This window comes from Mus caroli, unplaced genomic scaffold (assembly GCF_978045245.1).
Source record: "Mus caroli unplaced genomic scaffold, Mus_caroli_1 scaffold_18, whole genome shotgun sequence".
NCBI lineage: Eukaryota > Metazoa > Chordata > Mammalia > Rodentia > Muridae > Mus > Mus caroli.
The window spans coordinates 20477296-20620631 of NW_028227273.1; the positions used below are offsets into that span (position 1 = coordinate 20477296).

Here is a 143336-nt window from a genome sequence, read left to right on the forward strand (position 1 = left end):
AGGGCTGCCCTGGATGGAAATGAACAGAGAAACCCATGTCTTGGAATCCCTGAGGTAAAACAGTCCAGGTAAGTTGGGTAGAGAAGTGGGTGTCAGGATCTGACCGGGTAAAGGCAAATATGTTCTGTGACTGGGTGTCAAGAGGGATAGAGAAAAAAATGCATCCTTGAGACCTATGACTGAGAAATGGGAATTTCCCAAGGGTCTAGTGGAAACATGTGTATAGGGGTTAGCCACAACAGGATGGAGGTGAACCACTGCAGAATTAATGCATCTGAGGTCTTGAACCAAAGTGATAGGCACCATTAGGTTTCTTAACTACTAGTATAGGGATTTTAAAGGGGGGAATTGATGAGGCGAAGGAGTTTTTTCCTTAAGAGATCAGAAATGATAGGCTTAAGTCTCCTGAGGCTCTGGAGAGAGAGAGGGTATTGAACTTGGGTGATGAACCTGGTAGAGTCCAATAACTGGTTGATAACAGGAGAATGATATTTAGCAATAGAGGGGTTCTGGATGTCCCAAACTTGGGGGTCCACCTGAGAAGCTGGTAAAGGAAACAACATGTTAGTGTTAGTAGGTTTTGACTGGATAGAAGGAGCAGAGAAACTGCTGGTGAGCTTGGGTTTAGGCAAATGGGGGGAGCAAAGGAAATAGAGGCTCACAACTTAGCTAAAAGATCCCTTCTTATTAAGGGTACAGGACACGTCAGCACTACCAAAAAGGAATGGGTGAGGGGTACACTCCTTAAAATGCAACTAAATGGTGGGGTCTGGTGAGGAAGGTAAGGTTGTCCTCCTACTCCGACGATAGGAAAACACAAAGATGAAAGTGGGTTCCCAAAACTCTGTCTGGACTGAGTAAGTACCCCAGGTGTACTAGATGAAGGATATCTGGCTACCCACGTACCATGATAGCTCCCTGCGGCTCCCTGCTAGTGATAGGCATGGTCAGGTCGAGGGAGCTCCGGCCTCTTCAGTTGTCTATAGCCAAGCCTAGGAGGTCGGCTGGAGGGTTATCTGGGAGTGATGTCCCTCTGTTCTGCACAACATGAGGGCAATTGACAGCCCAATGTCTCTCCTGATGGCACCTAGGACATGGCCCCCTTGCTTGCCAGGGGTAGGACAAGCCCTCACCCAGTGACCCTGTTGACCACATCTATAGCAGGGTCCAATGTGTGGGATCCACTCAAGTTATTCTGGGCTCCTCCAAGAGCTTGGGTCACTTCTCCAGTTCTGCCCTTTGTAGCACACACCTTGTCTTTTAGGCCCCAGCTGCCTGTACTCCACTGCTGCTGCAGTTCTTGGTGGTCATCTCATTGTACTGGCATCTCCAAAACACTGCTGTCTTCTGCTGCAAATATACTGCATGTTCACAAATAGTCTCTCATAGGCACTTTTCATAGTGCTAAGCCTCAACTTCTCTGCATGACCCCTTCAGTCCTGGGCCTTCAACTGCCACTAAGGCTGCACCTTTACCAATGACCTCTCCTGGCCTCTCACAGTGTCGAGCTTCGGCTGCTACCCCTTCATGTTTCAAAACCAGTACCACCTGGGTGACTCTTAGGTGACTCTTATACATTACCAAGTCTGGCTGCCAACACAAGGTACAACCATGGCTGCCTCTGGAACACAGCTGCTTTGTGCTTTCAGGAATCACTTCCCAGAAGATTTCACCTTAGTGATGCTGGTCTCTTCTTTTTTTTTATTTTATTTTTTTATTTATTTCTTTATTATATGTAAGTACACTGTAGCTGTCTTCAGACACTCCAGAAGAGGGAGTCAGATCTCGTTACGGATGGTTGTGAGCCACCATGTGGTTGCTGGGATTTGAACTCCAGACCTTCGGAAGAGCAGTCGGGTGCTCTTACCCACTGAGCCATTTCACCAGCCCGATGCTGGTCTCTTCTTAATCACTGCTAATTTCTTAGATCAAGCTAATCAGCATCAATTGTCCCAGTAACACAAATGTTTCCATTTGGTAGTTCTGGTATCTTGTTAATCACAACAGATTCTTCAGCCCCAGTTAACCAAAACCACAGAATCTTCGAAATCAAAACAGCAATAGCCCTGATAAGAGTCTTTAATCTTCCCTCTAAAATTTTGCAAGCCAGGCCTCCATCATTTGCACTGTTCTCAACATTATCTTCCAAGCTCCTGCAGATCCTCCCACAGAGCTCTTATCTCAATGGCTCTTCTAGTCCAAAGTTCCAAAGTCATTCCACAGTCCTTCCCAAAACATGGTCAGGTTGTCACAGGAATACCCTACTCCCACTACCAACTTCTCTTAATAAGGGTTTTACTGATATGGACACCATGATCAAGGCAAATCTTATAAAGGACAACATTTAATTGGGGGTGGCTTAGAACTGCAAGTTCTAAGGGGTCTCACAGATGTGGAAGATGGTAGTGTAGTGGTAGATCTGCCCAATCTAGGCTCACAGCATGTATTCATATTAATTGACTCATGTATTCATTGTTGGGGCATATTTGGGATGGAGAGTTATACCGCAACAGAATTTAAATATACATTGTGTAAATAATTTAGGTCTCAATCTCATGTAGGACAGGCCAGGAGACAGGAGAACCACTACCTCAACAGTTAATATTTGCTTAGATTGCTTTGAATTGTTCTGATTATGAAATGACGGTGGTTGTGAGTTTGGTGGTTATATTAAAGTTCCTCTGGGAGACAGGTCAAGCTATACCCTTAATGAATTCCGGTTACTGGACCAAGGACATGCTATTTTGGGAGAAAGGCTCTGTATTTGTGTTGACAGGAAAGTAGAAAATGCTCTAGATTGATATGAATCAGATATGGCAGGGCTGAAAATTTTCAAGAAAGTCAAACAAGTCAGGTAAATTGAATTGCTGATTCCTCGACATGGGAATAGCCCCATAACTGGCGTAGAAATAAAAATGTCTCTGGCCAAAACTTCAGCTAAAATGAGACAATAAATCTTGCTGGTTATGGAGTTCCTAAGATTCTTCACACCCTCCTTCATATGGCATGAATGAAGATTTATTACAATTAGTTATTGATTGAATTAACTCATAAAAAAGACAGTTGCCGGGGCTGGTGAGATGTCTCAGTGGTTAAGAGCACTGACTGCTCTTCCAGGTGTCCTGAATTCAAATCCCAGCAACCACATGGTGGCTCACAACTATCCATAAAGAGATCTGATGCCCTCTTCTGGAGTGTCTAAAGACAGCTACAGTGTACTTACATATAATAAATAAATAAATCTTAAAAAAAAAAAGCAAGCCAGTAAACTGGCTTCCATACAAAAATCTTTGTTTGTTTGTTTGTTTGTTTGTTTGTTTGTTTGTTTTGAGACAGGGTTTCTCTGTATAGCCCTGGCTGTCCTGGAACTCACTCTGTAGACCAGGCTGGGCTTCAACTCAAAAATCCACCTGCCTCTGCCTCCCAAATTCTGGGATTAAAGGCGTGAGCCACCAAGCCCGGCCTCCATACAAAAATCTTAATGGTACTAAACTTTTGGTTGTGAGATTCATATATTGCAGAATGTATAGCTCTGGCAAGATTCGTCCACTGGGACACTGAACTGACCTACTGCTCCAGCCCCTTGCTTCCTGAAGCTATTTCCAGAGACTTGCTTTCAGAACCATCTCAAGGATTGCTGCTGAACTTAGACAATCTCAATTTATCCAACCTTTCAGATGGATGCAGTCAGAACTTCAGTCAAACTCTGAATGTTCCAAACATGCAGAAACTGGATAACAGATGCTAAATGTAGCTAACCAGTGATAATTTTCCTACCCATCCTGAGACTTTCTCATTGCCTTTCAGCAGGAAGAAGCTATGGAGAATCATCAGCCCAATTCCCCAGGCTTGGGTGTCTGGTAATGGTTACAAATTATAAATAGGTTGTCATTTTAAGCGATAATTAGGAAATGGTCATAATTTTGAACAGAGAGGAAATAGATTGGAAGGGTTACTAAGTTACATCCTTAAGCAAAGCATTGTGTAGCCATATTCTTAATTGATAGAAATCTTTATAATTGATACAAAGTGAAGTTATAATTTCTTACATTGGTATGGAGCTTATATTAATACAGATTTAGGTTTTCATTGGTATGAATCTGTATATTGACACAAAATTTGAAATTAATATTTTTTTCGGTACCTTTAAAAATACTATTTTATTTATACACATGTATAAAAAATGGCCATCCTGTCATTTTATATACATCCTGATAAGGAAACAGAATTCAGTAACATGCATTTCAATTGTACAAAGAACACAATGGTGGAAGCACGGTTACAAGGTTACAACGCAGAAGAGACATCGTATCATAAGCATCGATTCTGTTCTCACTGAGCAGCAGCACCCTGAAGAATCCAATCTATTAGCAACACTCATTCTCACCCAGAACACAGAGAGAGGGACGTTAGTGATTGTACTTAATTATTTTTACTAAGCCATTTCATCTTCCTCACAATGCGAAGAAATAAAATATAATCTGAAGAAAAATATGACCTCATTATTATTCTCAGTAAAAGGGTCTGCGGCTTATGGAGTGGAGCAGAGTTCAGCAGCTGTGCCTGCTGGCTCAAGGGCCTCACGGTCGCAGTCTGACCCTCTGCTCTGGACAGATACCACTCACTTTCAGGTGCCTGCACTAACTCCATGGGAGCTGCAATCGAATGAACCATTCCTGTGGTGTTCTCAGATCTCACTAAGTAAGAAAAGATTTTATACACATAAATATAACAATTAATCTGTCTATAAATTATAGCGATAGGCTCTTCTTTAGGGTAATGTGGAAAAGCGGCCTTCTGAATACATAGATACAAGTACCATTGTGGTCTGAAGGTTGCTGACCTGGTCCAGGGTTGCTGCAGTGAGGCCAAGGTGTGCATCAGAACCACTGCTGGATTAAGACACTTCCACAACTTTTATCAGTTCTTCAAATAACGGAGCTAGCTCCTTTTCTAGGTTGACAATTAGTCCTGTGTTGGCATTGATGCTGGCTATGAAACTCACCACCAGAGGCAAACGATTGAATTGAACCACCTGGTAGGTATTATAGTAGCAGATGATGCTTTTGTTTTTTGAAAGTCTGAGTTTGCTGCCTTGGTCTGTTGCAAGGGCAAACGTGGATAGGAAGCCAGGTCTCAGGGTGTGCTCTGGGGCACTGTCGTTGGCCACTTTAATAACCGGCACCCCGTCTCTATCTGACACAACAATTGCATGGAGCCCTTCAACACTTGGCAACTTTTTGTACAGGAATCGCTTTAGATCATCCTCCGTGATGAACCCCTTTCCTCGCAGAATCGATCTCCACTCCTCTGCAGACGCAAGCGCGCTCCAGCCTGGGAAGACTGCCCCGGTGTTCCCGCAGTTCAGTCGCCTCTCTGAAGCTGCCTGTCAAGTCGCTGTCACATTACTCGTGACCTCCGCAGGATCCAGGAAGCACTTGCTGCCTGAAATTAATATTGTTACTCCTAGACAGGCATTGTGCCTATGCAATTTATTTAATACAAGGCTTTGAATCGGCCCTTCTAATAGCTGCTGTTACAAACTGTTTAAGATGACTAAGTAACACAAGTTAAGGGCCAGATAGCAAACTCATGGTCATATTAGATTCTGATTTAATTATAATAAAGTGTTTTCAGTTTACTCAAATAGAAATGACTAAAAGTAGTTAAGGTTTAACAGGTCAGAGATACTTTTTTACTTAGTCTTCAAAACCATCAGAAATCTACCATCAGAATGTGATTTTGGTTTTTTTCGAGACAGGATTTCTCTGTGTAGCCCTGGCTGTCCTGGAACTCACTCTGTAGACCAGGCTGGCCTTGAACTCAGAAATCCGCCTGCCTCTGCCTCCCGAGTGCTGGTATTAAAGGCTTGCGCCACCACGCCTGGCTCAGAATGTGATTTTTAATGTATTTCATTATTAAGGTCTGCTCCTGCCAGCTTCCGATTCCCCATCAAAGAAGGATCAAGAATCATTTTCACCTCTGCTAAGACAGAGTAAGCCAGTCCTTCATAGTTCCTGTCTTATGAAAGGTCTGTCATGGCTAGATGGTTCTGGGCCAGAAGACTCAAGACAGATGCTCCAATGTTCTAAGAAAATAGGGGCTTTCCAGGCAGTCCCCTGTCTCTATAATTGTTTAAGTTTTGGAAGTTATGTTTGGTGCTTCTTAGATACTCTAAGTATCTAATATCTTAGATACTTAGATATTTAATTCGTTCAATGGGATTGAAGCTTAGTTATAGTCTCATCATCAAACTCAAGCTGTTTAGCATTGAGAATGAGGTCATAGAATGGTTTTCAGATGGTGTTACAGGCTAAAATCTAAACATAACTCAGGGATAGAATTATAAATCTTTAAGTTAGGAATCATGGTAGAATACTTTATTTAATTGACAAATATGATGAACTGGATGTTATTTGTATATTGTACTTTGTAATTTCCACAATTGTTATGGTTTTGTTTAATTTATGTCTGAGAGAAGAGTTTTTTTGTTTTGTTTTGTTTTTGTTTTTTGTTTTTTTTGTTTGTTTGTTTGTTTTTTTGTTTTTTGTTTTTTTTGTTTTTTGTTTTGTTTTGTCTGTTCAAAGAAATGGTGAGATGTGGGAGGTAGTTCTGATGCTCTGTCTGGGAATCTGCGTGTGTACACTGAAGGTCCTGCTCCTCAATTGGTTCTTGTCCAGTCAGCCCCATAACCCTATAGAGCAGGAAATGGCATTCTTTTCAGAACTCCTTTCAGGAAGTAGGGGAAAAAAATCCCTTGCTAAAGGTCACAGAGATAGTGTGTAGTAGCAACAGGACATGAACCTGCTAGTCTGGTTCCATGATCCCAAACATAATGCCCTGAGATCTCACTGCAAAGTCTATTCTCTCTCTTTTTGAAGTTTTATGGGTTTTTTTGTTGTTGTTGTTAATGGCTTTATGTTTTGTTTTGTTAATGGTTTTATGTTTTTTGTTGTTAATGGCTTATTTGTGTCTGTGGAAGCCAAGCAAGGTTTTTCAGACCATGGATCTGGTTTCTTGAATCTCGTCCTGTTTGGTCCTCTGGAGAGTAAGCTTACTGACTTTAAAGGAGTGGCTCAAATGTCATATTTAACTTGCTAATCTCACTTTTTTGGTTGTCAATATTAGCCCAGAGGACTGGCTTATTCAAACTAAACTATAATAATCATCAAAACTACCTCAATGTTATATCAGAACCCCACAGCTTGTTTTGTTTTGACATTTACATTTTTAATTTTTTTTATTGTTTTTGAGACAGGGTCTTGTTATGAAGCCGTTGCTTTTTTAAAAAAAAAAAATCATTCTTGAGGGTTAGAGAGATAGCTCAGTAGTTAAGAGTACTTATTCATGTAGAATCCCCAGGCTCAGTTCCCAGCACACATCTGGTGGCTCACAGCAATCCATAACTCCAAATCCAGGGTATCCAAGGCTCTCCTCTGGCCTCTAGTGGTACCAGGCATGCATGTGGTATATAAATATACATATAAGCAAAACATTCTAATATATAAACTAAAATAAATTAACCTGAAAAAAATCATTCTTTCACAATTATTTACATACATTCATGCCTGCATGCATATACACATACATACATACTGTATTTTATTTATAATTTCCCCCACTACTTTCTGTTTTTATTTTTTGCTGCAGACCCTTTTTGGTCCCTGTCTGCGTGGAACAGGTCTCTGGTTGCAGGTGGACAAGGAGTCAGCAAATGAATGACAAACAGAATCAACACGAGAGATTGTATAGAATCTGATGTATTTTCACAAAGTGTACACCAGTCTTATATAATACAGAAAACAAAGGGTTAGGATGTCACTGCAGGCAACATACATTGAAGTTACCTGACACAAAACAAAGGAATGACTTCAAAAGGACTTACAGGAACCAGGTAATATTTATAGTAAAGATAAAACAGCTCTGCTTAGGGTCAGCTAATGACAGGTAAGGATTTCATACCCTTGTCACAATTTGTGCTACTCCTTTGAGCCTTGTGAAAGCTAGCACCAGAGGGTTCTGCTCTAGCAGACCTTTTCATGAATAATGTAATACCACAACCCCCCCCTATTTCCTGGGCCTTGATAAATTCTTGTATGAGTGTAACTTTTAAGTATCTGTGGAGAATCTCCATTTGTCAGAAGAATTCACCAACTTGCTTCTAATATGCAATGTAGCCTGCTATACCTGGCTGTAGAGAAGATTCCTGTCTCAGTGGGATTCCCTAACTCTTACATGGTAAACCCACCTATTAGCTAGGCCATTGTGTATTCCCTTGTTTGGGTGAGACTGGCTACTGTCCTAAGTAATCATTCTGCAGACCAACCCTGAGCTATTCCAGCTCCGTTCTTTGTAATGTCTAATTAGTTTCACTGTCTCTACTAGAAGTAAATTTGAATGTTACTGAATAGGTAATCTTCTCACTGAATTCCAAGTTTGTCAGCTTCAAGAATTTTCTAGGATGTTGGAATACTGGCACTGGCGAAGGCTTAGCTATGTCAGAATTCAATCTTTAAAGGCACTTATAATAAAATAATACTAAAAGAGAGCACGTGGATCCATACACCAGACTAATGCGGGGATAGGGTATGAGTATACAGGTTATGAGAATGCCTGGTTCCAGGAGGTTGAGTTTCCTTGAAACTCCCTGCCTTGTGAGTGCTTCCAGGCCTCTCCGCCTGCCAAGCAGACTTCACTGGAGTGTGCGTAGCAATTTTTATTTTTATTTATTTATTTTGGTTTTTTGAGACAGGATTTCTCTGTATAGCTCTGGCTGTCCTGGAACTCACTTTGTAGACCAGGCTAGTCTCAAACTCAGAAATCCACCTGCCTCTGCCTTCCGAGTGCTGGGCTTAAAGGCATGCGCCACCACGCCCGGCGCATAGCAATTTTTAAAGTAATTTATATGGCTGAAGTTTGTTTGTGATGGCTGAAGCTATAGTAAAAAGTTTTTGTGAATGTTTATTAGTATGTTTTTTTTTTATTTTTATTCTGCAGGTTTTTACTGTGCATATGTGTCTGCGCTCCATGCGCACGCAGTGCCTGCAGAGACCTGAAGAGGGTGCCAGATCTCCTGCAACCAGAGTTACTAGAGATTGTGAGGGGCCATGTGGGTGCTGTTAGTGAAACCTGGGTCTTCAGCAACAACAGCCTGTGACCTTAACCACTGAAAAATATCTCCAGCTCCCCCTTATCTTATTCCCTTCCCCGTACCATCAAAGTCTCCTATTTTCATGCCACTTTTTTTTTTTATTGTGTTTTGTTAGCCCACTGCATTTAATTAGGGTTGTCTGAGTGAGTGTGGCTAGAGGGTTATTTGCTTGAGAAAGAGCAATTGCCAGTGGCTACAGCATTGGGCAATATGGTTCTTCCTCCTCAGCAACCTTTAAGTCTGTAACTCCTCAGGGAGGGGTGGAGCCATGATGGATGCCGAGGAGCTCAGTCTTGTATAGGTTGCTACTGCTGCTGTGAGCCACTCTGTCTAGAAGAGAGCAGTTCACACTACTCCTACCCATTCTCCAGCTCTTACATTCTTCCCACCCTCTCTTATGTGATGTTCCTTGAGTCTTGGAGGGGGTGATATAGATTAGCCAAGTTCAGGCTGAGTACTCTATATCACGATATAGTTACATTTCTCAGCACCTTGACTAGTTATGAATCTCTGCATTATCAGTTATTTAATTTAGTTTGTAATGTATGTTAATCAAAATTACCTACATTCCTACCTATTATCCCCCTCTCTCCTTTTTTTTCCGTTTTTCTCCCCCTCCCTTCATCTGAAACTCTTCTTCTTCTTCTTCTTCTTCTTCTTCTTCTTCTTCTTCTTCTTCTTCTTCTTCTTCTTCTTCTTCTTCTTCTTCTTCTCCTCCTCCTCCTCCTCCTCCTCCTCCTCCTCCTCCTCCTCCTTCTTCTTCTTCTTCTTCTTCTTCTTCTTCTTCTTCTTCTTCTTCTCCTCCTCCTCCTCCCCCCTCTCCTCCCTCCTCCTCTCTTCCTCCCCTTCTTCCTCCTCCTTCTCCTCCTCCTCCTCCTCCTCCTCCTCCTCCTCCTTCTTCTTCTTCTTCTTCTTCTTTCTCTCTCTCTCTCTCTCTCTCTCTCTCTCCCCCCCACCTCTTTTTTGTGACAGGGTCTCCTCCCCTTCCTCCTCCTCCTTCTTTGCATGTAATTTTTTTTTTTTAAAAGTATGCTACTTCCTTCCAGGGAGCTCAGCCCGAGCTCCAACCTCTCCCCATTTAGCTCTGAGATCATGCTGCCACAGGCCTCACTCTCAATTTGCCCATTCCCCCAAAATAACTCTGCCAAGCCACCAGCTATTGCCCTGGCTGCTCTCTTTCTCCTGCCCACCTCAGCCTCATGGAAGAAAAACACTAGACCTGTTTATTATTTTGAAACTTGCCAGATAGCACAATCTCAAGGCACAGAAACCTCTAGCCCTAAATTTATTAATTAACCTATTCCACCCATCCAGTTCTGGTTGCTCTAATACTTTACATGGTTGTTGTGTCCTCTTGTTCCAAAGCCTGGTCCAAGGCCACCTCCTCTCTCCCTGCATCTCCTTTCTAACTTCCTTCTGGGACCCAAAAGTCCCACCTTTTTCCTTTCACCCAGCAGTTAGCTTCTGACTTTGTTATGGACACAATCAAGAACCAATTAGGGAATCAACACCTCCCTCCCACCCTCCTCTTCCTCCTCTTCCTCTTCCTCTCTTCCTCTCCCTCCTCCTCCTCTTCCTCCTCCTCTCTCCCTCTCTCTCTCTCTCCCCACCCCCCACCTCTTTTTTGTGACAGGGTCCCATTATACAGATCAGGCTGGTCTCAAACTCACAGAAATCCAGGTGAGCCTCTGCCTCCCAAATGCTGGGATTAAGTGGGTACCATGGAGCCAAGCTGCCCTACCTTCATGGTGAGGACAGTAGGCACCCCTAAGATGAACAAATATGTGATGGAGAGATGGGAAAGATCGAAGAACAATAGAAGGCAATAGAACTGTAGACTTGATGGGACTGGAAGGTGGTGGCAACCAGGTTGATGGGAGTGGCCTGCATTTCTGCCTGAGGTTATGATGATGCCTGAGTCCATGCTGCCACGAAGGGCCATATCTGAGTCTAAGGTCTTATTGCAGCCAGGGTCTGTGTTTATGGCTGTGTTCCATGTTACCATCAAAGGCCACATGGTTGTCTGTGGTCTGGGCCCATGCCTGAAGCCATACTGATGTCCATGGGCGGTGTTGCCACCAGGGCTTATACGGATCTGAGCTGCCACCTGAGGCCATGGTCCAGGGGCAGCTGGACCTCTAGACCTCTGGGTGCATGTTCCTGGTCTGTGCTGTTGCCAGAAATCACATGGAAGCCCATGATTCATGCTCCCAATGTAAAGACCAAGGAAGCTACCTTTGTTGTGACACTGATGAGCACAGATGCATAGATGAGATAGAGGGACATGGAAGGATTCTGTGACAACTCCTACCCCACCTACCCCCCCAAAGTAGCAGCCTAAACAGGAAGCCAAAGAAGAAAACCCTTTAAAAGTGTGACGGCGTAAAAGTAAGGGTTTTTCTATGCCCACCATTGCTTAGAATAATGATCCGGAGACATTTATACTTATTCATAAATGCCCTAGGCCTTAAACTAGGCTTGTTCCCCAACAATAAGTTAATATCTTAACTTCTATTAACCAGTTAGTACTATTCCATGGCTGCTACAAGGCCGGTTACCTCACCTCAGTTTCATACATCTGCTCCTGTGGGCCAGTTAGCCTCAATTAGGCAGCAGCAAACAACACAGGCCCTGTCTCAAATGAGGTGGAAGCAAATACTGATGGCTGTAATTGTCCTCTGACTTCCACATGCATGCTGTGGAATGGGGGCTCCCTCACCTACACACATGAACATGCACACACATGTACACACACAGCGGTTATCCGTTCATAAAGAGTTTTTAAAAACCAAAGAATTCAGCTGATAGAGCAGCCCTTCCCTGGAAAGCACCCCTGACATTCCACTAGAAGAGCTAGCAAAGCACAGTGGTTCGCAACCTTCCTAATGCTGTGACCCTTTAATCTAGTTCTTCATGTTGTGGTGACCCCCAACCATAAAATTATTTTTGTTGCTACTTCATAACTGTAATTTTGCTACTGTTATGAATTGTAATGTAGGGGCTGGTGAGATGGCTCAGCAGTTAAGAGCACTGAGCTTAACCGAAGGTGCTGAGTTCAAATCCCAGCAACCAAATGATGGCTCACAAGCATCTGTAACGAGATCTGATGCTCTGAAGACAGCTACAGTGTACTAAACATAATAAATAAATAAATAAATAAATAAATAAATAAATAAATCTTTTAAAAAAGAATTGTAATGTAATCTCTTATATGTAGGCTATCTGATGTGTGACAGCCTCCCCCCCACCATAAATGGTCGTGACCCACAGGTTGAGAACCCCTGAGCTGATGTATGGGTACTCACATTGGACACACTTATATGGCCAGCTAAATTAATATGTCAGAATGGGTTAATATGTCAGAATATGGGGGGTTGTTGCTTTGTTTGTCTGTTTGTTTCTGAGACAAGATCTCTCTATTATGTAGTTCTGCTGTCTTGGAAATCACTATGTACACCAGGCTGGCTTTGAACTCACAGAGATCAGCTTGCCTCATTTTTCTAGAATGCCTGGCTTAGAATGTTCTTTTTAAAACAAGTAGTTGTGTAACATTAAACAACAAAAAAACAACAACAACAAAAATTAAAACAGTCTCCAGCGATTTGTGCAAAGACAGAGGAAAGAGTTGACAGAGAGCACTGTTGACAGAGAGCAGCGAGACCTCTCTGTTTCAAGCTGAGTATGTCTTAGCTTATGTCCGCTCAAGTCCCTGGCTTTGTGAGTTCAGAAGAGTCTCATGCATTATCAATCGTGTGGATACCTGACTAGCCTGGGCTAACTTGCCACGACCCCAGTGACTGAGAGTACAGCTTTGCTGGAAACCAAGGTACAGAGATAAGTTTGTTTGCCTCTGTCCTCAGTGACAATATGCTTGAACCAACCAAACCAGAACATTTCACTTTCCATCTTTTCTTTGTCCACCTCTTAATCCCCATTCATTATGAAAAAACAGAGTGAGGCACAGTGGCTCATACCCACAATCTTCTTAGAAGGCAGAGGCAGGAGGATCAGAAGTCCAAGATAAGACAAGACAAGCAAAAACCATACTGAGTGTCTAAAATACCAGAATTAAGGGTCCAGACAGAAGCTGATCAACTGATTAGAACTTTTTTTTTTTTTTAAGATTTTTATTTACATGAGTACACTGCAGCTGTCTTCAGAGACACACCAGAAGAGAGCATTGGATCCCGTTATAGATGGTTGTGAGCCACCATGTGGTTGCTGGGAATTGAACTCAGGACCTCTAGGAGAGCAGTCAGTGCTCTTAACCGCTGAGCCATCTCTCCAGCTCCTTTGAACTTCTTTATTACCCACTTCTGTGTCTGACCCATCAGGCAAAAACCTGTGGGATTTATTAACAAAGCTGGGTACCAGCTCATAACAACCCAGATGGCTCAAAATGGCCTCAGATCTGGAGTCTTTACCAAGGCTTTCTTTTCTTTGCTGCAACCTGCCTACCCAATGTTTCCACCAATGTATTTGAAATTATGTCGATTGATGACTTTTTGTTGTTGTTGTTCTGTTAATATAAAAGCTTCCTGAAACTAAGTAGTGATGTGCCTTTAATCTAAGCACTCAGGAGGCAGAGTCAGGTGGGTCTCTGTGGGGTCCAAGGTAGCCTGATCTACACTGGGAGTACCAGAGTAGCCAGGGGTACGTAAAAAGAGTCTGTCCCAAAACAAAACAAAATAACACACACACACACACACACACACACACACACACAAAACCTTCATGGAACGGTTGCTGCTTTTGAACTTTGAGTACCCTGTCTTCCTGGGTCTTGTCATTCATAATTGGCACTAATAAAGCTTTCTCATTCCCTTTGCTTGGAGAAAGAAACAGTTGTTAACTCTTTACCACATGAATAACCAGGAAGCAAAGAGTGCCTAAGTTCAAAGTCCCTACTTCCAGGCTACTCGGTCACGCCTTTTTCTTGCTCGCATGTGCTCCGTAATTACGTAAATACCACAGTTATTACGGTTATTACGGTTCTGAAGCAGGAGAAGAACCCACCAGGCACTTCCTGTTTTCTACAGTTGTCTCTCATGGACAAAGAAGTTTGGATTAAGAAAGAAAGAAACTTAATTTTAAGACGACTTTTCCTTCGAAGGCAACTGGATTGCTTGGCCAGGTACCTCGGGGACGGGGGAGAGGGAATAGGTTTTTAAATCAGTTTTAGAGTCAGATCCTGAAATTTGAATTTAGGTCCACTGAAGCCTGTGTTTGTGAGGTTGTCCTGCAGTGGATGGTTTGCCCACTGGGCTGATTTGCCTGCAGGGAAGTTTGGTTTGAGGGTAGGCAGTGTTGGGGGGCGGGTGGTTAACCTGGTCTGTTGGAGTTTAGCTGAGTTTTTCTGAGTTGGTGTTAAAGGATTTGGAGTCCTAGAGAATGCCTTTGTATTTAGTATGAGACAAAAAGACTTAGAAAATGCTCTTTGGCCTCACAGGAAGGAAACCCAGAGCTGAGGGAGAGAGACTGCTTGGTCCATCCAGTGTCCTGAGCCTCTGACAAGATACTTAAACTTGGACAGAAAAGTTAAGAAAGTCCCTCTTGGGGATAGGAAGAATGCTTATAGGAAGTGTGTTACAGACCTGCGTTGTGTGTTGAGGTGTTTCCAGCCCCAGTGTGTCTAGGAAGTGCTTTACAGACTGAGTTGTGTGATAAGATAAGGCGTGTCTAGTCTTTATCTCAGAGCATCTTAATAACCCCATTGCTCTCCTAACTTCCCTTAACCTCTTTTATTCTTCCAGTCTCCCATTACTCCCGCTTGTGCCTTTAGACAATTTTCATACACTATGTACATAGCACTAAGAGTACTCAGTGAGCTGCGGGTGTCCAAAGGAGATCTAAGAAGATTCTAGATCAGGATATTTTTATACTGGAATGATAGATGAATCACAGGGACGGGTGGCCTCTGTTCCATCCGTCTTCCTGGTTAATCATTGCTACAGTCCCAGGCTTGGAGCAGATGTGAGTGCTAACAGTTCAGTAAAGGAAGCATAATCCAGAGGCAGGGGAGATGCTCAGGGGTTAGGGGCACTTGTCACCAAGTCTGTTGACCAGAGTTTGATCCCTGGGACACACAGATTATTCCAGTAGAGAACTGACTTTTACACATGCTGCCTCTCTGTAGCCAATTCTATGAGTTCTTTCCCCCTAGTTGTGGGAGTGACACCCGAGACGTAGGTCAAGAAGGATTTCAGTTTTCTGAGAAACTCACATCACGATCTGAAAGAACATTATCACTTAAGCTGGATGTGGGAGCTCATGGCAGTCATCTTCACACCGAGAAGGCTAAGGCCAGAGCGTTACCATGAGTCTGAGACTAGACTGAGCTAGACAGTGAGCCCCAGGCCAGACATGGCTATGCTGTACGACCTTGTTTCAAATAAGAAAGAGAATCTTATTTGCCATGGTGCAAACATAAGAAAAGGATCGCTTCCACACAATTCAGGTATTTTAGGTGGGTAGGAAGATTTTCAGAGCATGACTCCAAATCCAGATGGTCAAACTGGTCACAACTCCACCTTGTTTTGAATTTTATGTATGTATGTATGTATGTATGTATGTATGTATGTATGTATGTACTTATTTATTTATTTATTTGGTTTTTGAGACAGGGTTTCTCTGTGTAGCCCTGGCTATCCAGGAAATTACTTTGTAGACCAGGCTGGCCTCGAACTCAGAAATCCGCCTGCCTCTGCCTCCCAAGTGCTGGGATTAAAGGCATGTGCCTGGCTTGTCTTGAATTTTTAAAGAATTAATTTTTGTTTTTAACAATTATTTTTAATGTGTGTGTGTGGTGGTGGTGGTGGTGTGTGTGAGTGAGTGTGTGTATGTGTGAGTGTGCGTGCGTGAATGTGTGCGGATGGGTGCACCTAAGTGCAGAAACTCATGAAGGCAGTTGTGAGTTGCTCAACATAGGTATTAGGAACCAAACTCAAGTCCTCTATAAGAGCAGTTTGATGGTTTGTACCTGCTCAGCTCAGGGAGTGGCACTATTAGGAGGTGTGGCCTTCTTGGAATAGGTGTGGCCTTGTTGGAGTAGCTGTGTCACTGTGGAAGTAGACTTTAAGACCCTTGTCCTAGCTGTCTGGAAGCCAGTATTCTGTTAGCGGCCTTCACATGTAGAACTCTCAGCTCCTCCTGCACAATACCTTCCTGGATGCTGCCATGCTCCTGCCTTGATGATAATGGACTGAACCCCTGAACCTGTAAGCCAGCCCCAGTTAAACGTTGTCCTTATAAGAGTTGCCTTGGTCATGGTGTCTGCTCACAGCAGTAAAACCCTAGCTAAGACAAGCAGTATGTGGTTGGGTTTTTTTTCCCACTCTTTTAAACTTTAAGTATTTTCGAGGTTATATTTTAATTACGTTTCCCCCATCTTTTTCTTCCCTGTAAACCTTGCCATATGCCCCTCCCTGCTTGTGCTCTCTCTCTCTCTCTCTCTCTCTCTCTCTTTCTCTCTCTCTCCTTTCAAATTACAGCTTCCCTTTTCATCAACTCATATCACATGCAAAGGTGTACTTATATATACATTTATATTCTCAAATATAGCCTGTTGAGTCGGTATGTTACTTGTATGTGCATCTTTGGGGTTAACCATTTGACGCCGACCATTTGATTGTCCCTAGGACAGGATCCCTGCTTTACCAGGTTGTCTGTAGTTCTTCCTGTAGGACTGAGTCCTCATGGGCCCGCCACTCTCAGATCCAGTCCCCCATGCAATTTGGCTTGTTCTTTGGTGTCCTCCTTATTCAGTTCATGTTTGGGAGGTGATGTTGGTGAGACTCTATGGGTGTAGCTTCTGACATTACTAGAAGACGCAATCTCCCAGTAAACCCCTGATCCTCTGGCTCTTACAATCTTTCCACTCTCTTGTGGGCTTGTGTATCTGAGGCTTTCCATGGAGATCTCTGGCCCTGCCAGGTGCGAGGGTTTAGGCCAAAGGGAGAGAAGGAGAGCAGGGAGGGGGAATTGCCTCTGCCCCCACCTCCGCCTCCACCGCTTCTCTTCCAAACAAAACAAAACAAAACAAAACAAAACAAAACAAAACAAAACAAAACAAAACAAAACAAAACAAAACAAAACAAAACAAAACAAAACAAAACAAAACAAAACGCTGCACCAGCTCTGCTCTGAGTCGCGCCGCACTGGCGGGAGGCTGACTAGCCAGCGAGGGATTCGAGGGAGCTTCTGCTGGCATTTCCGGAGAGCAGGTCTCTTCCCTGGCGGTGGCGTTTCACAGCTCTTATGAAAGACGCTCTCAGAAGAGTAGTTCTCACACACCTTTATTCCTTCTGGATAGGATCCTTAAATACAGTTTTGGGACTAGTCAGGGTCTGACAGCAGGTACTTCCTATTAGCTTGGTCTGAGAGCTTGCAGATACCTTGTCTACATGTCGGAGGGCTCTAGGTGCTGCCCCTACAGGACTGATGGCCACCAACATCTCTACAGGGTAGGTGTAGGGCTGTGGGAGGCTGTGGTTAAGTGACAGAGGCCTGGTTCTGGGAGCAGGCAAAACTCGACCCGTTCCTTCAGGGTCTCTGAGGCTTCTAACCTTAGCTCAACCTTACCAGGTTTCCTCTCACAGTCTGCTGCCCCACATTCCCTCTTATAAGATTTATTTCTTTTATCTCAAGTGTTTTGCATGCTTATATATATATATATTGTGCATGCCTGATATTCTATGGGGCCAGAAGGATCCCTTGTAACTGCAGTTACAGATGTGAATGTTGGAAAGTAATCCCAGGCCCTCTGCAGTAGCTACAAGTACTCTTACCTACTGAGTCATCTCTCCAGCATCCTCAGCCCAGAGATCCAGGCTACGAGCTTTCTATTTTCAAAGCAATTAAAAATTAGTTATTTGGTTGGGCGTGGTGGGCACATGCCTTTAATCCCAGCACTTGGGAGGCAGACGCAGGCAGATCTCTGAGTTCGAGACCAGCCTGGTCTACAAAGTGAGCTCCAGGACAACCAAGGCTACACAGAGAAACCCTGTCTCGAAAACAAACAAACAAACAAACAAAAATAGTTATTTGACTCTGATTTAGTTCTTTGCTGTCATTCTGTTAGTAAGAACACTATTTCCAGTAGCTAAACTGGATTCAAACTCTAAGCATATTTTCCTGGTGATTTGTGCAGTGGTTTTACTTGGTTACTTTAGTAGACAAGCAAGTAGATGACCCACTCCACTGACATAATGGAGGGAATTTTATGGTTTCTTATTTACTTCCTTCCTCTTTTTTTTTTTTTTTTCTTCCTAGTCTCACTTCACCTCTGGCCCAGCCAATGGAGGATTAAATCTTTCCTCTTTAAAAAAAAAAAAAATATTGTCCTAGTCACTGTTCTACTGTTACGAAGCGACACCATGACCACAGCAAATCTTTTTTTTTTTTTTTGGCTTTTCGAGACAGGGTTTCTCTGTGTAGTCATGGCTGTCCTGGAACTCACTCTGTAGCCCAGGCTGGCCTCGAACTCAGAAATCCGCCTGCCTCTGCCTCCGGAGTGCTGGGATTAAAGGCGTGCGCCACCACGCCCGGCCCACAGCAAATCTTATAAATGAAAGCGGTTAATTGGGGCTGGCTTACAGTTTCAAAGATTCAGTCCATTATCATCATGACAGCCTGCAGGCAGACATGATGCTGGAGAGATAGCTGAGAGTTCTACATTTGATCAGGAGGCAGCAAGGAAGAGGGTGGGGGCAGTGGACTGTCACCAGGCAGAAAATGTGGTAAGGCTGAGTGGATTCAGGAACCCCAGAAATTTTCATAATTGAGAACAGTGGGCAGTTAAATCTTCTCCTGATCATGTTCCTGTCCTGGAACACATGACTACTACGACACTCCATGGAGAAGATTGTGAGAATCAGTCACGTAAGGGCATTCCGCATGCAAATGAGGCATCCCTAACATCTCAGACCAAGTCAATAGAAAGCATCGACCTTTAGACCCCAACCCACCCCCAAACGTTTATAAGATCCTATCCACAAAGAATAAAGTGCCTGAGTTATTTCTCCAAAGACTCTGAGAGTGCCTGTTTTGTCGAGCTGGAAACACCATAAGGGAAGAGAATTCTCCCCTGAAGCTTTTGTTGCTGGAAGCTGCTAGAGCCTACTGCAGCTACCTCCTGTTTGGTGGCTCTGACCTGGGTGCCTGGCAGCCCCATTTGCTCCAGCTCCTCCTCTGATTGCTACAACTCTTTGACTGCTCTGGCTGGGCTGGAGCCCCACAAATCCTCCTGGATAGCACCCAGTACACAGACTGAGAGAAGAGAGAAGACAAGGAGTTATTGAAACCTCAAAGCCCTCACCCCAGTGACACACTTCCTCCAACAAGGTCATACCTAATTCTTTCAGTGAGCTCTATTTCCTGATGACTAAGCATTCAAGTATATGAGCCTTTGGGGGCCATCCTTACTTAACCACCACAGATAGGCAGGAGGAGTCCGTTCACTGTAGTGGCCTTTTTTTTTTTTTTTTTTTTTTTTTTTTGGTTTTTTGAGACAGGGTTTCTCTGTATAGCCCTGGCGCTTACTTTGTAGACCAGGCTGGTCTCGAACTCAGAAATCCTCCTGCCTCTGCCTCCCGAGTGCTGGGATTAAAGGTGTGTGCCACCACACTCAGCTGTAGTGGCTCTTTTTTTATCTCAACTTCATCTTATCAGTGGTAGATCTGGGATCTGAGCCCAATCCTTACCACAGACCTGACCTTTGTTTGTTCTCCTCTGCTATCCTTACCCTGGTTTCTGGCTCTTTCTCTCAAGGCTCCTTCCTCATGCCACTTTCTTTGTCTACAAATGTCCTTTTCTTTTAACATCTTGGAGAGAACCCAGTAGGTCTGGCTTCATCTTTTGATGTCTAGATCTAATTTGTCTTCTTAGCTTGATTGTCCTCAATGGGAAGCAACTGAGGAGTTTGCAAAGTTCCACTTGATCAAGGTCTACACCTCTACATATCTGAGGAAGTGTATGTCTCTCTCTCTCTCTCTCTCTCTCTGTGTGTGTGTGTGTGTGTGTGTGTGTGTGTGTGTGTACACATAGAAACCAGAGGTCATGTCAGGCGTCTTCCTCAATTACTATCTTTTTGTTCCTGACAGAGTTTTTCACGAAACGTGGAACCACTGGTTAACTAGTGAAACTGGCAGCCAGTGAGCCCATCTCTACCTGCCCTCTATACTAGGGTCAGATTTTCACATGGCTGCTGGGGATAAGAAATCAGGTCCTCACATCTAGAAGAGCCACACTGCCCTGGTAATAAGCAACTCCAGTCTTTGTTTCCATTTTGTTGGTTTCTTAGGAGAGCCTTACCACGAGAAAAGGACAACAGTATGACAGTCTTTGGTCTTCCCATTTGGAAAAGGAATATTTTCTACTGAGATCTAGGAACGTGGGACGCTTTGACTCACCACAAGTAAGTATACAGTAAGCAGCATCTGTCTAGTTTATTGATGCTCTTATGGGATTATTGGTAGTACATTGATGGTAGTAAATGGAAAAGCAATTCATGCTTTCATCTGACTAACTATGGAATTCTCAATTAAGTACTTGTCTTAGTTAGGGTTTTACTGCTGTGAACAGACACCATGACCAAAGCAAGTCTTATAAAAATAACATTTAATTGGGGTTGACTTACAGATTCAGAAGTTCAGTCCATTATCATCAAGATGGGAGCATAGCAGTATGCAGGCAGGCATGGCGCAGGCAGAGTTGAGAGTTCTACGTCTTCTAAAGGCTGCTAGTGGAAGACTGACTTCCAGGCAACTAGGGTGAGGATCTTATGCCCACACCCACAGTGACACACCTACTCCAACCAGGTCACACCTATTCCAACAAGGCCACACCTCCAAATGGTGCCACTACCTGGTCCAAGAATATACAAACCATCACAATACACTATGCTGTCTTGAGAATTCATTAAAAAAAATATGGCAAGCCTGTGGAGAAAGGCAGATGACAGATGGGGTAAGACCAGGACTGGCTACGTTATGCCATAACCTGTTTGCTCTGGGCACCGCCTGTTTAGTCATGGTCTTGGCATCTAGATTTCAGAAAACTCTACCCAATCACATCGGAGAAATGGCCCAGATCTCAGTGCTTCCGAAGCTCCCAAGTTATCCGTTCCCATGTTGACATCAGTGCTGACCTGTGCTGTCCAGTGTAGTAGCCACTGGTCACTTGTGGGTATTTAACTGTAAATTTAAACTTAGAATTTAATTTAATATGAAACTCAATTGCACATGAGAACATAGTATTGCATACCTAGAGTCTCAGCACTTGGGATCCGACGAAGTGGGATCACCAATCAGCCTGGGATATGTAACAAGACCCTTAAAATAAACAAACCGCAACGAACCCAAGCAAAACTCAGTTACATTCTCACTCTTATCACATGTCAAGTGCTCAGTGGTCATGTGTGCCTAAACGACTCCCACAAGCCATCCCTGGCTAATTAATGGCCCTCACAAGCCACACATGGCTAATAGCTCTCACACTGGAAAATACCAACAAGAGCATGGTTGCCATTGCACAATGGTCCACTGTGAAGTGCTAGTCTAGATGCGCAGATATCCTGAAAAAATGAATAATGAACGAACAGGCTTTTATGTGTGATCAAAAAGGATTGCGATCGGCCACACGCATGGGCACAAATCACGATTAGGAACAACATTTTGCCAGGCATGGTGGGGCACACCTTAAATCCCAGCACTTGTGAGGCAGAGGCAGGAGAATCTCAGTGAGTTTGAAGCCAGCCTGGTCTACATACTGAGTTCTAGGATAGACGGGGGCTACACAGAGAAACCCTGTTCCCCCAAATGAACAAACAAACATATAAATGAACATCTTTAGTTACATGACATCAAAGCAACTGTCCATCCACTAGTTACATCATGGCTAATCTTGACTTTATCTTATAGCTCCGTGGTCATGTTATATAGAATGAAGTTAATTCATGGCTAGCAATAAGATTATCTTATACACAGAATATCATAATATACTATGATATGTTTGTATACTATACTTCTTAAACATTTAAACACATACAAACATATGGTCCATACATCTTACTTTTCTTCTTTGAAAAAAGGTGGGACTGGTGAGATGGCTCAGTGAGTAAGAGCGCTGACTGCTCTTCCGAAGGTCCTGAGTTCAAATTCCAGCAACCACATGGTGGCTCACAACCATCTGTAATGAGATCTGACTTCCTCTACTGGAGTGTCTGAAGACAGCTACAGTGTACTTACATATAAAAAATAAATACATTGGAAATGTAATTGAGGAAAATATGTAATAAAAATATTAAAAATTAAAAAAAAAATAAATAAATCTTAAAAAAAAAAGGGGTTCTTCTATGTGGTTTTGGCTATCCTGGAACTCACTATGTAGACCAGGATGCTCTGCCTGCTAAGTGCCACCACACCAAGCACATATTTTTTCAACATCACAAAGTTTTTTAGTACTAAGAAACCTTGGTGTCTTCATTCTAAAGTGGGAAGATACCTAGCCTCAGAGGCAGTCTGTACAAATTGGTAAGAGACTGCAGCAGGCTTTTCAGAGACTTATGTGTCTTTTGCCATAAAACAAAAATCAGAAGTAAACACAGATAACAGGATGTGGGGCAGGAGTGAGACCCCCCCAAGGGTTGGGCTGCCTGATGGGACATTTCAGACTGGAGAGAACCTGGAGCCTTTGGGAGAAACATCTTGACTCTCCAGTCTCCAGACATGAGAGATGTAAAACACAGGGAAGCCTATAGGACAAAGAAAACTTGCAGACTAAGAGTCTAAGACAGGGAGAGTGGCCTCTGATGTCACAGAGATGGTATGCTACATACAGTACCTGGGCACAGTTTTGTCTGTATTTGAGAGTTAGGCTCAGGATTAGGACTGTGGTTCAGTGGTAGGGAGTTTACCTCCGAAGTATAAAGTTGTAGGCCAATCCCGAGTACTGCCAAACCAAACCAAACCAAACCAAACCAAACCAAACCAAACCAAACCCCAAAGTAGATTAAAGCATTCCAGGGGAAGACACACACACAAAAATGGCATAGTCTCTCTAGAGGCTAGGAAAAATGAGAGAGCTTAGACTGAATACTGTCTAATACTTCGTAGTGATCTTTTTCAGAAAAGACTAAAGCTAATGAGAGCCAAAATACCTACTCCTTTGCGTTGTGGCAAGAAGACAAGAAGTGAGCATTGTAGCCAGCTTGTTGACATATTCATTACGTGTATCCAATGCTCCACATACATTCTCCTAACAGCTACCAAGGTTTCACAGAATATGCTCCTAGCTGGTTCTCACTGGTGAAATGCTGGATTTTCAGATTCTTGTAAGCCAGTCAGCCTATTTGGTTATCTTGAAATTGGACCTAATGGGAGTATTGAACCCCTTATGTATAGGGGTTAGTGGGGTCCTGTGTCTCCTCTGCCACAGGGCTCTGCCGCTGGGAGGAGTTTTGACTGTGCTTAACCCTCGCCATTGCTGGCTGGTGTTGGAGTATCTGAAGTTGGGGGACATCACTTCTTGGGGAAGCACAGTCTAAGGTCCTGGGAACAGCCAGGGCTGGCTTAGGTGTCAGTGGGCCTGTACAGAGGCTGGGGTCATTTGATTCTCAGGCTCTTGGACACCCAGGCGCAGCTGGATGCTGGGAAAGAACTGAGAACAGAGCAAAGTCCCTCAGGTTGGATCTAGCCTGTGCTGAGGGGGAAGAGAGGGGAGCTCTGGCTGGGTCCCGAGGGGATAGAGTCCTTTGCTTGTCGGTAGTGGTCGTGGCTGGGAGTGTAGAGAGGCCTTCCATGAGAGGTTAGACAGCAGCTCTTTAAGCGAAGGGCTTCTCCATTGCTCCCCACCATGGTGGATCCCAACAAAAAGAGACAGTTCATGGTTTTAAGACATTTATTGTCATGGAAAGTGGATGAGTAAAACTGTACCCCACTTCTCAGGGCGGGCCTGAGGTTAAATACCTTTTGCAGGGAGGAGTGTCTGGGAAGGAAAGCTTATTGACTAAGTCCTCCAGTCCTTTAGGTACCTCATTAAAATGGAGATCTGTCTTGAGCCTACTTGACCTGTGGCCATGTCCTCTACCTGTGGAGGGGATTCGGGTATTGCCCTTATGTGACTGATGGCTACAAATCTGTGAAGGGCTGAGACCTTGAGTCAGGAGCCTAGTGTCTGGGAACCGTCCCTTTAGGGTCACTGGGGTTTCTAGCCTTAGCTCAACCAGGAACCAGGCTGCCTTTCATGGTCCTACACTTATGGGGCTCAGTAAATGCTACAAAAGAAATATTCTGTCCCCCCACCCCCACCCCGAGAGCCAGTCTGTTCCATAGTTGGCGGTTCTAACTGGTTCATAGAGAGTTGAAAAGGTTACAGATGCTAACAATTGCCAGCTCCTATGCTGTTGCATTCACTTTCCCTGGGGCAGTTGTGAACAGACAACCCACCATTCCACAAAGAGTTCTGATAATAAGACTAAAGTCTAGCTAGTTTATTGAACCAGTGTAGGCTTGTTGGTCTTACTTGTCAGAGTCCAGGTAGGTGGTAAGTAACCCCAAGGCACCCACAGCTCTGCCACGCCTGTATCAGCATGGATGACCATTCCCTGTGTATAGAAAGAGTCCCTCTCCAGTTAACCTTCCACTCGCTAGCCTTGCACCTCCCAAGTCAGTGTGAAGTTGAGGCAGGATGGCTGGTAAAGAGAGAGAGACATAGGAAGAGGGTAACCAGACTCTTAGGTGAGGGCCTAATGATCCCCGCCCCCATTCTTCCTTCTAAGGGAGAATGTGGACAGGTACAATATTGTGAGGGTCTCTGGCTCTGAGGAGGATGGTAATGGCTCTCATGCTTGGAGGATAGGGTCATTCATTACTTCAAAACCCTCCTTTCCCTTGCCCTCACCCTCCCACTCCAACCCGTTCCCCTCCTTTTCCTCTTTCCCATGCTGCTCCCTCCCCTTTCTTCTGGTCTCATTCTGTAGCCCCGGTTATCCTGGAACTCACGTTGTCGAGCAGGCAGGCCTCACACTCACAGAGATCGGGCTGCCACTGCCCCACTGAGTCTGGGATTAAAGATGGGTGCCACCACACCTGGCACTCACTTGAGGCTCCTCCTATCGGTGGACAAAAGGATCTACTTTACTTTATCACTGAAGCAAAACCAACTTGCTCCCGGCCTGAAGTTATGGCTGGAGAGTTTTGCAAGTACTTCCCGAGGGCCCGAATGTAAAGCCTCTGATATCCCCATAGCTCAAGATGAGCAGGGAGGAAAAATGTGGAGCTCTGATGCACTGGTGAGAGATATGTTTATTTCATGTAGAGTAAAATAAATAAATGAACAAATGAACAAATATTTACCTCCCTCTCTTCAGTGAACTTCATAAGGAACAACAGACCAGCCCTTATTCAAAGGATGGGTTTAACAGTTACCAGGCAAATCTGCGATGACCTCCTTGAATTGAACGTTCTCAACAATCAAGAAGCTGACCTCATTTATTGTGAGCCCTTGGAGCGGGAAGCTGCCCGAAAGATCATCCATATGACTATGCAGAAGGGCTCAGCGGCCTGCAACCTCTTTCTTAAGAGTCTTGAAAACTGGGACTATTTTGTGTATCAGGACTTAACTGGACAAAGTAAGTATTACCTTGCTCACCTCTGTCCCACCAAAACAAACAAACCATTAAGAATACCCACAGTCCCTTCCATGGAGCTTGTCCTTCATCTCTGTGTTTGAAGTTTGAAGCAGACCAGGATATATATCTGGAACACAAATTGGTGAAGCCAGCCATCTTTGACTGGCCATCTGCGGGTGAATGGCCCAGCCAACAACCTACCTCGTGATACAGTACTATGGAAAGCTAACCACTCTACTTTCCACGTGACAGCAATTCCCTCCTCATCAAGCTAGACCTCCGACTCCCCCCTTTACTTACTTGGAGGGAATAGATTGCATAATTGGCTGAAATTTACCCCATCCCACATTCTAAGTCAAATCTTTCACTTTCTTTAACTAAATGAAGTTTCACTTTGTTTAACTACAATGAAGAGTCCTCTGGTTTCCAATTTGCAGCTGTCATGATGGCAAGAAAAAGAAAAGAAAGGGTTAAAAAAGAGGTAACAAGGGGGAGGGTGCCAGGGGCAATCCATGGGCATTTGGTATCTTAGAACTAGGGAAAGAAATCAGTGGCCTCCCCTGATTCTTGGCATCTCTGCCATTCATCCCCTGGGCCTTGAGCTTTGAGATGCAAATCATGCCCTCTATAACATCATATTTTCTCTAACAGATCTTTCTTATCAGGTCACAGAAGAAGACCTGAATGTTTTGGCCCAGAATTTAAAGGACTTGTACAACAGCCCTGCTTTTCTGAACTTCTACCCCCTGGGTGAAGATATCGACATAATTTTTAATCTGGAGAAAACCTTCACAGAACCTATCATGTGGAAGAAGGACCATCGTCATCACCGTGTGGAGCAGCTGACTTTGGGCAGCCTGCTGGAGGCTCTGAAGAGCCCCTGCCTGATTGAAGGCGAGTCTGGCAAAGGGAAGTCCACCCTGCTGCAGAGAATCGCTATGCTCTGGGCCTCTGGGGCTTGCAGGGCTCTGAAGGGGTTCAAATTGGTCTTCTTCATCCACCTGAGAAGCGCCAGGGGGGGACTATTTGAAACACTGTACGATCAGCTCCTGAACATACCTGACTCCATCAGCAAGCCGACCTTCAAGACTCTGCTGCTGAAGCTACACAAGGAGGTCCTCTTTCTTCTTGATGGTTACAATGAATTCCATCCCCAGAACTGCCCAGAAATTGAAGCCCTGATCAAGGAAAACCATCGCTTCAAGAACATGGTCATTGTCACCACCACCACGGAGTGCCTGAGGCATATCAGACATGTTGGCGCCCTAACTGCGGAGGTGGGAGATATGACCGAAGACAGTGCCAAAGTTCTCATCGAGGCAGTGTTGGTACCTGATCAGGTTGAACGCCTGTGGTTCCAAATCCAGAAGTCCAGGTGCTTGAGAAATCTGATGAAGACCCCTCTCTTTGTGGTGATCACCTGTGCAATTCAGATGGGCAGACAGGAATTCCAAGCTCACACCCAAACCATGCTGTTCCAAACCTTCTACGACCTCCTGATACAGAAAAACAGCCACAGATACAGAGGTGGAGCTTCAGGTGATTTTGCCAGGAGCCTAGACTACTGTGGAGACCTGGCCCTAGAAGGTGTGTTCGCCCACAAATTTGATTTTGAACTGGAGCATGGGTCCAGCATGAACGAGGACATCCTGGTGACAATAGGGCTCCTCTGTAAGTACACAGCTCAGAGGCTGAAGCCCACGTATAAGTTTTTTCATAAATCATTTCAGGAGTACACGGCAGGTCGGAGACTCAGCAGTTTGCTGACGTCCAAAGAGCCAGAGGAGGTGAGCAAGGGGAACAGCTACTTAAACAAAATGGTTTCCATCTCTGACATCACATCCCTATATGGCAATCTGCTCCTCTACACGTGTGGGTCGTCCACAGAAGCAACCAGGGCGGTCATGAGGCACCTTGCAATGGTTTATCAGCATGGCAGCCTACAAGGACTTTCTGTCACCAAGAGGCCTCTCTGGAGGCAGGAATCAATCCAGAGCCTGAGAAATACCACTGAGCAAGAGGTTCTGAAAGCCATCAATGTCAATTCCTTCGTAGAGTGTGGCATCAATTTATTCTCAGAGAGTATGTCTAAATCAGTCCTGAGCCAAGAATTTGAAGCTTTCTTTCAAGGTAAAAGTTTATACATCAACTCAGAGAACATCCCTGACTATTTATTTGACTTCTTTGAATACTTGCCTAATTGTGCAAGCGCATTGGACTTCGTGAAGCTGGATTTCTATGAAAGAGCTACAGAGTCACAGAACAAGGCAGAAGAGAATGTCCCTGGTGTTCACACAGAAGGGCCCTCAGAAACCTATATTCCCCCCAGGGCTGTGTCTTTGTTCTTCAACTGGAAGCAGGAATTCAAGACTCTAGAGGTCACACTCCGAGATATTAGCAAGTTGAATAAACAAGATATCAAATATCTGGGGAAGATATTCAGCTCTGCCACCAACCTCCGGCTGTATATCAAGAGATGTGCAGCCATGGCTGGAAGGCTCAGCTCAGTCCTCAGAACCTGCAAGAACATGCATACCCTCATGGTGGAAGCCAGTCCCCTCACCACGGATGACGAACAGTACATCACATCTGTGACAGACCTCCAGAACTTAAGTATTCACCACTTGCACACTCAACAGCTGCCAGGTATGGGCACATCCGAAGAATACAATCAGTCAAGACTGGGTGGTACTGTGCGAGTGCTAGTTGCATTTGAGGCTTCTGGTAACATTTCTAGTGCATTTTACTTCCTGGGTGCACCACAGAGCCTGGCTTATCCCTATCTGTATTTCTTCTGTTCTTCATCCTTTCAGCTGCTCTGACTCTCTGTGGCTCCTGCCCCCAATCGATCTCTGGAACTTTTCATCTGCCAAAGATTTACTTGTTTTTTGTTTTTTTGTTTATCTCCCCTCTCCTCCCTTTTCCTTCCCTCCCCTCTTCTCTCTCTTCTGTTCTTTCTTCTCTCTTCTTCTCCCCACCCAACTTCCATCTCCTCCTCTCCTCTCCTCTCCTGTCCTCCCCTCTTCTCTAGTTCCTCTTTCAGTATAGTCTCATATGTAGCCCAGGCTGGCCTCACACCCAACGCAATCCTCCTGCCTCAGCTTTCCAAGGCTGGGGGTGTAATCATGGCATCACATCTGGTTATCTCTTATCTTTCGGCTTAATTCTGTCATATTTGAACAACTTACTTATAGCTGAGTACAATGCCCATTTTTTAAATTAATCTTTTTGTCTTAATTTATTTATTTTTATTCTACATGTATTGGTTTTTTGTCTGCGTGTATGTCTGTGTAAGGTTGTCAGATCTTGGGGTTTCAGGTAGCTATTAGCTGCCATATGGAAGCTGGAAATTGAACCTGGGTCCTCTGGAAGAGAAGTCGGTGTCCTTTACCTGCTGGGCCTTCTCTTCAGCCCCTACAATACCCATTTTTGACAAATAGCTGTGGAGGGAGGGGTTTCTGCACTTATTGCCACTAGCTGGAAAGCATACTTCAAAGAGATAAGGAAACTTGGGACCATGCCATGGGTGCAGGCACTGGGTATAGACATCCAGGGTCTGAGCCTGTGCTTCATTCTCCTTACACATTTAAACATAGTAGAACTTGTACCTACGACATTTACAATAAAAATGAATTCCATTGGCTGATAACCAGACCTCAGGGCTAGGGTCTAGAGAAGGATCTGTGACAAGTACAAGGGTAGATTCTATTAATCTCTTTCTTCCATGTGGCCTCTTTCATAGCATTGTGTTCTAGTCACTTGAGACCAAGCTCAGAATTAGGGCCTAAATAATGCTCAGGATATGGTGTTTTAGTCAGGGTTTCTATTCCTGGACAAAACATCATGACCAAGAAGCAAGTTGGGGAGAAAAGGGTTTATTCGGCTTACACTTCCATACTGCTGTTCATCACCAAAGGAAGTCAGGACTGGAACTCAAGCAGGTCAGGAAGCAAGAGCTGATGCAGAGGCCATGGAGGGATGTTCTTTACTGGCTTGCTCCCCCTAGCTTGCTCAGCCTGCTCTTATAGAACCAAGACTACCAGCCCAGAGATGGTCCCACCCACAAGGGGCCTTTCCCCCTTGATCACTAATTGAGAAAATGCCTTACAGTTGGATCTCATGGAGGCATTTCCTCAACTGAAGCTACTTTCTCTGTGATAACTCCAGCTGTGTCAAGTTGACACAAAACTAGCCAGTACAATTGACCCCTTGTCAACTTGACACACAAACACATCACTAGTAAGCCTCAACCCTTACATTCTTATTCATCCTCAAGACCTAAATAACTTTAAAAGTCCCACAGTCTTTACATATTCCATCTCTTTTAAAATCCAAAGTCTTTTTACAATTAAAAGTTTCTTAACTGTGGGCTCCATTAAATAGTTTCTTCCTCCAAGAGGGAAAATATCAGGGCACAGTCACAATCAAAAGCAAAAAATCAATCTCCAACCATCCAATGTCTGGGATCCAACTCACAATCTTCTGGGTTCCTCCAAGGGCTTGGGTCACTTCTCCAGCCATGCCCTTTGTAGCACACATATTGTCATCTAGGCTCCAGATGCCTGTACTCCACTGCTGCTGCTCATGGTAGTCATCTCATGGTACTGGCATCTCCAAAACAAAGCATGACCCCTTCAGTCCTGGGCCATCAATTGCAACTGAAGCTGCACCTTCAGCAATGGCCTTCCATGGCCTCTCACAGTGTCAAGCCTGAGCTGCTCTGCATGACCCCTTCATGCCTTCAAAACCAGTACCACCTGAGTGACCCTTACACATTACCAAGTCCCGCTGCAGTAGGAGTACAACCTTGGCTCTCTCTGGAACACAGCCTCTTTGTGTTTTCAGAAAACACTTCCCAGAAGATGTCACCTCAACGATGCTGATCTCTTCTTAATCACCACTAATTTCTTAGCTCCAGCTAACCAGCATCAATAGTCCCAGTAATGCAAAGTTTTTGCTTTAGTAGTTCCAGTATCTTGTTAATCACACCTGATTCTTCAGCCCCAGCTAATGAGAACCACAGAATAATCAAACTCCAAAATAGCAATGGCCCTGAAAAGAGTATTTAATTTTTCCTCTGAAATTTCACAAGCCAGGCCTCCATCTTCTGCAGTGTTCTCAACATTATCTTCCAAGCTCCTACACAACATCTGACAGAGCTCTTAACACCGAATGGATCTTCTAGCCCAAAGTTCCAAAGTCCTTCCACAGTCCTCCCCAAAACATGGTCAGGTTGTCACAGGAATACCCCATTATGCTGGTACCAATTTGTTTTAGTCAGAGTTTCTATTCCTGGACAAAACATCATGACCAAGAAGCAAGTTGGGGAGGAAAGGGTTTATTCGGCTTTACACTTCCATACTGCTGTTCATCACTAAAGGAAGTCGAGACTGGAACTCAAGCAGGTCAGAAAGCAGGAGCTGATGCAGAGCCATGGAGGGATGTTCTTTACTGGCTTGCTTCCCCTGGCTTGCTCAGCCTGCTCTCTTATAGAACCCAAGACTACCAGCCCAGAGATGGTCCCACCCACAAGGGGCCTTTCCTCCTTGATCACTAATTGAGAAAATGCCTTACAGCTGGATCTCATGGAGGCATTTCCCCAACTGAAGCTCCTTTCTCTGTGATAACTCCAGCTGTGTCAGGTTGACACAAAACTAGCCAGTACAATACGGGGAATCCAGGAAGGCTCTCCTGTATGATAACTGAAATCTGATTGGTAATAGGAATGACAGTGATGGTAACCAATGACCGAATCCTGGAAGTGAAAACATGCTGCTCTGGTTTCCTTTGGCAGGTGGTCTGGTTGACAGCTTGGGTAATCTGAAGAACCTCGAGAGACTCATACTGGATGACATCAGGATGAATGAGGAAGATGCTAAAAGCCTAGGTCAGATTTTTGTTTCCTTAATATTCTTATTATTGTAGGTTTGCTGATAAGAATGGTTGGCTCATGATTATTTGGCTGAACCTGTAGACTGCAAGATCCTCCTGTGTATAGGGGCAGGGCATGTACATGGCCTAGTCCCCATGGGAAGGGGTGGAAGTTTGAATAAGAATGACCACCATGGCTCATATACTTGAATGCGTAGTCCCCAAGGAATGGAACTCTTTGAAAGGATTAGAAGGGTCAGGAAGCATGGCTTTGTTGGAGTAAGTGTGTTACTGGGGGTGGGTTTTGGCGTTTCAGAAGTCCTTGCCAGGCTTGGTCTTGTTCTCTCTTTCTTTTGTTTTTGTTTTTGTTTTGTTTCTCTGTATAGCCCTGGCTGTCCTGCAACTCACTTTGTAGACCAGGCTGGCCTCGAACTCAGAAATCTGCCTGCCTCTGCCTCCCGAGTGCTGGGATTAAAGGCGTGCGCCACCACACCCGGCTGTTCTCTTCTTGATAACTGTGGATCAGAATGTAGAGATCTCAGCTACTCCAGCACCATGTCTGCCTGCATGCTGCCATGCTCCCTGCCATGATGAAAATGGGCTGAACATCTGAAACTGTAAGCCAGACCCAATTAAAGACTTTCCTTTATAAGAGTTTGCCTTGGCCATGGTGTCTCTTCACAGCAACAGACAACATCTAAGACAGGAGGCCCGAGGTAGCTGTCCTCACCTTTCACCTTGTTTGAGGCAGGGTCTTTTTTGTTGTCTCTTGCTGTACTCTGTATTGTGACTGGATGGCCCACAGGCTCCTCGGGATTCCCTTGTCCCCACTCCCCATTCACTGTAGAAACACCAGGATTAGAGATGCAAGCTAGATGCTTGACTTTACATGGATTCTGAGGATTTGAGAGTAGGTCTTTGTGCATGGGCTGCGTGTACTCACTGAGTGGTCTACCGGGCCCCAGTGATCTATTTCATGAACTTGTTACCACCTTGGTTTCTTGGGACACGCTCCCTCTCCCAGGACAAGCCTTCTGCAAAATTCTGCTCAAGCTTTAGCCCATTGATGTGTGACATTATTTTTAGAGAGAGAGGAAGTCATCACGTGTCTCGTTTTCCTTTCCCTGGCTGATTTAAAAGTTCAGAGTTGTCTCATTGGTAAAACTTTAAAAGAGGAACAAGGTGCAGGGAAGTGTGAGCCCAGGACACCAGCGGGAACTCAGGCGTTGCCACAGAGCCTGGGGCCTTGAAAACAGGGAGGCCTGAGTGGAAACCACCTATCTGAGATGCCTCTGCTTCTTCTCTTTCTTTTCCTTATTCTCAGTTCCACCCTTCTTGCTCTCTCTTCCCTCCCGAGCCCTACCTAACCTGCTTCTCTCTTTGTTCAGCGTTTTCTGTCATTTCACTTCCTTCCCAAATAAACTCTATAAAATGTGGCTGAACTTATATGATAATCAAATTAATTTAGAATTTAGTAAACACACACTGCATACCTATAGGACCCATAGACTACCGGAGCTGGAAAGGGCTGGAACACATCTACTTCATTCGTGCATTTTATGGAAGGTCACCGGTTCCTAGAATGCTTTGTTGATTTGCTCAAGATCTCAGGAGTACCCTACAGGATAGTGTGCTTTTGTTATGAAGAAATCTAAATTCAGCCGGGCAGTGGTGGCGCACGCCTTTAATCCCTGCGCTTGGGAGGCAGAGGCAGGTGGATTTCTGAGTTTGAGGTCAGCCTGGTCTACAGAGTGAGTTCCAGGAGAGCCAGGGCTACACAGAGAAACCCTGTCTGGAAAAAAACAAAAACAAAAAACAAACAAACAAACTAAATGTAGCCAGCTAAACTTTTGTATTGTCTGCTCCTATCTCCTACCTAGGAGGTAGAAGTGGAAGGATCAGGAGTTTGGGGCTAGCCTTGGTTACAGAGTAAGTTCCGGGCAAACCTGGGCTAAATGAGAACTCTTCTCAAAACAAAAATGAAAACAAAACCTGCCAGGCATAGTGACACACGCCTGCATTTACTCCCAGCTCTCAGAGGGGAAGGCAGATGGATCTCTGTGAGTTCAAGGTTATCCTAGGGAGAATAATTGTAAATTGATCCTTACAATCAAGGAAAAAGGTCACATACCCCTCCCTGGATTCCCCTAACTGACAATAAAAGCTGGGCCTGGGAGCCCACCAGAAGTCTCCGTAACCCAAATGGGTAGACCCCTGCACGCAGGAAATTCTTTTGCATACTGCTTGAGTCTGGAGTCCTCCTCCAGCGATTCTTGAACCCTAACAGGAAGACCCAGTCTTAAAGCAAAACAAAACCAAATAAACAAAAAGGAGAGCCCATGAGATGCCTTAGAAGCTTCAAGCACACTCCTGAGTTCAATTCCCAGATTCTACCTGGTAGAAGAGAATTGACTCCTGCACGTTGTCCGGGGTCGTTATCTCGTGCCATGGCTTACAAGCTCCCCCACACAAATAAATAGGATAGAATTTTTTAAATAAAAATAAGATAACAAATAAGGAATCAGATTTGACTGTGAGGAAACCAGAACAATGATGTCAGTAATAATTACTGTGTAGTAGAGAGTTGCTGTCCACTAGGGCAGTAACTACACTATATAGTTTTCACACTTTATCTCACCAAAACCTCAAGATAGGCCTAGTGTGTAGGACTAATGACCCCCTAAAGCCACAACTGAAAAGTTGAATCAGTTGTCCAGGTTTATACAATTATGGGACTGTGAATCTAGAGGTCTGAATGACCACAAAGCTCACACACACACACCTCCCATAACATCAGATAGCACTCACTGAAGGTTTACTGTGTTATATACATACTGAATGCCTCACATACATTACCTGCAATTTCCCCTAAGCTCTGAGCCATGGGGACTGATAAAGCCTGGGTTTGAGAGATGCAGCTCAATGGGAGAACACCTGCCTTAGCATGCAGGAAGCCTGGGTTAAAGCTCTAACACCAAAGAAGTGGTGGTGGGGGGATGACAGATGGGACCCCAAAAGCCACTTTGTATTTCTTACTTGTGTCCCTCTGACTCAGGATGTATATTAATGATTTAAACTCCACCTACTCAATCCTAAACTCCACTTCAACCCCAGGGCTAAGAATGAAGGGCATTCTGCTGCCTTCCATTGTACTGCTGGTAGAAGGAGACACTGATACTGGCTGGACACACCACCCTGGGTGTGGTGGTCATTGAACTTGTATCAGGAGGTTCAAAGCAGGGTCTCCGAGGCTGTGCAGGAGACGAGCCCTCCACATCACCACAGCACCTGCTGTCCCTCTGAACTCAGCCTCTTGAGGGAAGTAATAACCCTGAGGTGTTAGAAAACAATGAGCTCATTTGGTCTTTGTACTAGGAGTCTAAGGAGAGATGATGTCTGGAATCTAGTCGCAGGCCAGCTCTGGTCGGAGGCTCCAGAGTTTAATGCCAGCCTGGCTAAGAGCAATGCTAGCAAGAGGCTTCTTCTCCAGAATACAAAGAATTGTATCAATATTAAAATAAATAAATAAATAAATAAATAAATAAAAAAGACCGGGAAAGAGTTTCTGCTTTGTTGTCTCTGTGAGCTCCACTGATCTGTGTTTAACCAGACAAACTCATCGGTTCTTGTTTTCCCTTCCCATCTCCTTGTAGCCGAAGGCCTGCGAAGCCTGAAGAAGATGCGTTTACTCCATTTGACTCATTTGTCTGACATTGGGGAGGGGATGGATTACATAGTCAAGTCTCTCTCAGAAGAACCCTGTGATCTCCAAGAGATGAAGTTGGTGGCCTGCTGTCTGACTGCAAACTCTGTGAAAGTTCTAGGTAACCATTGTAACTGCTCTCTGAATGCACAACAGGATACTTGACGTTTTTTTACACTGCTGTATACAATGCCTTACCTGCAAACTTAATTTTAAGAGAAACTGAAAAAGATAATGTGCTATTATCTGACCTAGCCCCACCCCCACTCTCTCTTTTTACCCTGAAATTTTCTTTTTTCTTTTTCTTTTTCTTTTTCTATCTTTTTTTTTTTTTTTTTTTTTTTTTGGTTTTTTTGAGACAGGGTTTCTCTGTGTAGCCCTGGCTGTCCTGGAACTCACTCTGTAGACCAGGCTGGCCTTGAACTCAAAAATCAAGTGTTGGGATTAATCTAGCCCATTTTTTTAAATGAGCTTGGTCTGAATCAGAATTAAATAATTAGTGGCAATGAAAGAGTATTACATAATAGTTGAAGATATTGTAACCTTAAGAGAAAGTGAAAAGTAAGACATTTTTAAAAAAAGTTCCATTGTTCTTGTCATAGTGATACTGTCTAATCATCCCTTGGGTAGATGGGTAAAGAAAATATGGAGAATGGGGAAGATGCCTCAGTGTTACCAGGCCTCTATTTTTCCCTTTGTTAAGATGGAGTTGGAGCACAGTAATTTAACAGTTCATTCTTTTGAGTTCCCAAATGTTATGCATACCAATTATAGAGAAAATTTTGCATATTTTTGGATAAACTGTTCAGTTCAGATATATCTTAAAATTTAGACTTTGGGAGCTGGAGAGATGACTCAGCAGTTAAGACTACTTACTGTTCTTCCAAAGGACTTGGGTTCCATTCTGGCAGCTCATGACCATTTGTGACTTTAGTTCCTGGGGGTCCAATGCTGGGAATTAAGGCATGTGCCACTACTGCATGTCAGGGGAATTGGTCTCTTTTCAAACAGCTGTATCAAAAAATCCAGATGTGATGATGCACAGCTCAGTGCCAGGACTAAGGTGGCAGAGCAGGGGGACTTCCGTGAGTTTGAGAGTTCAAAGCCAACCAGGACTACACAGTAAGACCTGTCTTAAACAAACAAGCCAAAGTCAATAAAGAATAAATTACAATGGTGTGTCTGTTATTACAAACACTATCTTCCATGCAGCTTCAGGCTTTATGTGCCCTGGACATTATAATCATTGCCATGGAAATTGAGGGTTCCACCCATCCCACTTCTTTTGAGAAATAATCAGTCTATCAAGTCAAATGACAGTGTGTATTGTCATCAGCAAAGACAAGAACACAGAATTCTAAAGAGGCTGAAAAAATGTCCATATGGCTACCTGAACATCTTTTGGTTTGGTTTTTCTTTCAGCACAGAATCTTCACAATTTGATCAAGCTGAGCATTTTTGATATATCAGAAAATTACCTGGAAAAGGACGGAAATGAAGCTCTACAGGAACTGAGTAAGAAGCCCGGCTTTTGCTTTTTTCGAGACTGGGTTTCTCTGTGTAGCCCTGGCTGTCCTGGAACTCACTCTGTAGACCAGGCTGGCCTCGAACTCAGAAATCCGCCTGTCTCTACCTCCCAAGTGCTGGGATTAAAGACGTGTGCCACCACCACGTTGTGCAGGGTGGTGGTGGTGGCTCACGTCTTTAATCCCAGCATAACGAACTTTTTACTACGTGTGCTGGGAGGTTAGCAAACCTCTGTATCCATGTGTACCTTACAGATGCATCTTTCTTAGGAAAAATGTTTGGCTCCATCTTAAACTGCCTTTAAGAAAAACAGGTTGGTGTCTTTTTTTTTTTTAAGATTTATTTAGTTTGGGAGCTAGAGAGATGACTCAGTGGTTAAGAGCACTAGATGCTATGTCAGAGGACCAGATTTTGGTTCTCAGCACCCACACGACAGCTCACTAATATTTGTAACTCAGGCTCCAGGGAATCTGATGCCCTCTTCTGGCCTCTGTGGAACCCAGGCATATGGGTATATATATATATACACAAATGCAGGCAAAACACTCATATGCAAAAAAATAGTTTAAAAAATTATGTTTGTGTGTGCTCGTGTTCGTGTCCAGGAGGTAGGCATACATAAGTGTAGGTGCCTGCAGAGGCCAGATGAGACCATTGGGTCTCCTGAAGCTGGAGTTCCAGGCATGGTGTCACTGGTCATGGGTACTGAGAATGGAATGCAGGCCCTCTACAAGGGTAGTACGTGTTCTTAACTGTTGAACCATTTCTCTAAGCCCAAGCTTATGTCTTTGGAGCCATCAGTTTGCATATCCTTATTGTACCTGAGACTCCTCCAGTTTGCCAACCGCAAGGAAGCCAGCATTGGATGGTGACGATGCTTTAAGGAGTTGATGATATCGCTTTTCTAGTCCCAGGCTCCTAAGATTGGTTTATACACATATTTATCAGCTCAGCTACCCGAGGATTGCAATATTCTTATGCTGTCTGGTTGCAATGAGGGACTGTGGGTGAGTTCTCAGATGAGCGAAACATTTGGAGGATTTTTTTTAAAAATTAATTAATTAATTAATTTTTTCTTTGAAAAAGAGTTTCACTATGCAACCTGGAGCTCTCTAAGAAGACAGGGTGTCCTTGAAGAGCTCCATCTGCCTCTGCCTCTTGAATGTTGGTATCAAAAAGATTCTTATTCTGATTGTTTTGTTACAGGAAAATGAGGCAGGGAAGCTACCATGCTCAAACAGTCACTAGAAATACAGCGGAGGGCCGGGCGTGGTGGCGCATGCCTTTAATCCCAGCACTCGGGATGCAGAGGCAGGTGGATTTCTGAGTTCGAGGCCAGCCTGGTCTACAAAGTGAGGTCCAGGACAGCCAGGGCTATACAGAGAAACCCTGTCTCGAAAAACAAAAACGAACAAAAAAAAAGGAAATACAGCGGAGGATTGGAAAGGTTCACTGTGTCAGGCTTAGTGGAGTTCTCTTCATGGCTCGGAGCAACTAACTGAACAGAGATAGGGCCTTTCTAGCCCTGGTTTCAACCATTGCATCACCTGTGGGCTTAAGTTTCTACCAAAGCCACATGGCAAAGATACAAACAAGAAATCCAAGCCAGGATTGATGGTGTACTCCTTTGACCCCTGCAAGTAAATAGGCAGGCAGATCTCTGTTAGTCTGAGGCCAGCCTGGTCTACATAGTGAGTTCCCGGCCAGCTAGAGATTGGTCTCAAAGAAAAAAGGAGGGTGGGGTGGGCGTTAGAACATTTTTTTCTTCTTTTTTCGAGACAGGGTTTCTCTGTGTAGCCCTGGCTGTCCTGGAACTCACTCTGTAGACCAGGCTGGCCTCAAACTCAGAAATCTACCTGCCTCTGCCTCCCAAGTGCTGGGATTAAAGGCGTGCGCCACCACACCCGGCTGGACATTATTTTTTTAAGATTTATTTATTATTATATCTTAAGTACTCTCCAGCCTTTTTTTTTTAATAAACCAGTTTGGGGCTGGGAAGATGGCTCAGCGGGTAAGAGCAATTGACTGCTCTTCTGAAGGTCCTGAGTTCGATTTCCAGCAACCACATGGTGGCTCACAACCATCTGTAATGGGATCTGATGCCCTCTTCTGGAGAGTCTGAAGACAGCTACAGTGTACTCATGGACTCTCATATCATAAATAAATCTTTAAAAAAAAAAGTTTAAATAAATAAATAAATAAATCAGTTTACTGCAAGCAGCTGTTTCACCTGGTAACTAAGCAGCCAGTTCTTCCCAGGGGGTCCTTGCCATTCTGTTCCCCCTGAGACAAGGTTTCTCTGTGTAGTCCTGGCCATCCTAGAACTCAGAGATCCCCTTGGCTCCTGCTGAGACTGAATGTGTACACCACCATGCCTGGCTTATTTCCTCTTTCAATTTCACTAGAGTGATAAGATTTTTAAAGAGCTATAGTGGCATGACAGAATGACAGGGATTCACTTGAGAAAAATACAGGTGACTGACTGGTCAGGGCTAAGTCCTTTAGCCTGTGATTTGCTGTTTATTGAAGGTTGGATTATGAGTAACAGTTTCATTATGTTAGTGTTACTATATTTGAATATCTTTTATAAAAATAAAATAAAGAGTAGATTCTCCTTAAAGTTTAAGTAGCCTGCAGGGCCAGCAAACTGAAAGCCCACTCTTCATCTGCGTTCTGCTGGACTGAGATGACGTCAGCCCTGAACTGTTCTCTGTTTAAGTCGGCAGGCTTGGCGTTCTGGAAGAGCTCACTGCATTGATGCTGCCTTGGTGCTGGGATGCGCACACCAGCCTGCCCAAGCTGTTGAAGCAGTTGGAGGGGACCCCAGGACTTGCCAAACTTGGATTGAAAAACTGGAGACTCAGAGACGAAGAGATTAAAAGTTTAGGTAGGTACACCCAAAGGGAGCCAAGGGGACACGGACTGACTTTAAGAAGGCTTAGTTGGGCCGGGCGTGGTGGCGCATGCCTTTAATCCCAGCACTCGGGAGGCAGAGGCAGGCGGATTTCTGAGTTCGAGGCCAGCCTGGTCTACAGAGTGAGTTCCAGGACAGCCAGGGCTACACAGAGAAACCCTGTCTCGAAAAACCAAAAAAAAAAAAAAAAAAAAAAAAAAGAAGGAGGCTTAGTTGGTCCTTTAATGTCAGTCCTCAGGAGGCTGGTCTCTGCCAGGTCTCTGCCTTTTCTCTGAGCTGGCTCACAGACCTTCTTTGTTAGTTATTAGGATCTTATTTCTATTGAATGTAACTCACTGGGAAGGATGGTTATTTTTGGAGTTTTTTGTCCTCTTTCTAGTTTCCTATGTTGCCATAGGTTATATTTGAATGTGTCTCTGAACACCACATGCATAGAACACGTTCTATGCAGCAGTGTTGGGAGGTAGGTGGACAGAAAAAAGCAATAAAAAAAGGAGGCCATGACTGCCCCTAGGTACACTGAAGGAGCCTTACTGTAGATAAAAGGGAGAGCAGAGCCAGAGGTAGAAACATCTGGGAGAGTCCAGAGTAAACAGGATCCTGAGTGGCCATGTGAGGAGAGGCGGGGAGGGAACTAAGGAGAGCCAGGAGACCAAGAGGCCAGGAAGCTTAAAAAAAAAAGAAAGAAAGAAAGAAAGAAAGAAAGAAAGAAAGAAAGAAAGAAAGAAAGAAAGAAAGACCAGAGTAGCCAAATGGCTGGCTGGATTATACAGGTATACAGGGAAGGGCAGCTGGGGGAAGGGCAGCCACCTGGAGTTCTGGGTAAGGGTTGGAGTATGCCAACCACACCCAGGAATGGGTAGGGGCCTGAGGGGTGCTGGAGAGCCTGGTGACCAGGTCTGCTTGAATATTAGGCACCTACCTCAGTTAGCCACTTGTCCTGGTTTGAGACCTAACAACAGTAGGAACTCAGAGGAGGAGTTTAGATTCATTCACATGGATAATTAATGCAAACCGCAGAAGGCTTGAGCCAGTCTGAAGTCTTGCTTGCTTTTTTTCACCCCCTGTCCTGCCCAGGAACAGTCAGCAAAAAGGCCCCGGCCAGATGTTAGTTCCTCAACCCTAACATGCGTCAACACATTTCTGTTGTTTGTAAGTTATTCAGCCTGTGGTATTCTGTTCCAGAGGCAGGAAACAGTCCTTTTCTTTCGTTGTCTTTTTTCTGTGGGTGTCGAGACTTGGTCTCCTCTCTTGGAGTCTGTTCCAAGGTAGCTGTTCTTTTCCTATTTTAGAGTGAGGGGCAAACTGATAGAAAGCTCTTTGTCTAAGGGAGAAAGTGACTTTAAACTTTTTTTTTTTATTTTATGCATCTGAGTGTTACCTGTATATATGTCTGTGATCCACCGTGTGCCTGGTGTCCATAAAACCAGAAAAGGAGTGGGGGGTGTCTGGAGAGATGGCTCACTGGCTAAGAGCATGACTGCTCTTCCAGAGGACCCAGGTTCACCTCCTAGCACCTACATGGCAGTTCACAACTGTCTGTAACTCTAACTTCAGGGGAATCCAACACCTTAGCACAGACATATATACAGGCAAAACACCAATGCACATTTTTTTTAAATGAATACCACTGGTTTATAGATGATCTGGGCTGTCACATGGGTGGACCAAATCCAGGTCCTCTGCAAGAGCAGTTTGTATATTTAACACAGACCCAGAGATGACTTTTGATTGGTTAGCTTCACTATTTGGGGCGGGAATCAGGTATGCCAGGTGCCTCCCCTTCTTGGAAGCAATTGAGTTTCTCCCGAGAAGCCTCCAGTCTTCCTTCTGGAGCATGTAAGACCAAATAGTAGTGTCCTGGGAACAAAGTGGAGTCGGAGCGTCTCCTGCTTTTGTGTGCTTTCTCTCCAGTCCCCTGGTCCACGTCCCATAGTACCCTACCTAATTATTAAGAGTGTCTTCACACAAACCCAGAGTGACAGGGACCATTGCAGAGTGTGTGGTCCCCGGCAGATAATCAAACGTTTGCTGATTACAGGAATGGTGTTACAGTTTATTACGTAGGGCCAGTTACCACAGGGTAACTGTTACTTCAGGGTGCCAGTTACCACAGTGGGGAAATCAGAGGCAGGAGCCTGAGGAAGCTAGTCAGTCACGTGACATTCACCATGGGGACAGGGAACAATGAGTATATGCAGGCTGTTTGGCTTCCTGGCTCCAGTCAGGAATGATGTCACCAACAGGGGGCAGGCCCCACCACCTCAGTTAATGCAATCAAGATGGCCAGCACACACACACACACACACACACACACACACACAGAGCATTGCCAAGTGAAGCTAGACTTGGTCACACTGAGAATTAACACTAGGTGACCTGACTGTGGCTCAGGTAAACTGAAGGGCAGTACTAGACAAGTTTCACCCAAAGCACATGAGATTTAGTCAGTTGTACTCTTCACAGCCCACAAATGGCCAAGTTCCAGATACACAGATTCTGTTCCTGGTGGATCTAGTTTGATCCACATTCAATTAGCAGAAAGCATGCAAACCCTCCATGCTTGCCATGCAAACCGTTGCTTGTTTCTTCGTTCCTGTGCCCGCAGCCGTTCTGATGATCCCCAGGAAACTCTTCCTCAGCTAAGATCCTTGAACTGAAACACATAGCCACAGAAATAGCTCCGTTCTCATCGCAGCGAGCATTGACTTTTCTAAATTCCTACTGGGTAGTGAAAACCACTTGCTCTTTGGGGAGAAAGCCCACGAATTGTAAACAAAACAAAGCATTCCGCATTCCTGATGTGCAGGGGATCACAACCGAGGTGGCAAAATAGGACGGAGAGTTGTGAAGGTTGGAGGACTTATGAGAAAGGGAGGCGAGGACCAGGAAGTGAGCGCCACTGTGCCTGTTGGGCAAAAACTTGGCTGCACCACAGCCGACAGGAGCTAGAGTTTCCTTCCCATGTTCTAGTCCCCAGATGTGCAGTCCAAGCAGAGGGGGCAGCTGTGCTCTGCGGCCTTCCCAGACAGATGTTATTTTTACCCCCTTCATTCCTTAGATTTATTTTAAACTTGATGGTCATAACAAGGTTACTGTCGTGTGGGCGTTTCAGCCAAGTGGGAAGAGACAAAAGAAAAAAAGAAAAGGAAAGCAAGCCATGGGCTAATTCTTTTCAAAGTGACACCGAAGTCACACTCCCCACTTCTGCTTCTATTTCCTTGGCAAAAATTTAGATACATTTAGCAGCAAGGGAATGTGGGCTATGAGTGGTCACGACTTTAAATTAGCAGTTTGTCTTCTAACTAAGGACGTTAAAGCATAGGAAAGAGGCCCAAGGATGGTGTCAGCAGCAAGTAGCACAAATAGAGAAATGGAGGTGTTCTCTGGGAACGCCCACTTCCTCCACTTCTCCTGATTCCAGCCAGCTAAAGTCCCTCTGCTTCAGGCATCTGTTATCAAGGGCCTTTCTAAGCTAAACTCAAAAAGGTGATGAAGACTCTGGAGCAAGCACTGGGTGTGGCTGTGTCACATACATGTCCTTAGCAAACACACAGGCCACACAATGCTATTTGTCAATTAATTCCCAGACTTCCAGGGGCATGTTATAATCTATGTGACAGATGTAACAAAGTCACACCATATGACAGATCTCACATGGGAGGTTACTGGGGAAGGGGTATACAGTGGCTATACAGGGCTAAGCAGGAGGGACTGGCCTTTTAGAAGGGAGGTAGCACATACGCAGGGGAAGGACATGCGACTCCTGGTGACAGTTTGCCTCTCAGCAGCTACTGAGATGTATCCTGATGTTGCTGCATCCCTGGGGCAGGTAGTGGAAATGCCTGGTTGCTAAAAGGGAAACCAGTTAACAGGCTTCCTGAAAGTGGCAAAGAGTACACTCACTCAGTGCATACCTGCATAAGCCTCAGTTCACACGGCTGGTTAGACAAGATTCATCATTCCTATTTCGCATGCCTAATGACAGATAGCAATAGCTTTTCTTATTTGTTTCATGACCTTTGTCATGGCCCTGATGAGTTGGTTTGTTTGTTTGTTTTATTTTGTTTTGTTTTTTAGAGACAAGGTTTAAATGTAACTTTTATTCTCCTGAAACAAGTGTCTTCTTAGAGGCTCATTGCCTCTGTCTGCTAACCTAGGCCTAGCTCTGGAAGCTTCTAGCCACCGTACAGTCTTATCTAGGCCTAGAATGTTTTCAGCCTCTGAGACTTGCTGCTGAATAAGCTCACCCTTTCTAGTTCTTTCTGATCTCTGGCTGGCTGGTTCAACTCGCTGTTCTGGCTCAAACTCCTCTCCAACCTGACTGATTCAATCTGGCTTCTCTCTTTCTGCCTCTCCTGAATGACTTTGCTTGACCTCAAACGAACTCTAGCAATCTGATCTAATCTTCTGGCTTCTTATTCTCTGGCTCATTCTATCTTTATCTGTGTGTCTGTAAAACTCTCCCAGTAAAACTGTCTTTTATTTTTGCACTTCTCTAAGTACCTTCCCTTTCTCTCTTCTTGTGAGAGTTGGGAAGATCCTTTCCTGTCAAATCTTTCTCTGATTCATCATTTTGTCTGCCACCCAATTAGACGTCACTTTCAAACATGGGTGCTTCCTTCTACAAATTAACTTTACCTTCATTGTTTGGGATTAAAGGTTGTGTGCCAAGACTGAGCCACACCACGACTAGAAACAGGGTTCTTCTTGTGTTGTTTTCAGTAAGCAACAGAATCTGGGGTTTCACATTGTGATCAAATATCCTGCAGCACTGTGTAGCTCAGGATGGTCTGAACTTGCTATATCTCCTGCCTCAGTCTCCCAGAGTTCTGGAATCAGAGACTTGCACCATCTCTGAGCTCTGGTGTTTTGTCTGTGGGGACAATACTGCTTTGTCAGAGAGTATCTCTTCTTACTTAAGAGTTCAAGTGCAGCCAAGTGGCGCCACCTTTCATCCCAGTGCTTAGGAGGTGCCAGTCTAGTGTACAGAATGAGTTCCAGGGCATCCAGGGCTTTATGGAGAAACCCTGTTTCAAAACAAGCAAGCAAGCAAATAAACAAACAGCAAAATCTTGTCAAAAAAAACCAAAAAAACAAAAAAAAAAAACAACAAAAAAAAAAAAACCCCGCCAACAAACAAGAAGGGTCTGTCTTTTCTTTCTTGCTTTCTATTTACACAGGGCAGACTATGAATTCATGTTTCTGACCCTGACTCTCAAATACTACGATCAGGTGTGTGTGTGTGTTTGAGTGGGGTGGTGAGTTTTTTTTTCTCACACAGCAGGATTCACCTCATCCCAGTGCAGCCGCACAGGGCTTAGGGAATTCAGGAACAAGCAATGAAGAAGCCTGCTGCGGTCTGTGACTCAGAGCCTCCACCTCCTCTTTTTTTATTTTATTTTATTTTATTTATTTATTTATTTATTTTGGTTTTTCGAGACAGGGTTTCTCTGTGTAGCCCTGGCTGTCCTGGAACTCACTTTGTAGACCAGGCTGGCCTCGAACTCAGAAATCCGCCTGCCTCTGCCTCCCAAGTGCTGGGATTAAAGGCGTGCGACACCACACCCGGCTCCTCTTTTTTTAAAGATTTAAAAAAATCATTTAACTTAATTTACGGACTTTAGTGTTTTAACTGCAAGGATGTCTGTGTGAGGGCATTGGATCCCCTGGAACAGGAGTTACAGACAGCTGTGAGCTGCCATGTGGGTGCTGGGAATTGAACCTGGGTCCTCTGGAAGAGCAGCCTGTGCTCTTAACCTCTGAGCCATCTCTCCAGCCCCGCTTCCTCCTCTTAGGAGGCACTTTAGGAATGCTTATGTATAGGGACTGGAAGATCTCCCTGAAGCCTCTGGGAAGGCTTTAAACAAATGAAACCCTCTAGATACTGAATGGCTTTTGTTTAATTAAGTTTATAGCTAGGGATAGCCTATACCCAAAGATAAAACTGTTAAGTAGCGTTATTTCTACAAACATGGACGGGCCTAGTATTGCTTGTTTTGTCCCAGTCTTGAAAACTGATAGGTTGTTTCTCCACTGCCAGTGAAACGATCCAACTTAAACCGAATTAGATTATATTAAAGGTAGGTTCATTGGGAAGCTGCTCCCAGGTGGGTGAATTCACTGGCTCCAAGGACCAAGACCAGGAAAGTCTTGGGGAAAGGGTGGGGGTGGGGGATGGGGGAGGGGGAAAGAGGCACAGGAGCACAGAGAGAGAAGAGGGGTGGGGGATTAGAGGCCACAATGTCTGGATTATATAGGGAGAATTCTCTGGAGGGAAGGGCAGTCCAGCCCCTGGGCTGGAAAGTTCAAGGTTGGGAAAGGCTATGCCAGGTAGGACTGAGGGATGCTGGGAGACCCAGAGGCCAGGTCTGCTTTGGTACGTAAGTTCTGCATCTCAGTCCCCTCCTGGGGTCTGAAACCAAACAAGAACAGCTCCTTAGTATCTAATAGCATCTCTCATTTCCCAATGTTAAAGCAACATCCCATTTCCTGGAGGAATCAGGAGTAAGGTAAAATACATCATTGACCTTCGCCTACTGCAGTCTTGCACCATTGATGCTCTTACACATCAGGAAACTGACTTTGTGAATACTATGGGCAGTCACAGAATGCCTGTTGGATGTCTTTTTCCAGGGCACAACACTGGTCTAACCATAGTCCTTTTAAAATGGAAAAATTACTCACACGTGCACGTACAGAGTTCAATTTATTTTAAATGAGGATTTCTTCCAATTAACCGGTTTCTTTCTTTACCCAGGTGAATTTCTGGAGATGAATTCTCTGAGAGACTTGCAGCAGTTGGATTTAGCGGGGCACCGTGTGAGCAGTGACGGATGGCTTTACTTCATGAATGCTTTTGAGAATCTGAAGCAGTTAGTGTTTTTTGACTTTAGCACTGAAGAGTTCTTACCAGATGCAGCACTGGTGAGGAAGCTTAGTCAAGTGTTATCCAAGTTAACTCTTCTGCAAGAGGTAAGGCTCACGGGCTGGGAGTTTGATGTCTATGATATTAGTGCTATTAAAGGCACCTTTAAACTAGTGACTGCTTAATGCACCCATGCCACCAAATACTCCAGGACTCCCTCACCTCCAGCGAATCATTAAAAACCATGCAGAAGTGGGGCCACAGAGCTGGCTCAGAGGTAAAGAGCACTGGCTGCTCTTCCAGAGGACCTGGGTTTGATTCGCACCACCTACAAGGTGGCTCACAACCATCTGTAACTCCAGTTCCAGGGGATCCAACATTTTCTGATCTCTATGGGTACCATGCAGGCAAAACACTCATATACATTAAATAAAATTTAAAAATGCTTAAAAAAAATCTTGAAGAAGGAAGTCAAAGAAGAAAAAAGAAGAGGAATGGACTTGAGAAATGAGTTTGGTCTCATCTCTCCACCCAGGACAATCTCTGTGCCCTTCAGGTGTGTTTGTGTTACTTGACCCCAAGAATACCGGGTCAAAAAACCTTGCGATACCCTGTTCATCTGTCCTTAGTACAGTACCTGGCCTATACAGACTCAACAAGTACTTGATAAGTATGTGACAACTAAATTACCAAGAAATAAAATTGTCTAGAGAACAGACTTCATATATGCTATTTAATTCAGCTTGTTTAATTAAAACACTATGGAATGTATAGAATATGTTCTCACATGAAAAGTGTTCTCAGATTTGAAAGAGGCGTTCTTAAAAAAAAAAAAAAAAAAACACAACAAACCATTAAATTATGTGTATGCAGTGTGTGTGCCATGGTGTACCTGTGGGGGTCAAAGGATAACTTGTGGGAGTTTGTTTAACTCAAGTCACTGGGCATTGTGGTATTAAGTCCTCATCTGCTGAGCTGTTGACCAGCCCCAAATGGGCATCTGTGGTCAAGGAAAAATTGGCAGTTTAAAAGCTGCTTCATCAGAGCTGGAAACTCAGGATGTCTCCCAGGAGTTCATTCGATCACTGTGATTTCACCTCTGACCTCAGAAACCGAGGACGAAAGAAAAACTGTATCTCATATTCTTTTGTACCCCTCCGAAGTATGAGGGATACCCTGCTCTAATCTTTTTGTCTATCACCTTCCAAAATAACTACCCCTCACATTAACAACAACAAAAAAAATCTCTGTTGTCTAAGGATGTAAAAATCCAAAGAGTCTGGGAGAGCCAGAGGTAAAACAGGTAAAATGGAGTTAGCCTGCAGCTAGCCTTCTCTTCTCAGGGCTCCTCAGGGTGTTGCTGTGCGTAGCACTTGGTCTGTATGTTGTGGTCATGTTAAAAAAATTTCTGGGTATAGAATCTACTTAGCAATTGGACATATACAGGTTTAATTATAAAATTTCAGCTAATAATTTGCAAGTCAACTCATCCTTTCCCCTCCCTAACTGTACAAATGAGAGAGCTCAGAGAAGCTTCTGTGCCCATGACTACCAAACTATTGATATACAAGTACTCAAGGATTGCAATAAGAGCCTTTTGCCTAGTCCAGTCATGGAGTCTGTTAAAAATATCTTGACTAAATTTCCATTTCTACAATAAAACATATATTTGATCTGTTCCACTCATAAAATGAGAAAAAAAAAAACTCTAAAACTAGTTTATTAAATAAAATGAACCCCAAATAAAACTCTGATTGTGTTTATGTAATGTATGTTCTATCACTCTATGGCCATATGGTGTTTAAGGTCACTCAGAAGCTGCTGAGGAAACAGGGTTGCCCCTACTCCCAGTTCACACCCAAATGTGTTTCTCTCAAAGCATCCTCCAGGGCTCTCTTTCTGGGCATGGGCTGCCCCTCTAACATGGACAGGGAGATCAGAGAACAGCAGCAGCCCAAGAGTTGAATCGTGCCCTGGAGAGCAGCCAGAAGGGGAGCCATAGCCAAGAGAGGTTGCTATGGTTCCCCTAGTGATAGGAAAGGGCCCAGAGGAGACTGGAGCTGCGTGCTCAGGCACAGGACGCTCATCTCTGTAGAGAAAGCCCAGTCGGGAGCTTGCTGGCCACCTTACCTTCCCCAGTTGGTCTCTGCAGGACACTGTGAGCCTCTGAATAGATGACTTCATCTCTGTTGCTCTTTGTTCTTTTCCTTGGAAACCTCCTTAGAAGGGACACTCTGCTCTGTGCAGGACACTACAGGCTCGCCAGCTGGCTGCCTTAAAGGGGCTTCCCCGGTAGGTTTCTGTCGGATGTTCTGAGTTCCCATTCGGTGATGCTGGTGTTCTCTCGCTGTTTATTCTTTTACGTTGTTGGCTCCCTACATACCTGATGAACTTACTCATTCAACGCCAAGAGCATGGCTGTCGTAGGCCACTGGCCAGCTGACCTAATGTAACCCAGAGCACTGGAGACCATTCACCAAAGGTCTCGTGGTTATAATCAAAATAAAACACTGGGAACCATGGACCACATTCGTAAACAGCCGTCCTCTACTCTCAGTGTTTGACTGCAGTATATAAATATACTACAATTGTAAATGGAAAAAAAAAAAAAGCCAAACACTCTTTATTCAAAACCTGTTATTTAAAATTTTAAGACATACTTCTATGGTGACTCAAAACCTAAATCCCGGCATGTGGGAGACCGAGGCAGGAGGATTACGGGTTTGAAGCCAGCCTGGTCTATGCAGCAAAACCCTGTTTCAAAAGACCAGTAATAATTAAATTGTGCTACGTAGTAGAATATGCCTCACAACTTCCAATAGAAACTGTTACTTTTTATTTAACAAATGATTTGGGAGGACCTCAAAAAATGTAGCAATTAAGCTTTAAAAAGCTATAAAAGAGAATTTACTTTTCAAATGGAATCTTAAGTTTTCATTTACTTAGTTGGGCACCATCCATGAAGTATGTTTATAAATTCTACTGAAGGAATTATGAATTTTTGGTAAGCTGCAGATCCACTCAGCACATGGCTTTACTGCTGGAGGCCAGACTATCACAACATAGGCTGCTACAGAGCGGCTCACATCCAAACTGTTTGAAGGAGGCTTACCTAATGCCCATGACATTTCCAAAGACCTCACTGCCACAAGAACATTTTACAAAAATATAGTTTATAGGTTTTATGAAATATGAACAAGCCTGGAATAATCTGACATGTAAGTGGTTGAACAGTCAATGCAAGTTGGATTACTAAATACATTGGAAGGCAAGAAGTCGATATTCCCCATCACAAGAAGTTAGAGTCCGTCAGGGTCTTGGCTGTCCCATCCTGTTGATTCCATATCTACTTGGTATATGTGGGAAGGTGGGCCTCAATCCCTGGCCTGCTCCAACTCCTGGAAATGCAAGTCCTTGGCTGAACACGCTGCTGTATGGTGTGTGTCCGCGATTAAGACCCAAACCATATGGCCTTGTCTGTGTGTTCAGAAGAATAACTGGGCTGACGTTTTTCCCAGGCGTATTAAATGCAAACTCCGGAGGTGGGCTGCTGGGCTTGGCTGGGGTTGACGTGAAGGGGGTCCTCTCATCCACGTTCTTTAATAGAGGCATTGGGATTACGTGATGGTCTGAGAAGTTTAGGACATTGGGCGCAACAGGCCCAGAGGATAAGGCAGGCCTAATCCAGTCGTCCTTGAAGATCTGAACAGTCAGCGTGGACACCAGCGTGCACAGCCTGTTGGTCACATGAGCAAGGACCATTTGTTCGTTCGCATCTCGTCGGATCCGTACATGCACTGAGCCAGCCTACAGTAGGAAAACCACAAAAGACTGCTTAGAATTATTATTAGTATTATTCATTTATTTATTTTGAGACAAAGAGTTTCTCTGTGTAGCCCTGGCTGTCCTGGAACTTGCTCTGTAGACCAGGTTGGCATCCCATTCGCAGATCTCTGTCTGCCTCCCAAGTGCTTGGTATTAAAGGTGTGTGCCACCTCCACCCCATTAAAAGACTTCTTAGAATTATAATACTAAGAATTCTGTTTTATTTATAATTTGATTGGTACTTGGTATTTTGAGATAAGAAAAAACTTAGCATCTTGCTATTCACTACTGATGCTTACCAATGTAAAATGTTAATGAAATGATTTGTGACCCTTGAAAAGATGGACTAGAGATGCAGCTCAGTTGAATGCATGAGAGACCCTGGGTTTGATCCCCTGCACTGCATAAACCAGGCACAGTCATGCACATCTGAGATACCAGCCCTGGGGTCGGCAGAACATGAAAGTGCAGAAAGCTAGGATTTCATTACAGCTGCTGAAGATTTGAGAAGACAACTGTGTCCAACCGAGATCTCATAATTAAATAGCATTTCAAAATGCAGAAAAAGGCATTGTGTGGCGGTGCATGTCTTTACTCCCAGAACTGAGAGGCAGGGGCAGAGGTGGGGCAGAGAGGGAGTGGCAGAGGGGGGCAGAGAGAGGGGTAGGCAGAGAGGGGTAGGCAGAGAGGCAGAGAGGCAGAGGCAGAGAGAGGCAGAGGCAGAAAGAGGCAGAGAGGCAGAGGCAGAAAGAGGCAGGGGGGGCAGGGGCAGAGAGGGGGGGGCAGAGGGAGGGGTAGGCTGAGAGGGGGAGGCAGAGAGGGGGAGGCAGAGAGGGGGAGGCAGAGAGAGGCAGAGGCAGAGAGAGGCAGAGGCAGAAAGAGGCGGGGGGGGGGGGTGGGGGAGGGCAGGGGCAGAGAGGGGGGCAGGGGCAGAGAGGGGCAGAGGCGGGGCAGGGGCAGAGGGGGTCAAGGGGGCAGAGGCAGAGAGGGGGTCAGAAAGAGGGGGTCAGAGAGAGGGGGGCTGAGAGGGGGGCAGAGAGGGAGGCAGAGAGGGAGGGAGAGAGAGGGAGGCAGAGGCAGAAAGAGGCGGGGGGGAGCAGGGGCAGAGGGGGGCAGGGGCAGGGGGGACAGGGTCAGAGAGGGGGTCAGAGAGAGGGGGTCAGAGAGAGGGGGGCTGAGAGGGTGGCAGAGAGGGAGGCAGAGAGGGAGGGAGAGAGAGGGAGGCAGAGAGGCAGAAAGAGGCGGGGGGGGGGGGAGCAGGGGCAGGGGAGGGGCAGGGGCAGGGGGGACTGGGGCAGAGGGGGTCAAGGGGGCAGAGGCAGAGAGGGGGTCAGAAAGAGGGGGTCAGAGAGAGGGGGGCTGAGAGGGGACAGAGAGAGAGGGAGGCAGAGAGAGAGGTAGGCTGGGAGGGGGAGGCAGAGAGGGGAGGCAGAGAGGCAGAGAGGCAGAGAGAGGCAGAGGCAGAGGCAGAGAGAGGCAGAGGGGGGGGGAGGGCAGGGGCAGAGAGGGGGGCAGGGGTAGAGGGGGGCAGGGCAGAGGGGGGCAGGGGCAGGGGGGACAGGGTCAGAGAGGGGGTCAGAGAGAGGTGGTCAGAGAGAGGGGGTCAGAGAGGGAGGCAGAGAGGGAGGCAGAGAGGGAAGGAGAGAGGGAGGCAGAGAGGGAAGGAGAGAGGGAAGGAGAGAGGGAGGCAGAGAGGGAGGCAGAGAGGCAGAGGCAGAGAGAGGCAGAGGCAAAGGCAGGAGGAGCTCAGTGAATCTGAGACCAGCCTGGGTTCAACTGAGAGACCCAATCTCAATATGTTACTTAGCAAGTGATAAGAAAGATACCTGACAGCCAGGCAGTGGTGGCAGCATGCCTTTAATCCCAGCACTTGGGAGGCAGAGGAGGGCAGATTTCTGAGTTCGAGGCCAGCCCGGTCTACAGAGTGAGTTCCAGGACAGCCAGGACTGCACAGAGAAACTCTGTCTCGAAAAAAAAAAAAAAAAAAAAAACAACAAAAAAAAAAAACAAAAAAAAAAAAAAAAAAAGAAAGAAAGAAAGATACCTGACATCTCAGGCCTCTGTTCACCTACACACACACACACATAATGCACACATACACATGAAAGTATGAAGGTAACTGTTAATTGGTATAGCCATTCTGCAAGGCAGTTTGATAATGTGCATTAAAAGCCATAAATACTTGATTATTCTGTACTTCACAAAACTCATTTATAAATGTTCATTTGGTTTTTGAGACAAGGTCTTACTATGTAGCCTTGGTTTGGCCTGGAACTTGCTATGGAGACCAGGCTGGCATTGATTGAACTCATAGACTTCCACATCCCCTTGCCTCTCGTGTGTTGGGAATCTTAATAATCATGGGTATTTAAGAAAATTATTTCACAAAGTTGCTCATTACAGCCTATGTAAACAGGTAAACTGGAAAACAACCTAAGATAAGCATGGCAGACTGACGGAGGAGTGTGAGGCTCTTTACCTAAAATTCTAGAGTTGTTAAAATATATACTGGGGAGTCGAGTGGTGTGACTTGGTGGTAGAGTACTTCTCTATCACATACGGTGCCTTGAGTGTGATTCCCAGTACCACAACACATACATACATATATACAAACATGCATACATACACATACAAACATGCATACATACATACACATATACAAACATACATACATACAATCATACATATATACAAACTACATACAATTATACATAATACACATACATACATACATACATACATACATACATACATACATATGACAGCAGCAGTTTTTGAAATGCCCAAATGTTTCCACAAACACTGAGACACTATGACAGTAAAACTGAAACCTATGAACAGGTGTTAAAAATCTAAGTGCTACAGCACCTATGAAATTGCAAGCATGAGCTGTAAGACCTGTAAGGTATCAGAGCTGTGCAAGAGGAAACACAAGGAAGACTTGGAGACACTGACTGACCTAAAAACCCCAAAGCAGTTAAGTGACAACTCCTGCATGGAAACTGAGACAGGCAATCTGAGAAAGGCAGCTGAAGGGCTCCGGCACACTTCATGATGGGAGGGCACACCGGGACTGCAATGAGATCTGCAGCTCTGCAGGAGCCTGAGCCCTGTCAGTCCCAGCTCCTTTCTAGGACAGAGGCCCACGTTAAGAACTGGGATGAGAATCCAAACAGCACAGCAGAGACAAAGGGTGGGGTGGGAGGTGGGGTAGGTTCACAGGACCAGGGTCAGGAGAAAGACAACACCTCTTCATTAGAACCTCATGCGTTTGTTTATACGTCTGCCCTAAGTATGTATGCACTTAGTTCACATGTGAACTGAACCACTTTTCAGTTCACAGTTTAGAAAGGCATAAAAACAAGTAACAGACCTGGCTTTAAATCCCAGCATTCAGGAGCAGAGGCAGGTGGATCTCTGTGAATTTGAGGCCAGCCTGGTTGACACAGAGTTCCAGGACAACCACAACTACATAGAGGGACCTGTCTTAAAAACAAACACAGAAACAAACAAACAAACAAGACCAAAAGGACAGGTAAGCCAAGGTGATGGTGCACGTCTAGAGTCTCGGTATTCAGGAGGCTTGTAGTGCAAGCCTGACCTGGCTGCGAGAGTGGCCTCAAGAACAGCCTCAATTGCAGAACGGGACACTGTCTCAGAAGTAAAACAAACAAAAATGTACTGTAGTAAGGGAGTGTTTGATGACAGGGAAAACTATGAGGCGAGAGGTTCTAGATTAAATTTCCATACCTCCAACAACTACAACAACAACAACAAAATACCCAATGGATTTTGAGGTTAAATAAAAAAAGAAAGCCGGGCGGTGGTGGCGCACGCCTTTAGTCCCAGCACTCGGGAGGCAGGGGCAGGCGGATTTCTGAGTTTGAGGCCAGCCTGGTCTACAGAGTGAGTTCCAGGACAGCCAGGGCTATACAGAGAAACCCTGTCTCAAAAAACCAAAAATAAATAAATAAATAAAATAAAGAAGAAAAGAAGAAAAATACAATTAGATTCCATTAAACATAAAGGAAAATCAAAGCATTCGAGAAAAAAAAAGTAAAGATTTATTTATTTTAACTTTGTGTGCATAAGTGTTTTGCCTGCATGTACATCTGTGCGGTATGTGCGTGCCAGGGCCTGGGGAGGCCAGCAGAGAGGTGAGCCACCATGTGGACACTGCGAATGGAGTTCAGGTCTTCTGGAAGGGCAGCCAGTGCTCTTGGCCACTGAACCTTCTCTTTAGCTCCAACATTTAAAACACCCTTTTTGGCTTTATCTTACTATTGTGTATATGAGTGTTTTGCTGGCATGTGTGCCTGTGCACTGTGTGTCTACTGCCTGTTGGGGTTCCCCTGGGACCGGGCTTAATAGACGGTTGTGAGCCACCACGTAGGTGCTGGGTCCTCTGCAAGAACAAGTGCTCTTACACTCTGAACCATCTCTCCAGCCAGTCCCCTAACCCCCACCATGAAAAATTTAACAAAACGTTATTTAAGTTTTAAAAACCATGTTCAAATCATACTAAACTAAGTTGCAGAAGACATACCAATGAGCCAAATCCAAGGGTCCAAAAGTGTTCATTTCGGACTTCTAGCACCCCATCCAAGGTAGACACCTAAATAAACATAGAACAGTTTATCAGTTACCTGCATTAGACAGAACAGTGCAGTCCAGTCACATTACAGGCTTGCTGTCAGCCTAGAAATGATATGGCTAAGCCCTGACAAGGCAGGCACTGGCTATCAGACTTCTAAGATGAATCCTGTTTATTCAGTCCTGACCCAGGCTTCCCCATCCTCGGTCAGGAGCAGAAGCTCAGCGCTTTACGTTTTATGGTTTTGTTTTTGAACAAGGTAGACATATTTATGACAATCCCTTTGGTACCAGGTTTCTTTTTAAGGTGTGCATGGGAGTGCACTCGAGAACTGGTTGTATCTTTCCCTGGATCCTCCCATAACAAGCCTCTGTTTGAATGTAAGGCCACTGGATAAATTCCAGGGCCATGACGACAGTCACAACAAAGACATGCTCAGGACCAGGACTCAGCTTGAGACACACAGACAGCTGTGTTAGAAAAAGTAGCCTTTCGAATACTGACAACCAAGGACAGTGTCAACGCCCAAACCAATGATCTTTCTTCATTAGTGGGTGGACTTCTACCAAAAGAAAATAACCTACAAACTGAGAATCTGGGTAGATTAGCATGTAGACTTGGACCTTTGGCTTTAGTCAAACAATGAGAAAGATCATTTATTCAGTTAATATGATGTCTTCTGACCATTATCTTCTACATTTACTTCAAGTCAATTTGTCTTCTTAAGCTGAGCAGTTTCTTAAATTTTTCTATTTTTGTCCTTATGTTATAGCTTCTACTATTAGTATAACACACACAACCTCTCCTAGAAGAAAATTCTACAGTTGAATATATTATACATACCCACCCTTTTGTTTCTCTAACGTAATTATGAAAGATAACATATTTACTATTTCAACTTACCTCTCTAATCAGTTTGTCCAACTGACCGATAACATGAGGTGGTGTTGTCTAAAATAATAAAATAAAATAAAACATGAACAGCCTAGAGAGAAAGGAACTTTGCAATAATGGTTCTGATGTTCCCCCTAACACCCACAAATGGATGTCAAACCAGCCTTGGCTTTTGACAGACGAGAGGTCTCACTGGCCTAATTACATCACTGTAATGGCCCACACACATTTTGTTTGTTTTTGTTTTTGAGCATGCCAGGAGCCTGCCCTGGCCTTTAGAATGAACCGGAGGATGGTGGGTCTCAGCTTCAGACCAAGGTCAAAGACAGATGATCTCTGGCCTTGCAACTTGCTCTTACTATTTTGTGCTAATAAGTGCTGGTTTCTGACTATTCCGTGGCGGGATGCTGCTGGTTTCTGGTAATAAACTCCTGCTGGCAGCAACAGGGGATGAAGAAGGAAAAAAAAGGTTTAATTGCTAGGGTTCTTTTCTTTCTGGCTCAAGGACTTCTCTCTAGCCAGGAGAGAGGCTTGGAACTGGTGTACTCTTTAAAAACCAGACAGAAAAGAAAGAAAATAATTTACACAGATAATATGCACAGACAGACACACACACATACACTTTGGCCAGGCCCAACTACATGTTTCATTAATTCCACAAGTGTTCATGCATACTTACATACATACACGTATAGCTACACGTGTGTATATACATACATATAGACAAACAGACATACACATATATACATTTGGATGGACCGGGCAGAGCCCCCCAAGCCGCCACCTGATTTGTTCTGGCCTTTTTATACCTTCTTAGACAAAAGCTCTTTAGACAATTACCTCATAGATAGAATGTTACACAAAGGAGGAGTTATGGAAGGATGTTGATAGTAAGTTCAAAGCAGTGTTTCATTCTATAAGCTCATTTTAAGTCCAAAGAATCAGTTTCACATGGCCTGGCTTTATCATAGTGCACACCTGTGGCTTCATCCTTGGACCTGACCTAGAATGAATGTTTTTTCTTGATTACAAATTTATCCCAAGACAATTTCTCTTCTTTATATAATTATGAAGGGTCATCATATTCCTTTTTATGCAACCTTTGCTTACTATTCTAAGAGGAGGGGACACATTTTCTTCTGGATTCTAACTTTATTACATCTTTCTGGCAAAACAACTAAAACCATCTCCTTAAATTTTTTTCTCTAAAATTATTTGAATCAAATCAGGAATTCCATAAAGTCATTAATTCATCTAAATAGCATTAATTCATGAAAGTTCATATTCATGGTGATCTGCGTGAAATTTGCCCAATAGGGTGGGCTGATGTCCAGGAATTATTAGGCTATGTAATAGTGACAGGAAAGGCACATCAGCAGCAAGAAGCCATCTGGGATGAAGTCTCTAGGGACCTTGCATTCTTAGCGCTCACCCAAAGCAGGATATGTAAAACAGTGGGTGGGTCATCTCCAGAGAACTCACTTGTGTGCTTTTAGCTTTCCTAGGTGGTTTCTGTCAGGAACAAAAACACATTAAGGAGAAAACCATCGAGAGCGGGAGGGGCTCCCAGGGAGGAGTACGTCACACACACAGAGAAGCTGCTCGATTTCTCTAGAATCCAAAAAGACCAACGGATCCAACCAGCACAGGGCTGAGGGACGGACGGCTCAGCGGTTAAGCATGTGCTTACTGTGGTGGTGAGACACACCTTTAAGAGGAATTCTGTGACCTCGAGGCCAGCCTGATCCACACAGTGAATTCCAGGACAGCAAAGGCAATGATGAAAGCATGTCTCAAAAAAAAAAAAAACTGAAAGCCAACAACAAAAAAAGAATGCTTACTGCCTCTGTAGAGGGGCAGAGTTTGGTACCCAGCATCCACACAGAGACTCACAACTGTCTATACTTCCAGTTCCAGGATATCTGAGTTCTCTCCTGACACCTGACAACTCTCCCTGCACAAGGCACACATACAGACACTCAAGCACACACACATATGATAAAATAGCAGGCTGGGCAAGGGGGCTTACAGCTTTAATGCTAGCACCATTGTGGGAGAGAAGAGGCCAGCCTGGACTACACAGTGAAACACTGTCTCAAAAAGAAAAAAAGATAAATAAATGAATAAAGAAAGTGAAATAAAAAAATAAATAAAATGAAGTAAAAAAGAACCAACCAACAAATTAAACAAAAAGTATATAAGAAATAGAAAAGTAACATTTCATTTAGTGTATAGTACTACATAAGGACTATGTTGTCAGGCCGGGCGATGGTGGCACATGCCTTTAATCCCAGCACTTGGGAGGCAGAGGCAGGCAGGTTTCTGGGTTTGAGGCCAGCCTGGTCTACAGAGTGAGTTCCAGGACAGCCAAGGTTACACAGAGACAGAGAAACCCTGTGTCGAAAAACAAAACAAAACAATTACCTTGTCTTTATTACTAAGAGCAGGATGTACATGCACCTAGTTCTGGAAAACCTGTTTATATTACTTTAATACCCTTATTGTCACTACAATGATCAATGACAGGGGGAAAAAGCAATAGTAAACAGACCAGAGCATATTTACCCAAAGAAATGAAATATCCAAAAAAAAGTTACATAGCATTATTTCCACTTAAAACATGACTAGAACAAACAAATATAAATTTATGATTGCATGTAACAGGAACATATAAGAATATAAGCCTAAATTATCACAAGGCAATAAAATTCCAGCCCATTTCTGCTAAGTGAGTTCAGAGAATACTGTCTGACTTCACTGCTAAGGGCTCGCTTTATCTATCTGCTGGAAGACACTGCTGCATGCTGGGACGGAAACCCGGCTCACGTTAGACCAGCGTACTCAGTGACCACGACAGCCTCACCTGGAGGAGCACTTTCCCACTGTACACACTCATGGGGTACATGGTGCCAAACGTCATCAGGGCAATGGCGATGGCTGACGCAGTGTCCACGGCAAAGTAGTTACTGCAAGGAAGACAGTTCACAATCTTAAATGTCAACTTACAACTTAACACTCTGCCGACGAAAATTAATTATCAAAACCAGTTCTAGAAAACAGCAACAGCTGCTACTGTCAAGAGAGCACCTGGGGTGTGTGTGTGTGTGTGTGTGTGTGTGTGTGTGTGTGTGTGTGGAGGGGGTTGGGGCAGCGGGAACATCAGCACTCCAGAGTCAGCTTTTAGAACTCGTTCCTGTCAAGCTTTAGTGGGAAAATAATAATCAGATCAGTGTGAGGAGCTGTGATAAGACAGACGAGCCTTCCTCGACTCTTCCTGTACCTGACACCAGAAAGACTGCAGACGCAACGCAGAGACTTCAACTGACAACCTGACAGGAGACAACGCACTTTCTGTGTTTCCAGCCATTTGGCACCCAGTAATTCTTGCATGAAAAACTTCAGAAGTAGCCCGGTGGTGGCAGCACACACTTTTTTTTTTTTTTTTTTTAAGATTTATTTATTATATGTAAGTACACTGTAGCTGTCTTCAGACACTCCAGAAGAGGGAGTCAGATCTCCTTATGGATGGTTGTGAGCCACCATGTGGTTGCTGGGATTTGAACTCCGGACCTTTGGAAGAGCAGTCGGGTGCTCTTACCCATCTGAGCCATCTCACCAGCCTGGCAGCACACACTTTTAACCCCAGCAGTCAGCAGGCAGAGGCAGGCAGATCTCTAAGTTCAAGGTCAGCCTGGTCTACAAAGTGAGTTCCAGGACAACCAGGGCTACACAGAGAAACCTTGTCTCAAAAAAAGCAAAACCAACAAATATTTCAATGTTTCCCAGGAATATGATCTGGTGACATTATAGCTGAAGGGCTCCATCACATCAATTCTGCAGCTCTCCTTACAAGCCAGACCACAGTGCTAACTGCTACAGACGAGTCTGGACACGTTTACTTCCCACTGTGCTTGGAAGAGAAACAGGAACAAGACACTGCATCTGCCACGCAAGGAAACCACAGCGAGGCACTCTCTGCACACTGGGCATGCCACACAGCAGTGAGAGTGGGGAGATCCAGGGTGAAAGGTCAATCTTGGCTAAGTGACATGTTCCAGGTTGCCCTGGGCTACCTGAGACCTCCTTCTGGAAACCTAGTAAAGTAATAGCAATGATCAAGCACAAGTCTCTAGAGGACATTACTGACAAACAGAGTGTAATGAAGCTACCAAGGAGTGGGCAAGTCAGAAAAGCTAGAGCTGGAAAGGTGACTCAGCAGCTGAAAGCCACTGCAGCTTTTCCAGAAGACCCGGGTTCCAGTCCTGGCACCCACATGGTGGCTCACAACTGTCTGCAACTGCATGCCCAGGACATCCAATGCCCTGTTCTGGCTTTCAAGGGCACTAGGCACATACATTGTGAACAGACATGCGTGCAGACAAAACATTCTTACGCATAAAAATTAAAAAAAAAAAAAAAAAAGAGTTGAGCTTTGAGCTGAGTGAATGGTGGGAGGAGGATACTGAAGACAGGGAAGCAGTAGGGGGTAAGGAGCTGAAATGCATGATGCACGAGCGGACCCCGGTCCAGACGGGTGATGCTGGTAAGGTCTGCAGAGGGCTGACTGCACAGGACCCCAAGCTAAACATCCTCAATGTTTTACAAGTGGATTTGAGACTCGGAAACCCTACTCCTACTGTTGATTTGGAGAGAGGATGGTGACAGAAGCAGTAGTGTGGAAAGGACCAGAGATGATGAGGAAGAGAACAGACCAGGAGACTATTTTGGTGACAGTGATGAAGACGATGGCTTTATCCAGGGCAGCAACATGGCAGAGGGGAGACAATACATGCTAAGAAAAGCCTGAGTATCCTCAGGATGAATCAGGTTTGACTTTGGTTTGGGGAAGACTGAGCACAGAGGAACATAGAGCAGGCACTAAGGAAAGCACCGGGGCCCCTGCAAACCCACATGCTACACAGCCAGTCTACCTTGCAGTAGACATCACCAAGATATAGAAGCAGAGACTAAGTGGGTACCCATATACTTCATCTCACAGTGACACTAGTCAGCAGCCAAAAGGTGGGATCAATCCAGATGTTCTCTGGCAGGTGAGTGGGTAAATAAGATGTGGGATTTAACCTCAAAAAGGAAGGAAACAGAGAAACATACAACACAGATGAACTGTGAACTTACTTAAGGTCACCAAACTATATGCTGTAAAATGGTTAAAATAAAAAGCAATGTAAAAAGTGTCAGGGCCAGGGAGATGACTTAGTGAGTTTGAACACTTGCCTCTCAAGCCTGATGACCTGAGTTGGATCACTACACTCATGTAATCGGCTGGATGTGGTGACCCACATCTGTACTGGGTCCTGGTATTCCCACAGGGAGATGGAGGCAGAGAAGGAGTATCTCTCACCAGGAGCCCAGGGCTAGCAAGCCTGGAGCATGCTGCATATGTGAGAGATCCTGTTTCTACAAGCTAGAAGGTGAACAAGCACGGTCTTCCCAGAGCTGTCCTGACTGCCACACACACAAATTAGTATTAATAAAGAAATGATGCACTGCCTTGGAATTCAACATAAATCTGGTTAGAAAGAAACATTTGGGAGTCTTCTCAGAGGCAGTAAATAAGAACACAATTGCCTGTGACTTTTCAGGAGAGATAGGTAAAAAAGAACAATAATAAAGATGAAGCCATTATACTACACATCACTGTTTAAAGGGTAAGTTAATCAAAGAATTCAGTTGTAAAATGCTGGTCTAAAAGCAGCTGTATAACATATATTTTAAAAAGCTTTAGTTTTCTTTCTTTTTAAGTTGCTTCTGGCCTCCCCTCCCTTCCCCTCTCCCACAAGAGCAGTTTCCATTGCCTTCTGCCTCACTCGTCCAGCCAGCAGCAGGAATTAGAAATTTTCTCATTTTCATTTTAAGTTGTGGTGAGAAATACTGAGGCCTAATTCCTCTAATTTTCAGGTGGAAACAGTTGAGGCTAAGACCTGACCTGGTTACATAAGTCATAAGCAAAACATGATAGAAGCCTGAACCCCACCCCCACCCCCAAACCATTTTGTCGATGCCCTTAAAGTCAGGTCCCAGGACTCAAAACACATCTGACAGCAATACAATATACTCACTTAATCTCAATCAGCATGTATGTTATACACAGAGCAAACGCCCCAGCAAGATCAATCAGAACAAACGGATTCATGCGGGGCAGGAAGATACTGCTGAGTCCTGGGATAAGGCCACACAAGCTGCGGAAGACCAAAAAGAGTTCATTAGTATCCCCATGACATCGGTGAAAGCATACTGCAGGTAAGGGGCACTGTACCCCTCCCTCAGAGAGCAAAGAGGACTCGGGGACAAAGCTTGGCCACTGTGCAGAATTCCTCTGGCATCAATGAAAAAGCCAAGAGAGACCGAGAACTGACCTGAGCAGCTCGTGCAGAGACTCCAGCTGCGGATCTAAGCCCCCATGGTGGAGATGCTTCTCAGGGACTCCCGTTAAATTACACAAGCCAACAAACTGCAGCGCATCTTACCTGCGGCTAAGGTCTGCCACGTGCTCCTGAAGCCAGCTCGTACTAGCAGCTGTAAGGAGAAAATACTTAAATTATCTATATAGAAAAATAAAACCATCACTGGAAACACGAATTCTTTCATTTTAAAAATAAGTTTGGCAGTGACCATGTAATATGGCAAAGGGCAAACCTTCTCAAATCTCCAGCTTTAACCTTTTTCATGACAAGGACTAAGTCTGAAGCAGTTTCACCTTTGATGCACAGCTGACTGGAAGGAGTGAGTACCTTACACATTACGGTGCTTTTAATGTCACATTTCAGGGATGCAAGATGCCTCTAAGTGGTGGAAGAAAAGGACTGACTCAAGTTGTTCTCTAACCTTTATGCCACGAAGTACAGCTCTCCTTGCAAATCTATATTCTTTTTTTGTTTTGGTTTTGGTTTTTTTGAGGCAGGGTTTTTCTGTGTAGCCCTGGCTGTCCTGGAACTCACTTTGTAGACCAGGCCGGCCTCAGAAATCCGCCTGCCTCTATCTCCCAAATGCTGGGATTAAAGGCGTGCACCATCACTGACACTCATTCTATAACAAGACCTTGTTGTAAAGAGATCGGCAAGCTCTCTATAAAACACTGGCAAGGCACTAACGAGACGCCAGTGATACCAGAACATCTACCTGCAAGTTCCAGCTCAGCCTGTGACCAGGAGAGTGGCCTTTGGCAAATGACTTAACCTTTAAATGCCTTGGGGTAAAATGAGGATAATAAAGTCTTTGCTTCAGTGACTATGGGGAGATGAGTAAAGACCTGTCACTCTGAACTTCTGACTGAAACAGAGAGTTTTGTCTTCCTGATACCTGTGGGACTGCTGGGATGCGAGTGAGCACCTCAGAAAGCTCTCTCCACTGTCTGCTGTGTTGCAGAGTCCAGAGGCCTACAGAGCATCATCCATCTGCGTCCTCTGTGTTGAGGCAGCTCTGCGTACCCACTCACGTGTCCCCATGTGTTAATAGCTAAATCCTTTGCCGGTTAATGAGATTGCAAACATTAAAGGCTCTGAAGAGCATCAGCAGTTTATACTGACAAAGTTGGAGAAACTGCCTAAAAGAGACGCCTTTCGTTTGTTTTGTTGGAGGCAGGGTCTCAGCAAACAGCCGTGGCTGGCCTGTGCCACTGTGTAGCACAAAGTGGCTTGGAACTACAATCCTCTTGCCTCAGCTTCTCATGTTGTGGGACTGTAAGCATGTGCCGCCATGCCTGGGTAAACCTGTAAGCATGTGCCACCATGCCTGGGTAGACCTGTAAGCATGTGCCGCCATGCCTGGGTAGACCTGTAAGCATGTGCCGCCATGCCTGGGTAGACCTGTAAGCATGTGCCGCCATGCCTGGGTAGACCTGTCGTTGTTCATATATCACCTAGTTCAAAGCCAGCACACTGGCTTTTATATATTCTTTTCAGTGTTTATTACTGAGATGATAGTCTGTACAATCTTCCACATAGATAGACTTCAGAAGCTAGCATAGAGGGTGGGGAGGGAGGCACGTCTTTAACCCCAGCACTCAGGAAGCAGAGGCAGGTCGATCTCTAAGCTCAAAACCAGCCTGGTCTACAGAGTGAGTTCCAAGAAAGTCAAGGCTAGGGCTGGAGAGATGGCTCAGTGAATAAGAGCACTGACTGCTCTTCCAAAGGTCCTGAGTTCAAATCCCAGCAACCACATAGTGGCTCACAACCATCTATAATGAGATCTGAGACCCTCTTCTGGGGTGTCTGAAGACAGCTTCAGTGTACTTACATATAATAAATAAATCTTTAAAAAAAAAAAAAAAGAAAAGAGAGTCAAGGCTACAAGGAGAAACCTTGTCTCAGAAAACAAGCAAACAAACAAACACTTGAGAACCTTTGGCCTAGCTTCCTTCTCTACTAAACATATTTCTCACAGATGTACAAGTTTATGAAAAAAGAAACCACCAGTTTTTATAAAAATGTTTTTAATTAACTGTAAACTAAAATGAGCAAATAAAAAACCATAACATACCTTCAGAGACGTAAGCAAAAGGCTTATTCCGAATAGAAAGCATCGTGAACAGGTTGAAAGAAAGGGCCACAAAAGTACCAACTAACAATCTTCCCCTAGAAAGAGCAAAACATCCCCTTCAATGTTTTCTTGATAATTCCAGTCTGTAATTTCATATGTGGAGAGAATGAGGGAAAGAAGGGAAGAGCGATCCACTTTAAGTCAGCCCAACAGAATCCAGCTTGTTTTCTAGTTACCTAGCTCATGTCTTGCCTGCTGCTGCTCCATTTTACACAGGTCTAGACAGGTCTCTTACCATCAACAGTGTTTTCTCATGAATCATTTTACTGCTGTGGATTTATACAAATGTTAATGGAAGTTGTGCCAACATACTGGATAAGTCAGATGAGCCTGAATTAACAGGCAAGGCCTGCGGAGTTGCTAAGCAGTGGGTGTTAAGTGCATTCTTTTCTAAAGGCAGCAAGGAGAGATTTGGGGTCAAATATAAAATGACAAACACTAGAGGGAGCTGATGAGTGTGCTGGCTTCTGAAGATACAAAATCCTTCCTGTGCCACTACAAAGCCCAGGGTCTGGGGACTGTCAAAGACGAGAGGGAGTCCCGGGATTTGCAGGTTCTCCTCCTGAGAGGCCAGTGATAAGATACAGGGCTGTACGCTCAACTCTGATGCTGAACAAAGTAATAATGGAGCAACTTGCCAGGCGTGGTGGCGCACGCCTTTAATCCCAGCATTTGGGAGGCAGAGGCAGGTGGATTTCTGATTTTGAGGCCAGCCTGGTCTACAAAGTGAGTTTCAGGACAGCCAGGGTTATACAGAGAAACCCTGTCTCGGATTAAAAAAAAAAAAAAAAAAAAAAACAACAACAACAGCAAAAAATAATGGAGCAACTAGAAATTGGGATCAAAATTAACAGAAAACCACCCCTGCCCCATAAAATCTTTGGCTGGGGATACGCGTCGGCAGTAGAATATTTCCCTAGCTTGCATGATGCCCTGAGGTTAGACAGATCCCAGAGCTATGAGAAATAAATAAATAACCCATCTTACGTGTGTATCTCGGGCTGCTCCAAAAAGCGTTCTGCACTAGAAGAAAGAAAAATACATCAAATTAGTTACATAAATCATAAAACTATAAACATGCATTACTTATAGTTATTATGAATATATAATTAATCTACCCTAAAGTTCTTAAAACTATTAGTGGTGATGAGGCCAGGAGACTAACAAGTTATTCTCAGTATGTAATGTCGACATTTCTCTACCAAGGCCCCCCACTGCCATTTCAATGGCCTGGTAAGGAAGTTTAAACACATGCCAGGCTGAGCCTCTTCCATTCAGATTCACCTATGACTGGAGTTAGTTTTACCAAAGGAAGAAATTATACTAGCAGAGCTTGAACACTGTCCACGGTAATCTGCATACTACTCAAACCACTATGTCTCCCTGGATTCTGTCCTATTTCCAAGTGTCACGGGTGAGATTGATCATGATACAGACAAAAATGTACCTTTCTTTTAGTATAAAGAGGGCTCCCAATTGTGCCAGGACAGTAGAAGCAAATACAGCCAGGACTTCTAGTCTTTCAAACCTGAAATCACATTATTAGTTAGGAATAAAATTCTTCAATTAATAAACCAGGCTTCCTAGAACATGCATACATTCCCTCACTCATTGTGGAACTCACGCCTGGCTAAGGGAAGGCTGGGGGGAGGCTGGTCTACATAGTGACCCTGTTTTAACTGTTCCTCACACCCCCAAAGTTTCCTGATTGAAGTACAATTCTTATTTAAAATTGCTTTCTTGGGCTGGAGAGATGGCTCAGCGGTTAAGAGCACTGACTGATCTTCCGAAGGTCCTGAGTTCAAATCACCGCAACCACATGATGGTTCACAACCATCTCATAATGAGATTGTATGCCCTCTTCTGGAGTGTCTGAAGACAGCTAGAGTGTACTTACATATAATAAATAAATAAGTCTTTTTAAAAATTGCTTTCTTGAATCTGGAACGAGTTCATGTTTTCTAACACATCATTAGAGTCTCCTCTAATATAAAATGTACAGCCTTCAACACAGTGACTTCTATAACTATATACAGAGGCTTCAAGGTTTTGTTAGCTCATTACTAAATCCAAAGTCTTACTACAGAAATTTATCTCCATCAACGCAAAATATGGAAATATATCATAGCACTTATAAAATTCACTTGTTAAAATCCTTCATACTTTCTATGACTAAACAGCATTTTTAAAATATTAAAAAAACTTACTGAAATCAACTTTTCTTAGTATATGTTCATAAAATATGAAACAAATGAACATGAATATTTTAACATAATTGCTGTTTTTATTATCTATCATTTCTAGACTCAGTTCTTAGAAATTTCTTTTTTTTAAATTTTATTTATCATTTATTTATTTATTTATTTATTTATTTATTTACTTACTATATGTAAGTACCCTGTAGCTATCTTCAGACACTCCAGAAGAGGGAGTCAGATCTCATTAAGGGTGGTTGTGAGCCACCATATGGTTGCTGGGATTTGAACTTCGGACCTTCAGAAGAGCAGTCAGGTGCTCTTACCCACTGAGCCTTCTCACCAGTCCCAGAAATTTCTATTTACTTATTTTTTAGTTTTTCAAGACAGTGTTTCTCTGCATGCGGCCCTGGCTGTCCTGGAACTGTCTCTGTAGACCAGGCTGGCCTCCAAGGATTAAAGGTGTGTGCCACTACTGCCCAGCTAGAAGACATTTCTTATATATATTCTCTACTTAATAACCACGTCACTAAGCAGGTGGCATTTATTTTATTTTTATTTTCCAGAAATACTACAGCCAGCCTTCTTATCATTATTATTTTAATAGCAGTCATTTAGCAGAAAATAAAATAATCTGAACTTACCCAAACGAATAGGCAGGGCTAGGTTTCCTCATCATTACCCAGTAGCTTATTAAACATGTTATTAAACTAAAAAAAAAAACAAACTGCATTAGAAAGTAGAGCCAGAAATACATGCAGAGACTAATAAAGTAGTTTTTAAAATAAGGGTTTCTTGCACTAAAGGCCAGCCTATAGGCAAATCCTATGGAGGCACCTTCGCAACTGAGAGGTCCTTTTTGCAAATGATTCTAGCTCGTGTCAGCTGACATACAGCCAGTCAGGAGGAGCTGATGTGGCCCTGTGTCCCTGTGCTACTTGAGCAGTATCATGGGTCAATGACTATCAACCGGATAACATAAGACAGGTGTTACATGACTAACAGACAAGTCTACAGTGTGTGTAAACTGGACAACGTGTCGACTCACGCTCCGGGCTGTCCACCGAGTCAGGACAGTGCCAGCGTTCATTACCCTGCGCAGGAAGGCATGCGACTTAAAACTTAGGAATAAAATTGTTTATTTCTGGAATCCTTGCCCTTGATTTTCAGACTGCAGTTGGTGAAACCACGGATAACAGAGACTGCTACAGCAAACACTATAATGAGCTTGTCAAGGACAAATAAATTCGGGAGGATTGACTTTGTGTGATGTACTTTCTTTTCTTATTACTAATGTGTACGGACATGTGTACGCCAGCACAGATGACCAAGGAGGCCAGAGGCTGCCAACGCTGCTGAAGCTGGCGTTAAAACCCCAGTGTAAATCACCTAACATGGTGCTGGAACCCAACTGGGTCCTCTGAAGAGGAGTGCTGGGCCTCAGCTACCAAGCCAGCGCTCTCGCTCCTTCTGTGTGACTTTCAGTATATGACACCACTTACTTTCACCCTTCAGAGTCATTCTGCAGCGTCCGTCAGTGTGTGTGCATCCCCAGGACGTGCCTGGATAGTCATCCGCCTTTCTGCTGTTAGACCAGTGGCTCTTGCCACTTGTGTTGTCTAGTTCTATGATTTTTCTTTCTTTTTTGTTTTTTCAAGACAGGGTTTCTCTGTGTAGCCCTGGCTGTCCTGGAACTCACTCTGTAGACCAGGCTGGCCTGGAACTTAGAGCTCCTCCTGACTCTTGACTCCTGACCTCTGGGATTAAAGGCTTTTATAGGATAAATTTACTTATTTCTTTTTTTTTTTTTTCCACCTTTGGTAACTTTATTTTTTTTTTTTAATATTTTTATTACATATTTTCCTCGATTACGTTTCCAATGCTATCCCAAAAGTCCCCCATAGCGCCCCCCCACTTCCCTATCCACCCATTCCCATTCTTTTGGCCCTGGCATTCCCCTATATTGGGGCATATAAAGTTTGCAAGTCCAATGGGCCTCTCTTTCCATTGATGGCTGACTAGGCCATCTTTCGATACATATGCAGCTAGAGACAAGAGCTCCGGGGTTCTAGTTAGTACATCATGTTGTTCCAACAATAGGGTTGCAGATCCCTTTAGCTCCTTGGGTACTTTCTCTAGCTTCTCCATTGGGAGCCCTGTGATACATCCAATAGCTGACTGTGAACATCCACTCCTGTGTTTGCTAGGCCCCAGCATCGTCTCACAAGAGACAGCTATATTTGGGTCCTTTCAGCAAAATCTTGCTAGTGTATGCAATGGTGTCAGCGTTTAGAAGTTGATTATGGGATGGATCCCTGGGTACGGCAGTCTCTAAATGGTCCATCCTTTCATCACCACTATGAACTTTGTCTCTGTAACTCCTTCCCTGGGTGTTTTGTTCCCAATTCTGAGAAGGTGCACAGTGTCCACACTTTGGTCTTCATTCTTCTTGAGTTTCATGCGTTTAGCAAATTGTATCTTAAATCTTGGGTATCCTAAGTTTTGGGCTAAGGACCACGCGTCCATCCAGATGAACGTGGCCGAGGTTGATAGGACCACAGGCCGGTTTAATGGCCAGTTTAAAACTTACGGCATCTGCGGGGCCATTCGCAGGATGGGCGAGTCAGATGATTCTATTCTCCGATTGGCTAAGGCTGATGGAATTGTCTCAAAGAACTTTTGAGCAGAAGAAATCGGGAATTTGTTACAAATAAAAGTTTTAAATTTACTTATTTCAATAATTACTTTCCTTTAAGTAAAGGAAGCTTAATAGATTCAGGACAAGAAATCTTTGCTTATTGTCTTTAAAATTTAAAGGATATTTAAAAAGAACTTACCTAAAGAGATCAAAAATGGTGAGGTAAGTATAGGCAGCTAAAGCTGCAAAGGAACAGAAAGACTCATTAAAATCCTGCCCAGCCCAGCCTTCTATTATCACTTGTAAGTGTGTATGTGTGGCCCGAGTTTATAAGCAATATGTACACGCAGGAGCCTGAGAGAGACAGAGGGTGTTGATCGTCTGGAAACAGCTACAGATGACTGATAGAGGTGCTGAGAATTGAACTCAGGTCTTCTGTAAGTCTGATAAGCATTTTTTTAAAAAAAGATTTATTTATTTTATTTATATGAGGTTCAGACACACACCAGAAGAGGGCATCAGATCCCATTACAGATGGTTGTGTGCCACCATGTGGTTGCTGGGGATTGAACTCAGGACCTCTAGAATAGCAGTCAGAGCTCTGAACCACTGAACCATCTCTCCAGCCCCTGTCTTAGGGTGACTATTGCTGTGATAAAACACCATGACCAAAAGCAGCTTGGGAAGGAAAAGGTTTATTTGGCTTACATATCCTAAATCGCAGTCCACTGAAGGAAGGCAGGGCAGAAACTCAAATAGGGTAGAAATCTGGAGCCAGGAGCTGATATATAGGCCATGGAGAGGGGCTGAGTACTGGGTTGTTCATTATGGCTTATTCAACCTACTTCAGAGCTTGCCTGTCTACTTGTCTGCCTGCTTGTCTGCCTTCCTTCCTTTTTTTCTTTCTTTCTTTCTTTCTTTCTTTCTTTCTTTCTTTCTTTCTTTCTTTCTTTCTTTCTTTCTTTCTTTCTGGTTTGGTTTTGTTTGTTTGTTTTGTTTTGTTTTGTTTTTGAGATAGGGTTTCTCTGAACTCTTTATGTAGACCAGGCTGGCGTCCAATTCAGAAATCTGCCTTTCTTTGCCTCCCTTTCCTTTATATATATTATGTGCTTTTCTGGAATGCATGTAGCTCAAATGATTTAAATAATATTTCTCTTTTTTCTGGTTTGTTTGGGATCAAAGGTGTACACAACTATACCTGGCTCAGAAAGTACTATGCCTGCAGGCCAGAAGTGGGCACTGGATCACATTACAGATGGTTGTGAGCCACCATGTGGTTGCTGGGAATCGAACTTAGGACCTCTGGAAGAGCATCTTAGTCTCTGAGCCATCTCTCCAGCCTCTCAAAAAAGTATTTTCAAGAGGAGGCCAGCAGCAGTGGGTAGGGGTGCTTACTACTATGTCTGACATCCTGAGGATTCTGGGAACTCACATGGTGAAAGGAAAGAACTCATCCCAGGGCCACCAGGCCATGGTGGCACCATCCACAGTGGGCTGTGCCCTCTCCCACTGATTCCTAATTGAGAAAATAGCCTACTGGCTTGCCTATGGCCCAGTTCTATGGAGGCATTTTCTTTTGTTTTTTTGTTTTTGTTTTTGTTCTTGTTTTGTTTTTTCCGAGACAGGGTTTCTCTGTGTAGCCCTGGCTGTCCTGGAACTCACTTTGTAGACCAGGCTGGCCTCGAACTCAGAAATCCACCTGCCTCTACCTCCCAAGCACAGGGATTAAAGGCGTGCGCCACCACTGCCTGGCTGGAGGCATTTTTTAAATTGAGCTTCCCTCCTCTCAGATGACTACAGCTTGTGTCAAGCTGACAAAAAGTTAGCCAACACATACATCTTTATTTAAATCAAAACCAAAAGTGAAGCTGGGCTGATAGCAACCAAAGGGCAACATACCTATGCTGTTGGTGGAGCTGCACCACATGAGCAGGAAGCCAGTGCACAGAACGTTGATTGCACCGAAAAGAAGGATCTTCCAGGACTGTGGGAGGGAGAACCATGCCCATTCAGACAGTGTTGGCAGAGATCGCCTGCCTCATCCACACCGATAATATAATAGACACACAGCAGACAAATACGACTTCTTCTAAAAAACTGTGGCATCTAACCTACATCTACATCTAACCAAATCATCATCAATCAGGCTCCCTCAGTCAAGCAGGAGGGTCACTCATGGTAGCCTAGGCAGCATAGCAAACCCTGTCAGACACAACCCAACCATTTTAAAGGATGCAAATTTTAAAACAACTCTCTGAACAAAGCTATTTACTCAATAAGTACCAATGCCAGGCATTATTTAGGCATGAGAATAAAGCGGAGAACAAAACATGGACTTACCATGTAGGCAGACTGACAGTAAACAAGGATTTAGGTTAATGGTAATAAGTACTAGGAAGCAAGTAAAAAGTGGGTCAAGGAGCCAGGCAGTGGTGGCGCATGCCTTTAATCCCAGCACTTAGGAGGCAGAAGCAAGCAGATCTCTGTGAGTTCGAGCCATCCTGGTCTCCACAGTGAGTTCCAAAGACAGTCAAGGCTACACAGACAGACCCTGGGGAGTGGCTAAGGAAACAATGACAGAAGGTGGTTTGGAGAGGGTTCTTTTTAGACTGGCTCATCAGAAAAGACTCGTAGCAATGTGAAAGGCCACAGACTCTAGCATGAGAATAATTGGAAAGAAAACGGAAGCCAGAGAGCTAGGGCCCCAAGTGACAAAGCCCCTGGTGAGGACAGTAGAGAAGAGTGGAAGAGAGGGAGTCTGAGCAGTAGCACGAGATGTCCTGAATGCCAGGAAACATTAGCTGGGGCCTGCCTTACATTTTCCTGGGCATGGTGGGGTACGCCCATGATGCCAACACTTAGGATGCAGAGATAAGAGGATGGCAGCTGAAGGCCAGCATGGGCTACACAGTAAGTCTGAGGCTAGCCTAAGCTACGTGGTGAGAGTTTCTCTCAACCCCTCCCTGCCTACAGAAAGCAAAAGATCATTCCAGGTCCTGTGGGGCTTGAAAGTGGTAGGAGGCAGTGCTAACGGTAAGGCTTTGCACAACTGCATTAAAGATAGCCAGCATGTTTGCTGAGCATACTCATGTGAGGATCAAGGGACTAAACCAGAATGGAAAAGATTTCAAAATTTTCAGACTTGACCATCTGGAAGAGCATCTAGTTAATACACAAGTGACTGAAGATCAAGGTCCAGCCTTGACCATTCTATGACTGAAATGCCCATTAGTCATCTATGAGACGTGAGGAGGCCAAATTCCATAGAGGAAGCAGAGGTGGGAGGGGTTAGGGCTTGAGGCTTAAATACACAGTCACCAACACACAGTGTAATGAAAACCAGGAGAGCAGACAGCACTCGTAGAGGGAAGGGGCTCACACTCCACAGAGCAGAGGGAAGGAGCTGGAACTCACATGATGGAAAGAGAACCAATTCCCAAGTTGTGCTCTGACCTCCACATATGTACTGTAGTTCACACACACACACACTCACACGACACACACACATTATCTAGAAATCTAGAAATGTGGGAAACTGAATGAACTATAGAACTTCAACAAGAGGAGCGCCCATGGCTTGTCATCAATTGACAGTGAGACGACAAGTCAGCAGGGTTGGATTTCCTTGGTTAGACTCAGTAGCTCAGGGACAGGGACAGGGACAGGGACAGGGACAGGGACAGGGACAGGGAAGGGTGAGTGAGAACGTAAAGAGGGTTAAGAACTTTCCAGAAGGAAGTCGGGTGTGGTGGCGCACGCCTTTAATCCCAACACTTGGGAGGCAGGGGCAGGTGGATTTCTGAGTTCGAGGCCACCCTGGTCTACAAAGTGAGTTCCAGGACAGCCAGGGCTACACAGAGAAACCCTGTCTCGAAAAACCAAAAAAAAAAAAAGAACTTTCCAGAAGGAAGAGGCACAAAGTACTTAAAGATAGAAAGTGATGACTAGTTTTTGCTTTGCCTGCGCCTGGTGTAGCTGGTGCTTGTGGAGGCCAGAAAGGGCACCAGATCCCCTGGCCTGAGTTACAGTCAGATGTGAGCTTCTGTGTGGGTGCTGGGAACTGAAGGGGTGTCCTCTGCAAGGGCACCTCCTGCTCTTAACCGGAGTCACATCTCCAGTCCCTCAATCCTCAGCTCAGGGTAATAAGGTGGCTTTGCAATAATAACTCAAGCCAAGGTTGAAGAAGGACTTACCCGCCGGTCAGCTACTACAAGTCTAAACTCCTGTAGTAACTTTCCAAAAAAGGATCTCTGTGGCTTCCGAAAGAGATGAATCGTCCCCTTTAAGACAAACATAAAAATACAAATCAGCCTTAAATATCTAATAATCTTTAATGCTCTTGCGATTTGAGAGTACCAACAACTACCTTATCAAGGGTTCCACACGGCAAGTACCCTACACAAGTTAAAGGCACTTACTGATTTAATAGGCAAATAGCCATATGAGAAGCAAGTCATTTTTGATAAGATGTCCAACATCTCAAAGCCAGCCAACAGAAACTTAGGAAGTCAGATGTAGACATTTTTAGCTCTGGATCTCCTCCCTCTCCCAAAATACTGTATTTTACTTAACAAAGCTAAGTAACTATACGGGTAAACCCGCTACGCTCTCTTTTAGGCACGTAGGCAAAGACTCTGGGGGAATGGCCATGATTGCTGTAACCTACAACAGCGCAGGGCCAGGGAGATTATTAGCAGCTTCTGTTTACACTCATAAAGCCATTCCTTCCCTTGCACTGAAAATATACTATGCTCTTATGAAGTTTTCTGGGCCAGGTTTCCAAAATAAAATATTATAGCTATGTTTCAAGAGAAAATTTTGTTATTCCAAAAGCAATTAATTTGAAGGAGGGCGAGAGTTCTTTCCTGATCATCAAAGAGTAACATGTCATAATTTGACTGCTGAGAGGCACACTTAAATAGTTTGGTTTTAGTGAAATACTTTCTTGAATGGTCAAGGCACAGTCACCGTAACAACCACCCTGTGTTTCTACTTCACTGAACTTTGAGTCAAATACTGAAGCTGCTGAAGAACCCCGGCCCTGGGTTCTCAGCCTTCCTAACGCTATGCGTCCTTAACACAGTTCCTCAAGCTGTGGTGACCCTCCCCAGCCAGAGAATGATTTTGTTGCTACTTCATAACCCTAAGTTTGCTGCTGTTCTGAATTGTAATGTCAGTATCTGCTATGCAGGGTATCTGTTGCCACCCCTGTGCAAGGGTCATATGACCCCCCCCCCAAAGGTCCCGACCCACAGGTTGAGAACTGTTGGCCTTCGGTGCATGGCAAAATCACTCCCACAATAAAGCAAAGGAAGGCAAGAAAAGCTATATGGGGTGTTTTCACCCCTAAATGGGCTGCTTGATCAAGCTGTCTAGGAAAGCAAAAGGTGCCAGGACCCGGGAAAGGTGAGAACACAGAAGGCTGAGAGGGATTGTGGACAAGTAGTTAAACTACAAACGTATTTGTGTGGCAATGTCCTTTTTAACACAGTTCAGTGGATACACACGATGAGAGCTTTAACCTGTCGCCTTTTCGTGCTCCTTGACTCAGGTGTGCTGGTGCACACACCATTACTCCCAGACCTGGGGAAGCAGAGACAGGAGGAGCTCCATGAGGCTAGCCTGATCTACGTACTGAGTTCTGAGATGGCCAGCTACGTAGCCTTTAAAAAACAAAACAAAACAACAAAAACAGTGTGATTCTTGGATATTTATTTGGCCTAAGCCCAATACAGAAAATTATTATTATTATTATTATTTTTTTTTTTTTTTTTTTTTTTTTGGTTTTTCGAGACAGGGTTTCTCTGTATAGCCCTGGCTGTCCTGGAACTCACTTTGTAGACCAGGCTGGCCTCGAACTCAGAAATTCGCCTGCCTCCGCCTCCCGAGTGCTGGGATTAAAGGCGTGCGCCACCACGCCCGGCTCTCAGAAAATTATTTTAATGATTTACGTTTATGTATCTGTGTCTGTCTAAGTGTGTGCCATCCGTGTGTGCATGCCTGTGGAGGCAGCAGGTTCTTGGAACTGAAGTTATAGGTTGTAAATAGAAAGTGCTCTTAAGTGCTGGGTCATTTATCTCTCTAGCCCCCCAGTTTATTCCATGGAATTAAGTTACTTTTAAGTTTTAGGCTAAGAGGGTCAACAGGTATTTAAAAGGCAGAGGGTCACTTCCTATGCCATCCTGACATTGTGGAAGGAGATGGCTCAGTTTATAAAGTACTTGCCGTGAAAGCATGGATTTCTGATTTGGTGACAGGCATGATACAAGATGCAACTATAACCCAGTATTGAGGAGGTGGGGGCAGAGACATGGGAGTCCTTGGAGCTTCTTACTTTTTTTTTTCTTTTCTTTTCTTCTCTTTTCTTTTCTTTCTTTTTTTTAGACAAGGTTTCTCCCGTAGTTCTGACTGCCTGGGATTCACTTTGTAGACCAGGCTGGCTCACAGGTATCCACTTGACCTATGAGAATCAGTCTCTGCCTGTCAAGCATGGGACTCAAAGGCATATGACACTCTGCTCAGAAGGAACTTAAAAAAAAAATTCTTTTTTTTTTTTAATATGTATGGGTGTTTTGCCTGCATATGTGTCTGTGTACCACATGTGTCTAGTATCTGTGGGGGCTGGAAAAGGAGTTAGATCTCCTGGAACTAACCTTACAGATGGATGTGAGCTACCATGTGGCTGTTGGAAGTTGAACCTGGGTCCTTTGGAAGAGCAACTGGCATTCTTAACCACTGAACCATCTCTCCAGCCCTCCTTGGAGCTCTTTGCAGGCCTGGCTGAATTGATGAGTTCATGACTGACCGCCCTCACTAAAATGTGAAGAGGTGGGGTATGTAGTATGCCTTTAATCTCAGCACTAGCAAGACAGTGAGGTAGGAAGATCTCTTGAGTTTGAGGCAAACCTGAGCTGACTACACAGTGAGACTCTGTCTCAAAACAAGTAAATCATAAATAATATAATAAATATGTGAAGGTGGGGGCTGGTGAGATGACTCAGCAGGTAAGAGCACCGACTGCTCTTCTAAACGTCCTGAGTTCAAATCCCAGCAACCACATGGTGGCTCACAACCACACCTGTAATGAGATCTAACACCCTCTTCTGGCATGTCTGAAGACAGTTACAGTATACTTATGAATAACAATAAATAAATCAATCTTTGGGCCGGAGCACGCAGGGACTGAGTGAGTGGAGTTGACCAGAGCGAGCAGAGCCAACAGGAGTGAGCAGAGGTCCTAAAACTTCAATTTCTAACAACCACATGAAGGCTTATAACCATCTGTACAGCTACAGTGTACTCACATTCATAAAATAAATAAATAAATCTTCAAAATAAATCTTTGAATAAATAAATAAGTGAAGGTTGACTGAGGAAGATCTCAAATGTCCATCACTCACTCACACACACACACACACACACACACACGCACGCACACACACCACATACACATGATAAGGTGGACAATGAATGAAGACACCTAGCACTGACCTCTGTCCTTAACATGCATCCAGGTACTCATAATGTATGCATATAGAGAATGACTGAGAACGGGAGAGAATGCCTGCAGATGTTTCACCTTTGACATGCAGTCTTCTTATATTCCAAACTACAGTGCTCTTGTGTTGTTGCTTTTGCTGTTAACCACAGGACGGCCACCATCCTGTCACCATGTATCAGAAGCCAATCTTAAGTAACTCTACTGATGCTGATCGTTCTATTTCTCTCCATTTTCTCAGAAAGCACTATGTTTTACACAGAATTGTCTTCATTACAATGTGCAAGTCACAAAGCCATTCCCCTTATGAACCTGAAAACAGATCTTAGCAGACGATACAAGTATATGGCCTTTGGTTTGGTCCACAGGACATTCTTGCAAATCTACATACGTATACCTACCTCGTATATTATTTCACTCCGTGACTACTGTTCTCACCATAAAAATCTAGGGCCTCCCTTTGTTGAGTGTTTTATAAAACAGGTATTTATAAGTATAAAATTGTTTTTCCCCCTCCCCGACATTCCACAGCAGGGAATTTGGCTGTAGGTTCAATTCTCAGAAAGGCAAAAAAATAAAGATTCCTAAAACTTACTGGCCAGCCAGTCTATAATAGACAAGCTCCAAGATCATGTCTCAAAGACCATATCTCAAAATAACTGGGGGAGACAAAAAAGGGGAACACAGCTAAGGAGGCCTCCTGACACCCACATCTGGCCTCCACCAATAATACTGGCAGATGGAATAGCACATGCAAATTAGGTACAAAAAAGGTCCAATTCAAACAACACAGTTTGCAAGCTGTTCACTGTTGCTACAATGTGTATATTGTATATGTTTATTTCTTTAAAGCTGGAATAACTGAAGGTTGTCTGGTCACTGTTCCTCCCCAAAGATAGAAATACATTTTACACATGCACACACACACACACACACACACAAACACACACACACAAACACACACACACACACTTTTGTTTTTGAGACATGGTTTCTCTGTGTAGCTCTGGCTGTCCTGGAATTCACTCTACAGACCAGGCTGGCCTAGAACTCAGAGATCCACCTGCCTCTGCTTCCAGAATGCTGGGTTAAAGACATGCACCATAACTGGTTTATTCTATCCATTTTCTGTACCCAAAGGATTACTGAAATTTTATGAAAATACTGTGTGTGATTTTCCCTCTATCAAGGGCTAGAACTATGACTCACAAATTAAAAGAGTATTTACTGCTCTTACAAAGGACAGAAGTTCAGTTCCCTGTGCCCACATGGCACTCACAGTAGTCTGTAACTCCAGTCCCAGGAGATTCAACACCCTCATTTTACTTCCCCAGGCACCAGACTCGTACTTTGTGCACCAGGAAACAGGCAGACAAACATACATACACAAAATTAAAAAAAAAAAAAAAATCTCGGAACCAGAGAGATGGCTCAGTACTTGAGAACACCGGCTGTTCTTCCAGAGGACCTAAGCTTGACTCCTAGCATCCACATCTGCTCCCAGCTACCTGTAACTCCAGCTCCAGGGGATCTAATGTCTTTGGCTTTCTCTCACAGCTGCACCCACGTGCACATAACCACACAATTTAAAAGAATACAGTAAATTCTTTTAAAGATCTTCATTAGACATTTTAATATATAGTATTTTAATGTTTTGGTTTGGTTTTTGGTTTTTATCGAGACAGGTTTCTCTGTGTAGCCCTGGCTATCCTGGAACTCACTTTGTAGACCAGGCTGGCCTCCAAAGAAGGAAAGTTTATGGTGGCAACAGTAAGAACAAAAATATGTCATTGTCGTATGTAAGTTACCAGTAAGGGCTCAATGAGTTTTTGTGATCGTTTCAAAGGGCAGTCAGCACTCTTGACATCTGAAAACGCAACCACCCGTTCACCTTTACAGGATACTGAGAGAATTATGTTTGACTTATGCGTTTTGTTGTTTGGTTTTAGATTATGTTTTTTTTTTTTTTTTTTTTTCGGGTCAGAGTCTCTATTTAACTCAGGATGAACTTCGAAGTGCAACCCTCCTGCCTCAGTTTCCTGAGTTGTAGGCCAAAGGCATGTGCCAAAACACTCAGCTTAATAATTAACCCAATAATTTTTAGGAAAAACATGACATTCCAACAACCATAGCGTATACTAGAACCTTTCCCGAGCTGCTCCACTAACCCTTTCTGTAGCCGCTGGTCAGTGCCGAGCTATTCAAACACTGAAAAGCAAACGAGTGAACACGCCCTAGAAAACCCCACTCAAGCCTCAAGTCGCTGATGGCGTTCACTTGTTCTCAGATGATGCTTTAATTTTAACATCAGGCAAATCTGGCATTTCCCAGCTGTAGAGGCACAGAGCAGGAACCCTTCAAGGTCCCGAGCGCTGGGGACCCCAGCGCAGGCCCGACCACGCGGTTCCGAGCGGCTGCGGTACAGCAGGGCGCTCGAGCGAGGAAGCAGGACGGAAACATCCCGCAAGAATCCCGCACACCCCACGGCCAACTCACCATGGTAAGGAGCCGTACAGCTCCCGCCGGAAGACGCTCTGAGAAGTCGCATTTCTCAAGCGGAAGAGGCGGGCCTTCAGGACCCGATTGGTTGCAGAGCGAGGGGGCGGGACTGCGCATGTACCCAAGGTCACCGTCTTTTCGTTCGCCGCCGCCTGGGAAGTGGGCGGATTAGAGCTGCTCTGGGCGGGGCTGCTCGCCCAGGGAAAGGGTGGGCACTTATCACCTTGGGAGGAACTTTGAGGTCTGTTCAAAGTCTTCTACCAGAGTTTGAGTTTATTACAGTTTATACTCCTGTTTTAAAAATGAAGAAGCGGGCTGGTGAGATGGCTCAGTGGGTAAGAGCACCCGACTGCTCTTCCGAAGGTCCAGAGTTCAAATCCCAGCAACCACATGGTGGCTCACAACCATCCGTAACGAGATCTGACGCCCTCTTCTGGAGTGTCTGAACACAGCTACAGTGTACTTACATATAATAAATAAATAAATCTTAAAAAAAAAATGAAGAAGCAGGAACATTAAGAAATGTCACAGTGAGGCCGGGCAAGTCTCGCTGATTTCGAGGTCAGGCTCCTGTAGGTAGACTCAGCCTATGTTAAAATACATTTATCAAATTCCCAACTCTGTTTCATTAAAAATAATGTCTCAGAAAACGCTTGGCTTAAGAACACAAGGATTCGAGTTAAATCACAGGAACCTACGCCGTCACGATGGCCACACCTGTTTGATCTCTGCACTCAGGAAAGCAGAGGCAGGCGTATACTTAGTGACTCTATTTCAAAAACCAAGGTCTAAGTATAAGGTTGTCCTCTGGCCTCCACCTGCACTTTACTGGTGCACGTCACCTGTCAGGGTGCAGCATCGCCTGCGTATTATTCTAACGCTGGAGGCTGAGGCAGGAAGACTGCACTACACAGCAACACTGTCTCAAAGCCGAAACGAATGAGTGAGTGAATGAATGAATGAATGAAAAGTGATGGCTTTTCCTGACTCTAGTCATCCAAGTGGCTACTGCAGTTTAAGAGGATCTGACACCACCACCAGGTGGTAGAGCCCTTAGACATGACACACAAGGGTTCAATTGCCTAAACTGGGTGCAAACCTGTAACCCTATAGATTTGGTAGCTGAGGTAGAAATATTCAAGTTCAAGCATACTTGGGGTTTAGAGTAGGTCACTGTCAGCCTCCCCAGTTAGTGAGATCATCTCAAATTTAAGGAAAAAATAAGCGCTTGTAGCTGGAGTTCACTGTTTTCTATATGGTGCCTGTCTTGGGAAGCTGTGGCAGGACACTGAATTCAAGTCACACTTCACTACCTAAAGTACCAAAAAGACATAACAGTAAGAGAGGGATTTCTTAGGAAGAATACTTTTGGGGGTGGGGGGCGGGAGAGAAGGAAGGGTGAGACAAGGACTAAAATTTATTATATACCAGGAAACTGTCCAAGAATAAAATATTTTTAAAAATATGAAGCATGCCTTAAGTCTTATATGTTTCATAAGCTAGTGTGGAACTCAGAATAGCTGACTTTGAATTGAAAATACTTGGGTTTATCCCATAACACAGTTTTAAATCTCTACAGTTTCTTTCTTACACAATCATTGTAGCCTATAAAGATTGTATTTGCAGATCTTATCTTCTAGGCACTGATCTTAGTGAAATTGTATCCTAGTAAGAGACACATGCAAGAAGAAAAAAAAATCAGTTATTTGTAAGTAGAATGTCAAAACTAAGGTAATGTACTAGGTATGGTGGACCATGCCTTCAGTCCTAGTAGCTAGAGGCAGAGGCAAGCAGAATTCTGTGAGGTCCAGGCCAGCCAGAACTTCACAGTGATACCCTGTCTTTTAAAAAGGAGTGGGGGGAGTTATGTTATAAATATTGACTGGAAGCCGGGCGTGGTGGCGCACGCCTTTAATCCCAGCACTCGGGAGGCAGAGGCAGGCGGATTTCTGAGTTCGAGGCCAGCCTGGTCTACAGAGTGAGTTCCAGGACAGCCAGAGCTATACAGAGAAACCCTGTCTCGAAAAACCAAAAAAAAAAAAAAAAAAAAAAAAAAAAAAAAAAAAAAAAAAAAAATTGACTGGGTAGTTAATTCATAGTGGTCAGAGTTTTGTAAAAATATTGTGTGTGTGTGTTCAGGTGTCTGAAGAGGCCGGAAGAGGGCATTAGAATGCCTTAGAGCTGAAGTTAAAAGGCTTTTGTAAATCACCAAATATGGGTGCTGGGATTCAAACTCAGTCCTCAGAAGTGACTGCCTGCTCATACTTAAATATATAGCCCATCATTGTAGATGACCCGTTCAAGGCACCTGGTCTGACGCCCCACTCTGGAGGACCACAGGAGTAATGATTTCTACACCATCAGGCCCCAGGCTGTTATTTGTAGGTCTTACTTTTAAGACAGCCCTTGTTTGGCATCTGTAAATGCATATCTGAAGTAAGTTTACTACTGCAGGTTCTTGGTTGCTGGAGGAATGAAATACAGGTGAGGAGTCTTAAAATCTGCACTTCACAGATTCTGCGGCTCAGGGCCATCTTTTGACTGGGGTGGGGTGGGAAGAATTCAAGCATCATGGTTACCTGTTTCCCTCCCATTACTCTTCTCTTCTCACAGGCACGATGCTGTCCCACTGTCACAAACCTTCCCTATGTTCCTGGTCAGCCCTTCTGATGATGAGTTTAGCATTAAAAACATTTGATAGAATGCTTGAGTCAGTTACATTTTGTGGTTTTCAAGTTTGTCATTTCTATTTGTGTGCTGAAAATTAGGATCCCTTGCCCCCTTTTCAATAATCAACATTTCCAAGGCGGCTACTGTTCTTCTCTGAAGACATGTGCATGTCTTCCCATGTATTTTGATTGTAGATTACATAACTTTTCTTTGGAAATTTAGATATTACTGTGTATTTGCCCTTGGGTACTATTGTGAAAACTCTTTGTTTTCTTCTAAAGAATGCTATATTTATTCTGGATTTAAACTATTAAAAAGAAATGATTTTAAGTTGTCAGAGTTTCTGTTCATTTTGTCCTTAGAGTTTCTATTTTCAACTTTAAAACTTTACCCTCAAACAGCAGTATTTTTGTGCATTTTTTGCTGTCTTTCCAGTTTTTTCTATAATTTGGTTTTTGAGACAGGTCTACTGTGTAGCCCTCCCTGGCTGGCCTGGTCAGTCATTCTCTCAGGGTCACCCAAAACCATCATAAAACACAGGTATTAATGATTCATAACAGTAGCAAAGTTACAGGTATGAAAATAGTTTTATGGTTGGGGGGTATTCAAAACTGGAAGAACTGTATCTAAGGGTTGCAGCATCACAAAGCGTGAGCAGCACTGTTCTGTGTAGAGCAAGCTGGCTTCAGAAGTCACCCACTTTGCCTCTAGGGTGCAGGAATTAAAGACATTCACTACCACTACAGGCTTGTCTGTTTTGTGAGACAGGATCTAAGTAGCTCAGGCTATTGTAGGTGTACAGGAATGCTCCCTTTGGTCAGCTCTTTAGACTTGGTTATCTGCTGGGTTCCTTTGAATATCCTGCTAGAAGGAAAATTTTGGAAAGTGCAAGGATTTTACAGGAATCTGCAGATGACAGAGATCAACTTATCCATTACCTCTCCAAGATTTCCTTTCTCATTTCCAGCGGCTTCAGCAGCCTGGTAACCTCTTCATCTGAATTTGCCCGTTGTGTTCTGCTTGAATTTCATTTTCAAATGAATTGCGTCAGCTGGGATGAACTGCACAAGCTGGGATGAACTGCACAAGCGGGACTCTACAAGAGCTCTACCAACGGGAATTTATGTCCTTTTAAACTGGTCTGGATTGCTATCCAGACCCTTCTATTCACTGCTTGGCATATTCTGCTCAAAGTTTATTGGCACAAGAGTTAGAAAATACTCCATGAAATTACCACCCCTGAAATATCAAAGACTATAAAAATTAAGGCAAAACCAAGTTTGTCATTTATTTACAACAAAACCCCACGTTATGTAGCTGTATGCACCCTTTAAGTCATTTGCTTCACAGAAGTAAAAGTAAGACTAAAACTGAGACAGACATTTAAAGGAAAACCTGACTTAAGAAAACAAAAAGCAAACCGTTAAGCAGTTCAGTCTACCAAAGAATTAGCTTTTTGTATGATATATAAACAATTTTACAGTATAAACAATGCCACATATATGTAATTTCAAATTCTGTTTGTCCTGTTAAACGCAAAGAGACAAAAATAAATCCAATGGGCATCTAAGTCTCAGAAAAGTTTTGTAGCCCTAGCAGGTTTGGAAAGATTGTATTGAGTCTTTCCTTTGGCTCAGTTAGGTGATCAATAAGTTCACCGAGCTTACAAGGACTCTGTCATGTTAGCATGAACTACCAATCCTTATTATTTAAACATTATCTTCAACAGTAAACAGAGCTCAACACAAAAATCTAATGTTAATTTGGAAATCCCAGCAACTTCTATCTGAAAAAGAGCAAACGTCCTGATGTGGGGTGCACACCAGCAGCACCCCCAGCACTTGGGAGATGCAGGCATGAAGATCAGTTTAAGGTACTTATAGGCTACCCACTGAGTTCTAGGCCAGCTTAGGCTCCATGAAACCCTATCTTAAAAGACAGTAACAAAATGGCCTACAATCTACCTGGGTCATACAGCATCGCAGAAAACATTCTCTAACAGGAGCTGAGCGGACAACCTGATGAACAGAGCTGCTTCTCTACAGTGAGTGAGGAACAGTCACACAGCAATACCCTTCACTCGGCGTTTTAGGTTAACTTCATTCTGTATCTTTTAGACATTTAAAAATTTTACCACCTAAAATTTGTCCTTAAAGAATTATGAATGAACCCTGATCTTAAAGGCTCTTCTGTTTAACTACTGAGCTGATGCCTGACTTAATACATAGACAGTGGGAATGTTACTGCCCCTCCTAAGTGAAAGCAGCGCAGCTTTAGAGTCTGATTGTAGATGTCTGGCGTAGGACTACTGCAGTTCCTCTCACCATCACCGGGTGGGATTATTATTTTATAACTGGTGCATTAACATTTGAGACCTTAAAAAGACACTGCCCACAACAAAAATTATGCACAGCTTTGGTTAAATTTGTTTTCCTATTGACCAAAACTTCATTTTTATGATCGAGGGATGTCTAAAATCATAATTAAGAGATATGATTTAAATTACAGCTATAAACAGCATATGACCCTAGGAAAAGAAAGAATCCATCTTCTATATTTAGGTAATAAATCTTTAACAAGAGCAAGGGTAAAACTGAGGATGTATGTCTTTATCATAAAAATTGTATCTGGGGGAAAGAGCAAGTATTTTAGTACGTTTTCTCAGACAGGTTTCTTACATGAGATGTTGGCTGTTGCTACCCCAGAATTATTCCTTCTACCCATTAAGTTTTACATAGCATCGTTTAAGCACCAAAGAAAAATTCTGTAAACAAACTTTTAACCAGTAAACTAATGGCAAATATCTATTTGCCTTTATACAGTTCTTAAAAGGCCTCACATGAGCCTCTACTTCCTATAATGCATTTTTATAATAAAAGTCCGGCCATATTTACACAAACAACAACGAATTACTATACATTTTACAGAAACAAAAGGTAGACCATTAGGCTAACGCTTTTTAGTTACAAAGTAAGCACAAGAAACCTATAAAACATATGCCATGTAGAAAAATTCGGTAATTTAAGTTTCATTGAAGGGACAGTAATTAGTAGAGGTGGTAGTGCCACTGGCATTTAGTTGTCTGTAAACAGTAAGAAAGTGATAAGCAATAAGTTAGAAATGTCTTAGCTCCTAATATGTCCCTTCTCTCACACTGGTACCTCAATTTATAAGTTAAAACTGGCTCTCTAAAGTATTAGAATAACTTCAACAAAAACGAATTCCAGATGGAGTAAGTTAAGTCTACAGTGGATTTCTGGCATATTAGAAAAAAATACTGCAGGGCACACAAGGACTGATGCACGTGTTACACAGACAGAGTGACTCAAACTCTCAAACCCTGGCCGTGCCACATTTTCTCTTGCTGTTGCTCTTAAGTTGCTTTCTAAACTGTTTGGCAGCAAGGCAATAAAAGAGAAAAACAGAATGTGAAAGAACCCTCTAAGTGTTTAATGGTTGTGTATCCAGGTGGACAAAAGTCTCCCTACAGCTCTTACTGCAGATGGAAAGCTTTCCACTTGGCACACTGAGCTGGTAAGGAAGCAGGAAGAGCTCGAACCCTTGGTATCCCAATCACAGGGCGCTAAGGGAAGAGTAGGACAGGAAACCAGAAACCAGGCTGCTGCAAGACAGACACCAGGAGACAGACACTGGAGGGAGGGCTCTGTGTCTTCCACCACCCACTGTCTCTGCAATACTGTCATCTGGATGCAATGTACAAATTATTATTTACAGAATGATTATAATCAGTAATGAACCAGAATCTGCTTTTGCTGTGCTCTAACAGTGCCCACTGAGAAAACAAAACCATCACCATCACGCAAGAAGGCCTTGAACAAAAATTCCATTCATATTGCATATTTTATTTAGGTCTGTCTTCTTGTTCCTCTTCAAGTTTGGTGCACAAAAATGAAAACTCTAAAACGTCCTGTAAACGAAGTCTGGGTTCCTGTAGCCAAAGCTCTTGTTTCTTGTGAAGTGCGATGTTCTGTGGGCTCACAGAGGCATCCATTCCTTTAAACAGTGGTGTCTCCAAAGTCCTTGTTCCAGCGTATGTATGCTTCTAAGGTCTGAGGACTCACACTGCGTTTTATCTTTTTTAAGGATTCTGTGAAGTCAGATAATCGAATATTTCTCATCTAGATTTAAAAAAAAAAAAGACACAGAAATGATGAACACATCATTAAAGTTTGTTAATTAACAAATTAAAGTTTGTTAATTTTATAACAGATACAGACTTATTCTTAGAAAATCATGCTAATCATTTAAATTTATTTTATATTAGGCAAGTTTGCTATACAAGGTATTATACAAAGATGTACAGCACTGTACTCTTTTAATTACTTGTATTTAGCTTCATAGATATTAACAATTCAAAGTGTATTTTTTCCTCTCTAAAATATATTAAGAGAAAAATTTGACAAAATACAAATGGGAAATTACTCAGTCCTACAACTAGGAAGTATAACTGCAGCGATCTGAATAGAGTGGCCGCTATAGGCTCATATACTTGAGTGCTTGATCTGAAGTTGGTAAAGTTGAGAAGGGTTAGGAGGTGTGGCCGTGGTGGAGGAGTAGGAAGTATAACTGCAGCGATCTGAATAGAATGGCCGCTATAGGCTCATATACTTGAGTGCTTGATCTGAAGTTGGTAAAGTTGAGAAGGGTTAGGAGGTGTGGCCGTGGTGGAGGAGTAGGCTCTCAGCTACTGTTTCAGCATCATGCCTACCTGCCTGCTGCCATGCTGGTCACAGCTGCTATTATTTTCTAAGCTACTCTAGTCATAGTCTTGTTGGTTTGTATTTTAGTTTTTGCTTTAATAAGAAGTAACTAAGACAACAACCAAACCTGACTTTACTTCCACTTACTCTCCCCATAGGCTCACAAGACTGCACACTGGTCACCTTCTATTACCATAATCATATCTGCTATTGGTGCCAGGTTTGTCATGAAGGAAAAGGGGTTGGTAACAATAAACAGGAGACTTTAAAGGAAGCGCTGCTTCTTAAACAGCATGTGAGGTGCTTGCCTGTATCGTTATATCGAACTTCCCACATTTACACTGCTGAGGGCCAGACACAATGCCTCAGATACACCCCAGCAACATGCAAAGATCCTCTTAACAGATCAAAGCAAGGTTCTGTAACTTTCTATTCAGTGCTTACATAACTTGATAAAAGAAAAATCACTGTACATTTTTAAACTATTACCAAGAAAAATCATTGTAACCGATTTTATATTTTGAAATGAAACAAAGTTAAAATTCTCTTGTTTCTAATTAAACAGACTAGAAAAAAAAATGATGAGTTTTGTAGGATCCAAATGAAAACAAAGTAATCATAAAACAGCATATACCTCACTGGCAGACATATTCTTCACCTGCTCTGGTTTCAGTTCTGTAAAACATAAGTCAAATACTTAAAAAACCATTTTGAAGTTCAAGTTTCTCATTGGCAAATATTAAGTACAATGATCTAATGGTACCTGTGCAATACAAATCCTTAAAGGCAAAAGATAGTCACATAGAGAACACACAAAACTTACAAATGCTTACAGAAGAATACTACACTGGCCGGGCTGTGGTGGCACACACCTGCAATCCCAGCACTTTGGAAGCAGAGGTAGGCAGATCTCTTGAGTTGTGAGTTCAAGGCAGCCTGGTCTACAGAGTAAGTTTCCATACAACAGGGCTACACAGAGAAATCCTGTCTTGAAAACCAGTAAAAATAAAAACAAAAGACTACTACTGTGTCTTAGGAATAAATGTAGGCACCCCATCTCTTGTATATGTCCTAAACAGTAGTTTACAAACTTGAAATAGAACTCAAGAATGCCACTTGTTGGTTATAAAAGATTATTTTAATTAATTTGTTTGTGTGCATGGGTGTTTTGTCTGTATGTATGTCCTTGCCCCATGTGCAACCCTGGTCCATGTGGAGGCCACTTAGGGTTGGCTTTGAGTTGCCATGAAGGCGATGGGAATCAAACCTGGGCCCTCTTCACTAACAGCCAGTCTTCTTCACTACAGTCACCTCTCCAATCAAACCTGGGCCCTCTTCACTAACAGCCAGTCTTCTTCACTACAGTCACCTCTCCAGCTGCTACATTTCTTCTTCTTCTTTACTCAAAAAGTTTTGTTTTCTTCCTAACTACAATTTCCTAATTACTAATTTTCTGTAAGATGTGAACGGGGCTGAGGCTGTAGCTCAGCAGCAGATTATCCCAGGATGTGTGAAGCACTCAGTCCCCAGCACTGCCACACAAACAGACCTGAATTTCCTGCTCCCGAGTCACTTTTCAAGAACTGACACTTGCGGGGTGGTGGTGCATGTCTATCCCAGCACTCGGGAGGCCGAGGCAGCGGCACACAGATCTTTGTGGTTTTGAGGCCAGCCTGGTTTACAGAGCGCATTCCAGGACAGCCAGAGCTACACAGAGAAACCTTGTCTTAAAGAATAGATACTTCAGAGAAGATAATTTACAAACTTCTCTTCCTTCTGTCCTCTCCTTTAAAAACAAAACACAAACACACACAGAGTAAGTGCCCTCCTTTAATCCTAGCTCTGCAGCCCTCATGCCTATTCTTCCATCATCATCATCATCGTTATTGTGCTGTGGATGTTTGTCTGTATGTCTATCTGTGCACCATGTGCATGCCTGTTGCCTGCAGAGGCCAGAGGAAGAGTCAGATCCTATGCACCAGGAGTCGCAGATGTTTGAGAGCCACCATACTGAAATTGAACCTGAGTCTTACTGAAGACAAGTGCTCTTAACCACTGAGCCGTCCCTCTAGCCTCTGCTCCCCATTTCTATTTTTGACTACACACAGAAGTCGTCTTAGTGAGTTTTGCAGGCAATTGGATGGAACTAGAAAATATCCTGAGTGAGGCATCTCAGACCCAAAAGGACATGCATGGTAAGTACTCACTAATAAGTGGATATTAGCCAAAAAAGTACAGAATACGTAGGATACAAACCACACAACTCTATTGCCAAAGGGCCCTGGGAGGGAGAAGAAAGCGGAGGGGAGGGAGGGAGGACTATGGGGAGAGGGGAAAGGGAACATGGGCAGTTATTGGGGGTGGAGGGGCGACCAGGAGTGAAGTCCCAAGGGCCAGCAGAGTGGATGGACATAAGCAAGCTCGGGATGTGGGAGGTGGGGAGCCTCTAGAACGAACCAGAGACCTGGGAAGAGAACCTCAAGACTCAAAGGGGGTCCCCAACAGTGGGGAGAGGGGACTTGCAGAGCTCATCTCCAGTAGGAAGATGGGCGTCGCGTGGGATTTACATCCCCCAGTCAGAAACTGTGACCCAGAATTGTTCCTGCCTAAACAACTGCACAGCCTGGCCCTTTGGATGCCTGCTTCTAGGAGGTGAAGGGACCTCCATCCTGATGGTTTCCAGCCTTCAGAGTCTTACTCCTGAGAGAATGAAAGAACGTGCGGAGGCAAGACCAGTCCCTCAGTTTGTTTGGTGGGGGTGGGGTTCTCATCTTGAGGAGATTAAGGTACTTCCGTCTTTGAGGACCCCCCTCCCCCCATCCCATGGGGCTTATCTCTGGGAGGTCGAGAGGTATCTCTTACACAAACGTGGGGCTCTTGCCAGGGACTGGGAATCAGTGTAGGACCAAGACCTGGGCCTGGGAACATTCTAGCCTTCTATCATATTTGTCTACATATACTATGTTTTGGGGGTTTTGTTATTTTTTGAGACAGAGTTTCTCTGTGTATACCTGGCTGTTCTAGAATTCATCTGTAGACTGGGCTGGCCTTAAACTCGGGAGATCCACCTGCTTCTGCTTCCTGAGTGCTGATATTAAAGGTGTGCACTACACACACACACACACACACACACACAAGTCTTAACCTCAACCGCAGTTGTTCTTAAACACACAAAAGATACAAGTAAATAGACAAATAAATCTAAAACAACAACAGCAACACAAAACAAGGTACTTCACTGACCCAGAACTCACTATGTGGCTAAGCTAGCTGGCTAGCTAACCTCTGGGAAATGTTCCCCAGTCCTGGGGACTACTACTACTAGCATGTGAAGTCCTGTCTATTTTTATATGTACATGTTGGAGAATTTTATTTTTGCACAGCAAGGGTTCTAACCTGAGTCATCTCCTAGCCCTTAGGCTTCTTTTGTGTTGCTGTTGATTGTTTGTAGTACTGGGCACTGGAGCAGGGCTTGGACATGGCAGGCAATGCCCAGTCACTGCGCTGTACCCTCATGCTACCTTTTACACTGCAGGAAGCCTTCATCTCACTCCCTAGTCTGTGCAGGCCTTGCACTTGTTAACCTCCTGTGTCAGCTTCCTAAACAGCCTGTGCCAGCGTGCCTACCTATTGTTACATTTTTACAACTTCAGAATACTGAATCAAAAAGCCTTAAATATCTGTTTTAAAGTCTTTTATTTTATTTCTATTTTATGTATGGATGATTTGCCTACATGTATGTCTGTTTACCAGATAAGTGCTTGGTGTCTGCAGAGTTCAGCAAAGCATATTGGAGCCCTAAAACTGCAGTGTCAGATGGTTGAACTGAAAAGTGGGTTCTGGGAATTAATTTCTAGTCCTCTCAAGAGGAAGCCTGTCTTCTCAAGAGAAAGTAGCCATCTCTCCAGCCCCCTTCCCTTTTTAAAGACACACTCTCACTATGTAGCCCTTCATGGTCTCTATGTAGATCAGGGTGACCTTGAACTCACAGAGATCTGCCCCTGCCTTCCTAGTACTGAGACTAAAGGCACATGCCACCACACCTATCTCTAGATCTTTTAAACAATCACCTTATAATTCTAGTTAAATAAACATGTATTATTATCTTACTTAATATCTCATATATCCATAATAAGAAAAATATATACATATAAATACTATATATGCTATGTGTCTCAAACATGTCAAAATTGTTAAAACAGCTGAGCATAGTGGCACATGTCTTCAATCCTAGCACTTGGGAGGCAGGTGGATCTCTCAAGTTTGAGATCAGTCTGCACCACATTGTGAGTTCATGATGAATAGCCAAGACTATACAGAAAGACTGTTTCAGAAAACAAAACCAAAAACTACTGTTTTATACAATATGCACTGTGCCAGGCAGTGATGGCGCACACTTTTAATCCCAGCACTTGGGAGGCAGAGGCAGGCGGATTTCTGAGTTCCAGGCCAGCCTGATCTACAAAGTGAGTTCCAAGACAGCCAGGGCCACACAGAAAAACCCTGCCTTGAAAAACAAAAAACAACAACAAAAAAACCCAATATGCACTGTATGTGAATGGGAATTTTGTGATTACTGCTGCATTTATTAACTCCAATTCAGACAGGGAAAATGCAACCATTTGTGTAGCTTTTCCATTGAAAGTCTGGTTCAAATCTATGATTTGCTTTGATTTAGTGTTAGTTTGTTTGTAGACCCATGAGATGCACTTATACACCAGGTAGTAAGACTATCTGTGGTCACTGTCACTGTTCTCAAGACGTGGGGAGAGGTCTACAGCAATTCTTCAATCTAAACAAGTCCTATGTAAACCCAAAACAGACATCAGTGTAAGACTCAGGGTTTGGATGAGTGCTGAGAATTTTTAGAAAGGAAGAAAAGGCTTTATAAAGAGTGAACCGCTTATGAGCTATTCTTACATGTTCAGCAGATTGCTTTACATTTTAATGAGTTATTGTAATTATAATTAGTCACTGTGTGTGTGTGTGTATCGAGAGGGTGTTGTACAAGTCAAGTGCAGATGTTGCAGAGGCCAGAGGCCTTACACCCCAGAGCTGGGGTTACAGGAGCTGTGAGTTGGCTGACACTGGGGTTGAGAACTGAGCTCAGATTCTCTTAACAGCTCAGTCACCCAGCCAACCTTGTTTTACAGTTTTAAAGACTGTTAACAAAGAAAAAATGAAAAACATACAACAGAGAACCTATGTTTTCCAGAAAACCTAAACTATTTACTTTGATATCTTTCACAAAAATATCTTCTGACCTTTGGTCTAAAAAGTGTTTTGTATCAAGTTGTTCAGTGATATAACTTAACTTTTAAAATGATATTTTATATGCATTGGTGTTTGGCCTGCATCTATGTCAGTGTTACAGACAGTTGTGAGCTGCCGTGTGGGTGTTGAGAACTGAATCCAGATCCTCTAGGACAGCACCCAGTGCTCCCGACTGCCGAGCCACCTCTCCAGCCCCGACTGCCGAGCCACCTCTCCAGCCCCGACTGCCGAGCCACCTCTCCAGCCCCGACTGCCGAGCCATCTCTCCAGCCCCGACTGCCGAGCCATCTCTCCAGCTCCAACTTTACTTCTTTTACACTGATGATGACTCAGTGGTCAAGGGAGTTCAATTCCTAGCACCCATATGACAGCTCACAATTTGGCTGTAACTCAGTTCTAGGGCATCTGATTCCTCCTTTTGATCTCTGTGGGCACAGCATGTATATGGTGTAATATATATAAGAAGGCAAAAGCCTCATGCATGTAAAGTAAATAAGATGTAAAACCAAGACACTGAACATAAAGTGGTGCATTCGAAGTTCTAGTGTTTCAAATGCCTTCACACTCACCTCGGATAGGACCCAGGGCTGCATCCTTGGCCAAAGCGGTCAGATCACTTCCAGAGTATCCATCGGTCATTCTGCAGAGTGGGAGCAAGAGACAACACATTATATTCTCTGCAGATGAAAACTCCCCTTCAATCCTACACCTCACAAGACACAGGCAGAAGGATCGCACGCCTGAGGCTAACCTGACTAGACAGATAGTAAGAGAAATAAAAGTCCCAAGAGAAGGAGCACACAAAATCTCTACACAACCAGCACACACTAGCTTCAATTTAGGAGCAAGCTAACAGTTAAAGAGTTTGATTTTCATTCTCTTAAAAATATATTTATGTGTATGTATGCCCGGTTTCTGTATGCACATAACCGTGTGACTGTTACCCACAGTGCCGGGAAGGAGCACTGGATCCCTCAGAGCTGGAGGTGGCTTACCTCAGGGAAAGGAACCTAGGACTTGTGCAAGGGCAGCCAGTGCTCCTGACAGCAGGGTTGTCTCCCCAGTGTCAAGGGCTAACTTTTTAAGGACACAGAAAGGCCCACTTACAACAAGGACACTCTAACACTGGCTGCTTTCATACCTAGTTTTCAGCATTAGAGAACCATTCCCTCACACCAGTCTAATCTGGAGCCTACATGCATCCAAAGACAGCCATGAAGGAGGCCCAACACACGTACAGATGACTATGTCATAAGCGTGGTGGCGCACACCTTTAATCCCAGCACTCAGGAGGCAGAGGCATGCAGATTTCTGAGTTCGAGGCCAGCCTGGTCTACAAAGTGAGTTCCAAGACAGCCAGGGCTACACAGAGAAACCCTGTCTCAAAAACAAAACAAAACAAAACAAAAACAAAAACAAAAACAAAACAACAACAACAAAAAGAATAGACATCTCTACATTAGAGTAAGGTATAATGTCTTAGGGTTTTACTGTTATGAACAAAAACCATGACCAAGGTAACTCTTAATAAGGGCGACATTTAATTGGGCTGGCTTACAGGTTCAGAGAGGTTCAGTCCATTATCATCAAGGCAGGAACATGGCAGCATCCAGCCATATGTGGGCCTAGAGGAGCTCAGAGTTCCACCTCTTGTTCTGAAGGCAGCTAGCAGAAGACTGACTTCCAGGCAGCTAGGATGAGGGTCTTAAGCCCACACCCACAGTGACACACCTATACCAACAAGGCTACACCTCCTAATAGTGCTACTCCCTGGGCCAAGCACATACAAACCAGGCAGGTCACATTAAATTATAAACATATCACTTGAAAAGGTAAATTTCTCAGCCATTAGTATCCAATCAACATCATAACCAGTTACTGTTTTTTTAAAAGGAGGCTTGTTATGTAGTCACCTGGTAGCCTCTATCTCCCAAGTGCTAGGAATAAAGGAGTGTGCTACCATGTCTAGCCACAATTACTTGTCTGGTAAGTTATTTAGTCTCTTTACTGGCAAAGAGCACTCCCTTAGTGAGGCAGAACCTGAAAATATGGATAGAAAAAAAAAAGTATTTGGCATAGAAGATAGTTGTTCAAAGGAGGGCCACGGAGTAGGAAGCCTCAGCAGATAGGGTAGCCAACAGATGCTCCTGTTTATGGGCATCTAAGAATGATGAGGATGGGGCTGGAGAGAAGGCTCAGAGGTTAAGAGCACTGCTTTCTTTCCCAGAGGTCCTGAGTTCAATTCCCAGCACCCACATGGTGGCTCACAACCATCTGTAATGGGATCTGATGCCCTCTTCTGGTGTGTCTTCTGTGTATTCATATACAATAAATAAATAAATCTAAAAAAAAAAACAAAGGAATGATAAGGATGATGATTATTATTTATATTTTCCAAGACAGTTTCTCTGTGTAGCTTTAGCTCTCCTGGAATCAACTCTGTAGACCAGGCTGGCCTCGAACTCAAGAGATCCTCCAACCTCTGCCTCATGAGTGCTGGGACTAAAGGTGTAGACCACCACTACCAGGTGAAAACTAGGTATTCTTTAAAAAAAAAAGATCAAGGAACTTCACATAAAACCAGAGACACTGAAATTTATAGAGGAGAAAGTGGGGAAAAGTCTCGAAGATATGGGCACAGGGGAAAAAATTCCTAAACAGAACAGCAATGGCTTGTGTTGCAAGATCAAGAATTGACAAACTGGACCTCATAAAATTGCAAAGCTTCTGTAAGGCAAAAGACATTGTCAATAAGACAAAAAGGCCACCAACAGATTGGGGAAGAATTTTTACCAATCCTAAATCTGATGGGGACTAATATCCAATATATACAAAGAGCTCAAGAAGCTGGACTCCAGAAATTCAAATAATTTCTAAATTAAGATCTAAACAAAGAATTCTCAGCCGGGCGTGGTGGCGCACGCCTTTAATCCCAGCACTCGGGAGGCAGAGGCAGGCGGATTTCTGAGTTCGAGGCCAGCCTGGTCTACAAAGTGAGTGCCAGGACAGCCAGGGCTACACAGAGAAACCCTGTCTCGAAAAACCAAAAAAAAAAAAAAAAAAGAATTCTCAACTGAGGAATACTGAATGGCTGAGAAGCACCTGAAAAAATGTTCAACATTCTTAATCATCAGGGAAATGCAAATCAAAACAACCTTGAGATTCCACCTCACACCAGTCAGAATGGCTAAGATCAAAAATTCAGGTGACAGCAGATGGTGGCAAGGATGTGGAGAAAGAGGAACACTCCTCCATTGCTGGTGGGATTGCAAGCTTGTACAACCACTCTGGAAATCAGTCTGACGGTTCCTCAGAAAATTGGACATAGTACTACTGGAAGATCCAGCAATATCTCTCCTAAGCATATATCCAGAAGATGTTCCAACTGGTAATAAGGACACATGTTCCACTATTTTCATAGCAGCCTTATTTATAATAGCCAGAAGCGGGAAAGAACCCAGATATCCCTCACAGAGGAATGGATACAGAAAATGTGGTACATTTACACAATGGAGTACTACTCAGCTATTAAAAACAATGAATTTATGAAATTCTTGGGCAAATGGATGTATCTGGAGGATATCATCCTGAGTGAGGTAACCCAATCAAAGTCATCACTAGATATGCATTCACTGATAAGTGGATATTAGCCCAGAAACTTAGAATACCCAAGATACAATTTGCAAAACACAAGAAAATCAAGAAGGAAGACCAACGTGTGGATACTTCATTCCTCCTTAGAATATGGAACAAAATACCCATGGAAGGAGTTGCAGAGACAAAGTTTGGAGCTAAGACGAAAGGATGGACCATCCAGAGACTACCTCACCCGAGGATCCATCCCATAATCAGCCACCAAACCCAGATTGAGACTATGCCAGTGCCTGGCAAATACAGAAGTGGATGCTCACAGTCATCTATAGGATGGAATACATGGCCTCCAATGTAGGAGGAGCTAGAGAAAGTACCCAAGGAGCTGAAGGGGTGTGCAACCCTATATAGGTGGAACAACAATATGAACTAACCAGTACTCCCAGAACTAGTGTCTCTAGCTGCATATGTAGCAGAAGATGGCCTAGTTGGCCATCATTGGGAAGAGAGGCCCCTAGGTCTTGCAAACTTTATATGCCCCAGTACAGGGGAACACCAGGGCCAAGAAGTGGGAGTGGGTGGGTAGGGGAGCAGGGCGGGGGGAGGGTATAGGGAACTTTCAGGATAGCATTTGAAATGTAAATGAAGAAAATATCTAATAAAATAAAAATTAAAAAAAAGATGTGTGTGGCCACCAGCATGTTCTAGTTATACAAGTTTTCATATTAGCTCATTTTAAACAGACAGACAGAAAGAAAGCTCATTACAAATGAAGCAGATGCTCTAAGACTCTGACTCAGATGACTCAACCACTCACCTAGCAAGCTGTGCGAGTTCTTTTTGGGTCAGTGGACTTCCTTGTTTACATAACAGGTTTTTAAGCAGAAGGAGTCTTGTCTGGAAATAAATATCAAAGAATTACAAATAAAGCCCAATTTGATGATAGAATTATAAAATCTGATCTGTGTTATTTACTAAACTAAGAATTAGCCTAATGTAATATTGTAGAATCAGTTCTTGATTGCTACCTTGGGTCTCACTTGTGCCTGTTAAATGTAATGAAATACAATGCTCTAAACTATACATTTTAAAAAAGATTTCTTTATTTTTACTTTGTATGTTTGAGTATTTCTCTGATTGTATATATGTGTACTGTATGTGTGTCTTGTGCACACAGAAGCCAAGGAAGGGTATCTGATCCTCTGAAACTGGGATTGCAGCAGGCTGTGAGCTGTCATGTGGGTTCTGGGAACAGAGCCCATTCAGCAAGAGCAGGAAATGATCTTTCCAGCTCCAAGAAACACAACGTTTTTTAAAACGTTTATTGACATATGATTTTATATAGCAAAGATTTTATCCATTACAGTTATATAATTTACTAAGAAACTTTTATTATATAGAATTGTGAAACCATTGCCATAATAAAGCTTTAGAGCTTTGTCACCCCTGGAAGTTCACCCATGCAATTTCTAATTAATCCCCACTCCTATCTCCTTTCCTCTCTAAGCACTGATCTGACTGTGTTTCTAGAAATCTGTCTTTTTTAAACATTTAATTTAAAAGGGATAAAATTGGGGCTAGAGAGATGCTCAGCGGTTAAGAAGACTGGCTGCTCTTCCAGAGGACCCAGGTTCTATTCCTAGCACCAACATGGCAGCTCACAATTATCTGCAATTCCAGTTACAGGAGATCTGACATCCTCTTCTGACCTGTCTGGCGCCCAAGAACACACAAAGTGTACAGACACACAACAGGCAAAATACCTATACACAGACATTTTAAAGAAAAATGAGTAAATAAAATAAAACAATAAATAAAATCATACACAACTAGTATGCACACGGTTGCTTGTACTTACTGTACTGGTTTTGAGATTTGCTCATATTACTGAATGTATTATGTGTGCCGATGCATTTTTTTTCCAGTCCTGTGGGTCAAACCCAGGACCCTACACATTCTGGGCAAGTGCTCAATTTCTGAGCTACATCCCAAGCCCTGGATAAATAATACATTTCTGAGCTAAATCATACTCATTAACTGGATATGCCGTATTTATTTATCCACTAAGCAGTTGAACTCCGTATTTTACACATTGCGGTTATCAAGACAGCTGTTCTAATATTCTTGAGCATATCTTCCTCCTATAGGGAAGTTTCCATTTCTCTTGGGTTAAGTTTCCAGTTCTCTGTTTGGGATTTGCTGGATCTTATTTAAGTTTATGGTTACTGGTTGGGTTTTTTTTTTTTTTCTTTTTTTCTTTCTTTCCAGTTTTCAAAATGGTTTCTCTGTGTAGCCCCCTGCCTTGGAACTCATTCTGTAGGCCACGCTGGCCTCAACCTCAGAGACCTTGTCTCTGCCTTGAAGTGCTGGATTAAAGGCGTGCGCCATCACCTCCCAGCATGGCTATGGTTTTAAGAAACCAGCAAGCTTTATTTTTCTTTAAGATTTATTTTCATCTTATTAGTATGGGTATTTTGCACCTCTGTGTGTCTCTGTGTCTGTGTATGTGTGTGTACCACATTTACACACTGCCTGTGGAGGCCAGAAGATGTTGAATGCTCTGGAACTGGAGTCACGGTTGTGAGTCACAGTTGTGAGTTCAGGGAATTAAATCCCATTCAAGCCAGGGAATATTCTTAACTGTTGAGCCATCTCACCAGCCCCAACCAACTGTTTTCAAAATGTCTAACCACAGAATTACAAAATGCAATACTGTCAGGATGGTCTTGTTTTTACTTTAGAAAAAGTTGAAATATAAATACACATACCTCCTCATTTGGTAATGACACATATACCCGTTTAATGAAACGCCTAAAAACAAATCAAATTAGAAATATAAATTATAGATAACTCAGCTCAAATAACAACTGACAGGGAAAAAAGCTGTAAGTATAATATATAAGGCAACTCTAAGTTCTTATCAGTTAGGTTATTAATATTAAAAGATATTTTTCCTCTTTTTAGAGTGGTGGTCTACCTTCAATTGAACCTATGGCCTCATGTATGCTAGACAACCCCTTTTCTGCAGATTTAATCCCTTGGCGGACCCTTCTTTCTTTATCTTAAGACTTATTCTCAAAAAGTTGGCCAGGTTGGCACTGACCTACTCTGAAGTAAAGGCAGGCCTTGAACTTGTGACCCTCAAGCCTCAGCCATTCAAGCACCTTGGATCATAAGGCTTGGTTGTTACTTTCTTCCAGCTCTCTAGTTAATGCTTAAAAATCTCTAATTAAATAGATGGTTACATTAAGTCTATCATTTTATTTGTGTATTTTAATAGTAGTGATATTTTAAAATTAACAATATCTGACATAACCGGTAGAATAAGGAGCCCTGTGTTTAACTGAATCAGAAAACAACTAAAAAAGAAAGATTACAGAAACAGAGCTAGAGAGATGGCTCAATGGTTAAGAGTACAGGCTGTTCTTCCAGAGGCCCCAAGTTCAATTCCCAGCACCCACATGGAGGTCAACACTTCCTGTAATTCTAGTTCCAGAAGTTTCTAGGCCTCTGGCTTCTGGCTTCCTAGGACACAGGTCTTGAGTTCAAATCCCAGCAACCACATGGTGGCTCACAACCACCTGTAATGAGTGTATCTGATGCCCTCTTCTGGTGTGTCTGAAGAAAGCTATGGTGTATTTATGTGTAATAATAAACCTTTATAAAAAAAAAAAAAAGTGCATCTCGCTACCTGAGAACAGCTTCATCAAGCTCCTGGGGCCTGTTAGTTGCACCCATTACAAGTACTCTGTCATCTCCAGCAGACTGCACCTGTAAGCCAAAAAGGTTTATCAGTATTTTAGAGAAAATAAAAAGAGACACTATATACACATGTATTTATAGTATAGGTCACTTAATAGGAAAGTATACACATTAAAATACTGCCATAGTTAAAAATGTAATCAGTGGTTAGAAAGATGGGTCAGAGGTCAAGAGCAGTTGTTGCTTTTGCAAAAGACTGCAGTTCCCAGCACCTATCTGGCAGCACAGAGCCACATGTAACTCCGGTTCCAGGGGATCTTATGTTCTCTTTTATATGCTCCTGAGCACATATGGTGCTCATAAGCTCATGCAGGCAAACACACAAGATAACTATTTAATGTATATGTATATGTGTATATTATATATAAGCATATAGATACTTACCCCGTCGAATTCTATTAAAAATTCCGTCTTTAGCCGTCTGCTAGCGTCGTGCTCCCCTTCCCGTCTCTCACACAAAAGACTGTCAACTTCATCTGAGGAAATGCAAGGACAGAGCTGCAGATGGGCCTAAGCCCGTCATTTTAATATGCATCTACTTTGCTACTTATTAGTAACCCTGCTGGGGGCTAGGGAGATGGGTCAGCGGGAGAGAGCACTGCCTGCTTTTCTAAAGGACCTGGCTCCTGTCGGTAACTGCAGCCCCAGGGGATCTGACACCCTCACACAGACATACAAGCAGGCAGACACCAATGTACATGAAATAAATACTAAGAAAAAAAATTTTTTTTTAAATCGTACTGAAGTCATTCTTTAAAACACTGTCCTGAAAACTTACCTATAAAAATTATAGATGGTTGAAGTTCTCGAGCCACAGCAAAGAGAGCTCTCACCAGTTTCTCTCCTTCTCCCACCTACAAGGTGTGATGTGTATTATGACCTCATGACATATTACAATGTGTTAGAAAACATACTATTTCCTTTTGCAAACTCAAGTTCAGTGAGAACTATTTCACATCCTACAGTATACAAGGCCAGCCTAAATATGTATTTCTACATCGTACTTATTAGTGCAATACATTTCTGGTATTTGATCCAGCCAGCTTATAGAACTTTGTTAAGCTAGGCCTACCCAACTCTGACAGTATTCAACAACATAATTCTAATTTTAAAATAGCTAAAAAGTACATATAATTTTGTACCATGAAGATATTCAATATACACAAACAACAGCCATAAAACTCACTGAAAAACAATTTTCTGTAATGTTAACATTGTATTTAACATAATAGCACTTAAGACAGCAATTTAAAAACACAAAAATGCAAGAAAAGAGCACTTACATATTTTGAAGTTAAACTTGCAGCACTTATGTTGAAAAAGGTCGCATTCGACTCTGCAGCTACTGCTTTAGCCTTTAAAATCAGAAGAATAAATATATTAGTTCAATATTCTGAGTATTTAAAAAATGGCTATATCAAATCATTAGAGTATCACAACAGAGACTCTAGAGATGAAAGAAACATGATTTGCAGCATCTGCTATGAGAAGAGAGTCTATACACTGGGTTTCTTTCCAAGAGAGAATTAGGGAGGGATTCTCTTCTCTTTGGTAGGAAGATACTGGCCAGGGAAAGTTAAACAGGAAGAAAGAGTTATTCTTTCCCTATTTGATTTTGTTGTTTGAGACCACATCTTACTGTATAGCCATGGCTGGCCTGGAACTGACTATGCAGACTAAATCCTCCTGCCTCTGCCTCTTCAGTGTTGGGATTAAGGTATATGCTACCATGCCTTTAATATCTCTGTTTTTACAAAAGAAAAGAATACTACAGATATAGGTATTCAGTTTCTGGTAAAAGACTTTGGTCAAAGAACACTACAAGAAAACCAATAGCATACTAACTAGTCAAACTAACTTGTTAAGATGGGAAAATTCTAGAAATTATTAGACAGATCATCAGTCAAGTAAGTATTCTGCAAAACCAAACCAAACACATACAAGTGAGGGTTACACACGGGCGTCCAGGGAAACTGTTTAAGGGCCTCAGAAAGTGTGTTACAGCAGAAAGGCATAGACAAAACACTTGGGAGCCACATACAGCTTTCTCCTAGGGTCCCTGAGATCTCAGTAGAATCCTCAACCTTGATAGCCTTCTTACCAGCATTGTTTTTCCGTTTCCTGGCGGACCGAAGAGTAACAAGCCTCTAGCAGGAGCTCTGAGCCCTGTGAACAACTTTATAAAACAGAAGGTGGTTACAGCTATGACTCCAGAGAGATTAGCCAGACATGTCAACATGTCAAGTATTTAACATCTGCTATCGATAAACATTTTTTTGGGGGACAGGGACAGTGGCATGAAGGAGGGGTGTTTCACTATGTAGCCCTGACTTGCCTGGAACTCACATAGCCCATGTTAGCCTTAAACTAAGAGATCCACCTGATTTTGCCAAATGCTGGGATAGGTGTGTGCCACACAACAGGCCTCACCATTCTCTTTAGCTCTGCAATTGTGTGATTCCTTCTGTAAGGCGCTGTTCTTAGTTAATGGTCAGTCTATTGCATTACGACTCAGCCTATAAACTATCCTCTGTGGCTTGCCCTGTAGCTCATTCTATAAGCTACAGTATGCTCCCCAAGGGACCCATGACATAAATTTGGTTCAGAAAAGACAAATGTTTTCTGTCCCTGTCTTAACTCTAATTTTGAGTATTAGCAAAAATGTAACTACCAGTCAAACTGGTTGGTGATTTCATAACTTGGAATGATAAACACTAACTAAAAGAGTTTTTAAGTAGACAAAAGTGGGCCTGGTGGTAGGAGTTACTGGTTACTAAGAGCCTGAGGGAGAAAGAACTCCTGGAAACCATGATTTCAAGGCCTTCCTGGGCAATATTTTCTTTTTCTTTTTTTTTTTTTCTTTTTTTTTTTTGGTTTTTCGAGACAGGGTTTCTCTGTATAGCCCTGGCTGTCCTGGAACTCACTTTGTAGACCAGGCTGGCCTCGAACTCAGAAATCCGCCTGCCTCTGCCTCCTGAGTGCTGGGATTAAAGGCGTGCGCCACCACGCCCAGCTTGGGCAATATTTTCAAACCTCACCCAGAAAAGAAAAACAAAGAAAAAAAGTAGAAAGGAGAGCTGGAGAGATGGCTCAGTGGTTAAGAGCACTGACTGCTCTTCCAAAGGTCCTGAGTTCAATTCTCAGCAACCACATGGTGGCTCACAGCCATCTGTAATAGAATCTGATGCCCTCTTCTGATGTGTACGAAGAAAGTAACAGTGGACTCACGTAAAATAAATAAATAAATCGTTAGAAACAAAAAGGCAGGAAGGAAAACGAAAAACCTATGAACTGGAAAAGCAATTCCTAGCAATAACTTCCAGTTTGGTCGGTGTCCATAGGTGCCACACACCACAGAGGACACAGAGGACTGAGGAAGACAGCCATACAGTCTATGGACTTCCACTAGTGTTGACATGACTATGACCCAGAAATAAGACTGTGATCCAGAAATGGGTACTCATGGGATAAATGGGATATCTTGCATTATCACTGAAATACGATAATTATGCTAGTTAACTTGAAAAATTACACAACAGTGCCATATACAGCAAATCAAACTTTTTTGTTTGTTTGTTTGTCTTTTCCAAGACAGGGTTTCTCTGTGTAGCCCTGGCTGTCCTGGAACTCACTCTGTAGACCAGGCTGGCCTCGAACTCAGAAATTCGCCTGCCTCTGCCTCCCAAGTGCTGGGATTAAAGGCATGCACCATCACTGCCTGGCACAAACCAAACTTTAATTAGTAACTTAATGATTTTCTGTTTCCTTTAATGACTGCAAATATGAGGTAAGCCAGATCCCCCCACATTATTCGCTGGCTGTTAATATCCTGGCAAATTAATACACTGAAAATAGTTACTTGCTCTTCAGACTTAAAGAATTATTTTATCTGAATTTCCCCTTTGTTCGGTTATTTTAAGTTTAAAGGTTTTTTGGTTTTGTTTTTCAAGACTGGGTTTTCTCTTTATAGCAGCCCTGGCTATGTTGGAACTTGCTTTGTAGACAAGGCTGGCTTCGATCTCATACAGATTTGCCTACCTCTGCCTCCTGAGTGCTAGGATTAAAAGTGCGAGCCACCACTCCTGACAAGTTTAAAGTTCTTAGTTTTGCATCTTGGGACTGGGGTATGGCTCAGTAGTAGCCATCTGACTTGCAAAGCCTTAGGTTTAACTTCAGCATGGGGAGGTGGGGAGGAGAAGCAATTTCTAATCTCTCAATTTTTTAATAAAAACTATATCATGACTTTCTACTTGACTCATAAAAGTTAAAAATGGATTCAGAATATCTTATAATCATTTTCATCTCCTTTAAGAAGTTACCATAACCAATGTGAATGCCTTTTTGTGAGGGAGGAGTTAGACAGGTCATGCCGAGGCTGGTCCAGACTTCCCCATGGAGCCCACGACCCCCTGCTTTAGCTTCCTCGGCTGATGCTTGGTCCATCCTCAGGCTTCAGTGTGCTTTTCTTACACACTGACCCTCGAGTTACTTGCGATGAGTTAGTTACTTGCCAACGCGGCCCTCCCTTACCTCAGGCCGCAGAGAAGGAAGGATGACAATCTCCTGCAGCGCTTGCTTTGCCAGCTCCTGCCCGGCTATGTCATCAAACTTAACAGCTGTCCCACTAGGAAACACAGTCAGTGAGTCTCACAACAGAAGCACTGTCCAGGTACTTAAATGTGGCGTATTAGCCTAACAGTCATTTTCATGTTAACTAAGAATATTGTTTATTAGCAAAATTCGTCAAAACAACCATAAAAATTAAGCATGAAAGCAAACAAAATGTTTATTATGTAACACATATGTAGTTTATAAATAAAAATAAACAGAAGTTGAAGTACTAGGCTGAACTTACTTGTCAACGATTTCATTCATTATAAGGTTAGCAAGATTGCTGTCCACATTCCTAAAATTTTTCAAGTCTTTCTTTTTCCGAACTGCAGTTGTGGGTGTAGAAGGTTTGTTGGTTCTATTTGGTTTTGGAGTACCCTTGAAGGACACAAAATTTAATGTGAAACAACTTAGACTTCTCACTGATAAATCACCATAAATATTAAGAGAATTTAATAAAAAACAAAAGAAAATATGAAGCTGTTGAGAGGCTCAGTTAGTGGGATGCTTGTTGTACAACTGTAAGAACCTGAGTGTAGATCCTGAGCACTACATGAGGCGGGCATGTGGAGCACATCTGCTGCCAGCTCTCCAGGGCAAGCAGGCAGCTCCTGGAGCCCACAGGCTGCTGCTCTAGCACACTGTGAGTCCCAGAGGTGCTGTGGGAAGTGGCTGAGGAAGTTATCTGACATCCACCTCTGGTCTCCACACATAGCAGACTCAAAGAAAAAAAGAACCAAGACTCTAAAGATTATTTGGCCCAAAATTATATTCAGTATAGAACAAAATTTGGCATGAAGAGGGCCAATATAACAGATTTTATCCAGAGATTAAGTCACTATTAAAAGACAAAGGCAAGACAGAGAAATGGCTCAGCAGTTAAGAACTTGTACTACAAAGTTCTAAGGACTGGAGTTTGGGTGGCAGCATTCACATAACATGTACATGCCTAGAACTCCAATTCTGAAGGCAAGGGAAACTGGATGATCACTGGGGCTTGCTGGCTTCCAGCCTAGTCAAGAGAATACAAGCTTGAGGTTGGAGCACAGATTCTTTCTCAGAGGAATAGGCAGACACCTAATGCCCTCTTCTGACCTTCAACTGCACACACAGGTGTATACACAAACACACATGAATAAAGAAAACTATCTTTAAAGCCAAGATAAGAGAAGTCATATAACTTTGATTCTTCCTAGAGCCTTGTCTACCGAGACAGTTCTAGGCTGTCTCAGGGGGAAAAATATTACAACAAAACTCTAGATATATTTAATGTTATAAGACTGATATAATCTGACATCTAAAACTAGAATAAAAATGAAATATAGAGAAGTGGAGATACAGCTCAGAGGTTAAGAGAACTGCTTGTTCCTCCAGAGGTCTTGAATTCAATTCCCAGCAACCACATGGTGGCTCATAACCGTTTATATTGAGATCTGATGCTCTCTTCAGGCATGTAGGCACACGTATAGGTAGAACACTATACATACTCTTTAAAAAGATGACAAATACAACATTACACTAAAAAGACTTGGGAAGTAAACAATATAAAATACCTAATTATTCTCAAAGGAACTAAATTAAGGTATTTAATAGCAAGTAGTTTTTGCAAATTAAAAAGTTATATGTAACACTGTGGAAACCAATCAATTCTGTATTATAGAGAACTAATACAAAGAAGCAAGCTTAACCAAGTTTTCTACTTGAAAACATGTTACACTCACTAGTGTAGAGTACCTTATGTGTGGTAGCTGCAGAACCAGGTCCCGGTCTTGCTCCAGAAACCATGGACAAACCACTGCAACTAGGCGCCCTGTGGTGACCGGAGAGCCCTGCGGAGCCACTTTTCAGGACAGTTTTTGATCGAGGCAATGAATTACTAGCATGTGTTAAGGGGTCTTTCCTCTTCGGAACTGCTCCACTTTCTATTAAGGAAAAAAAAAATACAGCCATCATGATTAGAAACTTTGATTTTAAGTATAAAAAATAACAATTAACAATACTCATATAAATAAAACCAAACTACCAGAAGTTAACAAGTTTTATTTATTATTATTGTGTATGTATGTATGTATGTGTGTGTTAGTGTGCATAAGTCATGGCAATGTAGAAGTCAGAAGACAACATTTGGGCTTTGGGTCTCACCTCCCACCACGTGGGACCCAGGGTGGAAATTAAGCCACCAAGCTTGTACAGGAAGTGCCCCTATCAGCCAAGTCATTTCATTGACCCATATCAAAGGTTTTTCAATTTAGAAATACCTCAGAATAAGATCCTAGTTAGAAAGTAAACCAGGATGCCTTGGGAACAGTTTGAAAACAGAGATTTGGTTATTAGGTTTACCCCCCTTTCCTGTTGTAGATTCTAGTTTTCTTTTTTTTTTTTTTTTTTTTTTTGGTTTTTCGAGACAGGGTTTCTCTGTATAGCCCTGGCTGTCCTGGAACTCACTCTGTAGACCAGACTGACCTCGAACTCAGAAATCCACCTGCCTCTGCCTCCCAAGTGCTGGGATTAAAGGCGTGCACCACCACACCCAGCTGCAACTTTATATTCTTCTAAAACAAAAATCTTATTAATAATGATGTTTACTATAAGCCAGGTAAATAGGGTGGCTCAAACTATAATCCCAGTGCTCTTGAGGCTGAGCCAGAAAGACTGCCATGACTTCAATAATAACCTGGGCTATATATGAGTCCTAGGCCAATCTGGGCTACAGAGTGTGAAACTATCTTTAAGATAAAGAAAAAGCAAGCCACGCACAGTGGTAGACATCCTTAATCCCAGCACTCAGGAGGTGAATTTCTGTAAATCTGAGGCCAGCCTGGTCTACAAAGTAAGTCCCAGGACATACAAAGCTACATAAGAGAGATAACCTGTCTTAAAAGACAGACATGGTGGCACATATAACCCCATAATCCTAACACTCGGCAGGTAGAGGCAGGAGCTATCCCTGCAAATTCCAGGGCAGCCTAGTCTACCCACAGAGTTCTAAGCCAGCTGAGACTACATTACATAGCAACACCCTCTCAAAAGGATGGGGGAGCAAAGAGAAGAATGTTAAACTGCCCTGTAAATTAGACTGGTCAAGAGGCAGGAGCCTTTGTTTTGCTTTTGAAATTAAGAACTCTTAAACAGGTAGAGGGAATCGGTTTGTTTATTTGGAGAACCAAACTGTTTATCTCAACCTAATCATTACAAGGTCTGAAACAAGTAAAATTCCAAGTTTAAAAAACTGTCCAGGGAATTTGACACTGACATCCTTACACTCAGAATGAGTTGTAAACTGCTACTGGGAGACAAATAGGATCCCTAAGACAAGCAGGATGTATAGCCTAAATACTAGACCAACCGGGCCATTTAATTACATTGTGATCATTCACAACACATTTTTGACATTTTTATACTCAGTCTGGATTAGCTTGGATCATTCTCCTAGAACATAAACGACTATGATTGCTAGAATTATTTTAATCATAAAGTACTGCTATTTCTCCAAAGGTTTTAAGATGAAGGATTCACTGCCTTGAACTATCAACACAGGGCAAGAGAGATGGCTCAGCAGTTAAGAACACTTACTACACTCTTGCAGAGGACCCAAGTTTAGTTCTCAGTACAGCTCACAACCACTTCAAACTCCAGCTTAAGGAACTGACTCCCAGGGAACTTGACCCCTCTGACTTTACTAGCACCCCTACACACCTGTGCAAACCTATACTTGTACATATAATTAATACTAATAAAAAGAGGCTGAGCGATGGCTCAGTGGCTAAGAGCCCTCCCTGCTCTTGCAGAGGACTTGGATCAGTTCCCAGCATCCACACAGCAGCTCATAACCACCCAAGTCTGTAGGATCTCACATCTTCTTTCGGCTTATGTGGATACTACATGTCCAAGGAACACAGAAAAAACACTTACAAACATAAGAAATATTTTTTCCTTTAAAAAAAGAAAAAAGGGGAGGGGAGCTAGAGAGAACTTTCAGCGGGTTAAGACCTCTCTTACTACTACAGAGAGCCTGAGTGTGGGTCCAGCACTGTGCAGCTCACACTAGCCATAACTCAAGTCCCTGTGGCTCTTACACCCTCTTCTGACCTCTATGAGCAACAGACATGAACATAGTACACATGCATATATGCAGGCAAAACAATCACACATATAAAGAAATCTTAAGAAAGGCTGGAGAGATGGCTCAGCGGTTAAGAGCACCGACTGCTCTTCCTAAGTTCCTGAGTTCAAATCCCAGCAACCACATGGTGGCTCACAACCGTCCGTAATGAGATCTGACTCCTTCTTCTGGAGTGTCTGAAGACAACTACAGTGTACTTACAAATAATAAATAAATAAATCTTAAGAAAGAAAGAAAGAAAGAAAGAAAGAAAGAAAGAAAGAAAGAAAGAAAGAAAGAAAGAAAGAGAGAGAGAAAGAAAAAGTTTTACAGAGAACTACTGTGAGAAAATAACAAATGTCAGAATGGCTAAGGATATAGCAGTAGTCCAGACAAAGCCCAGAATGTTTTAAGACCCTGAGTTGGATGCTCAATACCAAGAAACAACAACCAAAACTTACGCCAGGAGCTGGGGATGTAACTCAGTTGGCAGACTGCTTGCCTAGCATGCAGGAAGCTCTGGGTGGGGACATAAAACTGGGTGTGGCAGTACAAGCCATCTTTAACCACAGGCAAGTTTAAGGCCAGCTAGGATAAATGAGACCCTGCCCCCAAAATGAATCCTAGTGCAGGGGAGGGAGTGGTAGGCAGACCCAGAGCTTCCAGGGTAATGAGTTTTCATCAATGAGATTCAGTGAGAGGTAGCAACTGAAAAAGATACCTACCCAACAACGGTCCAACACACATGAGAAAGAATGAGAGAGACAAGACAGACAGAGAGACACAGAGAGAGACAGAGATGGGGGGGGGGTGGGAATGAGAGAGAGAAAGAGAACTTTCTTGACTATTGTCTACTTTTCAGGTTTTCTTTTTTTAAAAGATGTATTTATTTTATGTTGCACTGGTGTTTTGTCAGAATGCATGTTTGTGTGGGGGTGCCAGGTCCTCTGGAACTGGAGTTACAGACCCTTGTGAGATGCCATTCAGGGCCTGGGAACTAAAGCTGGGTACTCTAGAAGAGCAGCCAATCTCCTGCTGATCTGGGGACCTGATGAGCTGTGTCCCCAGCCCAGAACGTTTTGAATCTTTGAAAAACGTAATTATGTACACAGGGGGATCCATCCACGTGGCTGCAGTTCCCAGAGTCCAGAAGAAAGCACTGGATGCTCCAAGCTGGGAGCCACTGGACACTGCTGCCAGGGACAGAGCTCCAGTCCTCTGCATGGGGTATACGCTCTCAATGACGGAGTCATCCCTCCGTGCTTCAAAGAATTATGTTTGATAGAGAAAACCAAAATCCAGGAACTGAAGCCACAGACAGGTGGAGGAGATTAGAGTGAGATTCCAGGGAAGTATCATTAAATCATTGTTTTTATGCTCTCCTTTTTATATTTGATGCTGGGGAATCAAACTCAAGTTCTCACATATGCACAGCATTTAGTAAGCTACATGCCCAGCTCAAGGTATTTTTAAACACTAGAAAGATAGTTTATAGATTTATCAAAGGAGCTACTTAAGAGGTGGGTGCGTTAGCACATGCCTATAATTTTAGATTCAATGAGAGGTAGTAATTGAAAAAGATACCTACCCAACACCAGTCTCTGGTCTACATACTCACACACACACAGTGCAAAGGCACAGATGCAAACAAAATGATTTTACACACACACACACACACACACACACACACACACACGGATGTTAAAAATATAGGCAGGAAGACTGTGAACTGTAGAACAGACCAGGCTTCCATCATAGAGGGTTGGGAAGTAAACAGGAAGGCTAGAGAATGAACTTAAGAGAATATGTAAAATCAGGACATTTATTAATTTTGAGTTAAAACTAGATACTATAGATAACATACTGTATTAATAAGTAGATTTTGGTGTGAACACTTATGAAAAGAGATGAAATAACTCATGCAAGTAAAATATTTCAAGTATTCCAGATATAACAATAACACTAAGGCTCACTCACCACTTTGGTGTTTATTACACCAGTGCTGTAGAAACTAGCTGTGAGGTTAGCATTTTCTCTCCAGAAAGCACAGTTAGAAGCTGAGCTCTCTAGAGATTTGAAATAAAACAGAATCTGATATATTAAAATAAGCCCAGGAAGAGAAGGCTGACACCCCTTTCTTTGTATGGAGAAATGCAATGGAGTCCAGCATATGCACAAAGCAACAGACTTAAGGCAAAGGCATGTCACCAGACCTGAGAGAGAGACAGGCCTACTTCTAATCTTGATAGGATTATCAGAATCTCAAAATGTATTTTTGGAAACCTAACTATTTCTGTATCTCTTTATATCCTGCTGTTTTATAGTTTCTAATAACATATCACAGCTATTCAAAATAAAACAGGCAAAATGTTTGTCTATACTTGAGATAGAGGAAGACACAGCCATTCACTGTAGGACTAAACCAAAGAGCTCTCCTGAAGGGATGGACAGATGGACCAGGACACAATGCGGATGGCCTGCTTCTACCCACAAAGCCCAGCTATCCTCTCTGTTAAACCTTAGAAGGCTGAGGATATCACTTAATGCTGTGGTGCTTGCCTAACAGATGCAAGAGCTCTGGGTTTGATCTCTAGCATATAAAAGAAAAAAAAGGCTCAGCAGGTTCTAGCTCTAGATGCTCTTCCAGAAGGAACCTGGGTTTGATTCCCAGCACCACACTGAAACTCAAAGCCATCTTTACCTCCAGGCACAGACATGGTGCAAAGGCAGAGATGCAGACCAAATGCTCAGACACAGATAACTAAGTTTTAAAAAACAAAAAGAAGAAACTACACACACAAACACACACACGCACACGCTAGCCAAAGAAATAGATCCTTCCTTCATCTTTGGTCCAGGGATCTATCACAGTGTCAGAGCCTTGAGTAGCATGTGTCAGGCATTGGTTGAGTTCCCTAGTGCTCAAAAAACTAAGTAAAATTAAGAAGTAAACTTTCAAATTTGCTTCCTATAAATGAATAAAAACCAGCAGCTACTTCACAGTCTAACCTGAAGTTTACACCCTACAACTTGAAGTTATATTTACTATAATAAAATTGAAGTACAAACCTGGGTAAGGTGGGGGTGATGAGTTGTTCGGGAGTCAGAGAGGAGAAGCACTTGAGCCTGAGCTGCTGAGTAACTTCCAGCTAGAGGTGGAAACACTGTCTCAGAAAACCTCAACCCATAGCCCTGGGCATGAAACTACTGTTGAAAAAGTAACAAAACCAAACCAAACCAGCAACCAAGCAAACTACCTTGTAGCATGTCTAAAGGCCTGGGCAAAATTCACACCAAACCCAAACAAAAACCAACTGAGACCCAGGAAGCCTAAACTATGAAGTTTCTTCGACCAGAACAAAGCAAAGGCTTTGAATTCTTTCTTTTCTTATGTATTTAATCAGAGTAGTAAGCAAAAGTTACTATGGAGTAAATGCAGATTTACTCCATAGCAATGACACTATTAAAATGTATCTTCTTGGAATGTAAAGCTTTAGTGTCTAACAGGTACCATGATAAAGCAATTCATATTATTCATATGAAAACACATACACACTATTTAACAAAACAGTAAAAATTCCATATGAAAAACACAAAAAGGAAAGCCCCCACACTGCCAGCTATGGATAGCACTTGCTTTAATCCCAGCACTTGGGAGGCAGAGGCAGGTGGATTTCTGAGTTTGAGGCCAGCCTGGTCTACAAAGTGAGTTCCAGGACAGCCAGGGCTACACAGAGAAACCCTGTCTCAAGAGAAGGGAATGGGGGTTGAGGGAGGGGAGAGGAAAAAGAAGACGAATCCCAGAAATGAAAATATTTTCAGCATTTAAAGGAATGAACAGCCTAGGTGTGGTTGTGCACAACTTTAATCCCAGTCTTTGATGCAGAGGCAGACAGATCTCTGAGCTGAAACCAGCCTAATTTATAGAGTTTTCCAGGCCAGCCATAGCTACATAGTGAGACCCTGACTCAACAGATAAATACAATTAAGTAAATATATTTGTAATTCCAACCGTGGGGAAGCAAGAGGCAGGAATAGACTGATGTTTGGAAGTGAAGGCCTCCTGGTATGTATAGAAAGTTCTAAGCCAAGCAGAGCTACATAGTAAGACCCTGCCCCAAAAACAAAACCCCAAAACAACAACAGCAGCAGCAGCAACAACAACAACGAAGGAAGCTTTGTGAGATGGCTCAGTGGGAAAGATTCTTGCTGCCAAGCTTGACAACCTGAGTTTAATCCCAGGACATTCATGGTGGCAGGAGAGAATCTCTTCTTTCAGTTGTCCTCTGCCCTCCAAACATGTTCACAAGCACACATATACACATATACATATATACATACATGTAAATATTTTTTCTAAAAGAGCAGATTTATTGAGGACTCTTCAAGGGCTAGTGGGCTAGGCAGTAAGTAGATGCCACTTCCCCATATTTTATTCTCTGTAAGTAGAAAGTTGGAAAAAAATGCAAATAGTATAATTAGAGTAGGTCTACTAAACCTGTCAGGCACTCAGACACTACGAACGATAAGGATACTGCATTTCCTACTGATCCTGTGAAAACTAAACAGTCACACCTTCTTCTGCACAGTAAATCAACAATAGGGTAAGGAAGATGTATTCATCTGGCATGCAAGCTTTAGTTTGCGTTAGTTGCCCTAAACCTACCTGACTGGAGATGTCCATTGCGGCATGTCAGGTTAGTACTCTCGTTATAGACGTCCGTCTGTGACTTGGAAAATTGCAAAACTGGTTGCAGCTTCTCTATGCAACAGAGGGGGTTAAAAAGAACAAAATAAACAAAAAAGGAAAATAAACAAATAAAATGTGCGTGGAAAATTATTAATGTGTTACAAAGGTGTCAAACTGAAGTTTGTGCAGATATATGAAATATTCTCTAAAATATGCAATTAGTAAGCACTCCTATCAACAGTTACAGAAGTTAACATGTGAAAGGCTATGTTGAAAATAAACCTTAATCAGTCTGGCAAGCTAAGATACTTACCACTATTATCAGCAGCAAGTGATGGCTGCTTATTAAGTTACCATAGTGACATGCAAATTAAAAAGTGACTATGGTTTTGTTGTTGTTTTGAGACAGGGTCTAAGTCGTCCTGGCTGTCCTGGAACTCACTCTGTAGACTAGGCTGGCCTTGAATTCAGCAATCTGAAAGCCTCTGCCTCCTGTGCTAGGGTTAAAGCCACCATGCCCAGCTTATGCCTATTGTTCTTGTTATCTACAAACAAATTAAATATAATTGGCAATTTAGAGCATAACTGTATTTGATGATGACAATTATTATTGTTATTATTATTACTATTATTAGAGACAGGGTCTATCTATATAGCTCTGGCTGTCATAAAACTCATTATGTAGACCAGGTTGGCTCTGAACTCAAGAGACCCACTGGGATCTGCTGGCATTAAAGGCCCACACCACCATGCCCAATATAGCATAACTTTTAAATGACTGCACACTACAAAGAGCCTATTGGAAAAAAAGGCTTTACAGAGGAAGTACAGTATTGCTTCCACTTTACAGAGGCAGTACAATATAAGATAAAAGGGAATTTTTAAGAGGAAGTCAAACTTAAAAATGGCACACAAGGAAACAAGGTCATATTTAGCTAAAAGTAAATGCCACAGGGCAAGGGGACCAGCATGATGAACTATGTGTTCTGTATCCTACTGTTTGTGAACACACACACACACACACACACACACACACACACACACAGTTGTCACCTCTTAACGAACCCAAAGACAATGATGTTACAGAAATGGGTCACTTGGGCACAGTATGGAAGAGATGGTAGTTATACTTTAAAATTCTGTGTCATGTGCCTGTAAGATGTAACTAATCAATGAAAAGATGTGTTTCAACCCTACTCCATCTCAAGTAACAGCCCTAGACAGACAGAGTCCCAGCCTGCTACCCAGAGTAGGAAGGCTGATGCTTCGCTTCCAGGAGCAGGGCTGTAGCCCTAACCCTGCTCCCCAACTTTGGCAGTAACCTACATGCAGGGCTCCAGCCATGCTCCTGAGTGACATACATGAGCTATGTAACCTGTCTCACCCACGCAAGGGATCACCTTTTTCTTTGCTGAAGGAAAGTTTGTTTTCTTCTGTACTAGCAAGCCAATGAATCCACGTTTAACGGCAGCACAGGGGCTAGAGATATGTAGCTCAGTGTGGAATACACACTCAATATGTGCAAGGCTCTGGTTTAATTATCAGCACCCAACAAGTAAAGCAAACAAAGAAAGCAGAATATACATAGGAACTTTTAGACTTATATTCCTCAAGTCAGACAGGTAGGCACCATGCTTGGTTTACGGTGCAGTATCACATGCCGCTGGGACCGGTTAAATAGCAGCTGCTCTTTGTGTACAAAGCACAAAGCAGTGAGCAGCTTTTGTATCCTACAAGTGGCTGATACAATATACCTTGGATCCTTTCTATTTACTTCAGTTAACTGGAGGTAGGTCATCTGATTTTTCTCAATGATAATGCTCTTTAAATCAAAACACTGAGACACAACTAGTGTCAGTAAAAGCATAAGTTAAAAAAAAAATTCTGGGTTAGTGTCTTCTTTATTAACCCAAACACTCATTACCAGAAATACTCATTACATAGTAAAGACAGAAGAAAGTAGAATGTTACGTTTTTTTGATGATTGGAAATAAAAGTATAGGTATATACATAGAATTTACACTTTTACCTGTGTAAATACACATGCATACATAAACAAATGATCACAGACCACTGACTGTGGCCTTGCTTCAGTTTATCTCTATTACTAAAGCATTAACTGAGGATGAAGCTCGGCGGTAGAGGACCTGAGTGGTATGTGCGAGGCCCTAGGGTTTATCCCTCCTACAATAACTGAGAGAGACTAATGCTTCTTTTTAAAATGACTAAGGTACTACAGATCAATGCAGTTACCCAAACTAAACCAGCTTGCTTCCCTGAGCTCCTCACTGATGAAAAATCTTACCATCTATCTCTACTTTAAAACTCTTTAGCTTAGCATAGAGGTACACTCCTCTAATTCATAGCATTTGGAAGGAAGAAACAGGCAAATCTGTGAGTTCCAGACCCGCCTGGTCTACATCATAGTAAGTTCAAAGACAGCCAGAGCCACACCGAGACCTGTATCAAATAATAATAATAATACAAGTATTTGTTACTAAATCATAACAAACCTGGAGACTGGTCATTTTTTGTACTTGTTTTGGTTGATATTAAAAGTAATTCCCACTGGGCATGATGGCACATCATTTCAGCACTCAGGAAGCATAGCCAAAAGGATCTCTGTGAGTGAGGCTGGCTTTGTCTAAATATCGAGTTCCAGGACAGACAAGACCATGTAGAGAGATCCTGTCTCGTAATTACTGGTATTTTTTAGTGATGATCATATTTCATGATTTTACTTTAAAAGAGTCTGCATCTTTGAGAAAAACATGATACACTTTTAAATGGAATAAAATATATTAAGAATTTGTTGTATAATAATATGAAAGGGAGATGCAGATATAGCCCAGTGGTGATGCACACCTTTAATCCCAGCACTCTGGAGGCAGAGGCCAGTAGAGCTCTGTGAGTCCAAGACCAGCCTGGTCTACAGAGGGAGTTCCAGGACAGCACAGAGAAACTCTGTCTTGAAAAATAAACAAACAAAATTGAAACTATTAATGTATTCTACCTACACTGAAGCCTCCCTTCTTATGGAGCTGGAGACTGAGCCCAGGGCCGGCACATGGCACATGCTAAGTAAGCACTCCATCACTCAACTATGTGTGTGTCCAGTCATCTACAATGTAAGAGTCAGTAAGCATTTCAACTATATTTCAGAGATAATTAGGGAATACATTAGTTAATACCTAGAAGTTGTAAACGGTCCTTGGCCATAACTAAATTAGTCATCATTTTGGCTTGAAGGCGTCTAGCTCTTTCATACTGTTCACCTAGATGGAAAAAACCAAAGGAAGAATTAGTTAACAAGTATGGACATTTCCTTAATAACATTTGTTTCAAGGTTACTCCAGTTACCTTCATGCAGAATCAGAGTCTTTCTTTATAAAGAAATTAAAAGGGCTGGAGAGATGGCTCAGAGGTTAAGAGCACTGACTGTTCTTCCAGAGGAGCTGAGTTCAATTCCCAGCAACCACATGGTAGCTTACAACCATCTGGAATAGGATCTGATGCCCTCTTCTGGTGTGTGTCTGAAGACAACTACAGTATACTCATATAAATAAATAAATCTTTAAAAAAAAAGAAATTAAAAGTGGGCTAAGGGGCTGGTGAGATGGCTCAGTGGGTAAGAGCACCCGACTGCTCTTCCGAAGGTCGAGAGTTCAGATCCCAGCAACCACATGGTGGCTCACAACCATCCGCAACAAGATCTGACACCCTCTTCTGGAATGTCTGAAGACAGCTACAGTGTACTTACATATAATAAATAAATAATTCTTTTATTAAAAAAAAAAAAAAAAGTGGGCTAAGCGTCTCACACTTTAACCCCAGGATTTGGAAGACCGAGTCAAGTTCAAAGTCAGTCAGGAGAGATGAGTTTCTGGCCATCCTGGTCCACAGAGTAAGACCCTGTCTCAAAAATGGAAGGAGAGGGAATGCTTTTGCTAGGCAAGGCAAAGAACACCTGAAACTTTTATCTCTGGAGGCTGAGGTAGAAGGACCACGAATTCAAAGCCAGACTGGAATTTATAGTGTGAACCTATCTTTTATATATATTATACATAGACATGTTACTTCACAAACTCTCTGCCACGGTTCCTCATGCTGGCTTCAAATCTGATGCAGAATTGTGGATTTCATAAATATTTCATGGAGCCCTTGATAGTTTTTCCCTCATACTTCAGTCTATGAACTGAGACTAGTAAGATGGCTCAGTGGGCAGAACTGCTGGCTGTGCAAACATGACAACCAGAGTTCAAGTCCCACCATGGAACTTGAAACTGTCTCTGAAACCTGTCTTCTGACCTCCACTGCACCCACACATTATACACATAAACAAACAAAGCTAGGATATGATCTGACATCTGTGCCACCTTACTAACAGCCAGGCTGCAGTCACTTTGTCACAGCCTGTGCATGAATGAATATGTCACAAACAGTGATGCTGTGATGTCGACCAAAGACATAATCTATTCAGTATAATCAGAACTTAAATTCTAAGTGGGAGAAGAAAACACACTTTGAGGTTTTTTTTTTCTTAGTAATAAAAGGCATGAGTCATTTCCTTCTAACAGTTCTTCGTGAAGTTCACAAAGTCCTGCATATATACTCATATTTTTAATTCATAAAGTCATGGTCATCAAAGCCTCACACTTCTTTCTTAACTGACTTCTGCAATGCTTGAGTTTTTCCCAGAGCTTCACCTAAGTTAGGCAATGCTCTAGCAGTAAGTCAGATCCTGCTGTTTACACAAGAGATCTGCTGGGTGGTGGTGGTGGTACACACCTTTATTCGCAGCAACTTAGGAGGTGGGGGCAGGCAGATGTCTCTGAGTTTGAGGCTAGTTTGGTCTACATATTGAATTCTAGGCCAGCCAATGCTACATAGTGAGACCCTGTCTCAAGCATCAACAGAACTAAAGAAATGTTAAAAATGGTCCGGCGTGGTGGCGCACGCCTTTAATCCCTTTAATCCATGGGAGGCAGAGGCAGGCAGATTTCTGAGTTCGAGGCCAGCCTGGTCTACAAAGTGAGTTCCAGGACAGCCAGGACTATACAGAGAAACCCTGTCTCAAAAAAACCAAAAAAAAAAAAAAGTTCAGCCTCCAGGGGCTGGAGAGATGGCTCAGACAGGGGTAAGAGCACTGGGTGGACCCAGGTTCTATCCACAGCATTCAACACAGCAGCTCACAACCATCTGTAATTCCAGTCCCAGGGGATCTAATGCCCTCCTCTGGCCTCTGTAGGTACCAGGCACAGACATGGCACACAAATATACATGCAGGCAAAACAACTATACACAAAATAAAAATAAATATTAAAAAAAAAAAAGAAAAAAAAAAAGAGCCAGGAGTTGTTGTAGGTAGCCCTGGGGCTAATTATATTTGATAATTCCATTCTCCAGTGAGTGGCTATGAACAAGGAATGAGTTAGCAATCAGGTGATTTCCTGTAAACCTGCTTCCCACCTTAATTTGTAAAATAAAGGAGAGCTGATGATTGGGCAGATAAAAGGGAAGGTGGAGAGAGGAGGAGAAAATGGAAGAGGGAGAGGATGCAGAGGAGGAGGAAGATGAAGGATAGCGGAGCAGAAGCACATGGCCTGGAGAAACCCCAAGTTCTAAGGGGTCTCATAGATGTGGAAGATGGTAGTGTAGCGGTAGATCAGCCCAATCTAGGCGCACAGCATGTAATCATATTACCTGTGTTGTGTTTTCATTGCCGGGGCATATTTGGGTTGGAGATTTACTGCAACAAGGAGTGGTGGCACATGCCTTTATTCCAGAACTGAGAAGGCAGAGGCAGGGGGATCTTTGAGTTTGAGGCCAGCTTGGACTACAGAGCTAGCTCCAGGAAAGGCAGAGCTACACAGAGAAAAACTGTCTTGAAAAACTGAACAAACAAAGAAAAAGAAGAGGAGGAGGAGGAGGAACAAAAGGAAGAGGAAGAAGAAGAGGAGGAGGAGCAGGAGAGAATAAAGAATTCAGTCTCTGCCATCTAGCTGCTTCTATTCAAATTTGACTTTCTCAAACTTGCTAGCCGTGAAACCTTAGTTGAATTACATCTCTGTATGTCATGCTTCTCATCTGAAAATAAGGACAAAGCACAGAGTTACCATAAAAACCAGATGCTCTATCTATATAGGCGTTTAGAGATTGCTGAGAGACAGCAAGTATCCAAGGATTGTTCACTACATAGATGTTAGGCTCTAAGTTTATTTCTGTTTTGTTTTGGATTACAGGTCTCACTGTATAGCCCAGGCTTTTCCACTCACACCCCACAAGTGCTGGCTTAGATCATAATACAAATTTGATTTTAATTTAAACCAAACTGTTTTGTTTAAAAGAGTCAAACATAAATCTTAACAAGACATTTCCAATTTATTGTATTTTGTTTATTTTGAGATAGGGTTCCATTACATAGCTCAGACTGGCTTTAGACTCTCAGAGGTCCTCTTGCCTTCCTAGTGCTCCGACTAAAGGTGTGTGCCTTATTTATATGCTAACACACACTAAAAACCATAAAACCCGATGCCAGGCTGGGGATAGAATCAGAGAAGGGACATGCTGTGGTGTGTGAGACAAACACCAGTACTAGCATCAAAAACAGGGACAACACATGTGACTGATAAACAACTATTCAGTAATTGACCACCAGCTGATCACTTATTGTTGCTTGCATAAGGATCATAGAGTATATTCCTGCCTGCTATATTAAGTCATGTTTGAGACTTTACTTAATTTCACTTTTAGGATACCCAGTACCATATATTCACAAATATTAGCAATGACATCAAGAAATAAAATATAGTCACTGAGGTAAACATATCTAAAAGAGGGTAATTATATAAATTCAGTAATAGCCCCGCCCTTGTGCTTTCAGACCTTTCAGTTACCTGTGATCCCTTACAGTCCAAAATAAATAAATGGAGAACTGCAAAAATAAACAATTTATAAATGTTGAGCTGTGTGTAGAATTCATAACATTTCACCTTTACCTGATCTATTCCATCATAATGATGAATCTTTGTCCAAAGTCCCCAAGCTCCATGTGCTGTCCCCCTGAGGTCACTCAGCAGCTGTCCTGGGGATTAGTACTTAGAGCATGGCAGTACATTCGGTTTACTCCACTAGGAGCCCTTGCAGGGTCCCCAAGAAGATGGGATTTGGAAGGAGGGACTACTGTAGAATTGGGGTGCAAATACAAACTATATGTCTTACCCACCTTGGCCCGTAACTATAACGGCAATTCCTTTTTCCAGTTCTTCGATACCTTTCTTATACCATTCCACAGCTTGTTCCTTCTGTCCTGCTTTAAAAATAAAAATCATTATTTGTATATGTCATGAGTAAGACAATGTAGCATCCACTGTCCCAGGTATCATACTGAGAGATGACACAGGAAGAGGCTGTGGTAAGTCTGAGAAGCATCACCCACCATTTGACTTCTATCTTAATATGTCTGTCTCTCCAGCAGGGAGACTATAGTCCCAATGTTTCTCACAATTTTAGGTTCTCTAAGTTACATTATGTATTGATAGTGTGTGTAAGAGAGGGAGCACACGTGCCACACGTGCTCACACGTGCACATGGGAAGCAGAAAAACCATGGGAACTGGTTTCTTTCCTTCTACATACAGGCCCTGGGGACTGAACTCAGATCACCAGGTTTGGCATTTAAGCCCTTTTGCCACTGAACCATATCTCTGGCCCCAAATGTTAGGATGTTGTGTTTTGTTCTGAAGACGGGGTTTTTCTGTGTAGCCCCAGCTGCCCTGAAACTCACTCTGTACACCAGGTTGGCCTCAAACTTAGAGATCCTCCAGCCTCTGCTTCCTGAGTGCTGGGATTAAAGGTGTGCACCATCATGTCTGGCGGCGGCTGCTGCTGCTTCTCCTTTTTTTTTTTTTTTTTTTTTTTTGGTTTTTCGAGACAGGGTTTCTCTGTGTAGTCCTGGCTGTCCTAGAACTCACTCTGCAGACCAGGCTGCCCTCGAACTCAGAAATCCCCCTGCCTCTGCCTCCCAAATGCTGGGATTAAAGGCGTGCACCACCACTGCCTGGCTATGTCTGGCATTTTCAACACAACTGCCATTATCACAAAACAGAATGAAATCTTTTTGTAGATCCCATATACAACTAAGAAATACTTCTTTATGAATGTGTATTCTCTATTCCCCAAGTGACCCATCCCCACCTGCCTTATTAAGAAAAATTTTGTGTAGCTCTCACTGTGCAGGCCAGGCTAGCCTTGAACTCAGAGATCTGTAGCTTCTGCCTCCTAGAAATGGGATTAAAGGCGTGTTCCTCCCTTTCCTTGTTATCCCCCAAATAAATCAGCCCATACACTTGGTAATTTCTTACTTCTGACAATATGTTTTCACTCTGCCTAGTAAACAGTATGTATTTAAAAAGCAGTTGATAATGGCACATGAAGCAATTATTAAAAGCTTGTTATAAATCAACCTGGACATGGTGGCAAGAAGTTCACAAGTTCAAGGTCTTCCTCAACTACAGAGCAAGTCTGAGGCTAGCCTAGGCTACAAGAGCCTTCCTCAGTTTATAATAAAACAACTGAAACTTTGGATGTTTATCTTCCTTTTTTCTTCTTTTTTTTGAAATGAAGTCTTTGTAACCCAGGCTGGTCTTAAAATACATATATAGCTGAGGATGACAAGCTAAGACTTATCAGGGTGCCACATACCTGGCTTTAATGCCCCATTTTCAATAAGAAACTACCTGCTCACATGCATTGCTGGGTTTTTTACTTGGAAAAAAGAAAACACAGTGTAATGGTATTTACATTCTGCGTGATGAGAGTATCACTAGCATTGTCTGATTTCTGTACAATTTTAATACCAAAGTGGATAAATCGTAGCAAGTAGAAGGGAGTTAGCTCCTTTGCAGTGGAGCTCTCCCTTCTAAGAAGCCACTATCATGATCCCAGTACAAATCTTTCTAGGACAGGCATTTCTACTATATTCACCAATACTTGTAATATTTCTTGTTTTGTTTTGTTTTGTCTGAGACGGGGTCTCTCTAGGTAGTCCTGGCTGTCCTGGAACTAACTCACTATATACACCAGACTGGCCTTGAACTCAGATACAGCTGCCTCGGCCTCCAGAGTGCTAGGATTAAAAGCGCATGCAGAGACTCCTACCTTTCATTTATGTCTGTGCAGGGCACAAGCCCTTTCCTGCGCAAATGGAAGACCAAGGCTGATGTCCACTATCTTCTTCTATTGCTCTCTACCTTACAGGTTACCACACGGGCCGAGGCATTGTTACACATGACACAGCATGTGTGTGGAGAGCACAAGGCAACTTGGTGTAGTCCTCTAACTTCCCTCTTTACATGGCTTTAGGGAATCCAACAGGATGCCAGGCTTGGGCAACAAGAGCTTTTACCTGTCGTGTGTTCCACCAGGCCTTCTTGACTTTTTTGAGACAGCAACTCTCATTTAACCTGGTACTTACTACTCTGGGTAAGAATGCCTGGCCACAGATTCCCGGAGAGCCACTGTCTCTAAGTACTCCAGTGCTGGGATAGCCAACCACATCTGGCTTTCACATGGATGCTGGAGACCTGAAGTCAGGACCTAAGCTTGTGCAGCAAGCATCTACCCAGAGACAGCTCTGTGGGTAGGGTTCACTCGTGAGATTGCTATAGTGAGATATAGTATATTAACCTGGTAATTTAGCCATTTTCTATATTAAAAGCTACTGAAGGGCTGGTGAGACAGATCAGAGGGGGAAAAGCCTGACGCTGAGGCTGACAACTTGAGATTGATACCCAGGACTTATATGGTAGAAGGAGAAAAGAGATTCCCACAAGTGGTTATCTAACTTCCATACTTGCACCACGACAATACTCACAAAATAAATAAAATGTTCTGTTTAAGTATTTTTAAATTGTTGAAACAGTTATTACATGAAAGGGAACACGCTATTCGGTGGTGGGACGCTGGCTCATTGGAGTAAGGCCTGGGTTTCACCCCCAGCACTGCAATGAAAAGGTAAGACACTAAGCAGAGAAGGATCCTAGAGCCGGAGCACTGGCCCAAGGGTTAAGAGCACTTGTTCTTGCATAGGACCAGAGCTGGGATCCCAGCTCCCACATGGTAGCTCATAACGTCTCTAACTCCAGTCCAGGAGAAGGAATGCCCTCTTAGAATCTCTTGAATACTAGGCACACATGTGGTGTAAAATTACATATAAACAAAACACTCATATGCATAAAATAATAAAGAAAAATGCTTTTAAAAATATTAAAAATTAAGGGCTAGGCCGAGCAGTGGTGTCACACATCTTTGATCCCAGCACTTGGGAGGCAGAGGCAGAGGGATTTCTGAGTTCAAGGCCAGCCTGGTCTACAGAGTGAGTTCCAGGACAGCCAGGGTTACACAGAGAAACCCTGTCTAAAAAAAAAAAAAAAAAAAAAAAAAAATTAAGGGTGAGGCTGGAGTTCAGTGGCAAAACACCTGCTTAACATGTCCAATCCCTGAGCTAAATACCCAGTTCTCTTCCCAAAAACATATCAAACATGGACCTAGTTCTTTTTTTAAATAGTGCTGCAATGACCATTCTGTCCCTAACACCCATCTGCAGTTTCTCTAGCATATACACTGATCAACTACAACAGTATCAGGTTTTCCACTCACCACATGGACAATGCTTAACAGAGCTGCTCTAATCTACACATTCTTCTTACTTACATTTTTTCTTATTACATTTATCTGTTTAGTGTTATGTGTGTGGATGTGTCCCTGTAACAGCACCCCTGTGGGGGTCAGAGAACAACTGGTAAGTGTCAATTCTCTCTACCACGTAGGTCCTGGATAGCTTATGTCATCAAGTTTGCAGGCAGGTACCTCTGTCTACTAAACCAGTGCTTCTCAATCTGTAGGCTGCAGCTATCAGAAAACACACATTTCTTTTGTTTTTGTTGTTGTTTTGGGGTTTTGTTTTTGTTTTTGTTTTTGGTTTGTTTTTCAAGACAGGGTTTCTCTGTATAGCCCTGGCTGTCCTGGAACTCACTTTGTAGACCAGGCTGGCCTCGAACTCAGAAATCCGCCTGCCTCTGCCTCCCAAGTGCTGGGATTAAAGGCGTGCGCCACCACGCCCGGCATGGAAAGTTTTTTAAAAAGATTCTAGCCCAGCACTCGGGAGGCAGAGGCAGGCGGATTTCTGAGTTCGAGGCCAGCCTAGTCTACAAAGTGAGTTCCAGGACAGCCAGGGCTACACAGAGAAACCCTGTCCTGAAAAACCAAAAAATTCAATTCCCAACAACCACATGAAGGTTCACAATCAAGCTACAATGTACATAAAATGAATAAATAGGTATATAAATAAATCTTAAAAACAATGGCCAAACAACCCAGGACACAATCTGGTGGTCAAGCATGTGCCTAGCATGTACAATGTCCTCAATTCAATCTCACATTCCCAAGTGGGTAACATGAAACATCTATGTTTCCAGAGGTGGAAAGTGGTAAGAAGAACATGAAAGACACCTAATACCTCCACTTGTTAGAGAAGACAAATTAAAACCCGGGTCTCAGACTGACCTCCACAGGCACACACTATGGCAGGCATGCATGCTCCATTCCACTCTCCTGCCCCGTACACACAAAATACGTTCTTCTTTTTTTTATAAAATGAGGTCTAGAGATGTAGCTCAGAGATGAATACTTGCCAAACCAGTAAGTAAATACTGGTTCACCCAAATAGAGATCCAACTAAATGCCCATACACATCTAAATTTAAAACAAAAACCTAAAAAAAATAAATAAATAAATAAAAATAAATAAATAAATAAACCACCCAGGCCGGGCGTGGTGGCACACGCCTTTAATCCCAGCACTAGGGAGGCAGAGGCAGGCGGATTTCTGAGTTCGAGACCAGTCTGGTCTACAAAGTGAGTTCCAGGACAGCCAGGGCTATACAGAGAAACCCTGTCTCTAAATAAATAAATAAATAAATAAATAAAATAAAACAAAAACCAAACCAGCTGTGGTGACTGAATTAGAATGGCCCTCATAGGCTCCCAGCTTTGAATGGTTACTCACCAGGGAGTGGAAAGCTTTGAAAGAATTAGAAGGATTAGGAGGTGTGGCACTGTTGGAGTAGATGGGACCATATTGGAGGAAGTGTGTCACAGGGGGTGGGCTTTGAGACTTCAAAAGACCACAAGAGCACCCATGCTTCACTCTCTGCCTGTGAATCAGGATGCAACTCTCAGCTACTACTCCAGCACCATGAGCACCTCCATTCCCCCACCATGACTAAGTCTTTGAAAACTGCAATTAAATCCTATCTTTTATGAGAGTTGCCTTGGTCCTGGTTGTCTCTCCACAGCAATAGAACAGTGACTAAGAAACCAACTACACAGAAACAAAACAATCTAATACAAAAGGCAAAGAACCACAATGTCACATTTGCTGCCCTCACACCAGCTAGTGCCATTAACTCAGTAAAGAGCCTGGTTCTTTCCTATGCTAGTTAGCCTATCTGCTACATGACCCAGAATTCCTTCATCTACATATTTAACCAGGAATAACAGAATAACAAAACCATCCAAGGGCCACATTAGCCACATACATTGTGACAAAAATAAACTAACTAACCAAGGGATGGAGAGAGGGCTCAGCAGTTAAGAGCACAAGCTGCCCTTCACAGAAAGAACCCTGACTCAATTCCCAGCACTGACTTGGTGGCTCACGATCTTCTATCTGTAACTCCTATCCCAAGGGAATCAGACTCCCTCTTCCTACCTCTGTTGGTACACATACTGGTGTATGTGCCTTAAATTGGGTAGTGGTAGCACACTACCCAACTTAATCCCAGAACTAGGGAGGCAGAGGCAACCGGATCTCTTGAATTTAAGGCGAGCCTGGTCTACACAGTTCCAGGATAGTCAAGACTACATAAAGTCTAGAAAAGAAAAGAGAAAAAAACTAAACAAATAGATAAATGAATGGCTAAACAAACAGTTTTAAGCTGGGCAGTGGAGCACATGCCTTTAATTCCAGAATTTAGGAGGCAGAGGCAGGTGAACCTCTGGATTTAAAGACAGATTGTAAGTTCCAGGATAGCTAAGGTTATACAAGAGAAACCCTGTTTCAAAAAAACAGAGAGAGAAAAAAAAAAAAAAACTGGGGGCTGGTGAGATGGCTCAGTGGGTAAGAGCACCCGACTGCTCTTCCGAAGGTCCAGAGTTCAAATCCCAGCAACCACATGGTGGCTCACAACCATCCGCAACGAGATCTGGCGCCCTCTTCTGGAATGTCTGAAGACAGCTACAGTGTACTCACATATAATAAAAAATAAATAAATCTTAAAAAAATAAAAAAAAACCAAAACAATCCAAACCAAACCAATCAACCAAAACAAAAACAAACAAAAAAAAGCAGAAAAGAAACGAAAAAAAAGTTTTGGTACTTTTTTGTTTTGTTTTGTTTTTGTTTTTGAAGACAGATCTCTCTGTGTAGTCTTAGGTGTTCCTGGAACTAACTCTGTACACCAGGCTGGCCTCAAACCCTGAGATCCACCTGTCTCTTCCTCCCAAGTCCAAGTGCTGGGATTTAAGGCATGTGCCACTACCACCCATTTAAGAAAACAAAACAGAAACCAAACAAGGCATAAAGTCTCCAATAGTAGCTGTCTTTTGATCTTTTTATTTTTTATTTTTGCAAATAACACTGAATATTGAGAAGTCAGTAAGACAGATGCTTATGAAAAACTCTAATGTTCTTGCATTATTTTTTCTATTTTCTAATTGGGAGGCCTTTGCAGCAGGGTCCCATCATGGTTGGTAAATCCCTGTGCAGCTTACCAACTCCCCATACAGACCTTTAACCTGTGGTGGTTCTCATGTTTTATGTCTAATCAAGGAGAATTTCAAAAAGAATCCTTTTAGTCTTTCAGGTTTTTGAAGCGGGGTTTTGTAGCGCTTACTGTGCAGTTCAAGCTGCCCTCAAGCTTCGTTAACCATCCTGCCTCAGCTTCCTAAGTGCTGGGCACCAGTGAGACCCACCACAGTCCACTGAAGCGTAGTCAACAAGCAAGAGGAAACGAAGTCTAAGTTAACCCTTCCCACATGGTACACTGTACACTTTCCAGGAAAGAAAGGAACCACTGACTTCTCTCTGCACGCAGTCTATGAAGATGGATGCGGACAGGCTTTTGTGTGTTTCAAATAATGTACAATACTGAATTATACAAAATTAGAAAATCACTACCGGAAGCGGAGGCACACACCTTTAACCCCAGCAGCAGGTAGATGGATCTCTGAATTTAAAGTCAGTCTGGTCTACAAAGTGAGTTCCAGGACAGCCAAAACAAACGATAAAATTAGACAATTCTATGGTGTGGTAGCTTGAGTGAGAATGTGTATTTAAACACCCGGTGCTCTTTGGTGCTGTCTGGGAAGTGGAGAGGGGTCGCCTTGCTGGAGGAAGAGTACCACTGGGGGTGGGCTTTTAGAGTTTCAAGACTCCCATTTCCTCAGTTCATTTTCTCTGTTCTTGCTTACGGTACAGATATGAGTGCTCAGCTTGCTACTCCAGCCACATGCCTCCCTGCCTACTGTCATGCCTCCTTACCAACGGGGTGATAAACTCAGCACACTGGAACTATAAGCCCAGATACGTACATGACTAAGATAACCTGACAACCTGAGTTTGATCCTGGGGTCCCCCCTGGTAGGACAGAACTAACCTGCACAGGTTAACCTCTGACCTCCACATGCACAGTATGGCACATTTGCACCCACGTACACCCAGGCGAACACACACACACACACAGGAAAATTAGTAAATAAAATTGTCTAAAAACTGTAACTGATGGGGACTATTTTATTTAGATACTTCTGCTCTTGATGCCAGATGTCTCAACCTACAACATCCTGAAAAACTGGTTCACTTTCTTTCCCACAGCACACTGTGGCCCTTACAGTTAGGTACTACCAATCGAGCCACGCCTTCTGAACCTCCACCTCTGTATTACCTAGGAGATCTCACACTTGTCCATCAATAGAAATCACACAAAACGTACTAGGTCACGTTTTAGTTAATCCAACCCATGACTACAACTCTTTCCCTCAAGTATCTGGACTGGCTCTTTTCTAGTATTAAAAAGAGAGCAACATCAGCCAGACAGTGGTGGTGCACAACTTTAATCCCAGCACTCGGGAGGTAGAAGCAGAAGATCTCTGAGTTGGAGGCCAGCCTGGTCTATAGAGCAAGTTCCAGGACAACCAAGGCTAGACAAACCCTGTCCCCAAAACAAAAACAAAAACAAAGAGAAAGAGAGAAATACTAATCAGTATGAAATTATATACGCTTGACAGAGAACAAGGAAGGATACATGGGAGAGTTTGAGAAAAGGAAAGGGAGAAGTGATGTAATTATAATCTCAAATAAATAAAGTCAAAGAGCGAGCCTGTATTAAGTTTGGCCACCTAACTCTGTTCTTCGTTCTGCTGCTTTGAGCCCTCTCTTTAATTTTATTCTTCGTGTATAAATGGATGTCATAGACTATCACTCTTTCAAAGAGGTTCAACCATTAGAATGCCTACAAAATTCAAAGCTTGAGAGATGGCTCAGTAAAGGATTACTGGTTGCTCCTGCAGAGACTCCGGCTGGGCTCAGTACTGAACTCCAGTCCCAGGGGATCCATCCTCTAACCTCCCTGGGCACTGCACACATTCGGCGAGTGACATTTCTAATGGATGGCAATGTAAGACATGGCCACCTGCTGACAGTGTGCTCGAGTCAGAGAGCCTCTGAAAACTGCATACTCAATTCAGTCTGTCTGTTCACAGATTTGTATGCAGTGGAAAGAAAACTAACTTCGCTTGGGAGTGAGCTCCGAGTTGTGAAATGTAGCCGACAGGCTGACAGACTTCAAATGTGAACTCTTTTTCAATTATGGAATTAAAACTAGGCGACAAAATTTTCTCATAAGCTAAGGGGGAAAACTTTAGGCTAGAAGAGAACCATGAAAATACAGAGTCCATTTACTTTTTGCTTTGTTCCGAAACGAGGTCTTGCTATGTAGCCTACGGCAGCAGTCTTCACTGTCCCGAGGGCTAAGGTTACAGCTTGTCTGTGCCACTACTCCCCACCCCAGCTTTATTTCTGTACTTTTTTTTTTTTTTTTTTTTTTAGTTTTTCAAGACAGGCTTTCTCTGTGTAGCCCTGGCTGGCCTGGAACTCGTAGGCCAGGCTGCCCTGGAACTCACAGAGCTCCGCCTGCCTCTGCCTCCTAAGTGCTGATCCCACCACTGACTCCGGCTTTATTTCTTTTGTAACAGAAAATGGATGTAACTAATTTTTTTAAATGTTTGTTTGTTAGCTTTGTTTCCAAGACACTAAGAAGGAAACCGAAGCTCTGAAGCCTCCTAGCACACATTATCACTGAACTACATCCTCAAACTCCTAAGGGATCTGCTCTCATCTCAGGGATGAAAGGAGGACTGCCTTCTCCATCTTCCCCAAGTGATCACTGTATACTCCTAAAAAGTACTGAAGAGCAAAGCACAAAAAGCTTGCTCTCACAAACACAGACTATTCTTCTCCTGTGTCTGCTACTGCTTCGAACTCCAAAATCACGGAGAGCTGCGTCTTTCACCATATCCCCTGTTTATCCTTAGGCCCCACAACAGAAATGTGTAAACAGGACCTAAACACTAGCACCGTCTCTGGGGGTGAGAGTGGAAGTCACACTGTACGAGAACTAAACTGTTCAGTTTCCACTGAGCCAGGTTAGGTTAGGGCATCTGGGCTGCTTTGGAGAACGCTGTGGGTGACAATAAGAGACATAAGGCTTTCTAAACCCCACTTAGCATTTCCCACACAAGTTTTCAATTAATGATTAGCATAGATTTGGGGTCACCTGTTTCCATCTTGTAAGTAGTAATTTCATCTGTAAAAGACCTGTACTGATAGTACTCTGACCTCAGAATTATTGTGAGGATCAAAGACACATGCAAAATGAATTGACAATGCCTGCCACACAGAAAGGCGAAGAAAAGATGTTGCTTGAAGGAAACCTGAAGTATGCAGTATTCCTGCCTTCACTGCGAGGCAGGAGCGTTTGTTTTAGCTTCTATGGGAGAATGATATATGCCTGTTTACCCAACTCATTCATTTAATAATTTTAACATTAAAATTTAGAAACTCGAGAGTGCCTTGGAATAAAATAAAAATAATAAAATAATAAAAACTAAAGCAACTAGCGGTTGAAATACAGCTCAATAAAAAAGAAATCTTCAAGACTCACTATATTGGTAAAAATAATTCATGAAACTTCAGAATATGGCAAATCCGGCTCTAAGTATAAGGAGCAATCCCTTTCAAATCCAAGTCAACACTCCCCCCCCCCTTTTTTTTTCTCTCTCCAAACACTACAGAACTCTTCTCATTGAAGTTTATATCCAGCTGTTTCGATACCAAAACCTTTTGGAAGCCCAGCTCAGAGAAAGCAACACTGTTTACAGTGTTAGAAAGAATCCCGTGTGGTCACTCTAGGCCAACTGTCACTGTCACCAGCACGCCTGGGTGTCTCACGGGGACTTGGGTCATGCACAAGTGTGGGGGTGCTGAAACAAAGTCGAGTCAGGGCGCCCTGAAAGGGGTGAGGATCAACTAACTAGGCGTCGCACAGCAGGGTCTGGCCTGTGGGGACTCGGACTCCCGAGGCAGATCAACTCTGGGGGTGCAGGAAAGGGACGCAGGTGGCGTCCTCCCCGGCCGGCCGCCCTCCAGCACCCCCAGTAGTACCTTTCTCTTCCTCGTCGATGCGCAGGGCAATGGAGATGTACTCGAAGGCCTGCTTGTGGAAGACGCGGACGCTCTCGGCCTCGCCACCCGGTCCGGGCGCTGGGGGCGAGGGCGAGGGCGAGGCGGGCGCCGGCGCGGTCCCGGAGCTCCTCTTGGCGGCCATGAGGGCGCGGGAGAAGCGCTGGCAGAGCCACGCGAAGAGGAGCCCCAGGTGGCAGGCCAGCAGGCGCAGCAGGGCGAAGCCGACGACCAGCGGGGACGAGAAGGAAGACGGGTTCCGCTTAGGCGGCGAGCCGGCCGCAGGGGCCGGGCCGGCGGCAGGGGCGGGGACCGCGGCGGGGGGCGGAGGCCTGGCGGGCGCCGGGCTCGCGCCGCCCGAGCCTTTCTTCTTCCGTCGTCCGGCCGGAGAACTCATTCACAGCTCCCACTGCCGCCGCCGCCATAACCCGCTTCCCGCAGACCGACGGCGACCAAGCGGCGGCGGCGGCCACTGCCACTGCGGCGGCGGGGGCCCACGGAGCCGCTCGCGCGCCCGCCGGAGCCCGGGAGCCTGGCACCTGCACGCGCCGCTCGCCGGCCCCGCCCCTCGCTCCTCCGCTGCCCAGGAGCACAACCCCGTCTCCTCCTCCTCCTCCTCCTCCCGCCGCGGCCGGTGGCTCCTGCCCCTCCTTTCCTTCAGTCCCCTGGGCCGCTGGCACCTCGCTGCGGCGGCCGGGCACGCGCACGTCCTCGATGGGCCGCTCTGGTGCGCGCGCGTACGCCGCCGTCTTTGTTGACCTGGGAGCTTGTGCGCATGTGCGGCATCCTCCCACCCCCCACGCCCCTGCTATGCCCCTTTCTCTGGGAACCTCAGTTCTGTAGGCGCGGTTTGACTTGCGATGGTCCCAGGGGTTCGTCGCTCGGCAGGTTCTTCGGCTTTTGAAGAATTGGAACAGGGAGCTTTGATAGTAAATTTAAAAATGGGGGTTAACAGCGTTTGAGTGGCTTTACTAGTGCTCAGGTCTGCTGTCCCGCAGTGCGGTTGTTTGCCTTTGTGTGAGACAAGGTATCTACTCCATGCTCCAACTCCTCCTCTTGTAGCTGAGGAAGAAGGCCTTCAACTCCTGATCCTTCTGCCTCCGTCTCCCCAAAACTAGGACTACAGGTGTGCATCATCACTCCTATTTCTTTATATATCTTTGTTTTCTGCTGATTGAGCTAATTGGTCTTTTGCAAAGGATGGCTGATCTCAGTTTCGTATCAGAGGCAGTGTGTAGCAATTTGGGTATGTTAGCTGAGAGGAAAACAAGTTGCAGAGACAAAGTTCAAGACATCCTAAAGGGAAAACGGTATTACCACGAGGACCACGAACCCTACTTTCAACTAACCTATTACACGTTTGTGTTATCTCAGGATTAATTATGTGAGTGCAGTCATTCTTGGGTTTTGCCCAGTTACCATACTTGGTAGAATCCATACTATCTGTGTGTGCACGTGGATGTGTGTATATGTCTTCACCATTTCTTCCTTTGGTAGACTACCTATCTAATCAATATTTCCCATATTCTAATGATCAGCAGTTGTTCTACAGATCCTGGATCACATAAGAGGCAAACAAACCATGGGCCAGTCAGACTCCTGCGAACTGGCATCTGGAAATAGAAGTTAGTTGAAATCAAGAGCTCTAAGAGCCAATCGATGCCATCTGTATTCCCAGAGTTTTTGGATTCCTAGACTATATTGCCTATCCAATAAACTATTCAGTCTTTTCTCTTTCTCCCTCCCTCACCCATCCCCCTCCCCTCTTCCCTGTCTTTAAAAACAAACAAACAAAACCACCCCCTCTCATTTCACTTTGCCACAATTATTTCTTGTTGCCTAAATGAGTGACTACTAACACAGAGTCTCTATTGTTTCCAGTGTGAGGCATACAGATCCCCTGTGAGCACATCGGAGAATCCCTGCATTCTGCTGAAACTATATTCCCTACCAATATAAATATCACAGATTGCTGCAAAATTTACGTCCATTGTTTCCCACTGCTGCCTGCCTTCTTTTCTGCTTCGGTCCTGATTGTATTTTTTCACATTCTGAAATGTTTTCTGTCTTTCAAATTTGTATTCCTTTCAATTCCTTTTATCCAGTAAGCCCTGATTCTGTTTTGAACCATATAGTAGTGGTTGTGTGAAATCAATCATGTCATGTGTGTGTGTGAAATAAAAAGGATGTACATATAAATATATATGAATACATAGGTAATAAAATAAAGTATAAGAAATATGTTTTACACATATGTCAACTAAATAAAAATAAGATGTACAGGGAGCTGGTGAGATGGCTCAGCAGGTAAGAGCACTGACTGCTCTTCTGAAGGTTCTGAGTTCAAACCCCAGCAACCACATGGTGGTTCACAACCAACCGTAATGAGACCTGATGCCCTCTTCTGGTGTGTCTGAAGTCAGCTACAGTGTACTTACATACATATAATAATAAAGAAATCTTTAAAAAAAAGATGTACAAACCTATATGAACAATTTGAGGAGACAGCAAATTGCCTTTAACTGTAGAGGCAGTTACTATCCTGAATGCTGTATTAATCCTTCTTATGTGTGTGTCCTGTAAGTCTTTTAATAAAACATTCTTTGCTTTGCTTTATTTATTTATTTTTTAATTTATTGTGGCAGAGTCTATGCAGCTCTGGCTGGCCTTCAGCTCAGAGATCCTCCTGACTCTGCCTCTGCCTCTCAAGTGCTTGGATTGAAAGCATGCATCACCATTCCTGCCAAACTTAAGCATTTCTAAGCAATCTGTTCTGTAGTTTCACCTGGTCTATTTTGACTTTATACAATGTTATTATATTTTTACTTTGTGTTCTCTCCTCATTCTTTAAGTGGCTAACTTTCCTCATATTGGCTCCTAGAGCTACTTCTGGTGGTAACAGTTGCAGTACATTTATTTTCTTTCATTGCTGTCTGGTTTTGCATTATACTAATTTACCAAAGTTTATTTTGCCATGCAACTGATAATTGGTATTTAGTTTAGTGCAAGAGTTTTGTCCCTAAGTAGCTTATTTTCCTTTGGTGTGGGAGAGCTAACCCAGGATCTCCCAATACTAAGAAAATATTCTACCACTGAGCTACATCCCCAGCCCCAATGTGGCTCAATAGTAGTTCAAAGCCATCTTTGTTTGCATGGTAAATTCCATGCCACTTTGAACTACAGGAGACACTGCCTCTAAAAGATTAAAAAAAAAGGGGGGGGCATGGGCCAGGTGGCGCAGGCCTTTAATCCCAGCACTTGGGAGGCAGAGGCAGGTGAATTTCTGAGTTCGAGGCCATCCTGGTCTACAAAGTGAGTTCTAGGACAGCCAGGGCTATACAGAGAAACCCTGCCTCAAAAAAAAAAAACAAAAAAAAAAAACAAAAAAAAAAAGGGGGGGGGAGTGCAGGACATGGCATGGCACATGGAGTAAAAATGTTTGCCCCACACAATGATGACCTGAGTTTGATCCCCAAAAGTTGACCTTTGACCTCCACATGCACTCCCCAGCTCCCATTATACAAATGTGCACACAAATCTAAGCAAAACCAAAACAGGCGTCCTCCATCACTTTCGGGGATCTTGACATAAGAGCCAGCTTCCAGGTCTGTTATGTAAGGATTAGTGCGGTAGATGGTACCTGACATCCAACTGATGCTTGTTGAATGGAGAATGACCCTCCCACTTCCCTGTATGCTTAGACAGTAGTCTAACTAAATGGAGTATTCTAAGGTGTCTCGGGTTCTTTTTCTTTCGTAGACCACAGTTGACCTAGGTCAGCTTCATTTACTTGGAATGCCTTCTTCCACTTACTACCGAAGTCTAAGGTTTTTCTGACATTACCTTCTTGATAAGACTCTGCGGGCTGGTGAGATGGCTCAGCGGGTAAGAGCACCCGACTGCTCTTCCGAAGGTCCAGAGTTCAAATCCCAGCAACCACATGGTGGCTCACAACCATCCTTAACGAGATCTGGGGCCCTCTTCTGGAGTGTCTGAGGACAGCTACAGTGTAGTTACATATAATAAATAAATAATCTTTAAAAAAAAAAAAAGACTCTGCCTTAGCTCCTCAAGCAACAATGTTTCTATATTTAAATTCTTAGACAATGTAGTAGTTATATACTATGGCTCTTTGTTTGGTTGGTTGTTTGGTTGATTTTTGGTTTTGGATTTTTGTTTTGTTTGGGATTTTTTTGTTTTTTGGTTTTGGTTTTTGTTTTTTTGAGGCAGGGTTTCTCTGTGTAGCCCTGGCTGTCCTGGAACTCACTCTGTAGACCAGACTGGCCTCGAACTTGGAAATCCTCCTGCCTCTGCCTCCCAAGTGCTGGGATTAAAGGCGCATGTGCACCACCACCGCCCAGCAGTATGGCTCTCTATGTTCTGTTGAACTGTGTGACAGTTATTTGAACACTTGTTTGCCTCCTGGTATGCATTGTTTACTTACTGAAGTCTGGTCACACTTCATATATTGTATCTCACTTATATTGTATTTAGCCTGATGGCTTACATATCTAACTTACTTAACTGGAAAAACAATCCATTCATGATGACTATATTAAGTTGTTTTGGTTTGGTTTGGTTTTGGTTTTGGTTTTGAGGGTGGGGGAGGGGGAGAATATACCATTCCAAAATATCCTGACTTAAAATAGTTTTGTGGGTTTTTTTCCCCTCACAATTCTGCGAGTCAACAGTTTGGGATTGGTTTAGCTAGGTGGGTCTTCTAATGGTCTTACTTTGGGTAAATTATGTACATACAGGTCCAGTTTGACTGAATGGTTTGGATATCCTAGACAACCTCAGTCAACTGTCCAGAGGTTGGCTGTAACGACTGAATGAGACATGCTTCTAGCAAGATAATTTAGACTATGGGCCAGCAAAATGGCTCAGGGAGTATGGATGCTTGCCACAATGCCTGATGGCCTGAGTTTGATCCTAGGAACCATATGGCAGAAGGAGAGGACCAACCAACTCCTGCAAGTTGTCCTCTGACCTCCATAAGAACGTGGAGCACATAGGCCTACACACATAGACAACACACACAAACAAATAAATGGAGAGAAACATTTAAAATACCTTTCTATGATATATGGCTTCCAAGTGTGTATAGATAATAAACTGCAAATTTACACATTGTTATTTCTGCTCCATTTTATTGTCAAAACAAGTTGAAGGCAAAATCGAAAGGAAAGTACATAGGGATGGATTACTGTGTCCATTTTTGGTTCTCTGTAGAATTTCCTTTGAACTTTGATTCACATAGGAACTCAAAAGGATTTTGTTATCAAAGAAACCACTTCCCAGGTGATAGGTTATTTCTTTGCAGGTGAAATGAGCCAATTCAAACCAGATTAGATTAAAGGTGGGTTTATTGGGAAGTTGCTCTTGGTGAGCTCACAGGCCCCAAGGATTGAGACAAGGGAAGTTGCCAAGAGGAAGGAAGAAAAAAGAGAGAAAAGGGCACTGGAGAGATGGCTCAGCGGTTAAGAGCACTGACTGCTCTTCCTAAAGGTCCTGGGTTCAAATCCTAGCAACCACATGGTGGCTCAGAACCGTCTGTAATGAGATTTGATGCCCTCTTCTGGTGTGTCTGAAGAAGACTACAGTGTACTTACATATAATAAATAATTCTTTAAAGAAAAGAAAAAGAGAGAAAGGGCAAGCTAAGAGAAGGAGACGAGAGTGAGGAAAAGGGGAGAGAGAGGGGGAGAGAGAGAGAGAGAGCATAAAATGTCTGGATTCTATAGTGGGGAGCCTCTGGGTGAAGGGCAGCACAGCCCCTGTGCTGGAGAGTTTAAAGTTGGGAGAACCTGGAGGCCAGATCTGCTTTGATATGTAAAATATGAATCTGTGACGTCAGCTATTTTTCTGAATCCTAATAACCTTAATCTGGGCAGCTGGTGTGATAGAAGGCAGAAGCAGGCCGATCTCTATGAGTTTGAGGCGAGCCTTATCTCCCTCCACAAGAGGTTCTACAACAGACAAGGCTACAGAGACCCTGTTTCTGGAGGAAAGGAGGCTGAAGAGGTGTTTACAGCACTTGCTGTTCTTGCCTAAAGCCTGTATTTGGTTCCTAGTCATATTCCCCAGCTCACAAGTGCCCTGTGCCCTTAACTCCAGTTCCAGAGGATCTAACAATTTCTTTGGTCTCTTTGGACACCTACATCCTTGTGATGTACAAAACACACACACAAAACATAAATAAATAAATAGGCATTGTGTTGTTCATTTGTTTTTAGCCAGACAGACTTGGTGGTAAAAGCTTTTAATCCCAGCAGTTGAGAGGGAGGGATGGGGATCTCTGATTTAGAGACCAGCCTACTCTACAGAGCAAATTCCAGGACAGCCAGGGCTCCACAGAAACCTTGGCCACCCCCTCCCCAAGCCCATTGTTTTTAAAAACTAGTTTGAGGCGGGCAAAGGTGGCGCATGCCTTTGATCCCAGCACTTGGGAGGCAGAGGCAGGCTGATCTCTGAGTTTGAGGCCAGCCTGGTCTACAGAGTGAGTTCCAGGACAACCAGAGCTACACAGAGAAACCCTGTCTTGAAAAAACAAAACAAAACAAAAAAACAAAACAAACAAACAACAACAACAAAAAACTAGTTTGAGCCAGGTGCCCGGCTTTAATCCCAGCACTCGGGAGGCAGAGTCAGGCGGATTTCTGAGTTCGAGGCCAGCATGGTCTACAAAGTGAGTTCCAGGACAGCCAGGGCTATACAGAGAAACCCTGTCTTGAAAAACCAAAAAAAAAAAAAAAAAAAAAAAAAAAAAAAAACCAAAAAAACAAAAAGAAAACCTAGTTTGAGATTCTTAAAGCTTGCTACTGTTGTGATCATAAAAAGAGAAAGAGCTATAAGAATATGTTCTGGTGGGGTGTGAGGGCAGGGGGTGCCTCAGTGGGCCCATGCTGAGGCATCCCTTCTTCCTGAGAGTACAGTATAGAACAGAGTTTATTCAGGGCACGGGGAAGGGAGTTAAGAGAGTAGTAGAGGCAGAGAAAGGCAGAGAGAAGGAGAGAGTAGAGATGTAGAGGCCGGCCATGACAGCGTGGAGAAAGGGGGGAAGGGAATGGGGAGAGAGGGGGAACAAGGGGCCAAGAGAGAAGGGGCCAAGAGAGAAGCAGAGAGGGAGGAGGGGGCAAGCGGTCCCTTTTATAGGGCAAGGCCTACCTGGCTGTTGCCAGGTAACCGTAGGGAGGAGCATACCGGGCTATTGCCAGGTATCTGTGGGGGTGGACTCCAGGCAATACCAATAGCTACTTGCCCAATATCACATATTAATTCGATATCACATATTAATAATCCATCTGTTCTAGTGAGTTTGTAAAAATCTCAGTTCCTGACTGGAGAGATGGCTAAGTGTTTAAAAGTACTGACTGCTGGGCTAGAGGGATGGCTCATCGGTTAAGAGCACCGACTACTCTTCCAAAGGTCCTGAGTTCAAATCCCAGCAACCACATGGTGGCTCACAACCATCCGTAATGAGAACTGATGCCTTCTTCTGGTGCATCTGTACTTAGATATAATAATAAATAAATTAGAAAGAAAGAAAGAAAGAAAGAAAGAAAGAAAGAAAGAAAGAAAGAAAGAAAGAAAGAAAGAAAGAAAAGAAAGAAAGCACTGACTGCTATCTCAAAGGACCTGGGTAGTTCCCAGCACCCATATGGTAGTTCACAACCAGCTGAAGAGTCTGACCCCACCTCCATTTTGACCTTCATAGGTACCAGACACACATGTGACACACAAACATACATTCAGGCAAATACTTATAAGCAGAAAAACAAAATATCTAAAAAAAAAAATCACAGTTCCTATAATAACATTTTTCTTCAATCCACTTACATTTTACAGTATATGTATGTATGTATATGTATGTATGTATGTATATGTATGTATGTGTGTGTAGGTATGTAGGTATGTATGTGTATGATTAGCCCTGCGGCAGGAATGAGCCTCCTTTTTTGGTTGTTTTGTTGAGATTCTGGCACTCACTATGTAGAACCAGGCTGCCCTTGAATTCACAGAGCTCCACCTGTCTCTGTGTACTGGGATTTGCCCAGTGTGAGCTTTCATTTTTGGCTTGTTTGCCAAGTCTCTGCTACTCTTTTTGTTATATGGCATGCATGCAGGTCTGTATACCATGTGTGTGAAAGGCTGTCAAAGGCCAGAAGAGAATATCAGATCCCCTGGAACTGGACTTACAGCCTGGTGTGAGCTGCTTGTATGTGCTAGGAACTGAAAATGCCGATCCACTGCAAGAGCAGCCAGTGTTCTTATCTACTGAACCATCTTTCCAGCCCCCATATTTATTTATTTATTTCTTCCTTTCTTTCTTCCTTTCTTTCTTCCTCTCTTTCTTTCTTTCTTTCTTTCTTTCTTTCTTTCTTTCTTTCTTTCTTTTTTTTTTGGAGGGTAGTATTTGTTGTTTTAGCAAGGCCTCATCCTAACCTCTAACTCATGGCAATCCTCCTGCCTCACCCTTCTGAGTGATGAGATTACAGGTGTGAGCCACTATTCCTCATTCACTTTGTCTGCATTGTCGGCAGAATACAGTTTTGGAGACTAGACATGAACCCTGGTAACAGCCCTGAGCATTATATAAAACAGGTATGGGGCCATCTGTTTTGTGGCATCATGGCTGCCCTCCAGCCTCTGGTGAAGCCCAAGATCATCAAAAAGAGGACCAAGAAGTTCATCAGACACCAGTCAGACCGAAATGTGAAAATTAAGCGAGACTGGCGGGAACCCAGAGGCACCAACAACAGGGTGCGGAGAAGGTTCAAGGGCCAGATCTTGTTGCCCAACATCGGTTACGGGAGCAACAAGAAAACCAGGCACATGCTGCCCAGCGGCTTCTCCAAGTTCCTGCTTCACAATGCCAAGGAGCTGGAGGTGTTGCTGATGTTCCGAGACAGGTAGCCCTGGCTGTCCTGGAACTCACTCTGTAGACCAGGCTGGCCTCGAACTCAGAAATCCGCCTGCCTCTGCCTCCGGAGTGCTGGGATTAAAGGCGTGCGCCACCACGCCCGGCCAATGTGCAACAAATCTTACTGTGTTGAGATGGCTCACAGTGTGTCCCCTAAGAACCGAGGAGCCATCTTAGAAAGAGCAGCACAGCTGGCCATCAGAGTCACTAATCCCAACGCCAGGCTACAAAGTGAAGAAAATGAATAGATGGCTAGTGTGCATGTTTTGTGTTTAAATAAAATCACAAAAACTGTCACCGGGCGTGGTGGCACATTGACTGCTCAACCTGCTGAGCCATCTCACCAGCCCCCATTTATTAGTTTTATGGAATAAGATATGAAGTGAGCTCTTAATCAGCTAAATCCTCTGTAAAATGGGTATAATAATAACTAAATTAAAAAATTAAAGAATACACTTAAAGCGTCCAGCATATTTTTTGTGATCTAACAAGGCTAAATGCATTTTCCTTTATCTACAGAGACTATCCAGATTTCTACCTCTGTTGTTATATTCCTTTTTAATAATCCTTATTCACAGCTTGGCACTATACTCACCTTGTGAATTAACATATTCCTATTTTTTTCTTGAGAAAAACAGTGCCACAATATCCCCCTAGTCATATTGTTAAGACCCTGAACTTTTGAAGTCTGAGCTCATTTCTGGCTATTTGGACTGCCTTTTGGAGTTTGGGGAATTTCCAACTGAAGCGTTCTTTGGACTTAACATTTACAATGTGCCTGGACTGAAGGTCTAAAACCTTCTTAGCCAGTGCGACAGTCTCCCAGTTCTTAGGTTATAAGAACTTTCCAGACACTTAATCTCAAACGGAATCTGGAACAGTTTCCCCAGGACAAAAAAGGAGAGTCTGAGCAAAGGCAGGTAACCAAGCCTGGGGACCCAGTCACCTTGTCCCTTAACCCATTGCTCTGATACAGTGCCTGCCAGCAGGCGGTTTGTGTTTGTGTATTGGGTAAGGTTATTGTTTGTCCTCCCCCCGCCCCCCCCCAGCTCTATAAGCTCCCCCCAGCTCTCTAAGGAAGTCCTCCAACCCTTAACTTTAGAGCATTTGACGGGAGAGACTGATGGCGCTGTTAAGGATCTTTTTTTCTACTAAAATAGAAGTAAAATAAAGTGGTTTCCTTAGAGCCACAGCGGGAGAAAAGGCTGGCTTCTGAAAGAAGATGCGGTTGCTGAGATGGTTCTGTGGTTAAGAGCACGGGAGGCTCTTGCAGAGGACCTGGGTTCAATTCCTACCACCCCTATGGTGGCTGACATCTGTGGCTGACATCTATGGTGGCTGACATCCAGCTTCAGGGGATTCAATACTTTCTGACCACCACAGGCACCAGACATGCACAGAGCGCACATACATACATACATACATACATGCAAGCGAACACTCATACAGATAAAATAACAATAAAGGCACTTTAAAAAATGTTTTTTGTTGTTGTTTGTCTGTTTGCTGTTAGATGTAAAAAGGCAGTGAGCATAAACCAGAGAAACCGGGCATGGACCCAGATGAGGGAAGATAGAAATAGTGTCCCAGTTGAGAAATTGGCCCTATCACTGTTAATGAGCGAGCTTGTAAACATTCCCCTGAATGGAATCCTAATGTGGTACACAGTCACTCATCTGCTAAACAGAGGGGTTAAGCATTGGCAATGTGTTAGGTGATGAAGAAGGTGCCAAGATTATAGCAGGGAATGAGTTGAATTTATAATCTAATACAGTGAGTAAAATTACATGTATGCAATCCATGCAAGCTCCACAGACAGGCATTATGGCAGCAATCTCCTTTACCTTCTGACCCATCTTGCTGGCCGACAATTGCAAGATTTTATGTGGAGCCTATTTCCTGGGAGATAATGGTTCAAAAAATAGAAACTCGCAAATTCTACTAGGTCTTGGAGTACAGGCTTCTAATCCCCTTCTGGGATAGCTGAAACAGGATGGCGGGCCAAGCAAGGCTTCCTGGTTGATGGAGCAAGTTCAAGGTAAACTTGGACAACTGATGGAGAGTCTATATCAAAATAAAAGAGTAAAAAGGGAACTTGGAGCTGGGCAGTAGTGACACACACCTTTAATCCCAGCACTTGGGAGGCAGAGGCCAGCCTGGTCTACAGAGTGAGTTCCTGGACAGCCAGGACTACACAGAGAAACCCAGTCTCTGAAAAGTAAAAAACAAAAAACAAACAAAAAAAAAAAAAAACAAAACTAGGGGCTGGTGAGATGGCTCAGTGGGTAAGAGCACCCGACTGCTCTTCCGAAGGTCCAGAGTTCAAATCCCAGCAACCACATGGTGGCTCACAACCATCCGCAACAAGATCTGGCGCCCTCTTCTGGAGTGTCTGAAGACAGCTACAGTGTACTTACATATAATAAATAAATAAATCTTTAAAAAAAAACCAAAAAACCAAAAAAACAAAACTAAGTAAGAAATTAAAAATGTTTAGAATGGAGCCGGGCGTGGTGGTGCACGTCTTTAATCCCAGCACTCGGGAGGCAGAGGCAGGCAGATTTCTGAGTTCGAGGCCAGCCTGGTCTACAGAGTGAGTTCCAGGACAGCCAGGGCTACACAGAGAAACCCTGTCTCGAAAAACCAAAAAAAAAAAAAAAAAAAAAAAAAAAATGTTTAGAATGTATACATGTACACAGTATCAGATGGTAGCAAATGTGGTTGCTATAATCCCAGGACTTGGGAGACAGAGGCAGGTAGATGATCTCTGTGAGTTCAAAACCAGTCTCATTTACATAGTTAGTTCCAGACCAGCGGGAGCTGCACTGAGAATCCCTATCTCAAAATAAACATTTATTTATTTATTTATTTATTTATTTAACAAATAAAGAAACAAAATATATCACATATCACCTTCCTACTTACTTTCTATATTGGTGGAAGAAACTTCTTGACAACAGTAACGTAAGGAAGGAAGTCCCAGGGTACATCTGCTGTGATGGGAGAGCCATGGTGGAGAAGCTGGAGATGCTTTCTGGTCACACACTGCTGGGCCTGGCTCCCTGGCTCCGTTTTATTCAGGGCCAGTTTTCTTACCTTAATTAACCTAATCTAGATACTCTCTCATAGATAAACCCAAAGGCTTCTTTCCATGTAGATGAGATTTAAACATCATAGCACCTATAAATATGTATAATTTTCTGTGCCAATTTAAAAGTGTGTATATATATATGTATATACACACATATATATTATACATATTAAATATATATACAAAATCCCTAAGCATAGAACTCAGGATAGTAAAAAATGTAGAAGACGCTTATAAAAACTATAAAATATAACTGAGAGGAATTAACAAAGTCGAACAATTTAAAGTATTTTCAAAGAAATGTAATAAAATGTATTAGATAAGTTATCTAGTCATATGAAAAAGAATTGTCTATACACTGTCAAAATTAGTTGCATAATTAAAGGGTAATAGCTACAGCGATGAAAGACTAATCAAGCATTAGTAAAAGTTTTTTAAAAATCTTAACTTAAAATTAGGTGATATAATTCAATTTTCATTTTACTGCCTGACATGAGTTTTTAAAAATTAGTTTCTCAGACTAGACAGGTCTATAGGCCTAATTCCCAGGGATCTGCTGCCCTCTTATGGCGTTTGAGAGCACTGCACACATGTCATGCCTATACACATAAAAATAACAGCCTATCAAGTGACTTCTTTTGTGATTGGGTTACCTCACTCAGGATGATATCCTCTAGATATATCCATTTGCCTAAGAATTTCATAAATTCATTGTTTTTAATAGCTGAGTAGTACTCCAT

At 43.3% G+C, this 143336-nt stretch overlaps 5 protein-coding genes across 11 annotated transcripts; 2 read left to right on the forward strand and 3 right to left on the reverse strand.

Annotated features, from left to right (window-relative positions):
- Positions 1-4492: 4492 nt before the first annotated feature.
- Positions 4493-11357, reverse strand: LOC147000365 (uncharacterized). Its single transcript, XM_085833146.1, has 2 exons — positions 10893-11357; positions 4493-5386 (listed from the first exon to the last, which is right to left on the reverse strand). The coding sequence occupies exons 1-2, from the start codon at positions 11355-11357 to the stop codon at positions 4898-4900; spliced, it is 954 nt and encodes a 317-aa protein (XP_085689272.1). The 3' UTR covers positions 4493-4897.
- A 2769-nt stretch (positions 11358-14126) lies between these two features.
- Nlrc4 (NLR family CARD domain containing 4) lies at positions 14127-47598 on the forward strand. Its single transcript, XM_085833369.1, has 9 exons — positions 14127-14285; positions 20451-20564; positions 25518-25778; positions 26430-28424; positions 31573-31665; positions 35303-35473; positions 36775-36867; positions 39599-39766; positions 46554-47598. Coding segments are annotated over exons 2-9 (3075 nt in total). The 5' UTR covers positions 14127-14285; positions 20451-20563; the 3' UTR covers positions 46847-47598.
- Positions 47599-49474: 1876 nt separating this feature from the next.
- Slc30a6 (solute carrier family 30 member 6) lies at positions 49475-79427 on the reverse strand. 3 transcript variants are annotated; one of them, XM_085833370.1, is made up of 14 exons: positions 79361-79427; positions 73560-73646; positions 71266-71350; positions 69566-69608; positions 67373-67438; positions 65981-66061; positions 65521-65556; positions 64474-64568; positions 62463-62511; positions 62055-62174; positions 58838-58940; positions 55984-56031; positions 55033-55101; positions 49475-50468 (listed from the first exon to the last, which is right to left on the reverse strand). In XM_085833370.1, the coding sequence occupies exons 1-14, from the start codon at positions 79361-79363 to the stop codon at positions 49971-49973; spliced, it is 1383 nt and encodes a 460-aa protein (XP_085689496.1). In that variant the 5' UTR covers positions 79364-79427; the 3' UTR covers positions 49475-49970. The 3 variants fall into 3 exon arrangements, with proteins under 3 accessions (XP_085689496.1, XP_085689497.1, XP_085689498.1); XM_085833371.1 differs by lacking the exon at positions 71266-71350 and having other exon boundaries at positions 79361-79376; XM_085833372.1 differs by lacking the exons at positions 67373-67438; positions 69566-69608; positions 71266-71350; positions 73560-73646; positions 79361-79427 and having other exon boundaries at positions 64474-64616; positions 65981-66067.
- A 6448-nt stretch (positions 79428-85875) lies between these two features.
- Spast (spastin) lies at positions 85876-131202 on the reverse strand. Of its 4 annotated transcripts, none has more exons than XM_021149273.3 (17): positions 130565-131199; positions 120010-120093; positions 115976-116059; positions 112761-112856; positions 105727-105914; positions 104237-104370; positions 103912-104005; positions 101483-101557; positions 100665-100736; positions 100160-100235; positions 99766-99857; positions 99311-99390; positions 98388-98430; positions 96437-96516; positions 92598-92668; positions 87389-87429; positions 85876-86172 (listed from the first exon to the last, which is right to left on the reverse strand). In XM_021149273.3, exons 1-17 carry the CDS (start codon positions 130977-130979, stop codon positions 86050-86052), a joined length of 1848 nt encoding a protein of 615 aa, XP_021004932.1. In that variant the 5' UTR covers positions 130980-131199; the 3' UTR covers positions 85876-86049. The 4 variants fall into 4 exon arrangements, with proteins under 4 accessions (XP_021004932.1, XP_021004931.1, XP_029327161.1 ...); XM_021149272.3 differs by having other exon boundaries at positions 120010-120096; XM_029471301.2 differs by lacking the exon at positions 112761-112856 and having other exon boundaries at positions 120010-120096; positions 130565-131202.
- Positions 131203-139213: 8011 nt separating this feature from the next.
- On the forward strand, positions 139214-139753 carry LOC110284368 (large ribosomal subunit protein eL32-like). 2 transcript variants are annotated; one of them, XM_085832795.1, is made up of 2 exons: positions 139214-139487; positions 139617-139753. In XM_085832795.1, exons 1-2 carry the CDS (start codon positions 139214-139216, stop codon positions 139751-139753), a joined length of 411 nt encoding a protein of 136 aa, XP_085688921.1. The 2 variants fall into 2 exon arrangements, with proteins under 2 accessions (XP_085688921.1, XP_021005765.1); XM_021150106.1 differs by having other exon boundaries at positions 139214-139479; positions 139612-139753.
- The last annotated feature ends 3583 nt before the right edge of the window (positions 139754-143336 follow it).

Coding starts and splice junctions, on each gene's coding strand:
- LOC147000365 (XM_085833146.1), bottom strand. CDS start 11,357: ATGAATCATGGGCTTCCATGTGATTTCTGGCAACAGCACAGACCAGGA. Junction 5,387..10,892: donor CTACTGTCCTCACCATGAAG/GTAGGGCAGCTT, acceptor GCGACTTGACAG/GCAGCTTCAGAGAGGCGACT.
- Nlrc4 (XM_085833369.1), top strand. Junction 25,779..26,429: donor TCAGGACTTAACTGGACAAA/GTAAGTATTACC, acceptor TTTCTCTAACAG/ATCTTTCTTATCAGGTCACA. Junction 28,425..31,572: donor GCACACTCAACAGCTGCCAG/GTATGGGCACAT, acceptor TTCCTTTGGCAG/GTGGTCTGGTTGACAGCTTG.
- Slc30a6 (XM_085833370.1), bottom strand. Junction 71,351..73,559: donor TTGTAGTAGCTGACCGGCGG/GTAAGTCCTTCT, acceptor TCCCTCCCACAG/TCCTGGAAGATCCTTCTTTT. Junction 58,941..62,054: donor TACATGCTGATTGAGATTAA/GTGAGTATATTG, acceptor TCTTCCTTGCAG/TAACTACTTTGCCGTGGACA.
- Spast (XM_021149272.3), bottom strand. CDS start 130,979: ATGAGTTCTCCGGCCGGACGACGGAAGAAGAAAGGCTCGGGCGGCGCG. Junction 101,558..103,911: donor TTCCTTCTCTGCGGCCTGAG/GTAAGGGAGGGC, acceptor TGTTTTATAAAG/TTGTTCACAGGGCTCAGAGC. Junction 98,431..99,310: donor CTTGATGAAGCTGTTCTCAG/GTAGCGAGATGC, acceptor ATTTGTTTTTAG/GCGTTTCATTAAACGGGTAT.
- LOC110284368 (XM_085832795.1), top strand. CDS start 139,214: ATGGCTGCCCTCCAGCCTCTGGTGAAGCCCAAGATCATCAAAAAGAGG. Junction 139,488..139,616: donor GGAGGTGTTGCTGATGTTCC/GAGACAGGTAGC, acceptor CCCGGCCAATGT/GCAACAAATCTTACTGTGTT.